This window comes from Sceloporus occidentalis, unplaced genomic scaffold, assembly GCF_023333645.1.
Source record: "Sceloporus occidentalis isolate IW3139 unplaced genomic scaffold, rSceOcc1.0.p SCAF_3, whole genome shotgun sequence".
In the NCBI taxonomy this organism is placed as follows: Eukaryota; Metazoa; Chordata; class Lepidosauria; order Squamata; family Phrynosomatidae; genus Sceloporus; species Sceloporus occidentalis.
In genome coordinates, this window is record NW_028316983.1 from 21,917,382 (window position 1) to 22,056,360 (window position 138,979).

General features: G+C 41.3%; 1 protein-coding gene across 4 annotated transcripts; it reads left to right on the forward strand.

The window, feature by feature from the left end:
- Positions 1 to 26,423: 26,423 nt before the first annotated feature.
- BCAS1 (brain enriched myelin associated protein 1) lies at positions 26,424 to 95,437 on the forward strand. 4 transcript variants are annotated; one of them, XM_089513798.1, is made up of 12 exons: positions 26,424 to 26,596; positions 27,956 to 28,043; positions 42,468 to 43,030; positions 59,973 to 60,137; positions 62,398 to 62,442; positions 67,726 to 67,860; positions 74,038 to 74,073; positions 76,959 to 77,183; positions 81,603 to 81,761; positions 83,510 to 83,575; positions 89,246 to 89,503; positions 93,885 to 95,437. In XM_089513798.1, exons 1-12 carry the CDS (start codon positions 26,525 to 26,527, stop codon positions 93,957 to 93,959), a joined length of 1,887 nt encoding a protein of 628 aa, XP_089369924.1. In that variant the 5' UTR covers positions 26,424 to 26,524; the 3' UTR covers positions 93,960 to 95,437. The 4 variants fall into 4 exon arrangements, with proteins under 4 accessions (XP_089369924.1, XP_089369925.1, XP_089369926.1 ...); XM_089513799.1 differs by lacking the exon at positions 83,510 to 83,575; XM_089513800.1 differs by lacking the exon at positions 67,726 to 67,860 and having other exon boundaries at positions 83,510 to 83,581.
- Positions 95,438 to 138,979: the final 43,542 nt, after the last annotated feature.

The window sequence follows — 138,979 nt, forward strand, 5'->3', positions numbered from 1 at the left end:
CATGAGTGCACCAATGGCGCACTTGTGACGTAACTGGTGAGGTGCAATGTGCGGACGCTATGCATCCGTTATGTCATAATGGTGACTCCTGTGTACATGGGGCACCGCCATTACTGTGCTCCCAGTACATGCCAGGGTTAAGGACCTGCAGTTGCCATGTGGTCCAGTAACCCTAGCACACTGCGAACACAGTGCTTTAATGCTGTGTGTACCGCACCTGGGACAGGTTACGGGGAACATATAACCCCCTTAGTGAAACAACTCCATTGGCTGTTGATCCATTTCTGTCAGAATTCAAAGTGCTGGTTATGATCTTTACGACCTTTACATAGCTTGGGTCAAGACTATTTGAAAAAAAATATCTCCCCATATGAGTCTGCCCAAGCTCTCAGATCTATGGGGGAAGGCAGTCTCTCAGCCCAGCCACCATCCCAAGCATGTCTGGTGAGGACACAAGAGGAAGCCTTTTTGGTGGTGTTTCGAAGATGGGGAATTCCCTTCCCCAGGAGGTCTGGTTGGCCCTTTTCTGTTGTCTTTCTACTGACAGGAGGCAGTTTTTTGTGTGTTGCAGCAGATAGAACTCTTAATGGAAAGAGTAATGTCTTTGTATTATTTCATTCTGTTTTACTGCTGTTTTAATGTTTTTAAATGTTGTTTTTAGCTTGTGTTTTTAACATCAGATTTAGTTTAATTGTGGTTTAATTTTTATATTAAGAACTTTTTAAACTGTATTGTGTTTTGTTTTTAGATGCTATACACTGTCTTGATGGAAGAAATGTGAGATATAAATTAAATGTAATTAATAAATAAATATTCTGCATCTCTGTCTGGATACTTTATATCTCTGTCTGATAATTAACAAGAAAAACCTAACACTTTAGAAGACTGAACTCACTGATTAGCACAGCCACTTGGCCATCTTGTGCACAAGTGCCAGTCCCCTTAGGATTCAGGGAGGGGTCTAAAGGGTAAAAAGCAAGGTGAGTGATAGGAATCCAAGGACTGATACTGCAGGACGGCCCTGGAGAGGGGTTCTGTCACAATATGTAATTAATTAATAATTAATTAATAATACAATAAAGTTCATATGACTTTCTTCTACAGAAAGGGAGCCCTGGGGAACCACTGGAATCCTCAAAATAACTCACCCACAGAAGCAAAATTTATTTTGGGCAGAGGTGGGAAACATGCAATCTTCCCCCTTCACAGATACTTTTATTGGGCCAACCAAAATGCACAAAACACAGGTTGCAAGCTTTCGAAGCTCTGTTAGCTTCATCAGGCAAAGGTGTTGAAATCATACAGGATAAATTAAAATATGATGATGTTAGTCACAGACCTGCATTTTGGCAAGATGTTGCTGCTGTTGTACTCAGTTAAGATGGTATGGAGGGATATCCATGTAGGCAGGCCACTTCGCAGAGGGGGTCATTCAGACATTGGATTTTTTAGTGGAACAATGTGAATAGCCTCACTCACACATTGTTGTTCACACTATGGAACTGCATTTCTGCACATCTCTGCAAGTTCAGTTGTTCACACATGCCAACACTCGAATAAACATGGAATCGACAATGCAAATTATTAAAAATGTATTCAGGGGTCTATTCGCACCAGATATTTACACTGCCAAGAATGTAAACCTTTCAAAAAGAAATCAGGAAAAAAATGGTATTGATTATCCTGGGTTAAGGTTCTTTTGCCCACCCCCCACCCACCCCCCAAAAAACCCCAACAACATAAATTGAGTGCATTCAGGATGCATCTGAACAACAGAAATTCAACCTGGATTCATCCTGGATTATTTTCACCATCTGAATAACCCTGCTGAGCTCTTAGAAACAAAGAGCCACAAAATCCAGGAAATAAAATTTAAATTCCATTGGTTATGGCTGACGGGACTTAGAATACAACAACAGGGTATAAATGCCATAAATAATAATAAATAATTTTTTTATTTCTATCCTGCTTTTTGCCAAGCAATCAAAGCGGCGTACAGCAAGTTAAAATACAACTATATATACACAGTACCCCCCTTAAAACAAGATTAAACATAAATAAATATAATAATATTATTTGGAGGTCCGTGCCATTCCCACTCCTAGTCAGAGTACTGACAAATTCAAGACTGATCCTTAAGGAAAGTTTTCTGGTGCAGCAGCAGGTTTTGAACTAACACTGCAAAATGCAACATAGATACACTGCCAACCAGGAAAATGTGATTTGAGCAGGATAAGTCTAGACATGAATTAGACATTTATTGAGTCAGCTGAACTCGTCACACTAAAAGAGAGAAAGAGATTGTGACCAGTTGGGTTGGGGAGGGGGGCTGTTGAAGCAAACAATGTCACTCAAAAACCACAACTGGTGCAACAGAGGGGGAGAAATCACCATCCCAACTCTGTGCCAACACGTATTAATGGAGCAAAATAGTTAGCATAGTATTGCAATCAATGGGGCACATTTGGTGGGAACACAAAACAACTCCCACAGTGGAACGATTGTGCTCCTCAGATGCCTGCCCCACCCACATCCCTGATGTTCTCACAATGGCTTTCTGTTTTAGTTTTGCTTTCTGACACAGTAACTTTCTATCTTTTCTGGATGCTCCCACGTGAAGAAATAGCTGTCTTCAGTTTTGTCATTCTTTTTCAAAATTAATGTAAACTCCTGGAAGCACGCTTCTTTCCCATTGCTTTATTCGAATCTTTCATTTTGAGGACCAGGCTTACTACAAGCTAGAGTAAAGTGTTCCTTCATGAAGTAAATTTGAGGGTGTCACTAAAGGACAGGATTTGCAATGTGGCTTTAGGCTGCAAACATATTCCCATTTACCTAGGAGTAAGCCACACCAAATCCATGCATACATAGTAAAAGGGCAATCCCCCAAATATGAAATCTGCCTGCCCCAATTAATTTTTCCTCTAGTCTCCAAATTCCTAGAATTCAAGAGTGTGAGACACTGCACACCATCCATATTTAGTGATAATAATTTAATGATATATTATAGTGATAATAATTTAGAACTCCTATATTTTCTGTGTTCACATTCCCTTGGTAACTGTACTTGCCTCTTCTACGGATGTCTGAATCTATTTCTAAATACTCAATTGAAGTTATGTTATTGCAAGGAGAAATTTGGGGATGGAAAAATTCTTTTGGGGTGCAGACTTTGTATGGAGAAGCAATGCCCTCACTTTCATCCCTGCATAATTTGTTGTTCAGTGCCATCAAGTCAACTTGGACTTATGGTGACCTTGTGAATGAGAGGCCTCCAAGTCATCCTATCCTCAACAGCCCCGCTCAGATCTTTATACTCAGGGTGTCATATTGAGGAGGGAGCAAGCTTGTTTTCTGCTGCTCCAGAGAACAGGACCTGGAACAATGGATGCAAGGTACAGGAAAAGAGATTCCACCTAAACATTAGGAGGAACATCCCGACAGTAAGGGCTGTTTGACAGTGGAACACACTTCCTTGGAGTGTAGTGGAGTCTCCTTCTTTGGAGGTCTTTAAGCAGAGGCTGGTTGGCCATCTGTCAGGGATGCTTTGGTTGAGATTTCTTGCATGGCAGGGGGTTGGACTGGCCCTTGTGCTCTCTTCCAACTCTACATTCTATGATTCTATGGCTCCCTCAATTGAGTCTATCCATCTAGAATGTGGCCCTCTTCTTTTCCTATGGCCCTGTAACAAGTGCTGTTGTATTTTCTAGTGAGTTGTGTCATCTCATGATATGTAAAAATACGATAGTCTCAGTTTAGTCATCTTGGCTTCTGGGGAGAGTTCAGGCTTGATCTGCTCTTTGTCTTTTTAGCAGTTCACAATATCCATAGAACTCTTCTCGAGCACCACATTTCAAATGAATTGTTTTTCTTCCTTTAGCTTTCTTCATTGTTTAGCTTTCACAACAACAGATAGAAATAGGAAATACGATGGCACAGACAATCCTAACTTTAGTATTGAATGATAGATCTTTACACTTTTGCATCTTGTCTAGTTTCTTTATAGCTGCCCTTCCAAATCCTAGTCTTCTCCTGATTTCTTGCATCAGTCTGCATTCTGATTAATGACTTGAACAAGATATGGAAAACCTTGAACTATTTCAATGTCTTCATCGCCTACTTTAAAGTTATGTAAATGATCTGTGCTCAATATTTTTGTTTTCTTACACATTGCACAATATAGGATGCACAACCACAATGCACAAGACAGAACTTCAAGATGCAATGTGTGATTGCAACTTGCAAAGACAAGGCACAGAGGAACATCCTGTCTGCACAACTCAGTTGCTACCACTATCACACAGTATGTCTACAATGGTGCCTTTTTGGCCTCACATGCATTCCCATCAAATGTACATAACTCAGAATCCCTCAGCCAGTATAGCCACTAGCTACATGATTCTCAGTGCTATGCTCCCAAAAAAATTATAACTTTTCGAACCTTTCCAAATTAATCAGAAAGCCCTTTCTTCTCTCAATCATGTTATCTTACTGAATATTGTATTTCCCAGTTACATTTTGTATTTTATATTTTAAGATCTGAAGTTGTTTTGAGCTGTTTTACTTTTGCTTTTCACATTTTTCAGGCATATCTGTTACCTTGTGGATGTTTTTATCTGTTTTGAAAACCTTTTTTAAAAAAAGATCTTGTGCTCTGTTTAATGTCTATTTTTGAGTTACTGCTTTTTAAAAAACATCTAAGCAGCCTTGAGTTTCATATAAATAAAGTAACTGATTGAATGTTTCCCAGAGAGCCTAAGAAGCAACAAAACAAATAAATAAGGATATATGTGGTTCTCATTGTTACATAGCCCAATACTTTATATGAGCAAAGATTGAGAAATGATTGTGGTTTTCCTGGATTCACATATGCAGCTATGACACTGCCCATGATTTCAGTTTAGCTAATCCAAGGTTAACAAGTCCTCGCTAAATGGGACATGTAAATAATACATAAAAAGGATGCAAACAGAAGGTTTATTAAGTAAACACTGACTAACATCTACAACATTTAAAAGTTTTACTAATTGTTGTTTCACTGTGTTGTTTCCTTTCACTCACCTACCTTTTGGGGATTTAGATGATCAAAGCCACTTTAAATTCATACTGTTTTGAGAAGCTGAATCTAAGAAAAACATTTAATAATAAACTAATAATAAACTGTTTATTTATAGCCCACTTTTCCTGGGAGATCAAAGTGGGTTACAACAGAGTACTACACAATGTACAATTTACAAACAGTATTCATATAAAAACCACAACAATACATCAGATTAATTAAAAGCAGAGTAAAAATTTACAAGATAAAACCGAACAAACTAGCATAAAGTGCTGGTGCAACAGGGAGAGAGCAAATCTCATAACATCTGGGGGAAAGCCTGTTGGAAGAGGAAAGTTTTTAACTTCTTCCTGAACAGGTCAAGGGAGGTAAGCGAGCGGAGCTCACTGGGAAGAGAGTTCCAAAGCTGCGGGGCTGAGCTAGAAAATGCCCTCTGTGCAGTCACGGAATATCTCGTGTCAGGAACCCTCAAGAGTTGCTTCCCAGCTGACCCGAGAGCGCGGGGCAGATTATATGGGGAGAGGCGGTCCTTCAAGTACCCTGGGCCCAAGCTATTTAGGACTTTATATTATATTTAAAATGATCTTGCTGAATAAAAGAATAAGAGGCACTACAGATCACCCCAAAGGGGCAGCCTGCAGTCGCCCCTTTTTGCACCGGATCGAGGCTTCCGCAACCTCACATTGTGGCCCCAGTCGAGGCCCCAACTGAGTGCCTTTCGAGGGCACAAAGAGAAGGGGCCCTCGTAAGGGTGCCCTCAAAATGGTGCCATAGCTGTGACAGCACAGCTATATGTTGCTCCTTTGACACTGTGTCATTTGGATGCAGCGCTGGAGGAACGCCATGATGCTGCGCGCAATGTGGAGTGGTGTGTGGCATCATGGCACCCTGGGGGTGGAGTCAGGGCATGTGTCATCTGGACACAACACCCCAACTCTGCCCACAGGCCGACCTTTCAGGCCAGTCTGTATAGGACCTCAGTTTAGTTCTGTGTTACATACCAAGCAGTGGGGAGTTAGATTACCCTGGGATGATAATCAAGCTAGACTTGGGCCTTTCCACACTACACAATTACAGCACCATATTTCCATTTTAACCGCCATGTTTCCATCTTATAGAATCCTAGGCTTTGCAGTTTAGGGTGGGATATTTAGAACTCTCAGCCAGAAAGCTCTAGTACCTCACCAGTAGGCTTCATGTAAAAGTAAATTGCTGCAGCCCCTTCTAGCTTATGGGTCCTTCTTTTTATTTATTAGTTTTTCATAAGTAGCATCTCTAATCAAGTATATCAGTTCATGACTTGCTTTTTAAACAAGCAGTTTGTGAGTGGACCAGTTCTGATAAGGCAGGTGTTGTTCACAAAAAACAAACCCCCATGAGTGCATGCACACACACACACACATACACAAACTCTGTACACAGACCTTCATCTCCTACACTGTGCTTGTGCTAAGCAGTATCCAGCATCTTTCTCTGACTGGAGAACTTGGAAGTAGTTTTGTTCCTCCTACTATTTTTTTTTCTTTAAAAAACCCAAATAAATTATGCTTTTTGGAACTTTATTTTTGCATACTGATGTTATCTGTAAGCCAGAAGAAAGCAAAGCAGTATTTCAGTTCATGAAATGCATGAGTCAGGCAAAGATCAGGCCAAATCAAGTGACATGGGCAAACTGAAATGTCTGGATAAGTATTACCAAAGGAGGTAGAGAAATAACCTGCCAGCAAATAAAGGAAAGTGAATATCCTCCAGAGCAAATACTGAAGGGCGAAGCCTGAATAAGGACATCCTACTCACAATGCAGTGATAGGTCATTATTTTGCCCAAGTCTTTTGCCATCTATGAGCTACTATCAGACTGAGGATACAGTTCATAAAATCAGGTGTGTGGAAACAAGTGCCAGAAAATCACGTTGTTTTTTTCCTGCAATGACATTGCATCTTGGGTAGCAGCCATGAGCCAAGAATGTTTCTTATACGCAAGCAACACACACAGAGAGAGTCTATTGAGATGGGGACTTGTGAACCTATTGGGAAGGGGGACCCATATTAGGGGTGGGCAAATGTGGAAGACCCAACCTGGTGTAGTGGTTTGAGTGTTAGGTTACAACTCTGGAGACCAGGGTTAATTTACCCAATTAATTTAATAATAATAATAATAATAATAATAATAATAATTTATATTTCCCGCTTCTCCCAAGGATTGAAGTGAGATTACATCAATAAAATTATACAATACCATTCAGAAAAGCTATCTAAAAATACTAACACTGAATTACACATGCCTATTAGCTCCTTAAAATATCCATCATCTAATAGTTAACACAATCATAATCAATGTGGAGCCTTAACCGTTGTCTTTTATACCAAGTCCAGTGGATAAACCAGCCAGAAGAGATCCATCTTAAGTGCCTTCTTAAAAGCATTTAAAGTGGTAATAAGGCGGATCTCTTCCGGTTGACTATTCCACAATTTAGGGGCTGCAGCAGTAAATGTTCTATGGGAAGTTGTGGTTAATCGAGTGTTAGAATATTCCAACAAATTCTTCCCAGATGGTCTAAGTGTGCGGGGTGGATTATGTAGGGAGAAGCATTTGCGCAAGTAACTCGGGCCTGAGCCATGTAGGACTTTAAAGGTAATAACCAAGAGCTTGTATTGCGCCCGGAAGCTGATTGGTAGCCAGTGAAGAGATTTTAAGACTGGTGTTATATGGTCGAACCTAGATGTACCAGTGACCAATCTGGCTGCTGCATTTTGAATCAGTTGAAGCTTTCGAACTTGGTACAAGGGTAGCCCCAAGTAGAGCGCATTACAGAAATCTAAATGAGAGGCTACCAGTGCATGTACCACTGCTTCAAGGTCCTTAAGATGGGGGGGGGGGGGGAGAAGGGAGCAGAGTCTTGCCCTGCCAGGTAGACTCAGACAAATGCAAACTGCTGCAGCATCTCCTAGATTCTGTGTTTGTCTGCATTAATAACTTTTGACATCTTGGCCACACTCTGATGTTGCTTGACTATGGGCCCAAACAGACAGACCAAAATAAAGCTGCTTCGGAAGTATGCTATTTAAATGATACACACATCTTAAGAGGCCAGAAGCTGTGCCAAAGCTGCACTCTAGTCCTTAGGACTGGAGAGTGGCTTTGCCGAGGCTTCCGCATGCAACATTTAAACAGCATACTTCCAAAGTGACCCAAAGCAGTTTTATTTTGGCCTGTCTGTTCAAGCCCTATATGTGTCCCGGCTTTCACCTGTGAAATATTGGAATGTGTGCTCTAATTAGTCGTCTGGCTTCTAGAGCTAGAAAGGAAAAGTGGGCATCATTCTAATGGTGAGTGATTGATGCACACACATAATATTCATAGAATCACAGAATCATAGAGTTGGAAAAGACTTCAAGGGCCATCGAGTCTAACCCCCTGCCATGCAGGAATATACAATCAAAGCACCCCTGACAGATGGCCATCCAGCCTCTGTTTAAAATCCTCCAAAGAAGTACATACCATCTTTTTCAGATCTGACCATCTTTGGAGCAAGATCCCTTCTTTGAATTGAACTCAGCAGGGAGAGGAAAGTAGGGAGTGGAGTCTTCCCCTTCCCAGTAGAATCAGGCAAAATAAATCTGTGACAGCCTCTCTTACTGCTTTATCACATTAGCGGGCAAACGGGATTTAAATGAGAGTTAAACTAGAGAAAACCAGGAAACGTCATGTTATAAACTTCAGGCATTTCCTGGTTTTCTCTAGTTTAACTCTCATTTAAATCCTGTTTGCCCGCTAGTATGATAAAGCAGTTAGCTTACCTTTTCTTCTTCATTCATAACTTTTGCCATCTTGATTACACTCTAATGTTGCTTGGCTACTTGTCCTGGTTTTCATTCATGAAATGTTGGAGAGACTGGTTCGTCTTGGAGGAGTCACAACTCTAAAAGTATCATGCCACACATGCTAGTTGTGAGGGTAAAACAGCAAAAAGTAAAAGGTCCTTGGGATCTTTGGGGGGAAAGGTGATGAATAAATGTAATAAACATTAATGATCCATTGGTGGAGGGGAGGGGGATGAATTAAAATAAAGAAGCCCAGAACAAACAAAGCAGAACACTCAGCATGGAACCCGAAACCTCATTCAGATAAAGATTTTCTGAATGGCCTTTTGAATTGGTTCAATAGTAACAAAATTGGCACTAATATTATCACTGGGGAATAGTGAACAATCGAGTTCCATTAGGCATTCCATTGATAAACTAATGGTAACATGCTCCAGCATGTTAAACCTTTGACCCGGGTGCTGTAAAAGCACCATCAATATTTAGAAGTTGCTATCTCAAGCTGACAATCTTGAGAGAACAAGTTTCATTTACCCAAACAAGTAATTATGAGTTATTTCAATTTACATGCGTTCTCTGATCACTATGGGTCATTCAGAGGTTACTGTGTTCCTCTATGAAACTGTGAATTCCTTTGAGAGTAGAAGCAAAACTGGTGTGGTTGTCACTTATTCAGAGAATTTTGTCACTTGTCACTCATCAAGAATGGTGGCATTGCTTTGATTGTCATTTGGTAGTAGCCAAGTAGAGTCTTTGATAAATAAATGAAAGTGCTATACATAAAAAGCACGAGTCCCTTCATTTATTTAGAGCCGTTTTCGTTTAGTCCAGTTTCTTTTAATTCAGATACTCTGGATTCTTTGAAATCACTTTCAAATTTGACTTATCTCTTTGAATACATTGAGACAGGAATATTGACACAGTTGGTATTATGTTGAAGTGGATTGAAGCCCATGCTTCAAGGATCAAATTTGGAGTCTGGCATTGAGGAAACAGATCTTTTTATTTGCTTAACAGATTTTAACATCACTTTTCACATGAAAGCTGCTTCCAGAGCAATTGAAGTAATTTAGGGTCATAATTGTGTTGAGTAGATATGCCTTCTCTTTCTGTCCTTTGTAGAAGCAAAGGTATGAGGCAATATTTGCATTAACTATTCTGCAAAGTTGTTTTGAAAGAAATGAATTTGCTACTGCCTTTCAGCAAATGAGTGAATTTACATGTGTGACTGATACCATATTTTAGGATCTTAGAGATTTAAAATGTTAGAGAGAACCATTGACCTCTGCCCTAAATGGTAAAGATATACAACTGAACACCAAAATCAAAATTGTCCATGCCATTGTAACTCCATTCACATGTATGGATGTGAGAGCTGCACAGTGAAGAAAGCTGACAGAAAGAAAATCAACTCCTTTGAGATGTGGTGCTGGAGAAGGGTGCTGAGGATACTGTAGATGGCCAAAAAGACAAACACATAGGTGAACCCTGCCTGGAAGTCAGGATGACTAAATTGAAGATGTCATACTTTGGCTACATCATGAGAAGGGAGGTCACAGGCCTGAACCTACATGAGCTGAGCAGAATGGACAGGGAGAGTTGGAGATTATCTCATCCATACAGTCACCATGAACTGAGATTGACTCAAAGGCAACTAACAACACCAACAAATAACAGGTGAGAAAAGAAAGGCTTTGAACGGGTTTGTTGACATGTTTGTATTGTCAAGCAGTTACAACCAGTCATAGCATTCTGTTTATTATTCCAAGATAAATATATTTACTGTAGATGGAACTAAATCACCTTACTCATAGACAGAACCCTTAATAGGGCGTTCTTTCTGTGTTGCTTGTCTTTACCAAACTATGCAAGAGCTGACTCTCCATTAGTAAAAGTGTGGTTAATGCCTCAGGTGGCATGTGTTGGAGGGCAGCAGTGACAGCTTCCCATCCCATTCTCCTGAGTGCTTTAGCCAAATTCAGTCTTCTGGTCATAGAACACTGAGGTCTGAGTGCCATACAGCTTGTTCTGCATGCACACGCGTGCGCATGTGCATGCGCACACACACACACACACACACATATATATATGATAGCATAATCCCTTCTTATTTCAATATAAGGATAGACAAACAGCACTCTAGAATTGCCTGGAGAGGGACAATGTGGTGTAATTTGAGCACTGGATCTGATTCTGGATATCAGAGTTCAAATCCCTGCTCGGCCATGGAGTCCCACTGGGTGACTTTAGGCAAGTCACACTCTCTCAGCCTCAGGAGGAGGCAAAGGCAAACCCCCTCTGAACATATCTTGCCAAGCAACCCCTGTGATGGGCTTACTGTAAGTCAGAAGGTGTTGGTTATCACCTTTAAAGCCCTACATGGCTTGGGTCCAACCTATCTAAGGGATCGCCTGCTTCCATATAATCCGCCCCGTACACTCAGGTCCTCTGGGAGGAATTTATTACAGCCCTTAAAGACCAGGTTGACAACGACCTCCCAGAGGACATTCTCTGCAGCCACTCCCAAATGAAATGGCCTGCCAGACAAGATCCATCAAATTACCAATCTAGAGAGCTTTAAAAAGGCCATTAAGACAGATCTCTTCCGGCAAGCTTTCCCGGAATAAAATGCTCGGCCACAAATAAGACTTCCCATCCAGTAAACTCTGCCCATGATGGTTTTTATTTAGCTTAGTCGGTTTTAATATGTAGTTTTTAATCTTACATTGTTTAATCTTGTTTTAAGGGGGGCATTATGTATATATGGATGTATTTTAACCTGTTGTAAGCCGCTTTGATTGCCTGGCAAAAAGCAGGATAGAAATAAAAAAAATATTATTTATTTATTAGAAATGACTCAAAAACATGCAACAACAAAAATATTGCATGGAGCCCCATGGTTGTTTCTGAAAACCTTGACAACTCAAGACACCTCAAACTGCCTTTCTCTACATTAAAAAGGTGACACCTCTCTTGGAAGTCTTCAGGACTGGCAATCCACCTTTGGAACAGACTGCAGTGTCTTACATTGTTTAAAAACAACAACAACATTTTAAAAAACCAGATGTGCAGTTCTGACTGTTCTGTCCCTTCCATCCATTTGGCAGTCTCTGTTGTCCCTGAACAATCTTGGAGCAGAAAAATGGCCTCTGCATCTCCTGTGGATGACCAGCCTACACCAGGAAACATCACTGCTGCCCTCCAACACATATTGCTTGAGGGATTAGCCACATTCTTACTAATGGCAGGACTGCTCTTGAATTGTTCAGGAAGGACAAACAACACACTGGCTTTTTCCAGTATAGGTCATCAAGAGAATTCCAGCCTCGGTAACTGCCTACCAAGCATCAGAGCGTAAATATATATAGTCAGAAGACAGGGGTATATCTTTCTCCAACAGACAGAAAGCAAATGCCTTCTCATTCCTCAACAGTGATGCTATGATTCCATCCATTTTTTAAAATCAATCTCATAGAAATTCCCACTGACTCCTAAGCCTTGGAAAAACAACAACTGCAACAAACAGAGAATAACTACTTTTCCTCCCATTTAAACATGGCCTACTTGAGGCTGCAGCCCTATCCTCACTCTCCTGGGAGCGTCCCCGCAAACTCTGTGTGACTTATTTCTGTGTGTAAAGACACTTTGGATGGTAATGTTAGTTTTCAAGTCAAGGTACAAGGAGTACATGCCTGACTGCACAGTCTAATCATTTTTAAAAACATATTATCTTGTACAGTCAGTAGGCATCTGCTGCAGGAGACGTACTTCTAACTGAACAGGTTTGGGTGGCCCTGGAGGCCAGGGAAGAAAAATAGCTGAACAGGGCTGTTTAGTATCAAGGACTCCACCCTCTCCATATGCTTCTACCTGATGTTTATACAGCTTCAGACTGAAGATTGCTTGAGGCAAAGCAAGACACCTGGCCACTGGGGAAGACTTTTGCAGGTAGCGGCACCTGTAGCTGAACAGCTCCAGGAGAGTTCAGCTGTGCCAAGATCTCATCTGTAAAGGAAGCATAAAGTAAGCTATCCTCTACTCTTTTTTTAATTATTATTTGCATTTTGTATTAGCATCTCTACCTGATCAGAGCACTTATCCCAGGCTGCTTCTAATGGGTGTGTGTTTTCCACTTCCAAGATCCCTGCCACGAGCCAGTTAGAAAGCTTTGGAGGCTGAGATTTTGCCAGCTTCTCAAGTTGCAGAACAGTGTGGTTTTGTTTGCTTACCAACGTGGCTAGCATGGCTATTATTTCCTCTTACTGAAGCCTTTAGCCTAAGAGCTGAATTGTTGTTGCTGCTGCTTTTCTATATCTGTGTCAACAAATGTAAGGATAATTAGGGGTGTCAGTGCAGCTGCACAAAATGCAAAGGATAGCAAGGATATTCCTTATAGGGTTGCCATAATTCTGTACTATAAACCGTACTAAACAAAATTTAGACCAAAATATAGGACAATCGAAGGATAAAATTTAGACCAAAATGTAGGACATTTAAGAAAAATGTAGGGCCTTAAATGTCCTACATTTTGGGCTAAATTTTATCCTACAATTGTTCTATATTTTGGTCTAAATTTTGTCCTACATTTTGTCCCAGTTTATAGTACAGAATTATGGCAACCCTACTTGCAAAGCAACAAGGATCCAAGGGGCAATGATCAGCTCTGGGTACTTTTTAATGAAAGCAGATTATTTCTTCTCAACAACAACCCTGCAAGGTTGCTTAGGCTCAGAGCTAGTCACTGGCCCACAGTCACTCCGTCAACTAAAACTGAAGTCTAGGAATCTATAAATTAATGTCACATACCCAGCAGTTGCAGCCCACACTCCCTCGTAGTGCTGTCAACTTGTACAGTGAGGAAAATTTAGTTAAAAGCATTGCTCAGAAATAGAGCCCAGTTAGCCTATTTGTTCTCTTCAGCCTAACCTACTTCACAGGGTTGTTGTGTGAATAAAATGAAACAATGGACTGTGTATGAACTGATTTAATGGACTTCATGAGATAAATATTTAATAGAATGCAATTCAAAAGTGGCATATATGAGTCTTTAAAGTTTTTTAAAGCATTTAAAATGCATAGCAGGCACTGACCAGCATTTATTTGACTTTTCAAGTTATGAGCAGTATCATAAAATCCAATAAGAGTGAGAAGTCCAGGATTCTCAGCCCCCTCCCCCCCATTCCTTCTTGTCTCCCTCCCAGCTGTTAATATTACAAAATAAATGTTGAACTTACACTGAGTCTTCTATGATTTTTATTGCTGAATCTCCATATATAATAAACAATAATGATTTTACTAGAAAGTTGTCAAGAATCACTTGAATACTCCTTTGGCTTGGTAATATTGCCCACAACTATAAATTATTTTTATTCAACTGATGTATAAGGTGCCTGCTTTCCCATCTACCCAAGATTTTCAACTAGCAGCTCAATACATTCCCTCTAGCTTTTTGTATGGCTTCCAGTTATAGGCATCGTAACCATTCTGCAAAAGGCACTAAAGGGATGATGCAGCACACAATCACTTTAATAGACTAGCACATCCATGTGCAGCATCTTTAGACATTATGATCAAAGGTGGGTCACTCTAATTCTAGTAAGTGCCAAAACATAGTTGCTTTCATGGCTTTCAGCTAGCATTTCCAAGAACCGTCTTTTTCTATATCTTTCTGTCTGTGTCTGTCCCTTCTTGTATCTTCAGTCCTTGTTCCAAGTGCTGTGTAATAGTCCAGTGTGGCAGGTGGCTGTTCATGATTAGACTCTTTTGTAGTAGCCCCAGTTGTGAAATGCTCTACTATTGTTATGTACCTTCAAGTCATTTCTGACTTATGGCAACCCTAAGGCAGACATATCATGGGGTTTTCTTGGCAAGATTTTGAGAAGTAGTTTGCCATTGCCTGATACTGAGAGCATGTGACTTGCCCAAGGTCACCCAGTGGACTTCATGGCCAAGCTGGGAATCTAACTCTGATCTCCAGAGTTGTAGTCCAACACTCAAACCACTATAAATAATAAAAAAATTATTTCTATACCACCCTTCTATATAATCAGGGCGGTGTACAACATTATAAAAACAACACAATACATTAATTACAATTAAAATTACAGCATATAAATAATCAAACCAACTTGCCAGTGCTGGCCTAGGGGGGGTGGGCTAATTGGGGCTTGTATCAGGGAATGCTAACTTGAACAAAAAAGTTTTGAGCCCCTTTTTAAACTGGGCCAGGGAGGTGGCCGAGCGGAGCTCGAAGGGCAGAGAATTCCAGAGGGTCGGGGCCGAGATGGTAAAAGCTCTCCTAGTCGTGGAGACTAGTCTGGCCCCTGGGGCCCTCAATAACTGCTGCCCAGATGTTCTGAGAGCGTGGGGCGGATTGTATGGGGAGAGGCGGTCCTCAAGGTATCCTGGGCCCAAGCCATTTAGGGCTTTATAGGTAATAACCAGCACCTTGTATTGCGCCCAGAAGCGAATCGGCAGCCAGTGCAGATCCTTAAGCACTGGTGTTATGTGGCTGGCTCTGGGTATGCCAGTAACCAGCCTTGCTGCCATATTCTGTACTAATTGTAGCTTCCAGGTATGGTACAAGGGCTGCCCCATGTAGAGCGCATTGCAGAAATCCAAACGAGAGGTTACCAGAGCATGTACTACTGTTTCAAGGTGCCTCCGGTCCAGGAAGGGACGCAGCTGGCGAATCAGCCGAAGCTGATAACAGGTGCTCCTGACCGTCGCATCCACCTGAGCTGTAAGGTGGAGGGACGAATCAAGGAGCACCCCCAGACTGCGTACCGAGTCCTTCACGGGAAGCGTGATCCCATTCAGGACAGGTGGAACCACCGTCATTCCCGGGCCCGGGGAACCTACCACGAGCACCTCCGTTTTCTCTGGATTCAGACTGAGTCGGTTTTCCCTCATCCAGCCCATTACCGACTCCAGACAGGCCACGAGAGGAGAGATGCCATCCCCAGTCACTGCATCAGTTGGAGACATAGAGAAGACTATTTGGATGTCATCAGCGTACTGATAACCCCGCGCCCCATGTCTCCGGATGATCTCACCCAGCGGTTTCATGTAAATGTTGAAAAGCATGGGAGACAGAATGGCTCCTTGAGGGACCCCAGATGTGAGGGCCCTCTTATCGGAGCACACTATGACATGGTGGCTCTACACTATCACCTATATTTCCTTCAATTTTCAGCACCAAGTAAATACCCTTTCATTTGTCCAGTCCTTTTTAATTTTTATGATAAATAATAAATAAAATTTTTATTTCTATCCTGCTTTTTGCCAGGCAATCAAAGCGGCGTACAACAGTTAAAATACATCCATATATACATAATGCCCCCCCCCCTTAAAACAAGATTAAACAATGTAAGATTAAAAACTACATGATACTATTGGTGGTATCATTAAAGTTGCATTTTAAAATTGTTCTCTCTGTTAACATTCCCCCCTATCTTCCTTGATATTTATCTCCTGTTTTCAGTTTCTTTTCTTTCTTTCTTTTTTCTTCAAGTGATGCTATTGCTTTTATTACTGGTATAGTGTATGTGAAGTCGAAGGCTTTCATGGCCAGCATCCATAGTTTTTAGTGGGTTTTTCAAGCTGTGTGGCCATATTCTAGAAGACTTTCTTCCTGATGTTTCACTAGCATCTGTGGCTGGCATCTTCAGAGAATGCTTGCCTGGAAAAAAAAGTGTGTGTGTGTGTGTGTGTGTATTGTGTGAGCCTAGGAATGCAAGAGTGATTTGCATGTGTCTTGTTCTGTGCTGATGGTAGGCCTCAGGCTGGGAGGCTAATACAAAAGAGGATTAGTGTCTGCTAATTGGTGATCATTATCTGCTGGGAAAGCCCCTGACTCTGAATGGTTTCCCATTTGCATTTGCTGAGTCCTTATTTTGCTATTTCTCAGGACTGGTAGCCAAATTTTGTTCACTGTAAGGGTTTCTTCTTTCCGGTTGAAATTATCCAGATGTTTGTGGATTTCAGTAGCTTCCCTGTGCATCCTGATATGGTAGTGGTTGGCGTGGTCCAGAATTTCAGTGTTTTCAAACAGTATTTTATGCCCAGGATGGTTTGTGGCATGTTCTGCTACTGCTGATTTTTCTGGCTTGTCCAGTCTGCAGTGTCTCTCGTGCTCCTTGATTCTTGTTTGCACACTGCATTGGGTGGTCCCTATGTAGACTTGTCCACAGCTGCATCGTATGCAGTACACGCCAGTGGCTGTGAGAGGTTCTCTCTGGTCCTTGGCTGAGCGAAGCATTTGCTGGATTTTCTTCATCGATTTGTAAACCATTTGAAGGTTCTGCTTCCTTACCACTTTGCCTATTCTTTGTGACTCCTTTGATGTATGGTAAAAATACCTTCCCATTTGGTGGCTGCTTGTCTTCACTTCTCTGGGTTTTCCTGGGCCTGGCAGCCCTTCTGATGTCTGAGCTGGAATAACCATTAGCCTGTAGAGCCCGGTCCAGTTGCTTCAGTTCATCTTCGAAGAAGTGGGGTTCACAGATGCGTTTTTTCCTGTCTACCAGTGTACACCAGGGTATAATGTATGTTTTTAATATGAATGTTTAGCCCTGAGAGTTATGTCTACGGTGTTTCTCATAAACTGACTGTGTGTGTGAGTGTTCAATTCACCTGTTGACCAGGATAATTGATATTGTGCCCCCCCCCCAAGTCTTTAAAAAAGATCCATTGGTAGTGTGAATAACTGGTGTGAATAGACCCAAATAGACCAGGGATAAAATGCTGCATATCAAAAAAGGGGTTCTGAATGCATTTGCATCATCAACTTCATCTTTATTCCAATGCTTGCATCTGTGTGGTTCTATAGTGCAAATAACAAAGCTAGAATGTGTGAGTGAGATGGTTTGCATCATGACACTAAAAAAAAAGATGTCTGTCTGACTCTCAGTATCATCCAGACAGGACTCTTTATGTGGTGATATTCCCCAGTTCATTTCTGTGACTCCTGGCATTCCTTCCTTGGGAACAGTGCATTGCTCTCTTAATTCTCCTCAAAACCTGTGAGATGGGTTAGCCTTGTTTACATTTTACAAATGGGAAATAAGGTTGAGTGAGAGAAAAATGCATGAAATACCATGTGTCCAGTCTGAGGTATGGCCACACTGCAGAATTAAAATAGTTTGACACTATTTTGACTGCCCTGACTTATCCTACAGAATCCTGGGATTTTCAGTTTTATGAGGTACTCAGCCTGGTCTGTCAGAAAGCTCTGATCTCTCGCTAAACTACAAATCCCAGGATTCTGTAGGATGGAGACATGGCAGTTAAAGTATTGTCAAACTGTTTTAATTCTGCAATGTAGCTACAGAGGGTTCATCCTTACATTATCAAAAGTTTATAAGGAAGTGGCAATGGAATTTTCAGGGGTCTCACACACACTCCACTGCTGAATCCTGTGCAAAGAAGAACTCTATCCACAGTGAACGGGGCTGGGTAAAGCATATACATTTTTGCTTTTGTACAATAACCAGAAGCATCAAATGAGGATGCAGAATGTATATGTTCTTGTTACAGTCAACCAATTTTTTGGGATGCAAAATTATATGGTCATGGAGAAGAAGAACAAGATACTGTATTCTTTCTTTCTTTCTTTCTTTCTTTCTTTCTTTCTTTCTTTCTGTGTACCAGGTCCCCTCAGTCTGGTGCCCTCCTCCACATATGATGAATAGGGGAATAATTTAAATAGGACAAAAGCGTATTAAATAAACCATTCACACAGTGCTGGTGTGTAAGAGAAAATGAGATAGGTGTTTGAGAGAAAAAGAGAGTGGGAGGGAGGGAGAGAGAGAGAGAGAGAAATGGTGTGTTTGTTTTTCTCTGTGTTGATGCATGTGCAGGTGGATGTTTATATGAGAAAATGCCTTGATTTTGCTCACCTTGATCCTATTGGGTAAATCCCATTGATTCAGTGGATCTAATCTATCAGGGATTAACAAAGAGATTTATGCCAATTAGCTGTTTTTCTAACATGGAAATAAGTACAACAAATAACTTTTCAACCACTGTAATTCATACTGAGAATGAATTACATTTTTAAAAAGAACTTTCAAGTGTGAGGAGAGGAAGTGCTTAACCCCTTTCACCACCATCAGTCACCTTTCCTAACCTGTTTCTCCCTTTTTAGATGTTCCAAGAGCCCGTTGACCTTCTGAGTGCAAGGGGGAGAATCAACCCTCAAAGGATATTTAAATGAAAGGCTCAAGCAAACTGGAGATTTGCCTTCTAGGCCAAATTGAAGGTGTAAGGGTTTAAAATACAACATGAGCTCAGCTTTGTGCCTGTTTGAGTTGTTCAAGGGTGGCTCTTGTTTATCCTGTGTGACTAATTCTTGTCCCATCCCTTCTTCCTTGGCACTGAAGCAGTCAAACTGCCTTTACCTCTGTTTAAAGATTTCCTTTTCAGATTTAAGTAGAGCAAACCTTAAGTGTTGTACATTTCCTAAGATCAAGCAGGATAATTGCAAAATTGTTAAAGGACCATTTCTGAAGGCTGTCCTCAGCCTTTCTCTCTCCTTGCTTGGGTACAAAGGTGGCACCCATTCCTGAGTCCTGCTGCTGGATATGTAGCCGGATATTTATTTAGCAACAGATAGTCCCATGTTTGAAATAGTTCATTTGTTCAACATACTTTCCCCTTGCCATATCTGAAATAATAGGCTGGCATTTATGACTTCTGGGTTCCGGGCTCATAATCCAGTTCAGATGCTCCTGAGCTGGGCTACAATGCCTAGTTCCTTGTGGTATATTAGACTGCTTAGAGTACAAGACTGTCTAGTGCTAAAGTAGCTTTGGTTCCTGACTGCTGTATATAGATCACAGATGAGGAAACTGCAGTCTATAGTTTGGATACAAACTCAAGTGTCAGGACTGCAGAAGTTTTCCCAGGTCATGACTTCAGCGAGAGGTGCTTTCCCATTAGAGATAGGTAGTCAACAGTGTTGGCTGTTGGTTTTTATGGCACTTGTGTGCAGTCATGTCACATGTGAATTGCCTTGCCCTAACCGAGCCAAACCGTCTCCCCAAAGCCTGCAGAATCCCACATGGCTGCTGCGACTTGGGACTCTGAAGGCCCCAGGGCCCCAGTAGCTGCTACTACTAAGGGGGGCAGTGATGTGACCTCTGTAGGGCCCATTTAGAGTCTGGTCCAGCTGCTGGACAAGCAAGAAAGACTCATTTCTCACTTATCCAGTAGCTGTTTTAATCCTGTGAGGTGTACCACCCCACCGGGTGTACCACACCCTATGGGTACCACACTCTCCTAGTGTACCATGCCCTCCCAGTGCTCTGAAGCCCCTTCTCCATTGACACCACAGAGTCCTGCATGATGGCTGCCACACAAAACTCCAAAGGCTCCACCACTCCAAGTGACTTCAAAGACACCACTGCCCCCAGCAGCTGATGCTATGGAGGGAGATGGCAGTTTGGCCTCTGGAGGGCCCATTTAGGGTCCAGTGTGGCTGCTGGAGATGCAGAACCCTTTCTCACTTTCCCAGTAGCCATGCCAGTTGCTTCAGGTGTACCACCCCACTGGCCGCATCTCCCACACCCTCCTAGTAACGACACTGCTGGTGTGGTGAATCTGGTCTGACCTGTAAAGGAGCTAGCCAACATAAGAAACCTAGTTTGGAAGTAGGGTTCATCACCCAGAGCAGAATCATTACTCCATTGACATGGAAGCAACCAGCCACCATTGGTAGATAGGCCAAGGGCGGGGAAAAAAGAAAGGAAAGTTGGCTATGGAACATGTCTTCTAGAGCATATGAAAGTCATCTAGCCACCACATGCTATGGTCATGGGTGTGTCTTCCTGCCTACTTCTCTCCCAGTTAGCAGTTCTGTTTCTCAGAGGAATGAGAAAAAAAGAGGTGCTGACTAGAAGACAACCTGGTAAACGCAGTTTCCCCCCCTTAACACTTTTTCAGGATTTCATTTTCAGTGTACAGTAAGAGAGCAATATTAGGAAGTCATTTGGACATTTGGAAGTTTCTATGTTGGATAGGATTGGTGTAATTTTTGAAATGTATTACATTTAATCATTTTATTTATTAAAATATTTCTATCCTACTCTCTATCATGAGATCTCAGGGTGTAATACAAGCAAAACTATATGCAGCCAGCCCTCCATATCCATGGATTCAAGCATCCAAAACTTTAAAATATGTTTTTTAAATTCCAAAAAAGCAAACCTGGATTTTGCCCTTTTATATAAGTGACATCATTTTACTATGCCATTGTATATAATAGGGCTTGAATATCCATAGGGTTGTTATTCATGGGGGTTCCTGGAACCAAATTTCATCAGATACAAAGGGCCCACCACAAACAGTTTAAAACAATCCCAGGTAAGAACAGAATAAATGAAATAGATAAAACAAACAATTCACACAGTGCTGTTGTATGAGAGAAAATGAGATCTGTGTGAGAGAGAAAAAGGGAGTGGTAGAGAGAGAAAATGGTATTTATTTCTCTCTGTGTTGATGCATGTGTGAATGGATGTTTATATGGAAAAAATGCCTTAATTCTGCTCACTTTGAGCCCTTTTAACTGGAGACAGGAGAGATTCTGAAGTTTACTGCATGTGGGAAAAATGTCCCCCGATGCGTTTTAACGAGCACGAGCGCGCGTGCGCACGGAGCATGATGGGAATCCGATGGGTCCCAGAACGCTAGTTTACTGCACGGCAGAACGCCGCTGTTGCCGCCTGGTGTTCCCATCGGGTTCCCAACGTGTTCCAGAGGGTGCCATTTCTGGGAACGCTTTTGAAACTGTTCACAGAAATGGCGCCCTCTGGAACACATTGGGAACCCTATGGGAACGCCCAGCGGCGACGGTGGCGTTCCGCCGTGTGGTAAACTAGTGTTCTGGAACCCATTGGGTTCCCATCACGCTCTGTGCGCGCGCGCTCGTGCTTGTTAGAACGCATCGGGGGACGTTTTTTCCCCCATGCGATAAACTTCTAAGTCTGGGACCTTTGGTTTGAGAAGTGTGTGCGTTCAGAGCTTTCCCCAAATAGAGCTTGCTCTTTGTCATACTGAGAAATTAGCTGAAGCGTTATAATGGTCTATGCTTGGCACACACCCCAGGAACCTGCTTTCTCTTTTTAAACTGGTTAGACAACATTCCCAGTTAACAGTATTGTTAAATGCCTTTTAAAAATCTGGACCAATACATGCATGTAATTGTTTCAGAAATTTTGTATTGTAGCAGTCTAAATAGACAGGGCAGAGGTGAATGCAGAATGCCCAGAAACACAAATATGGACATTTAACCATTTTTACAGTTTAGCATATTATGTAAAAAAATAATAATAATAAGCCAGGTAGTACATCTCAGTTATCTCTATATGCAAACATACATGGGATGAAAAAAAAATTGAAGCATACCCTCTGTTTTGTCCCAAGAGCGATGCTATGGACTTCGGGTGTAGTAAGGCCTCTGGCTCTCGGGAACACAGCCAGAACAAAAGACTTGTCCACAAATTTCTTAAGTTTCAAAAGCTTTACTGGTTATAAACACAAATAACATGAAACTGATTTCTTCTTTCTCAATAGTCCTTCCTAAATACCTTGCTCTCTTCTTGATGGATTCTATCTTTCTTCTTCTGAGGACTATCTTTCTTCTTCTGTGGACTTATCTTTTTGTCAAAGGAAAATACTCTCTCCAGGTCTGACTTGGCTGAAATCTTACTACACACTGAAACTAACTAGAGGGAGACAGCATAAGACCCTGGGATTTCCCATAATCCTTGTCTTTCTTAAAGCTGTAGATCTCTATTTCCCCTCCTAAACTGATACACAGAAAAGCCTATATAATCTCAACTAAGTATGGCGGGTTATAGACCGCCCATTTGGGGTGGTCTGCACCCGCCCCTTTCCCCGGGGTATTGGGGCCTCAGTGTGCAGAGCGGCAGCCGCTGAGGCCCCGATCCGCCGCTTTTCAGGCTGTGGGGAAGCAGCAAAACACCGCTTCCCCGCAGCCTGAAAAGGGGTGTCCCTGGGGCTTCAAGCCCCAAGGACACCCCGCGGCAGTGGGGAGAAGGAGAAAGGGGCCGCTTGGCCCCTTTCTCTTTTAGTCCGCTGGGCGCAGCCATCTGAAGGCTGCGCCCAGCAGACTAAACCAGGAAGGAGCTCCAAAATGGAGCTCCTTCCTGCTCTGTGTTCAGGGCGCACTAAGCGCCCTGGCGCGGAGCAAGGACGTCACATCCGCACCGCCCCGTCTAGAGGCGGCGCAGCCGTGACGTCCTCACGGCGGCGGCCGTATAGAAGGGCCGCCGCCGTTTAGTGCGTGCTCGTCACGCACTAAAGTGCCGGTCTGTAACCGGCCTAAATGTCTCAAGAGCATCAAAGATGCTCTGGAGGCATGACACCCTCCAACTGCCACAATTTGGCAGGGACAATCCCAATTAATTCTCTGCCATCCCACTTTTTCAGCTGCTTTTAAAATATTTTAGTTTCATTCCCACTCCCACTTACCCCTCTGTCCTCAGCTTGCTTTAGTTGCTCCAAACTGAGTTCAAAGTGCAAAACTAGTTCATACTCAATTCAGCAAGGGGAAGCGGAGAAGGAGGGAGAATCTTGTCCTTCCCTGTAGACTCAGGAAAAAGCAAACATCTTCAGCCTCTCCTAGTTTGTGTGCCATTAATAGCTTTTGCCATCTTGACCATGTTTTGTTATTGCTGGGCCACACATATCCTGGTTTTCATCTGTAGAATGTTGGTGGGGGGCAGATATGTAGAAGGTGAGATCAAATTTTAAGGAGCAATCACCATGTTATGTCTCTGCTTCTAGTCTGCAAGAGGGCTGCAGGCTAATATGACAATACATGCATTTCCAAAAAAATGGCCTGAACAGAATTCAGTCAGTCATTCATTCATTCATTTATTTATTTATTTATTTATTTATTTATAGCATTTCTATCCTGCTCATCAGCCACAAAGGCTCTCTGAGCAGTTTACAGATGGTTAATATGACAGTTCCCTGCCCTCAGGCTTACAATCTTTAAAAAAAAAACATGACACAAAAGAGCATTGCAGTGGGGAAGGGGATCAAGTCTGGTTCTTCTCTCCCTCCAAGGCCAAGACAATGACAGTTGGAGTGGAGGGAGGGCCCTTCATGTGTCTCTGGGCTAGGCATGCTGGAGCTGTGCCTGCCTCTTCTCTCCTTCTGAGGCCAGGGTGGTAGCCATGTTGCCATTTTATATAAGGGACACCATTTTCCAACACCATTCTATTTAATAGGGCTTGAATATCCATGGGTTTTGATATCCATGGCAGGGTCCTGTAACCAAACCCCAGTGGATGCAAAGGGCCCAGTGTACAAATTTTTCATTTCTAAGTAATGATGACAACCATTTGCGTTGAACATATAAGTGTAAATATAAGTGATTTTTCCCTGTTATATGTGCATATAAAAACTATACACGTTTGAATGTTTATTCTTTATGTTTATTCATGTCAAAGACCTGTAATTTAGGTCTGTAACTCTGTCTTCAAACAAATTTGGACCAGAAAATCCTTCCAACAAAGAATGATTTCAAGGAGACAGTGGTCCTTTAAAAACTAGGACTAATGGCTATCCTATCACAGACTTGCTTTTCCAATTAAAGTTTAAATATGAGAGCTCTCTGGCTGAGAGTTCCATATGCCCCTTCCTAAACTGCAGATCACAGGACTGCATAGGATGGAACCATGCCATCTAACTTGAATCATAGTGCTATAATTGTATAGTGTAAAAGGGCGTTTATTTATGCACAATACTGGGGAATGTAGTGACTTCTAGGCTTGAGGTTTTAGTCCCCAGTTGTAATGAGCTTTCCAGAATGCTGATACCTATTCTGCAAATTAAGGTCAGCAACTTTGATAACTCCTTTAAGGTTCAACTTAAAAGCAGCAAAAGATTCGCTGTCCCACTGGCATGACAAGCACCAGTGCTATTGCAGTCTTCATAAGGATAACTTTTTCTTGTATGTAGTAGTACCACAGAGAAATCCTAATCCCAATGTTTCTGCCTACCTCCCAAATGAGATCCAATTTATAAACACCGCACCCCCTGCAAAATGGTTCTTTGGTGCCCATTACACTGTCAAGCTAAAGCTGTTCTATTTTCCCATGTATTTGATGCATTATTGTTGTGCCAAAACAGAGAGGCTGGACACCGAGTTATGGTTTAAGTGGGATGGCCACAGCTTTAATGATGAAATACTTGTAAATACAGCTAGATACAGTTATCCCTTTAGCAACCAATGCAAAAGGAGGGGGGAGGAGAGACCTAGCATTGCCTATACTGAGCAAATTTGTCCAAATGTTGTCTTCCCTAAAGCAATAATCTGTCCCTTGCCCAGATAGTTTATCTTGGATCACCTAAAGCAAATTTGCAAGCCACCCTAGTGACACTGCAAGACAGACACCAGTAGGGACTGCACTGAAGCATCCCATTTAGAACTAGGTCCATTACATAGCCATATGTTGTGATGTAAATAATATGTGATGCCTTGCAAGTAATGAAATAAGTATATGTTCAAGTGGCTCATCAGTTAAGACACTGACTTTGATGATTGCAAGATGAGCTGTTCAGCAGTTCGAGACTCAAGTGCCATGTGACCAAGTGAGCACACATCACTAGTCCCAGCTTCTGCCAAACTAGCAATTGGAAAGCATATAAAAGTGCAAGTAAATAAATAGGTACCCCTTGGATGGGAAGGTAACAGCACTTCTTGTAGTCATGCTGGCCATATGACCATGGTATTGTCTATGACAGTGCTGGCTCCTTTGGCTTAGTAATGGAGATGAGCACCAACCCCTACAGTCAGACACAACTAGGCAATCTTGTCAAGGGAAAACACTTACCTTTATGGGTGTAATAATTGCCTGTCAGTCTATCTCTTATGCTACAACTTCTTTCATACTGCTAGTCTCAAAGATAATACAAGATCCCTTTGCAGCCCATTAGTATGATTATGGACAGCCAGTGGTTCTCTGTAACTGCTAGCATAGTGGTTTACGTGTTGGACTATGACTCTGGAAACCATGGGTCAATTCGTGCTTGGCCATTCAACCCACTGGGTGATCTTGGACAAATCGCACTCTCTCTGCCGCAGAGGAAGGCAATGGCAAACTTCCTCTCAATCCTGCCAATAAATCCCATGATAGGTCCGCAATAAATTGGAAGCAACTTGAAAGCACACAACACACATACAGAATGGTTATAACAGATGCTGCTAAGATTTAACCATGTTCAAGGAGGTTAACCTTTGAATGCCTGTTTAAAGGTGACTAGTTCCTCGACAGATAATACATTCATAATAATAATAATAATAATAATAATAATAATATGATTTATTTGTATACCGCTTTTCCTACGATCAAAGCGGTTTACAGCATACATATGCATATACAAAACAAAGCAAGTAACAAAAAAACAAAACAAAAAAAAAACCTCTGCTTCTCTCCCCTCAAGATGGAGGTCGGGGGGAGGGCTCTTCAACTTGGCAGGCAGAGGCCTGTTGTTTCTTGCCTGCTTCTCTCCCCTCAAGATGGAGGTCGGAAGTGCTGTTAAAGTCTACTAGGCCAATCCTGTTTTTCCTAAACTTCCATTTTGTATTTTCTCAAATACAGCAGCCACTATGGGAACCACATTGTCTTTGGAAAAGGAACCTGAAGAGCAAGAAGCGGTTCGTGGAACAGCATATTCTCCAGTAAGTTTGAGCAGCTATCTTGATCCTGCTTTATCTTGTACATTGCTCTATATAGAAAACTAATAGTACTTAAAATGCATTTAGTAGTCTAATGCAAGTCTTGCTGAGCTGAAATATTGACTGAACTGATAAGCTAGTAGGCTGGTATGTAACTTTTGTATTTGCATTTGTGCTTTATTTGGGTATTTCACTTTGTAAACAGCATGGATTCTTCTGTATCACTAGCTTTTAAAAACCCTACTGCTTGTTCTTTGATTATTTATGTATTTATTCAACGTATTATTATTATTTTTACCTTTCTCCCAAGAATAGGACTCAAGGTGGCTTGCAAACAGCCATTAGCCATGCTGACTGGGAGAATACAGGAGCTGCCATCCAAAGCCACAGTGGTTTATGCATTGTGACATTCCCACTTAGACTACTATAATATGCTCTACTTGGATCAGTCATTGAAGATTACATAGAAGCTATAGCCATTGTAAAATGCAGCAGCAAGAATTCTGACAGTCCAAAAGTAATTCCACCAGCTACCAATAGGTTTCTGGTCTGAATTCAAGGTCCTAGCAATGACACATAAAACCCTAAAGAGCGGGGATGGAAGCAATATTCAGAAATATTTAGAAAATGGTTGGAAAATGTGTTTCCCAAGTGACAAGAATCCTGGGTTGATAAGAATGTTTATACTTTGGGGTTTCCATCAAATTTTCTCATGGTTGTTTTGCATAGAAAACATTTCCTGAAATGCTGTTTCCTGCACACAAAATGCTCCATTCTGTCCAAATAAAGCCTTGTGTGAATTTTGCAAGAATAAGTCCTGAACTGCAAATAGTCTCCAAAAACTGTGCAGTTTTTGAAGATTTTCTCACATTTTGAAGAAAATAGCTAAAATTGCTTTCTTTGAGGTGAAATTTGGAGAATTCTTTGATCTCTACAAACAGCTTGGGACTCAATACTTGATTGAATACTTCTGAAGGAGTAAAATCTGCAGAAGAAATCCTCCACTCCCTCCCCACTGTGTGAGGGCCTTCTTTGTTGTGTTGCCCTATATAGCCAAATGAATAGGAGCCCCAGCTGGAATCAATGTTTGTTTCATTCTAGCAAGTTAAAATATGGTGGTTTATTGCAGCCTTTGGAACCTGGCTTCTTCCAAAACATAGAGGAACATAGTTTTAAACAGTTTTAACCTTTTCTGCACTTTTAACCTTTTTAAATTGTTTAATAAGCAGTGTCAAATTACATTAATTCTGCAGCATGGCAGCAGCCTATGTCTAGACTGACCTGTTGTTTATTACTGCAATACACACAAAGGTCCGTGACAAAGATATTAAAAACACTAATGTTTTAAATTTCACATTCTAGATTTCTTCAGAACCTCCGGATAACCTTAAAAATGGACCTATTACAATCCAGCCTGTACAAACCGATCTCTTGGCAAATGGTGATGCAGGTATGTTCTGGTCAGGAAAGCCCACTTTGTCAATTTTTGTTATCTCGGGTGTCTGGCAACAAAAAGTTTCAGTTTTTGAAAGTTTTCAAGTTTTGTATTATTAGATCAGGAATGCTCAGCCTGTACTATAATCCAATGAATCCCTCTACATAATGGTTATCTACTTACCTTGGCTTTAGGCAATATCTTTCTTTGCACCTTTGTTTCCAAATGGGCATCCATTGTTAATAAAACTGGTTATCCCATCACCATACCCACAAGTTTTGCATTTCTGCTGCTAGTCACACACAGAACCTGCTCATTCATAAGTATAATGGTCTATCCCTAGGCACTTCACTCCATGCATCTGATGAAGCAGACTTAAGTTTGTGAAAGCTTGTGCTACCAACTTCTTTCTCTTAGTCGCAAAGATATCTTTGCATGCTGATCCAGACTAGCATGACTATGGTTCAAAATACACTGCGGAAATAATCCAGTTTGAGAACGCTTCAATTGACCTGGCTCAATGCTAGGAAATTCTGGGAGCTGTAGCTTTGTGAGCTGTAGCTGTAACCTTCTCTGTCAGGTTCCACAATAAACTATAATTTATTGTAGCACTGACCCAGGGCAGTTAAAGCGATCTAAACTGGATTGTTTCTACAGTGCGTTTTGGGTCTACCAGTATGTCTTTGAAAATATATTTGAGTGAATTGGCCACTCCTTTTGCCATAGATATCAAAACCTTCCACTAAGCATAATGGAAAGAGAATGTAGAGCAGCCCTAAATGGTTGCTATGTACATATTAATCATGTTTGTCAGATACATAGAGACACAAGGAGTATATCTTAGATTAGTTAGCTCATGTTCTAGCCCTAAAACATATACTTTTCTATTCTGGACAGTTTTTAAACTTGCCTTTTCCTACACCTATGAAAATCTGGGCCATTTATCTTTCTTATTTTACAGTTCATACAAATCATAGAAACAGATACCTGTAAATAATGCAAATTAGGGAGGCATCACATATGTGGGAATAGATAAAAGCTGCAAGCCAAGAATGAACCAGACAGCTAGAATAAATAAGCATGAGATAAAACCATGTAATACCAAACCAGCATGATTCACCACACCTCTTTAGGTAACACCTGCTTGCTGATGCAGAGCATTGCTTCTGCATGACTTTGGTTAGTCTACAAAGGTGTGTATTTATTTTAGTTCAAGGCAGGGATGTAAATATTCAACTTTTGTATCCTCACAAGTGAAGACCAATTTTTCCACAATTTTCTCCTTGCTGTAGAGAAATCTAATATTTCTGTTCAAGTCTAACCTGGCATTCATACATCCCAAGTGTTTTGGGAAGTTACTTTGCATAGAAATAAACATGAAGGCTTTGCATGAGGCTTGTGTGTTTTTCTGAAAAAACTTCTGATCATTTCCAGACAGTTATGTATATTTTTTGTACAAAATTTCAGTTATTTGAGCAGAAGATAGCAGTCTTCCAGCAAAAATGTTGCAGAAAATACAGCAATCTTGCACCAAAAATATGGCTACTTTTTGTGCAAGATTGCTAGGGGAGGTTGTGCAAGATTGTGTGTATGTGTGCGCATGCGCACATCATTGCTATTTTCTGTTGGAAAAAACAACAATCTTGCACACAAAAAAACCATGTGGCTACCTAAAAGTTATTTTTGCCCGAAGGAATGTGGAACTTTTTTTCACAAAAACTCCATGATTGTCACTCAAAGAATTCATGGGTAAAATAATTTCCTCAACCTCTTTGGAATGTGAAAATACTGAGTAAAAACAGCACAAAATTGTCCCAACTGTATAAGAAAACCTGTTTTAAGGTCAGAAAACAACTAGCAGTGAATATGCTTTCCATTTCTTGATCAGGGTAAGAAAATTCATTTGAAAAGCCATGCCTGTGTCCTATGTGGTAAATATTAATATAAATGGCTCTTAATCAGATCAATAGGTTTCCACTCAGGTTTCTGAGAGCTCAGTTCCTCAAATGGAGGCAATCTGAAGTCTTCACCAGAAACCTAAAATCAAAAAAGGCAGGAAGGAAGGGGGAAGAAGGGGGGCATTGTGTGTTTTCAAGTTATTTCCAATTTACAGTTACCCCTAAACTGAACCTCAAATTCCCATCAGCAGTAGCAATGGTAGGAGGCAATGGAATAAGTAGTTTATCAGCATCTGGAGCCCCACTCCTGCTAAAGAGAAAAAAGGCAACTTTGTCTAGGGCTTGCTTAAAATCATCAGGTTCTATCCTTGAGCCTGTCATAAACTGCTGACCTTCATTATCCCACGAAAGAAAATACAGATCAGACAAAATTTACTTAAATGTTTAATCCACTCTTTTCCTACAAAGAGATGTGCACATGACTTTGTTTTTTAAAAGAAAAAAAAAGAAGAAGAAGTCCTATCCATTGCTGGATCTAACACAGTGTTGAACACAAATCCTGCTCTGCAGAGCCTGGCTCATTTTTTTTGTTGTTGTTGCCTGAACACACTTGACTATGTTCTGTGTACAGTACCTAGGTGGAGGTCCTGTACGAAAAGCTAATATGTCAATATCATGTGTAAGTTGTGGGTGTTAGCTCAGAATGATTGATGATATTTGGTGTGGTTCTGACTCATTTAGAATTTGACTTGTTGCTCCTTCTCTCTGCACTGGGTTCTCTACCAAAAAAGAAAGATATTTGTCTGTGGTTGTATGTCTTCATCTTGTGTATTCTCTGTTATACTCTGTCATTCACAGTTAGCTTTTTTCAGGCCTGCCAAACATGTGGTTCAGTATGCTGAACCATTCCCATCATCTGCTAGGTGTTCAATAAACCTCCTTCCCACATCTGCTGAGGGACTGCAGAAAACAAAAAAAGACATTAAAAATGAGTCTCTGTCAAACAGTTGGCAGATTCCTACAAACGGGCTGGTCTAGAGCAATTTAATCAGTTCCAGGGTGCAATCTGATGCCACAGCACATGTCCAGCTGTTCAAAAATAGTTTCTCTAAAGAAATTAATGGATTTATTTTAATGGATCTCCACTGAAGGGACAAAAACATCCTCCCTTCTGTCTGTGCTAAATCAGAAATGTTTTTTGAAACAATGCTTAATGGGGTTCTCAGATCTCAGTGCTGGGCCCTGAATTTCAAGGCCTGAATCCTCTTCTTTAGCCCTCAGGACAAGGAGGAGGAGGCTCAAGGTGAAAGCCCTGGCTTGAAAAGTGTGTGTAGGTAGATTTTCCTCATTAATGAGACTTTTTATTTGAATGGCATACTTTGTGCCACTGTTGTTGTTAATTACAATCAAATCAGCTTTACCTTATGGCAACAATGTGAATGAGAGGTCTCCAAGACTACTATGGTTCATGCTTAATGCATCATTTATTTATTTAGGTATTTATACCCCACCCTTCAGCCCTAATGGCTCTCAGGGCAGCTTACAATTATTATTTTTAATCAGACAGTTCCCTGCCCTCAGGCTTACAATCCAAAACACACAACACAAAAGGAGAAGGGAATGGTGGAGGGAAAGGGGATGAGGTCATCATGTTTAATCACTCACCAGGACTTTCCTCCTGTAATGTCACAAGGAGCCATCTCTAGATACCAGGTTTTGGTTCTGAAATCTTAGAGCCTGGGGTAGTTCTGAGGCAACCACCACAATGCTGAAAAATGGTTTTGCAGCTCTTCACAGCTGATCCAATCATACTGCAAGGCAAGACACATTGATCTGATGTCTGAAATCTCATCTGAATTCCATTGTCAAAATAACAGTTTCCTTATATGGATTATTTATTTGTTTTGTGTCCGACATGGAATGGTTGGCTGATGTTCCCCTTCCTAGTAAACATTATAATGTATTACATGCCATACACAAAGAGCTTATAGAAATTATGGGGGGGGGGGGGGGTTTGGTGGACTAGAACTCTCAGAATCTCTCAGACAGCATTACCATTTCTTCAGGGTCTGGCTGGATTTTTTTCATCAGTAACTTTCCTATCTCTGATCTTACACAAAGTGTAAAGAGTAAATCCATTCTCTGTTTGTAGCCCAAAGAATACTACCCATACAAAGAAAGAGGCAGGATTTGGGGAATCCCAAGAGTGCAAAGCCAAGCCTAACAAGGAACAAACACACATGCACACACGCTCTGAAAAACTAATGAGGACTAAGCATGCTCAGTGTGTAGAATGGTGAATTACTTCTTGAAGGAAACAGAGAACAAAGGACAGTGAATGGAATGAGTGTGGATGGCTGGAACTTGGAACAGGAGACATCCGCACTGCACATATTTTGGTGGAGGTCCTAGTATTTGATGGAATCCAGGAAACCAAAAATAGATCAGTAGGCACCTGTCTGAAATTAGGCACTTTCAGACAGGTGCCTACTGATCTACTTTTGGTTCCACCTTACATATCTTACAACAGCTCCATCTTACTACATAGTTGTTGTAACAGTTCCACCTTACAACATGACTGCCATAAATAGGTGACTTTCAGAAGTGTACCTTGTGTTAAGAGGAAATTCACTCTTCCCAAACGATTCCCTGACACTGAGGAAGTACACCAGGCTTTCATATCATAGACACGTGCTTCCTCAATGATCCAGGGACAATTAAGAGACGGTAAGCCCTAGTGTGATAATCTTTTGCTTTGTATTACTTGTCTAAACTTTTAGGTGTACCAGTTTCTGACAGACTACAATTTCTGACATATTATTATTATTATTATTATTATTATTATTATTATTATTTATATAGCGCTGTACATAAAAACAACAAATATAAAAGAGTAAACCTGCCTATGGTGTACAATCTAAGAAATGATAGGATAATACAAATAAAACACATAGCAATACAGGAAATGGTTCAATAAAACGGGCAACAAAAAGAACATCAGATAGCAAGTGACAATCATGCAATGTCTGGGAACGCTTCTCTGAACAGGATGGTCTTCAGCTCTGTTTTGAAGCTGGTTAAAGAAGTGATGGCCCTTACTCGCGAGGGAAGAAGGTTCCAGGAGTGAGGGACAGCAAGTGAAAAGGGGCGAATCCAAGATGGGGCAGAGGAAATCCTGGGCTGGGACAGCAGACCTTGACTGCCAGAACAGAGGGCCCTTTTGGGAAGGTGAGGAGAAAGAAGGTCTGATAAATAAGGGGGGACAGCCCATGGAGGGCTTTAAACGTCGCCAGCAGGAGCTTGTACTGAATACAGAAAGGGAGGGGGAGCCAGTAAAGGGATGCCAACAAAGGAGAGATGTGGTCAGAGCGGTGGGCAGATGTGATAATGCGTGCAGCTGAATGCTGGACAGAAATTAAAGGACGGAGGTGAGAAAGAGGAAGCCCAGCCAGGAGGACGTTACAGTAATCAAGTTGTGAGACCACTAGGGCCTGGACCAGAATCTTGGCAGTAGAGGTGGAAAGATATGGTCGGATTTTGGCAATATTGTACAAAAAGAATCTACAAGCCTTGGCTGTAGTCTGGATCTGAGGGATACACGACAGAGAAGAATCAAAGATAAAACCAAGACTGCGGTCTTGCTGGACTGGTTGAATAGAAATGTTGCCCACAGAGACAGAAAAGGAGTGTTGAAGGGTGGACTTAGGAGGAAAGACAAGAAGCTCCGTCTTGGACATGTTGAGCTTCAAACGCCGATGGTGCATCCACTGCGAGACAGCTGTGAGACAAGACGAAACTTGCTGTTCAAGCCTTGGAGAAAGGTCAGGGGTGGAAAGATACAACTGGGTGTCATTGGCATACAGATGGTAGGAAAAACCAAAAGAGCTAATGAGTTTACCTAAGGACAGTGTGTAGAGAGAAAACAGAAGGGGACCCAGAACAGAGCCCTGGGGAACTCCAACATATAAGGGAACAGAGGATGAAGTCTGACTACCTGTGACGACTGCAAAACATCTGTCTTACAAATAAGATCTAAACCAGTCGAGAACAGAGTCTGAGAACCCAAGGTCAGAGAGTATATCAACTAGAAGGCTGTGATCAATGGTGTCAAAGGCTGCAGAAAAATCAAGAAGGATGGGAACAGAGTAAAGACCATTAGCCTTGGCCCGTAAAAGGTCATTCGAGATCTTAGTGAGAGCTGTCTCTGTAGAATGCCGTGGGCAGAAACCAGACTGAAAGGGATCGAGAATGGAGTTGGCTTCAAGAAAATCAAGACAGCGAGAATAAAGAACCCGTTCCAAGACCTTAGAAAGAAAGGGAAGAAAAGAAATCGGACGATAACTAGACAAAGAGGAGGGGTCAAGGGAAGGTTTTTTCAGAATTGGGGAAATGAGAGCATGTTTAAAGTCCGAAGGGAAGGAGACTGTAGAGAGAGAGAGATTGAAGATATGGAGAAGTGAAGGCAGAAGAGAGGGAGTTATGGAAATTAGAAGACGAGTAGGAATTGGATCAAGAGAACAAGTTGCAGGTTTGGAAGAGTTCAGAAGTGTAGAGAGTTCATCCAGAGAAGCAGGAGGAAACACAGAAATTTTTTTAGGCGAGGGCGATAGAAGATTATGAGTAGAAGAAAATTCGGGAGGGACTATATCAGAGTGAATGGTGGTAATCTTTGAGATGAAGTAATTAGCGAAGTCGTTAGGAGAGAATGATGAAGAGACAGGAGGAGAGGGAGGTTTAAGCAAAGTGTTGAAGGTGGAGAACAGACATTGCGGGTGCCTCTCATTGGCGGAGATCAATGATTTGTAATAAGTTTGTTTTGCTATAGACAGGGCGCGTGAGAAGGAGGAAAGAACAAATTTGTAATGAATAAAGTCAGCCCACTGTTTGGACTTTCTCCAAAGACGTTTGGCCACTCTAGAGCAGGACCGGAGAAACTTAATGAGGGGGGTAAGCCAGGGCTGAGGCCTAGTCCTAGAGGAAGAAGTGCGTACAGAGACAGGGGCAAAGTGGTCAAGAGTCGAGGAAAGAGTGAGGAAAGAGTTCTGCTGAGTTAGCAGAATCACCAAGATTTAGGGAAGAGAGAGATGAATCCAGGGTCTGACCAAGATGGTTAGAGTTAACATATTGAAGATCACGAAAATAGCGTTGAACAGTATGGCGAGGAGGTGGAGTATAAGTAAGAGCAAAGGAGATTAAATGATGGTCAGATAGTGGAAAGCCATGCCCACATAATGGGCAAAGGATCCCCATTATATAGACAGTTCCTCTAAACTTCTCATTGCTGTTTACTTGCATGATGATTGCAGTTGTGAGGACTTAGCAGAGGGAGGAGAGATGAAGAGATGGAACTTGCTCTTTCCAGTAAGCTCAGACAAAAGCCAACAGCTCTAGCCTCACTTATCTTGTCTTTTCTTCCCCCTTAATAACTCGTGCCATTGTGACCTCACTCTAAAGTCACTTTTATATATATATATATATATTTATTTAGGTATTTATATCCCGCCCTTCAGCCCTAATGGCTCTCAGGGCGGCTTACATTTATTATTATTTTTTAACCAGACAGTTCCCTGCCCGCAGGCTTACAATCTAAAAGACACGACACAAAAGGAGAAGGGAATGGTGAGGGGGGAGGGGATCAGGTCCAGCATTCTTCTCTCCCTCTGAGGCCTGGACCAAGGCAGATGGACCGGAGGGAGGGCTCTGCTTCTTCCAGGCAGGCCTGGTGGAGCTCACCTGCCTCTCTCTCCCAGATGGTGGCTGAAGGGAGGGCTGGTCCTCTTCGAGGAAGGCAGTTGGAGCTCGCCTGCCTCTCTCTCCCAGATGGTGGCTGAAGGGAGGGCTGGTCCTCTTCGAGGAAGGCAGTTGGAGCTCACCTGCCTCTCTCTCCCAGATGGTGGCTGAAGGGAGGGCTGGTCCTCTTCGAGGAAGGCAGTTGGAGCTCGCCTGCCTCTCTCTCCCAGATGGTGGCTGAAGGGAGGGCTGGTCCTCTTCGAGGAAGGCAGTTGGAGCTCGCCTGCCTCTCTCTCCCAGATGGTGGCTGAAGGGAGGGCTGGTCCTCTTCAAGGAAGGCAGTTGGAGCTCGCCTGCCTCTCTCTCCCAGATGGTGGCTGAAGGGAGGGCTGGTCCTCTTCGAGGAAAGCAGTTGGAGCTCACCTGCCTCTCTCTCCCAGATGGTGGCTGAAGGGAGGGCTGGTCCTCTTCGAGGAAAGCAGTTGGAGCTCGCCTGCCTCTCTCTCCCAGATGGTGGCTGAAGGGAGGGCTGGTCCTCTTCGAGGAAAGCAGTTGGAGCTCGCCTGCCTCTCTCTCCCAGATGGTGGCTGAAGGGAGGGCTGGTCCTCTTCGAGGAAGGCAGTTGGAGCTCGCCTGCCTCTCTCTCCCAGATGGTGGCTGAAGGGAGGGCTGGTCCTCTTCAAGGAAGGCAGTTGGAGCTCACCTGCCTCTCTCTCCCAGATGGTGGCTGAAGGGAGGGCTGGTCCTCTTCAAGGAAGGCAGTTGGAGCTCACCTGCCTCTCTCTCCCAGATGGTGGCTGAAGGGAGGGCTGGTCCTCTTCGAGGAAAGCAGTTGGAGCTCGCCTGCCTCTCTCTCCCAGATGGTGGCTGAAGGGAGGGCTGGTCCTCTTCGAGGAAGGCAGTTGGAGCTCGCCTGCCTCTCTCTCCCAGATGGTGGCTGAAGGGAGGGCTGGTCCTCTTCAAGGAAGGCAGTTGGAGCTCACCTGCCTCTCTCTCCCAGATGGTGGCTGAAGGGAGGGCTGGTCCTCTTCAAGGAAGGCAGTTGGAGCTCACCTGCCTCTCTCTCCCAGATGGTGGCTGAAGGGAGGGCTGGTCCTCTTCGAGGAAGGCAGTTGGAGCTCGCCTGCCTCTCTCTCCCAGATGGTGGCTGAAGGGAGGGCTGGCCACATACACCCCAGTTTTCATTCATGAAATATTGGAGGGCATGTCTGATCTTGAAGCTAAGCAGGATCAGGCTTGGTTAGTACTTGGATGAATACCAATGAATATCAGGTGCTACAGGGTCTGTTTCAGAGGAAAGAATTAGGAAAATCACCTCTGAGTATTCCTTACCCAAGAAAACTCTAAAAGGGGGTGGCCATAAATTGATAGATGACTTGAAGGAACATACACACACATGTGCATGTGCACGTGCACACACACACACACAAACAATGTGAGACACATAAGACTTTTAAACTATCTCCTGGCCAAAAATAATAATAAAAAAAGAAAATTGCTATAATTTATTTGTTTAGTAAGAGTGAAGTGTGTCTGATTCTGGGGAAAAGACTGTCAGAATGAGTGACTCATTTCAAATTCCACCTGTTTACCATTGAATGAGTGAATGTGGGTATCACAGACAAAATAAACTGTGTATCCCAGTGATTCAGTAGGTCTTTGTATAGACAAAGGATTTGTCCCATAGCACAAGAAGTGTGCAATTTCTAATTCTGTCTTTTTGTTTGTTCTTTTCCTTTATCTGGTTGATCCTATTCCTGTTTTCCCAGCACCCTGTCTGATGTTATATATTCAGTAGCATATTTAGACAAAGGGTGTAGCAAACTTGTCAGTCTGCTAAAATAACAAAAGTAAGCCAGATAGTCAGCCTACTCAAGACATTTGCAGGGCCTGGTGGAGTCCTAATGTCCACACAATCACTATCTTTCTAGGCTTTTATTAATTGTGGGCAGCAATGGCTATCTGCTTTGTTGTGTGTCCTGATTCTGCAGCTAAAAGATCCGTCCAAGTGTAATTGATGCTAGGTCAGACAAACAGACTCAGAACCATGTCTAGATCAGAAGTGGGCAAAATGTAGCCCTGAAGTCATAGGCTTCCTACAAAATTATTTCTGCAGCCCTTAAGCTCACCAGACTGCACCCTTCCTGGCCAAAAAAGCAAGGCTCAAATTCCTTAATGCAGGGGTGCAGTTTCTGAGCAGCAAAATGAAGGTATTTCACCCCTTAAATAAGAATTCTTGTCCTCCTACATGACATTCTCCTTCATTGTTATTGTGGTGTACCTTCAAATGGTTTCCAACTTACAGAGACCCCGTCACAGGATTTTCTTGGCAAGATTTGTTCAAAGGAGATCAACCATTGCCTTCCTCTGCAGCTGTGAGAAGGCAACTTGTCCATGAACACCCATTAGGTTTCCATGGCTGAGCAGGGTTTTGAACTCTGTTCTAGCTTCAGAGAAGAAGACGTTGAAAACAGTTTTCACCAAGAATGCATATATTTGTTGTGTTAGCATTCTCTTGGTAACTTTGCCCACCTTTTCCTTTGGTTGTCTAAATGATTTCTAAATGCTCAGTTGATGTGTTAAATTGCTGTAATGTTAAAAATGTGGGAATTGGAGTAAAATTTAATTGGGGAGTAAAATTCTTATATTGAGGGGCAATTCCTGTACTTCTTATATGTGGAGACAAAACCCTTGTGCCCCTGAAAGGCTTCAGAAAAAATGATTACTAATCTTTCAAAACTAGAAATAAAATTCCAGTCACTTCTGGTGTTGTCTTTGTTGTTGTTTGGCACTTTTGACAGGCCATGAGACTTTCAAAGGCATAAAATTGGATCCCAAATCTGCTGTGGTTATTCTTGGTCTAAACTCAAATACTTTGATTCCATGTCTTTTGAGAGGGGGCTACCTGTTTGGCAGTATTCGCCACTATTAATGTTACACCTTTTGATATTACTTTTTTTTTAAAAAAAAAATAACTCAGTTGCAAGAAAAAAAACCAGGAATAAATTCTGCGTGTTGAGTAAATGTCTTCACTGTGTGTTTGCCTAAATGTAGTTACTCTAAATGTAGCTTCAGAATTTTATCTGTATTTACATGTGCTACATAATTTTGTTAGCCACTAGTCACCAGTCATGGCTGTTTCACATGAGTGCTTGTTTACCATGAGAAGAAGGCAATTATGCAATCTGTGTCCATAGGATCCATGTATGTGAAAGCTGCTGTAATGTATCAAACACAGCACGTACATCCAACATACACTCTGTTGTAATTGCTACCTGTCACACAAACAATAACAGGGAAAAATTAGAAATAGTAATAAAATTGTATACAGCCAATGTGGTGTAGTGGTTGAAGCATTGGACTGTGACTCTGAAGACCAGGTCTCGAATCCTCACTCTGCCATGGAAGCCCATTGGGTGACCTTGAGCAAGTCACACTCTCTCAGCCTCCCTTTTGAACAAATCTTGCCAAGAAGACCCCATGGCTAATGCTGCCTTAGAGTCACCATAATGACTTGAAGGCACACAGCAACAGCAAATTAAAATTCTCTTCCCTTTCCAGCATCACCACACAAATGGTCAGCTAGCCAAGTGACTAAACATATATCATGGAATGTATCCTGCACCTGAAATGATGTGAAGTTTGAGGATTCCCAGGGCAAGATGTCCTCTGCACCTCCTACATGATTTCCCCAACCCACCCCCAATAAGCTTTCTCCCACAATTTTATTGTCCCTGCTACTGCTTTCCAGCATTCTTTTACTACTGACTAATCTTCCACTACTAGCATATTCACACCATGCACTTCCATAATCACTATTCCACCACCATGTCACTCGGTTTGCCACCCCATGTTTACAACATGATGGGAAAAGGTCTCTCTAGGTATCTGGAGGTCTTCCAGTGTGACTCTAAGGTCAACACCTGACAGGTATTGACCACAAAGTCATGCTGGAGCACCTCCAGATGCCTAAAGAGGCATCCTCCTTAGGCATTTTCTAGATCCTCTAGTGCAATTCTGTGGTATTCTGTGGTGGTTATCTGCATTTTCACTTACAAACAGTAAATCCAGGAATGTATCCCACACAGATAAGAGCAACCTGTTTATCATTTTTGTGTGCCCTCAAGTTGGCTATACCTTATGATGACTCTAAAATGTTTTTTTTAAAGCAAGGTTCACTCAGAGTGAGTTTACCATTGCATTCCTCTGAGGTTGAAAGAATGTGACTTGCCCAAGGGCATCCTGTGGGTTTCCATGGCTGAGCAGGGATTTGAACTCTGTTCCCCAGAATCTTAGTCCAACACTCAAGCTAGTAGACCACACTAGCAAAGGCCTTTACAAAGGATTTTGTCTTCTTTTCTAGCATGGCATGCTAACATTAAAAACCTTATAGCATGAGAAGAAAAGACAAAACGGAGTGAGAGTGCTAGCTTTCTCCATGCCTCTCTGCATGATGTTGTAGCACTTCTATTCTCCTTCCTGAGGGATACAGTCATAAAAGTGTGCCTTTTGTCAAAAGGATTTTTCCAGTGCAACAAAAAACATGCTTTTATGTATGTATCCCTTGGAAAGAGAATGGAAGTGATATACTATCATGCAGAGAGGCACAGAGAAAGCCGCTATTTCCCCATCCCATTTTGGCTTTCTTTTCTCATGTGATAAGGCTGTTTGATGCAACATGGGAATAGTTGTGGACTATTTTCTAGCATGGTTTGCTATGAATGTTTAAAAAATTATTTTTGTAGCATGGTGTGGTCACCATTAGATGCAACATCAGAATAGTTGAATCCATCCATGATTTTATTTGTATCTCGCCTCTCTCCCAGGCTTGAGGCAGCTTACAAAATGACAGAATACAATAATACATAGAGGGGCTTGACAGACGGGCAGGAAGGGGTGGTGAGACACCACCCCTTTCAGCCGCAGATTGTTGCCATGGCATCTGCATGCTGCGGCAATGATCCACTCCCTCTTGGGAGCAAAAAGAAGCTGCTGTAAGCAGCTTCCTGGAAGGAGCGCCATAATGGCGCTTATGCACCATGATGACGCCCCTTCTGGCCAATGCTGTTTCGGCACTCTGACACCCGTGTGTCATCATGGCATGCCCTTTATGGATGGGTGTGTGTCAAAATGGTGCACAGGTGGCAAAAGTAGGTCTGGGTGCATGTAACCGCTCAGCCCTATCTAGCCCTACTTTCAGGCCCAGGCCGACACAAAGTGCTGGTCTGTTTAGGGCCATATTTAATAATATACAAAATCAAGATTAAAATGTATTAAATAACCATAGAATTAAAACCAATTAAAATCTTAATTTAAAAACTATTCCTTAAGAGGTCATGAACTTTTGAAAGAAGCAAAGGATAGAGGGGTAATTAAAGGATGCTTTGCATTGAAATAGACAGGGACAAATGGATAAAGGCTAGTTCTTTGGGGAAAATTAACAAGCATACTTGTTCATTGTCAGATAAATGAATGGGGTTCTTGTTTTTTTCATTTCCACTAACTTCATTCCCACTGTTACCTGGGATCTCCCAAATATTTAATATCTTTCTTCTTGGGAAAAATATTATGTTATTTATGGTCAAAATGATCTTCCTCTTACAAACAGATCTGTTATATTTCCCTTCAGCAGTACAAAGAATAATTGTCAATTTTCAAACCATCTCTGGTTTGATATTTTAAGGAACTAGCTACCATGAACTCAAAGCACAATTTGTAGGGTTTTGTTTAAATTTCTCCAGCTTATACACTGTAAGAAAATTTCAACTTAAAATGAGTAAATGAGGAACCAGAATCAGGAAGTTAAATATCTGTTAACAGTACTGAAAGAATAAAAAGAGCAATCTATACCTTACAGAGCATGAAAAGTAATGCATCACAAATATTTTTCAAGTATTACAAATGATTTAGCAAGATCTTTTTTTTTTTACCTCTGACATCCTATGATTTAATGCTGTGCAGCATTGGTATGTCATAAAAAATTGGACCATTTTAAGGCAATCAGCGACAACATACAGTAAAATACGAAATGTACAAAACAACTGAAAAACACAAAAAAGTCATCCAAGGTTTTGAAGCTTCAGTGACTTCTTTGTCAGGCAAAGATGTTAAAATCATAGAAGAGAACAGAGGTGATGATGTTAGATGACAACATCAGCAGGCTAAGATGCTGAAAATCATAGAGGAGAAGAAAGATGATAATGGCCTGAAACACACAAGCCAAAAGCGCCGGCTTCAGGCTGATCTGGGAGTGTGGCATAAAGATGACACATGCCAATGGTGCACCATGGTTATCTGAGGCAGCCCGTTTGGGACCATGGCAGTTGCTAGCCTCAGGACCAATGGAGAGTGACCAGGGCTCTAGCAGCCAGAGGCCTCTACAAGCTGCTGATCTTCTTAACACCAATGCCTTCTCCTGTATGATTTTTAACATCATTGCCTGGTGAAGAAGCCAGTGAAGCTTTGAAATCTTATATGATGTATTTTTGCTGTTAGTTGTTCCAATAAAGGTATTACTGTTTTGTGGATATTGGATTTTGTTGTATTTTGCTGCATGGCCAACACAACTACTCCTGAATATGTTTTAGTGACAACATGGTGGCTTTTGGCAACTCCAACTCCTCATGTAAGCTGATAGGCCAAAGCTCACACTTTGTAAAGAGAATGACACGTACACACTGAGTTTGTTTCAGCACTGCAGTTTACAATCAGTCCATTACAATCAGTCCATTAAACGTGTAGGCAGCTATGATTAATAGTGCATCTTTCCTGTCCTGAGGGATAATTGCTGTTTTCTTGTTTGCACTTGTAGTGGATGCAAAAGTGATGGTTGTCCAGGATAATGTGGCTGTTTCTTCCCAGAAGACAATGGAGATCAGCTCCGTCTCTGAGGCCAATGGAAATAATCTCAGGAAGGAGGCCAAGGCTGCCCCACCAGCTGCCAAATCTCGTTTTAGCTTCTCATTTTCACGGCCCGTACCAGCACGTACTGAAGGGCAGGAGACAAATTCATCCCTTGGATCAGCTCAATTTGATGTCAGCACAGAAGCCCTCAGTGCAAACAAAGCATCAAGTGAGAACACAGGCCTTCCTGCCACAGCTGTGGCAGAGGAAGTTTCAAATAAAAACCTAAGTGAGGAATCTCTCAGTGAAATTGAACTCACAGCACCAGCCAAGGGAGAGGATGATACTTTGCCCAAGCCCAAAGAGTTAACCTTTTTTGACCGTATCTTCAAAGTGGAAAGGGGGAAAGACAAGAACAAAGTCCAAGAAGAAAGTCAAAGGGAGGATAAAGCAGAGGATCCAGGTGTACTCATCACAGCACAAGAGACATCAGGATTACAAAGTGCACCAGATAATGTCCTGCAAGGAACGGCAAGTATATAAATGGTTCCCAATTAAGTCTGCAAAGATTTTGCATGGGGCAAGATGCTGATTGCACACCATACAAATGAGAGCTCAAATCTTTCATGAGTGTGGCTGAACAGCTACTTGCTGTATGGGAGCAGTTATAGTTGCTATAGTTGTAATGTTTGTTGATGGTCAGTGACTAATTCATGCTGAAGCAAGGTAAGCTTACAGATTCAAATAATGAAGCATATCTCATTTTTTAAAAATAAAATAAATATCAAGTTTTAAAGAACAGGTTAAAAAATAAATGCTTTAGGAATAACAGATTCTACAGTACCTATGAAAATGGTTTAATATATATGTTCATTAGAGCTTTGGTTTTTAACTGCTTCCTCGTCTATGTATTGAGATATATATCTTCAGCATTTGATTATTTCTGTTTTCATTGCCTGTTCTGTAGGAATCATCCCAAAATGTCAAAAAGTTACTGTTGTATTGCTGTCATTGTTATGTGCTTTTGTGCTGACCTCTACATATGGCAATCTTATCATAGCTTTTTCTTGGCAAACTTTATTCAGAGGAGGTTTGCCAATGATTTCTTCATAAGTGGAGAGAATGTAGCCTGCCCAAAGTCACCCAGTGGGTTTACATAACTGATCAGAAATTCAAACCTTGGTCTCTTGGAGGCCTAGTCCTACACACTAGAGATTATCACACGGGGATGGAATAAGGCCGGGATTGTTCTGCCATCCTTATGCCATCTTTGACTGCGATCCCGTGAAAGGCTTTCATATTGCAACGCTATTGTCCCATCATTGAAGCGGCATTGCATTAACACAAACTCAGTGCAAAATGCCTGGCAGTGCCACTTCAATGACAGGAGAATGATGGGATCTGTGTGATATCGTTAGAAAGTGTTTCACACAATTGAGATCAATCATGTTTTCTGGATGGGGTAATATCTGGATAAGCATGTCATCATATGAAAATCTTCTTGTGATTGCGCTTTGAGAATGGGAAAAGGATGGGACAAAGGCCTTTCATTTCCTGTCTGATAATCTCCTCAAACTACTATACCAAACTGGTTTCCACCCCTCTAGCCAATATGACTATGTCAGCTGGTAGATATGGGCAACTGTGGTGGGTGCAGATTCCAATGTTTGTCCCTACAGACCCATAGCAGGCCATGCAGCCATATTTTGGCAGTAAAATAGGATCTGGAAGTGACTCAAAATATACTTTCAGTCTTGACTTCTGGGGTTTTGGATCTGCTTTAGAGGTGGGGCTCAGGTGAGTGTTAATGGGTAAAGTACTGTTCCAGCAGTGAGGGTTTTTCACTTGTTTTTGTTGTTACTGATGCTGTTGTTGTTTACTGTCCAGTTAGCTTTGAATTATTGAAACCCCATGAACGGGAATCCTTCGAGAGCTCTGGTCATTAACAGCCCTGCTCAAATCTTGCAGCCATCGTTCTCTTTACTGAGTTGATCCATATGTAATATTGTATTCTTCCTTTCCTGCTGTCTTCCACTTTACAAAGTATTAATTGTCTTTTATAATAAATCTTATGAGAGCATATTTTAATCCAGTCCTGTTGATGGTTTGTGGAGCACTAGCATACTGTTGACCCAGAAGGGACATTTGACCCACCGAGCAACACTGTCTGGACTGCAACAACTTTACTGAATATTCACTGTTTGGTAAAAAGGCTTCATTCATAAGAGGGGGGAAATTTACAGTACCCCATATTTATGGGGGTTAGGTTTCAGGAACTTCCATGGATACCTGAAGTCATGGATAACTGCTTCCTTGAATCCCTATATTGGGAGAAAGGTGGGATATAAGAAAACAACAACAACAACAACAACAATACAACTCTATTATTTTAAATGGGAGGAATGACGTCCAGACCAAGCATATTATAGAATTACATTGGAGGATCTAGAAATGTCTAGAGCTATCATTTTTCAGGGCATTTCTAGGTCCTCCAGCACTATTCTATATTTGGGGCAGACGTTGACAATAGAATTGTGCTCGATGACCTAGAAATATCTAGAGAGAATATATTTATTCGGATGTGGATAAATGAAACCATGGATACCAAATTCGTGGATATGGGGGTCATACTGTAGTTTCAAAGTTGAAAAGGATTGAGGCATTCTGCGAATGTCAAAAAGTTGTAAAGAATCTAGGCATTCTGTAAATGCCTTGGATCTGGTGTTCAAGGTTCAGCCATTGAGAAAGCCTCAGTGCTCCATGACTATAGAAACTTTCCTGCCAGATATTTGTACCTACAAAAACCTTTTTGTGGTTATGTGCAGAACATTTGTGGGTGTGAGCTTTTTAATTTCTTCATATGGAAAACTGAGTGCACTAGAGACAGCAGAAAACCCATCTCTGATCTGCAGTGTGAACTCGGCCATGTCATCACTAAATTTTATTTCTTGTTAGTAGTGTCAAAATTTCTCTTTTATGTTCAGTTTGTTAAAAGAAAAGATGAAACCTATGCTATCTCACTAGGATCCTGTTGTCTACAAAAATATTTTTTAAAAACCCTTCCTTCTGGAAATAGGGAACTACTAGGAATGCAGGTTCAAATTCTATATCCCACCATTTTTTTGTGCTTTTAAAATGCTGGGTTTTGAGAACATCACCAGTATAATCTAGTGTATTCAGGATAGGCCACTGTGGCAGATTCAAAGCCACAGTCCAACTGTATAAACAGAGACAGGAGTACATTGCAAATAAGGTTTAACCCTCTTTTTATATTAAATAAATTTTATTTTCACATTGCTGTATTCCTTCATATATAGTGTGTAGGCCAGGGGTAGGCAACCTTTATGAGCCGGGGGCTGGGTTGCTGTCCCTCAGACAACTGGGGGGTCAAAGCCGGGGGGGGGGAGCTTCCACCCTCTGGGGGCGGGGCCGCATGCCGGGAGTGGAGCTTCCACCCTCCAGGGGCGGAGCTGCATGCCAGGGGCGGAGCTTTTGGCCGAAGGGAAGGGCTTGGGCACCCGTCCCGGGCCCTTTCGGCTGAAGGGAAGGGCTTGGGCAGGCCGCCTCCTGGGCTCCTCCACGGCCCTTGCGGCCCCAGGCCTCTCTCTCCGGAGGGAGGCCTGAGGCTGCATGGGCCGAGAAGGAGCCCATGGAAGTGGCCTGCCACCTCCGCGGGCTCCCCTGCGGCCTCAGGCCTCTCTCTCCGGAGGGAGGCCTGAGGCCGCATGGGCCGAGAAGGAGCCCGTGGAAGCGGCCTGCCGCCTCCGCGGGCTCCCCTGCGGCCCCAGGCCTCTCTCTCCGGAGGGAGGCCTGAGGCCGCATGGGCCGAGAAGGAGCCCGTGGAAGCGGCCTGCCGCCTCCGTGGGCTCCCCCATGGCCCTTGCGAGCCCAGGCTTCTCTCTCCGCATTAGGGATATGCCATCCCTAAGTGACAGTGGCTTTGGCGGCGGCGGCGGCAGCAACAGAACCGGGCTGGGGCCAGTCCTGCCGCCTCGCCGGGCCGGGGGTTGCCGACCCCTGGTGTAGGCACTTTGACCCTCTTAGTAGTCTAGTTCCTTCTCAGTGCCATGGTGTTTCCTGGAGGTTCATTGACTAATTCCTTGCTAGTTTACATGTTTGGAAATTGGGTCTTAGTGCACCCACTCTCTATTATTCATTTATTTTATTCATTTGTGTATATCCTGCCTTTCTCCTAATAATAAGACTTGAGGTGGTTAACAACATATTTAATACTAAGCAAACGTATTTTTAAAAATATACAAAATCTTCAATAAAAGCATAAAAACAAGAGTTCTTTAAAAACAATTAAGCCATTTATAATTTTTTAAAAAATCATAGAACCATAAAAACAGCACCATATCACATTAAAGGTCCATCCCAGTGAGTTTTTAAAAGCCTGAGAGAATAAGAATCTTTTTACTTGTCAGCAAAAGGAGAGCAAGTACAGAGCCATCCTTGCCTCCCTAGGAAGGGAGCTCCAAAATCTGGGAGCAGCCACCCTTGTTCCCACCAAATGAGCCTGAAAAGCAACCTCTTTCTTAATCACTCTAATCTGCAGCTTTCTTTCTTTCTTTCTTTCTTTCTCTCTCTTTCTGCTGGAAAGATCCAAAAGGTCTGGGAGGATTGTCACTGGAGGATTGTCCTTAGACAATCAGTGTTTCTTTGGGTCAGAGGAGTGGTAGTGCTGCTCTTGTGCACCTTGTGGGATTCAGTACTTCCTTTGCAACATCCTAAAAAGTACTGTACTTACAGTGGCACAGCTCCTGGTTATGCCTGCCTAACTCACTAAGACTGCGTTTTAAGGAATGGATTTTCCTTGGTAACCATTTCGTTCATAACATCTCCTCTCCCTCATTTTTAACATTTTTAATTTTTAATTTTTAGATGGTAAACCTGAGGGCAGGGAAATGTCTAATTAACTATCTGTAAGCCACTCTGAGAGCCTTTGTGGCTGAAGAGCAGGTTATAAATACAGTAAATAAATAAAATAAATAACACTTATTTGCTAGGCAAACAGCCTCCACAAAGCAGCTTTTAATATAACTGTTGTAACTGTGTAGTATAGATGCATCCTCAGTTTTGCTTGACTTGTACATTTTTCAAATATCACACAATCATAAATGTATGATTGGCTTTAGTACATTACAGAGTTGTGGTGTCATTTAATGGTGCAGAAAGAAATATGATATGATTCAAGCACTGGCTCATTCTGTGACTCCAGGTCTTTTCTGAGTGTTGTGGTAACAAGGAGGTGGAACCATAGGTTTATAGTATCCAGTTTTAAAATGTTACTGAAAGGAAATATTTAGTTTCTTGGAGAAATAGAAAAGAATTACCCTTTTAAAATGTTTATGTGTACTGTATATATCTGCTATAAGCATTGCTTATTTTTAATAATTATAGTTCACTATTTTTGAGACCTAGGAAATATAACTGCAACTAATTACTTTATAACAGTAAACTTTCCATAGGGTTTTTGTCTTTCAACATTCCACAGAGGAAAATAGGCAAGGGTTTATTCTACTCCTAGAAGCTGTCTACACCTGTGGAAAACGCTGCACTCACCCCAACACCAGTGCTCGCAATCCAGACAATGTCTTCCCTCCTTGCCTTTCACTGGCAAGTAAAAACATTTTTATTTAAGCAGGTTTTCTAACATATAATCAGGACAGGGTGTTTTTTTATATGGGGTGTGTGTTTTAGTTATGTTTTTAACTTTTGTATGTTTTGTATTAATTTTATACTATTTTAATTAGATGATTTTAATTGTTTTTTTAAAAATTATTGTGACGGTTTAATGTTTTATTTTTTGAGCTGCCTTGAGTTCCTTCTTGGGTGAAAGGCGGCACAGACATGAAATAAATAAATAAATAAATCATCCTTATTTTTATGCCCTTAAAATGACTTTGCTCTGAACTAAGCAAAGCTGGGGCACATCACAGACTTTCCTGAAAACCCCAGAGTGACCTCAGGTTCTTTTGACATGTGGACAGCTGGATCAGTTCCAGATTATCCCATCATTATTATTATTATTATTTGTACCCCACTTTTCCCCAAAAATTGGGACTCAAAATGGTTTATAGTCTAAAAACACAGTACAATTAAAAAAAACTTACAAAAGTGACAATTAAAATGGAATTAAACTATTGGGTTAATCAGGTATGCTTTGGTAAAGAGTTCCTGCATGGCAGGGGGTTGGACTGGATGGCCCTTGTGGTCTCTTCCAACTCTATGATTCTATGATTCTATTGCAACATTAAAACAGATCAGTTGTTTAAAATAGAATACAATTAAAAAAGATCAAAGCACTTTAAAACCTTACACTTTAAAATATTACAACACCCCTAGGACATTCTTTAAAAACTTTCTGTTTTAAACGTTCTTTGAAAACTTTCTGTTTTAGTCTGAACAGAAAAGTATTAGCCTGCTGGTGGAAGGACAACAAAGAAGGGGCCATTCTGGTATCGCTGGGAAAGGAGTTCCAGAGTCTAGGGGCCGCCATCGAAAAGGTCCTCTCTTGCATCCTTACCAGCTGTGCTTATGATGGTGGTGGGACTGAGAGAAGGGCTTCTCTTGAAGATCTCAGAACCCAGGCTGGTTTGTACAGGGACATAAAGTCTGCCAAATAGCCTGGACCTGAACCGTAAGGGCTTTATAGGTAATAATCAGCATTTTGAATTGTGCCCAGTAACAAACTGGCATCCAGTGGAGCTGTTTCAGCAGGGGCATTGTGTGATCTCTGTAACCTGCCCCAGTTAACAGTCTGGCTGCAGCTCTTTGGACCAGCTGAAATTTCCAAACCCTCTTCAAAGGTAGCCCCAAGTACAGCATGTTGCAGTAGTCCAAATGGGATGTAACTAAGGCATTTACCACTGAGGTCACATCCAGCATCTCAGTCCAGTTGTCCACACACCAAGAACCACATCACCTCCCTTCCCTTTCCTGTTCCCTTTCCCATTCCCTTCTTTCCCTGAGCAATGCGGGAAAAGCGGATGGCCTGTTTTCAGAGCTGCCACCACCGCTTCCTCATTGGCAGCAATTCTATGTAAAGTCTGCCCAGTGTGCCACCACTTCTGCTGAGGACAGAAATGGGTACCTGCACACTTTGTTGATTACATGTCTGGGCAGCAATTTCTGTCATCAGCAGAAGCAGTGGTGCACTGGTCAGTCTTTACATGGAACTCTGGGTGGTGAGGAAGTGTCAGTGGTAGCTCCAAAAACATGGGATGAGCCAACGGGGCTGATGCAGTGTTGACCTGGCTGGTCCATGTGCACAAGGATATAGTGTCACACTGGATTTGATCAGTGCATATGGTCACCATTGTGGCTGGTCCAGTGCATAATGACCCAGACTGGCGCTAGATTTAGCAGCCAGTGTAAACGTGTCCCTATGCTCATATTTGCTCATCTGCAGACATCTTGTCAGCAGTTTGAAATATCTCTAGGAACTACAGTCAGAATCAGTCATACTGTTGAGCAAAGTGACATGGCCATCTTGGGTAGCCATTTTGAGGTGACATGAAAGAGCAGCAAGTGATTGGCTATTTAATTTTTATCAATTAAAAAAATAATTTGGGATTTTCTGCCTCATGTAGTGAAATGTATTATGAGATTCCATACTGGTCTACCATGTCACTGAAATCAAAGAAAGTGTTTTCCCACTCCAGTTGCAGTGGGATTTAATTTACTGTGAATTACTATGCCAGCTCTGGACAGGCATAGTATGGGACCTTTTTGGTAGCTGTGCTAAAGGAACAATCAAAGTTCTTATGGAAGATCCACACTGCTCCGACACATATCCCAACAGTTCTGAATTTTCCCCACAAACAGTGATGGAGACCTTTGGAAGAATATCTGTCCCAGCAGAACTTTTGGCAGATAAACTCTGGTAATATAACATGTACCATCAGATAACCTCCCACTTCCACCAACAGAGTAGCATGTGTATCATATCCTAGAATCCCTCCAAAGGACATTGATTCAGCTCATTTTAGTTCATCTTTATTATGGTCATAGACCAGCACAGGACAAAAGACATCAGTTATCAATAGGACTGAAACCTAAAGCATGGCCTCCAACATTTCACAGATGAAATCTGGAACACGTGTGACCAAGCAATATCAAAGTGTGGTCAAAGTGGCAAAAGTTATTAATGAGGAAGAACCCACAAGGTATCTTCCCCTCCCCAATCTGTGCTAACTTAGAGCCTGAACACACCAGCAGTAACTACTGGCTTCTGGGGCAGCACATCCCAACACGGCCTGCCAGACCAGATGGCGGGTTGCATTGCTACGTTCCTGCAGCACAGCATTCAGACGCCGCACACCACAGGAGCAAAGAGGAGCTGCCACCATAGCAGAAAGGGCAGCTTTTTTCCACCACAAAAAGGAGTGGCATTTTGCTGCTTCTTTTTGGTCTGGAAAAAGTCGGATCAGGGCCACAGTGTTTGATTGCCATGAACCCAATCCAGCACTCAAAGGGGTGGCATCAAGCTGCCCTTTTAGGGCCATCTATATCAGCTCTGAATGTAAATTCTCTTTGAATTCAATTTGCAGCAATTGAAATAACTGAAGACAAAGCAGAAAAGTGGGAGGAGAAACTGGGCCATTTTTATAGCAGCTGAAAATTTGGAATGGCAAAGGATTAAGTAAGACTGCCCCTGCCAAATTGGGACAGTTGGAGGGGGTGTTAAAGTGCATTATAGGCTGCATTTTAGGCTGCATCAATAAAAGTATAGTGTCTAGATCTAGGGAAGTAATAGTGCCACTCTATTCTGCTCTGGTCAGGTCCCACCTGTAATATTGTGTCCAGTTCTGGGCACCACAATTCAGAAAGGACATTGAGAAACTGGAGCGTGTCCAAAGGAGGGCGACTAAAATGGTGAAGGGTCTGGAAACCATGTCCTATGAGGAATGACTTAGGGAGCTGGGGATGTTTAGCCTGGAGAAGAGAAGGTTAAGAGGTGATATGATATCCCTATTTAAATATTTGAAGGAATGTCATATTGAGGAGGGAGCAAGCTTGTTTTCTGCTGCTCCAGAGAACAGGATCCGAAACAATGGATACAAGCTCCAGGAAAAGAGATTCCACCTTAACATTAGGAGGTACTTCATGACAGTAAGGGATGTTGGACAGTGTAACACACTCCCTTGGAGTGTAATGTAGTCTCCTTCTTTAGAAGTCTTTAAACAGAGGCTAGGTTGCCATCTGTCAGATATGCTTTGATTCCTACATGGCAAGGGGTTGGATTGGATGGCCCTTGTGGTCTCTTCTAACTCTACAATTCTATGATTCTATATCATGCTGAGCATTGCTTTCATGCTACTAAAGTGTAATTACCACTCCCTTTGAGAAGTATGAAGGATCTTGTGAACCTTCCCATTTCCAGGACCAGTCATGTGGAAGCCACATGAATGCAATATTTTGTCACTCCCCTTCATTCACAGTGATTTGCTCACAAGTTCAGGTAAATTGGCTTTGGCTTTGTATGTATGTTTGTTTTTTTAAACAATGTTCATAATTCATTTCCCAGTCATATTTTGCTTTGGGTTTATCCCACAAACAAAGTTTTGATTCAGATTTAAAGGCATCAAGGTACTTAGCAAACTTCCTATAAAACTTTGTTGTTGTTTTTCTTTTGGACTGTCCAGAGGGCAGGATGCCCAGTTTCTGATTTAAATGGATGCTATATTTACACTGGAAGCTTGAATATTTGATCTAATATTTGATAATTGTAATTATCCAGCTTTTGCCTGAGGCATGCATCACTCTTTGAGTAAGCCATGACTGATATCTCCTGTGGGAGCTTAATCACATCAAAGCTTTTTCCGCATGTCACAGTGCCAAGAAACAACAAGTCTCATTGCTTAGAGAAAGAGAGGGGGAGAGAGTGGCTTCCATTTCATGTTTTGGTCCCAGGAACAACACAGACATTCTGTGTTTGGTTGAACCAGGGCCTTATTTTCAGTCCCCACAAAACTACATTCAGGAAGCTACATAATTAAAACAAGGGTAGGATTCATGAATTGGATGAAGCATTTACTGTTCAAACCAAGGTAAATGATGAGCCTGAAAATGTTGCACTGATTTTCCAAGCTTTATGTGAACCCAGAAGGCCTAGAAGGAGGGCATTCTGTTTATGGAGATTACCTCTGTGTTGCAAATGGCAGAGCTGATACCAATGTGTATGCATTTCTTAATGACTCTGTTCAGTATGCCATGGGGATATTTAACGTGTAATGCTGAACTTTTCCTTGTTCCTATTCCTATGTGGTATAGATTTTTTTTTACAAAGATGCAATCACACAGCAAAATTTGAACTAATTTCAGAACATTTGTCTGTCCCTGACATAGAACTTGAAAACATTACTTTTTGCACTACATCATAACTGCACCACCTACCCACCTGATCTTTTATAAGAGATCTTAAATACTCCACTTCTGATCTGATTGTATGAATGTTAGTGTAAATGTTAGTTGATGATCCATTAATTTAGTGAATTAATAGTAATGTTATTGTTTTAATGATTGTATTTTATATGGAATTGTTTTATTGCTGTAATCTCACCTCAATCCGCAGGGAGAGGTGGGAAATATAAATAAAAATTATTATTATTATAACTGTTTTTATTTACTTTTAAGAACACATTTTTTCAAAATCACCAGCACCCCAGTAGTATTTTAATATAATGAGTAAACATTACTTATTATATAAACCCTAGAATATTAACCTCATTCTGGTTATAGTAACAGTGTTGCTGCACATTACTTTCTTTTTTTAAAGACTGTCCCAAGTAGTATGTTTCTTTCAACTCAATCCCCCCCACCAGTTACTTTCTAAGTATGTGTACTAGCTTCGAGATTATTTCAAAATACAGTGCACCCTTGCAATCCGTGGACGATCTGTTCCAGTTCCCCCCATGGATATTAAAAAACGCGGGAACTTAAATTGTGTTCTTCTCAATGGGCGTACACGCCTACTTGCACCACTGTGTGTGCACGCACCCATTGAGAAAGCCGGGGCTTACCATCTACGGAAACTCAAACCACAGATGGCAAGTCCATGCATGGTGCGGGCACACTGTAGTCCACACTCCATGACTAAGGGTCAAGATGTACCTCTTCATGTTTACACTCATCCCTCCATATTTGCAGATTTGATATTTGTGGATTTGATTATTCATGCATTTGATTAATATGTTCTCTCTAGGAATATCTAGGTCTTCCAGTGCAACTCTATGGTCAACTTTAACTAAAAGTTGCACTGAAAGACCTAGAGATTCCAAAAGAGAATACTCTACTAGGCATTTGTAGCTCCTCCAGTGCAGTTCTGTGTTCAGTGTCTGTTGGAGATTGACCACAGAGTTGCAGTGGAGGACATAGAAATTCCTAGAGCGGTGTCGTCTCAGGTAAAAACATGGTGTTTTTGTTATTTGTGTTTTTTCCATATTCATGGGGGTCTTGTGCCCCTAACCCTAGTGAATATGGAGAGACAAGTGTAGTTTTGTTGTTGCTGCTGTAGATAATGTCCTGTACTCCCTTCTACTCCCATTCTCCTAAAAAAAATTCTGTGTCTACCTCCAAATCCAGCACTGACAATAGCCCTATATCTATATTCATACCCTCCAATTTGGCAGGGACAGTGTCAGTTCATCCTCTGTTGTCCCACTTTTTCAACTGCCTTTAACCTGTCTCAGTTTCTCTCTCCTCTTCCCATTTTCTTCCTTTGTCCTCTGCTTACTTCTTTTGCTGCAGACTGAAAAAGAAGCGTACAATCATTAACAAAGCAGCAGAAGGAGTGGAATCTTTTCCTTTCCAGTAGGCTTAGGCAAAAGCAAACTGGTACAGCCTCATCTTGTTTCTGTGGTCTTTCTCATTAATACATTTTAACATCTTATCCACACTCTGATGTTGCTTAGAAATACATGTCCTGTTTTTCATCTGTGAAATGTTGGAGGGTATGTATATCTATAGGTGGCTACAGCTAGAAAGATGGAAACTGTGACAGGAAGTAGAAAACCATTGATCATTAAGCTAAAAAAATCTAATTTGATTTCAGTTATGTTAGAGGAGGGAAGAAGAGAGAAAAAAACCCTGTAAAAATCCCAGGGCTCAGTTTCGAAATTCAGTATCCTGGGAAAGATGAAGAGCCTTTATTCAGTGTCTGGTACAGAACATAGGTGGATCATCTGGATGCAAAGAATTAACATGTTCTTAGAATCTTGGGCCCATTACAGACCACCCAAAAGGGGCGGTCTCGGGCCGCTGCCGGTTGCAGTGCGGAGGAGTCACAGCAGCCAAACCGTGTGACTCCTCCGCGCTGCAAAGAAGGAGCACGAAAATCACGCTCCTTCCGGCAACCCGGAAGAGACGCCACAAGTGCCAAAGTGCACACTCGTGGCGTCACTTCCGGGCCACGACGTGCGGACGCAGAGCGCCCATTACGTCAAAATGGCGGCGTCCGTGTGGAACGACTGCCGCCATTTGTTACGGACTCTGTCCGTAACAGGGTAAGGGGCGTATGGAAGAGACACCCTTTTTTCAAAATGGGACGTCCTAAGGACGTCCCTTATGGCGGTCTGTAACCCGCCATAGAATCATAGAATTGGAAGAGACCACAAGGGCCATCCAGTCCAACCCTCTTTCATGCAGGAAATCTTAAAGCATCCCCGACAGATGGCCATCCAGCCTCTGTTTAAAAACCTCTAAGGAAAGAGATACCACTACACTCCAAGGGAATTTGTTCCACTGTCGAACAACCCTTACTGTCAGGAAGTTCCTCCTAATGTTGAGATGGAATCTCTTTTCCTGTAGCTTGTATCCATTGTTCCGGGTCCTAGTCTCTGGAGCAGCAGAAAACAAGCTAGTTCCCTCCTCAATGTGACATCCCTTCAAGTATTTAAACAGGGCTATCATATCACCTCTTAACCTTCTCTTCTCCAGGCTAAACATCCCCAGCTCCCTAAGTCGTTCCTCATAGAACATGGTTTCCAGACCCTTCACCATTTTGGTCGCCGTCCTTTGGACACGCTCTAGTTTCTCCACATCATTTTTAAATTGTGGTGCCCAGAACTGGACACAATATTCCAGGTGGGACCTGACCAGAGCAGAATAGAGTGGCACTATTACTTCCCTTGATCTAGACACTATACTTCTATTGATGCAGCCTAAAATGTTGAAGTCACCGTAATCTCTCTACTTGGGGACTGGGTGTGTTGACTTTAAATGTGCGTTAGAAAGGAATGGGGCTTGAAGAAGCATTAAAAATCTTCATCAGCAACATTTTCCCCTAGGACCAGACTCCCTTATTACAGTTCAAAACACACTTTGAGAGGGCAGACCTTCAAAGGCAAGATGCCATCAAAGGAGTAGATATCTTCTGATAGCCCTTCAAACAGAGAACTTCCTTCTGTGAAGCAGGATATATGATAAGTCTAATGAAAGTATACATTTCTTAAGATCTTTTTAAAAATGAAGTGTTATCTTTTATACTGGCAGCTGCTCTTAACTACCATAGTATGTTTCATATAACAACATTTATCAACAACTTTGTGAGACATTGCAAGCCAAAGTGATCATCATGACTTTTTAACATTAGCTTGAAAAATGGCAGCTGGTGGTAGAGAGGTCTTGTGACTTAATTGATGCATCGTGGGCTTAACTGATGCATTTAACAGTTTGGAAGAAGGCTTGAAAATGAATTCTATTTGCTATGAACTTTGCATGAAGCTAAGTACTTTTGTTACATTACAATTCCATGCATGAAAAATGCCACACATATCAAGAATCTCAGTTCCCCACCCACTGCTGTCCCACTCAAATATATGTTCCCTTTTCATTAATTTACAAACCATTCTCTATAAACTTCTTGACAGAAATGGAAGAATCCAAGGGCATAATGAGATACAGCACTGCACTAAAGCAATATTCATCTCTCTCTCTCTCTCTCTCTCTCTCTCTCTCTCTCTCTCACACACACACACACACACACACACACACAGAGAGAGAGAGAGAGAAATGCAGACTAGATTCATAGTTGTCTTTATGATATGGAGTCTTTGGTCACACCCAGACCTTGAAATTCCATTCCCAGAGAGATCTGCCTTATCTTTAACATGTTGGTTTGCTGTTTTTGGAGTAGTACTCTTGAGACTATGGTTTGAATCCCTGCTTGGCCATAGAAATCCAGTGGGTGACCTTGGGCAAGTCACACTCTCTCAGCCTCAGAGAAAGGCAAGGGGAAACTCCCATGATAGGTTTGCCTTAGGGTCTTCCTAAATCAGAAATGGCTTGAAGGCTCCATAGCACACATAAATGTAAACACATTGTGCAGCATCCTGTTAGTGTTTTATGTCACTCAGCAGGTTACTAAAGCAATACATAAATAAACGACTTTTTTAAAAAGCCAAACAGTCTATGACTAATTCTTATTATTATTACTATTATTGCCACCATTATTATTCTAAATGTGGTTTTATGCCCAAAGTTATGCATAAAGTTTCTGAAACATTCCTCCTGTCCTCACTTAAGGATCCTGCCCCTGGCCATAAACTTTGTCTGTGTTAATATGTATGTATACCTTGCTTGGTGCGCTTTCTCTGTTGTTATTCAAGCTGGCTTCCTAATGACATGGATGTGCAAATACATGGATGTGCAAAACAAAGAAATGTGTTTTCTTTCATTCTTTGCACAGCTGACTGGTGTAAAGCAAAGAAGCCAAATCAGAGTCCAAAGTTCAGTTATAACACCTGTTCTGTGTCCACCCGCTCCTCCCTGTTCATTTCTCCAAGTGCTCAACAATCCCTAATTGATTTTATATCTTTCTAAGATGATGAAAGGAACCCTCTTGTTTGTTTATAACACATAGAATTACTACACAGTGCTTTTTGGCTGTAATATTTTACCCTTACAGTAGCTCGTCTTACACTGGAATTCATAAACTGTTGCATAAGGGCTTAGTACAGTTCTCTTCCTTTAAGACTTAGACATCTTTTAACAGTTTCAGTTTTGATGTCTGTACAGAATGCTGGTTCTCAGGCAGTAATTTTGTTTATCCACAGAAATGGTTGTGAAGGAGGAAAGGTGAAGGTCCAGATTCTATGATGGCCCTACATACTATTTTATACAAAGTAGTCCATTATATGAAGCCCCCCCCCCCCCCAGCCGCTTCAGGAATGAGATCCATGGGGCGATCCAAATATTTTGAACTATTTCTCCCATGGTCCCTTACCACAGGACATATTGGCTGAGGCTTCTGGGTGTAAAAATCCAAAACATCTGAAGGACCTGCTCTATCTGAAGGGTTCTTGAAGTTCCAGTTTGGTTTAAAACTCAAGAGGTATAAAAAAAGAAGAGCAAAGGACTAGAACCTGCTCGTCAACAGTTATCACTTGGGCAGCAGATTGAGCAGCAGCCATGCAGGTCATTGTCTTTCCTGCTATATGATGCTAATGATGATGACAATGATATATTTTATTTCTTACCCGCCTTTTCCCAAGGCTCAAAGCAGGGTACAACATAGATTAAAACATATAACATTATTTAAACACTTTTGTTAAAACACATACACATAGGTAGCAGATAGTCCTTTGCCCTGTAGGAATATAAGATATGAGCACATGCTCTGTTTTTATGTTCTCCTCTCAAAGCCTCAAAAAGGGGTGCAATCCAAAGACCATTCCATCAGTCTTTATTACATATTACAAGAATAGGTATTTAGCTTCCCATCATCCTAGGCATATGGAGAGAGAAAAATATTGAGCTGATGGGTCAGCATTTGATTGATGTCTTTGAAAACCAAGGATCTCTTCAACCCAGCCTTACCCATCATTTAGCTTCCAGTTACTAGACTACAGTCCTAGTTTTATCCAGACAATATTGCCAATGGCCAGGAACTTGGGAGTTCTAATCAACATAAGGAGAGGAGGAGTAGGAGTCTCTTTCATACTATGGAGAAAATGGCACTCTCACTATTAAAAACCAGGATGGGTGATCTCTTGGGATTGGGGGGCCATATTAGGTCTCCTGGAACTGTTAAATGTTCAGGTATAAAGGCTGCACTCTTTCCTTTTCATCACCAAAGTTGCTGATAGATAAATGCCAGCAATTCTGCTCTAAAACAAGTCACATTCCTAGAACTGAGCTTCCACTAGACCACTAAATATCCATATTCTGCTGGAAAGCAGGAGATATAGGCAGATTCAGAAAAGGGAGAGGCATTAGGGACCACATTGCAGACATACACTGACTAATGGAGCGAGGCAAGGAATTCTAGGGGTAGGGGGGAAATCAGCTAGTGCTTTATATATAGCAAGGCCTTTGAATGCTCTTAAAGAAATGGAAGTACCACTACATTTGATAGTCCTGATGCAGAATCTGTACTTAGGATAAGAGGCTACTGTAAGAACAGAATAAAGAGAACCATAATGATCCCCCATTGGCAAAGGAGTTAGGCGCTGTTGCATGTTATCATCCTCTCTGTTCAACTTGTATGCAGAAAATATCATTCATAGAGCACGTTTAGGCACAAAAGAAGTGAATATAAGAGGAAGGAGCATCAACTAAGATATGCAGATGACATGATACTACTAGTGGAAAGCATCATGCACTTGGAACAATCACTAAAGAAAGTCAAAGAGGCCTTTATGTACATTCTTGGTCTTCACTGTAGGATAAAACACTTTGAAGTAGAGATACAAAATGGTTTAACTGCAATTTAACTGCACTCTGGTATTATTATTATTATTATTATTTATATAGCGCTGTAGATTTGCACAGTGCTATACATAAAACAATAAATATATAAGAGTGAGTCTGCCTATGGTTTTGAAAAAATATTTAAGTGTGCAAATTTCTATATGTAGGAATGAGATTTTAAAGATTCAGATGTAGAAAAAATCAAAACTGGCACAGACTTTTAATAATCGGCCGTAGAAGAGACTAACTGCACCTTAAGGCTTCTATGTGAGGTGCAGCATAAAAATAGTTGTTGTTGTTATTGTTATTTTGCTCAAGCTAAGTGAATAGATTAACCAAAATCACCTGAAGTTGAATGCATTATTTTTGCAAATCTTTCTGAGCACTAGGGGCTCCCTATGTATGGTGTGATCTGACACAAAGTATGCACAGTTCAAAAGCACTGTGACATGTTGCTTGCTATTCAGTGTTCAGCTGTGCTGAACAGAAGAGGAGACTTGTTTTGCGTGCCATATGCAACCTGGCCTCTTGCATTTGTTGTTCTCTGTGGCTTGGAACAATGTTCCCCCAGCCAATAGCAAATGCTGCATATATTAGACCCAGCTCGCATCAATGCCCAATTGTTCTAGATATGTAGGCTGAAGAAATATGGCTGGAATTAGAATTGTGCCTCAGAGAGCAACATGATGCAAGTGGCAAATAGATTATTTTTACCATCTTCTAACTGGGCATTCAAGAGAGTGAGGAACTGAGAGCACTGTTCTCCCTTTTTATACAGGACGTGACAGATGAGAGCAACCAAAAGACTTTGCAGCAGGGGTCGGCGGATGTCAATTGCTTGGCCTATGTGGATGCTGATCAAGAAGAGGTAAAACCAGACAACGTTAAGCCAGCCGCTGGGACAGAGTATAACAATTCCATCATGAGTTTTTTTAACAAGCTGGTAAGATTTTGTTCTTTTTTTCCTGTACTGATGTAGTTTGTATTCTGAGATTTCTGTCAACGTCTTAGTGTTTATGGGAGGAAATTTGGGGAGGGGATGGGCTAGTTAACATTTAGCATCACAGACATGGCTATGGTTGAGCTCGATATGCAATCATGAGTAGTAAGGAAGGAAACTTGGGAGTGGCCAGCACTGTTGGCCAAAGGAGCAAGCTACTTACCTGCCTTGCGGAGAGGCTTTGAATTGTAGTTAAGTCACAGCAAAGTATGTGCATCAAAAAGTTATGTTTTATTTACAAACCGTGATGGTCAGAGCCATTATTTCCCATTTCTCAGTAATTAGCTACAACCAAGACAGAATTTAGAAAGGGGCTTATTCAGAGTGGGACCTGCTGGATTCAGTAGAATTCACACCCTTGAAAATCTGATAGGATTGCAGCCTACAACGGGGAGGTGAGTCCCATTAAGGACACCAGGGGACATACTCCTGAATGCATAGGAAGGGCTCTAACTGTGGTTCTAATAAAATGTCAGTTGACATTGAGAGGTTGTGGGTTTTGTTTTTTTCTCCTCCCCCCCCCCCCACTATGTTTATATTTTCATATCAGTATTGATTTAAGATGTTTTAAGGATATGAAAAAAGAATTGCTGGAGCATATTAAATCTCCATCAATATCAGAACAATGGCTATATATATATATATATATATATATATATATATATATATTTGATTTATAGCCCACCGTTTTCCATACTGGATCCTGTTGGTTAGTCCAAACTAGAGTAAACCCACTGAATCACCCATTGAATGTTGAGTTGACATGTAGATAAATCCCATTTATTCAATTAATCTATTCCAGTTTGGACTAAGAATAGCATTTAAGTTCATGTTTCCAGCAGCAGAGAGCTTTATGCTTCTGATGAAGGCAGTAGTTTCCCCCAATTCTTACTCGCTACACCAACTGGAATCTAGAATGATAATACTTTGCAGCTTCAGGTTTCCATGTCAGTTGTTCAGTGAAGGCTGACATCGTGTATATGTTTTCTTAGGAGTAAATCTCACTGCAATTGGTGAGTTTACATCAAAGTGGTTATATACAGGATTGTGCTATAATATAACATTTTCAGTGTAAATTTGGCTCTGATTTATTGATTTATTATTTTGAACTCAACATTTTGGTTTTATAGGATAATGAAAGCTAAGAGGATTCATAGGATGATTTATGCCAGTCTCCTGCCCTGAAGCAGGATTTTCTGAGCTTTGAAGGAAGTGGTTTAAAAAGTTACTTGCAATTAATTCATTTTTGCAATAATTAAGGCATATTTATTTATTTATTTATTTATTTATTTTCTATCCTGCCTTTCTTTGGACATGGGACCCAAGGTAGCTTGGAGCAAATTAACTGAGTTACATTATGATTGTAACATAACAGGAGATAGCATTACTCAGTTTTGGTGTACCTGTAACTGGTTTAAGTTACTTACATAGTTAACTGTCTCACTGTGTTGGTGTTTTTTGTACTATAGGCCAGTTGATTGTAGTGTTCTAATATTTTTAAAAAAAGAAATTACAATATTGAAATTGCTTTTTGATAACAAGATAAAGAAGTACTTTTAAAGCATTGAAAATGTTGTAGTTACCTATGTTTGAGGACCTGTAATAGTAACTAATCACTTTTTAATAGTAAAATTCTGAGCTTTGGTTTTCTGTATGTAAAGTATCTCAGAAGCTGAAGATATAGGGTCATTTTAAAGAATATTGAGGATAGTATTGTTAATGTCACTGTTGATCATGATGTTAATATTGTTTCTTGTAAAACAGGCTTTGCATTATTTTGCATGCCACAAAAAACTTACACAATGTCCTTAACAAGAGTGCACACACCAGTTAACTATATTATTATATAAATTCTATATATAGCTCTATATTTTATATAGTTCTAAATCTATCTGATATACAGTTGTATATGTTCCATTTCTATGTTGAGAGCATGATCCCTATCCCTGCCTTTTTCACTCTGACAGGTGTATGTCCAACTTTTCAATAGGGAGTATGTTTTGGCCTTGTATTACTTTATTTCTTATTCTTAATTTTAGTGTATATTTGTATTTTAAAACTATTCTTCCCTGGTCAAATCCCCCAAGTTTTACATTTATACACATAATATTTGCCTTCTGGTTATAGGCCAAAAATTCATTTGGGTTTCATATGATTTTATAATAATTATTTCATGGATTGTTTTGTCTTCTTGAATTGAAAGGTTTCTCCAAGCAAAACAGATTCCAAGGGTGATTCTGAGGACAAGGTGCGTATTTTATTTGCTCCTGACAAAATCCAATCAGTACAGGCAGTCTTTTAAATTTTTTGCATCTTCTCTATACCTGAGTAAGCTAGACTGAGAACAGGTTACATGTATACAAATATCTTCACCTACAATGAAAAGCATTACATTTAGTCAGTATAAAAGTCTGTTTTGTTACAGTGATTTATTTATTTTTATGTCACATTTCCTTCAGGGAAATGAACAGCATGCATGAGATGAAATCCATTCACCCGACCGGTGGAGTATAAATTTTTGCCAGGGTAATTGTGCCATCATCAGGGGTGGAGGATGCTCTCTCTTTTTCACTTCCTCCATGAATGTACAATAGCAGTCCCTCTCTATCCATTGATCTCCGATTGCAGAGGTAGGCCCTGGTGCATTCTAGCTACCCTTCAGCACACAGAAAGAAGGAGCAAACTCTGCATCCTCTGTTCCGCCCAGATGGGATTATGGGCTTATGAAAAGAGTTACTCCATATCTCCATCCATGTGGTCCCCAAAGTATTTGTGCTGACATAACTGGGAGTATGCTAATATTATGTCACCAGTAGAATTCTGTTGTATGATCCATGCCCTGTTTTATCTTCAGCATAACCTTGGAATGAATGTAGCTTTGGCTGAGAGAGATTAGCTGACCCAAAGTCATCTGGCTGCCTAGCAAAGTGAGAATTTTAACCCAGGTTTAATTCTTCCTGGATTAGCTCATTCACACAAGATGATGATGAAACTTTACTTATACTTCCTCTTTTCTCTAAAGCCGGGACTCCAGGCATCTTAAAAATTAAAATACAATATAGTTAAAGCATGCAAAAATTTGACATTAAAATAGAATTAAACATAGTTAAAAATAATTAAAAAGCACTTTAGAAACAGTATATTTAAAACAGTAAAAGAAAGAAAGAAAGAAACCAGACTTTTCTTTGAAAACCTTCATTTCACAAAATCTTGTCAGGCTTTTTAAAATGTCTTTTCCAGATGACAGAAGGGGGCTAATCAAGTATCTCTAGGAAGGGAATTCCAAAGCCTAGGGGCAGCCACTGAGAAGGCCCTGTTTGTTTCCCCATCAGTCATACCTGTCAAGGTTGTAGAAATGAGAAAGGGGCCTCTCTTCAGAACCTCAAGGCTACAACAGCCCCATATGCACTTGATTAAGTCATGGCTTGATAACAACATAAAAATTAGCTTTCATATATCTGTTCAAATAAACCTCCTATTGAGTTTGGTGTAACTTACTCCCAAATGACTATAAGACTGACACTGAACTCATCATGTACAGAGGCAGCTATGGTAGTCAAGAATTTCAGAATATGGTTGGGGAAGCTAAGTTCAACTCCTACAAGCAATGTAGATCACCTAGGGAAAGATGAGATTGTATGTATCTCAGCATAACGTACACAAGGCTGTTGTAAGAATAATATAGAAGAGATGAAAACTGTGTAAGCCACTATGTGTTCCATGGATGAAATATGTAGTTACGAAGCACATTCTCTTGGTTTTACATAATGTTTAGCAAAATATCTTAGAGCTCCTATTCACATTGCATTTTGATGTGTAAGATTTTAACGGGGCAGATATTCAAAAATATATTATTATGTAAGTACATGCATGTGTGGGAGGAGCGTTAGCCACAGCTTAGAGCTGAATTAGTATTGCTAATTTGAGGCCTATCTTTTTGGTTTGGATTTGCTGTGTAAGATACAAAAGGACCTTTGTAACTCTTGCTATTTGCTTATTCATTTAAATATCAGCTGCTTCTCTTAGGGTCTGTGTTCACTGTGAAGTGTTAAACATGTAGGTTAACAATGTAAACCTATGCTTGTCTGCTCAGAAATCCACTCTATTGAGTTCACTGCATCTTTCTCCTAGGAAAGTGAGAATAGCAGGCAAGGAGACTATGAAGTGCTCCCATCATCCCTCACCATTGGTTATGCTGGCTAGGTTTGATGGCAGTTTCAGGCCACCAACGACTCCCATGCATCCCCTGCATGTCGTACATTTAGACCTAAATGATGCAGGGAAAAGAATATGAACCCTACCCTCTGACTCATAGGAATGCTTTTTCTACATGGGACATAAAGACATGCATGATTTTGCCTTATACAGTGGGCCCTTGGTATCCACTGGGGTTTGTTTCCAGGCCCCCCCATGGATATGCCCCCATGGATGATAAAATCTGTGGATAATTATGTCCCATTAAATACAGTGGTATAGTGAAATGGTGTCCCTTATATAAAATGGCAAAATCAGGGTTTTCATTTTGGAATTTAAATATTTTAAAAATATTTTGAAGCCTTGGATTGTTAAATCTGTGGATAAAGAACCTGTGGATACAGAGGGCTGACTGTATTAAGTCAAATTAGTTAGCCATCTAACCCAGGTCTACATAGATTGACAGCAATCCCTATAAATAGAGACATGGCTTATTAAGATTCTAAAATTTAATATTACATGTTTCTTTCAGATTTTGTTTGCAATGTATACTTTTGCCTGTCTATCTATCCTGCTTGAACACAGGTGTCAAATAGCAATGGTAGTACCTACTTTATTATTAGGTTGGATATTCTGGGCTCAGTCACTTTCTGCAGTTGCCTTTATGCCTACACATGCTAATATTGGTTAGAGAGAATTAAGCAAAAAACAGACCAGATGTGGAACCCCATTTCAGTGGGAAGATGAATCTACCGTACTCCAGCTTTAATCTAAACCAGTGCTTCCCAAACTTTGATCCTCCAAATGCTTTGTACTTCAGCTCAGAGAATTACTGACTCTTGACCAAGCTAGCTGGGGCTTCTGGTGGTTGAAGTCCAAAACATCTTGAAGACCAAAGGTTGGAAAACACTGGTCTAAAATTTCAATGCGCTTTCCAAGATACTGAACTTACAAAATAGGTTTAGCACTTTGGACAGCCTTTGTAAAGTTTAGCCTAAAACCCGGAAAGGACTGATAGCCCAACTGATATGGGAGCCTGCAACCACAGTGAAGAGGATTTTGAATTTAAAATAGCTCTAAACATATGCCTTTGTGCTTTGCCAGTGATGTGTGCATATCCTGTTGGAGTCATCCAGTAATTTATGGCAACCCAACCCCATATAGTACAGTAATATACATACCCTGCAAAGCCAGTTTACTGTTTATTTTAATGCAGAAGCTTTATATGCATTGCAGTGTAGTGCAGGCAAGCATGCTTTTCTAAAGCCACCCACTTGGCCCCATGTGATGAGAACCAATGGCTCAGGGACATAGCTAAGTGGGGGGAGGTCCTTGGGGTCCAGGGCCCCCCTTCCATTAGATACAATGAATGGTGCACATTGCTGTGCCGCCGCACCCAAGACCCATTATAATGGTGGCACTTAGTCTGGACCCCCCCCCCCCTTCCTAAAATCCTGACTACATCCCTGAGTGGCTTGGAAGTATAGTCCACACAGGCACAGCACCACAGAATGGAGTGGGCTCTCTTGCCTTGATGTGGACAGTGCAGGACCTAGGAATGACTGATGAGATTTTCAGAGTCTCTATTTCCAATGAAAGGAATACGCACTACAGTCAGAAGCTAATTTCATGAAGACAGTGTGAAAAATAGCATTGAGATGGTGGACCAAATGCCCAGTCTCTATCCTGGAGAGCTGGTTGTTAACAATTCCTGTTAGCCCAGCTATTTATATCTTGCTTGGTACTTAAAAGATTGGAAGCTTGAAGGGTCCAAATATAGCCAAGAGATCTCCATTTGCTTACTTGTACATTTTACCTTTAAACAAATTTGATTAGGTTCTCAGTAGGTTTGAGCAGGGTCAAAAAGACTGCTTTTTTGAAAGCTTGGTATGTTGAAATTTCATGCCCATCTATGTTCATTGTAAAAGTATGAAATGTAGAGTGCAATTCTACTTGGCCAGGATGGTCAAAAGACAGCTGAGTTCACATGGCTCAAGCTGTATTGACTCCAAACTCTTCTGATCCTTGGGACAACCATTGCCCTAGCTGTGGCTGAGTCAGTGGGGTGGAGGAGGTTTGGAACCAGTGCAACTCAGCTCCTCCTCTTCTCCACCCCACTTTTGACTTTTCTGTCAGCAGACCACAACCATTCTACATTTGCTACTGAGTTCCAAATGCATAACTAAGTAACATCTCCTGGGCCAGTCCCCCAAACTCACCTTAACTGCCAGTAGTTACATAAAGCAAAGGTCTGTTCAGCTGCTGATCAGTGCAGATCTATCTCCCTCCTGCCAGTGAGTGGGACTGTGACAATCAGAAGCAGGACCTCATCATAATTTCTCATTGCAGCCTCACTTACTGATGGAAGAGGGTTGAAAATATCCTCCTCCTTGCTTTAGGATGGCAACTGAACAAATTTATTTCATTTGATGTGGCTGCTGGCTATTAAGGTGGGTTGAGGGGCAATAGTGTTTTGGCAATAGTGCCATCATGTGTTCAGCCAGATCTTCATGTAGGGACAGTATTGAATGGGTGATGGTATTGCTTCAAATAACCAGGCCCCAAGCTATCTGGGCTTTAAAGATCAAGGCCAGCACTCTTGAATTAAATAGAATTGTAATACAGCCATCTTTTTAACTGTACTTTAGAGAAACCTGGTGTTCATTAAATGTTTATCAAAGGCTTCATAATGGGGACATTACCTGAAAGAAAGCTTACCTATTTTCCACTGCAGTTGAGACACGGATGTGTGTTGGTGTGTTCTAGGTTGTGTTAATAAAGGGCTGTGATGCTTCACATGTGCTTTATATGTGTTTTAGAACATGTGCCAAAAATGTTTTGTAATGCATTGGAAAATATGTAGGACTTCCTCAGCAGATGAGTCAGTTCTTAAAAGCTTTTCTAAAGGAAGAATGCTTGAATAATGGATATAATATGTGTATATATGCAATTGTGCCTCTTATAGTGCAAATTATACCAAGCACATGACATTATGGATGTGCAGTTAAATTTTATATCATTTTGGGGAAACTGAAAAATGGTAATCAGAAAAGTGAAATGCAGACTTATCCAAATAAGGTTGGATGCATGCACATGAGTACTATTTTACAGAGCTTGGGAAAGTTACTTTTTGAGCTACAGTTTCCTGATAACCTCAGACAGCATGGCCAGATGAATTTAAAAAAAAGTAAGTTGGACCCTTAAAAGTAACATTTCAATTCTCTTCTATTGTGTGACAATATTGTGCATATAATTTTGCTGCTGCATATTGTGAGTCAAAGGAAAATGGAGCATTCAGTGGAGACTGTGATTTGACTGATGTCAATGTTGCACAAAGGGATCCCAAACAAGTCCTGGTGGGCAGGTTCCTGAGAAGACAGCTACTGATTCCCTTAAGAAAAGCCCGAAGAAAAAGAAGCCAGACAGCCCCAGATTAGGACACAACACATTTAGCAAACTGTTTAGGCATAAGGTTGGTATGGCAGAGAGCAGAACAGAACCCTGAATGGCAACAGATGAGATTTAAGATGGCCATCCCTGGATGGAAAACTATAATGATCATGCTTAATAAAAATAAAAAATCTATTTAATATATCCCTCTCTAAAGTCAGATGAGGGTAGTGCCTCAATTTTGGAGTCTAGAAAAATGTCCATCAAGTAACATCTGTGAATTCAGGGTTCAGAGGAAATTTGGGGGAGTCCCATTGATCACAACATAACAATCATGTCCTGTGTCATTTTAATAAGTCTCTTCCTAACTAACAATGCCCATGTTGCCATTAACCAGAACTTTAGATGTGACAATGAATTATTAAAGTGCCATTAAACACTGTCCTTTTAAAGAATTTACATAATACATCCAAAATGCTCAAACTATTTCACATTCTGCATATTAATAATCTTTACAAAAAATTGCATCGCAGTAATTATCCTCAAACTGCAAAATCAAGACTGTCCTGGGCCCTGAAATTTCAGCATCAGACCCTGAAATCTAGGGACAAGTCCTTGTGATGTTGTGGGGAAAAGGCTGCTTTTTGCAAGGTTCATCCCTGGTGATGCCAGTAAGAATGATACATTAAGCATCAACCATGGTGCAGAGAGTATGTCATTCATACAATAAATGTCAAGTCTAGCCAATGTGGAAACTACAGTCTGCCCTTCATATTCTCAGGGGATCCATTCCGGAGCACCCCCCATGTAGGCTTGCCATATCCCACCTGTGGGCGGGACTTTCCCGGTTTTGGGCGGGTCCGCACGGTCCCGCCCCGGGTTGGCCCTGCCCCCGGGATTTCCCCCGCCCCGGGCTTTGTTGCAAAGTCTGCAACAGCGGTGGCGGGGGAAAGAGAGAGAGGCCTCTGTAGGCCTCTCTCCTTTGGTGGGGGGGGCTTCCCTCCCCTCTTTGGCTCTACTGGAGCCGAGGGAGGGAAAGAAGCCTCGCCTGCCGAGGCCAGACTTCTTTCCCCGCCTGAGCTTCGCCGGCAAAAATGGAGCCCAGGCGGGGGGGAAAAAGCCTCCCTGAGGAGAGGATTCTTTCTCCGCCTGGGCTCCATCCTTGGTGAGAACGGAGCCCAGGTGGAGAAGGAATCCTCCCCTCAGCGAGGATTCTTTTCCCGCTTGGGCTCCGCTGGCAAAAACAGAGCCCGGGGGGGAAAAGAAAGCCTCCCTGAGGGGAGGATTCCTTCTCTGCCTGGACTCCGTCCTTGGTGAGAATGGGGCCGAGGCGGAAAAGGAATACTCCCCTCAGCAAGGATTCTTTTCCCCCTGGACTCCGTTGGCAAAAACGGAGCCCAGGGGAAAAAGAAAGCCTCCCTGGGGGCGGATTCCTTCTCCACTTGGGCTCCGTCCTTGCTGAGAACAGAGCCCAGGCAGAAAAGGAATCCTCCCCTCAGCGAGGCTCTTTTTCAAATGTAGGACCCCCCAAAAAAGGTCCTACATTTGAAAATTTTGTCCTACATTTGTCCCGGTTTGGAGGTCCGGACTAATGGCAACCCTACCCCCATGGATAGGGAAAAATGTGAAACCTCAAGTCCCATTGTTCTTAATGGTGGGCATGATGGGTACTCCACCACTAATGTGGCTGCATGCACACACACTCATTGAAAGCAATGGGGCTTGCCATCTGCAGACATCTGAATCTGCAGATGGCAAGCCTGCAGATATCAAGAGTCACACTATACTCACACACAACTGTCAAGGCAGTGCTCTTGTCCTGAGATTCCTCCACCTCAAAAGAGTACTGCGGCCCTGAGATCTGGGAACTCTAACCAAAGAAAATGGGCTTGAGAACATGAATGGGTTTCCACTCATTTTAGCAGTGTTTGCATCAAGAAAATTACTGGTGGAGTATAATTATTGGATTTGATCTAGAGAGATGTGTGAGTACAGGAGAAAGTGATGTGTCTGCTTTTTCAGTCTTATGATTCTCTTCCTCTCTGCTGCTTTACCCACCCAGCAGATAGCTTTGAATAATGCTTACCTCCCACTGAGTGTAAAGCAGAAAACATGCTGCAGATTTGTTCCTGATAATCTCTTTAGCAGTGCATCTGTCTGGTTTGTTCCTAGATTGCTCCTGGGCATTCAACAGGTAGACTGCATGCTTGTGTGAAAATCTGTGCAAGGAACATACATTTACACTGCATTGACCCCACCAATAAAAATACTTTGTAATGTTTTGCTAAGAATTCCCTGTTGATTTCTGCAAGAGAATATGAGTGATGGTGGTTTGGATTTTGTGTGTGTGTGTGTGTGTGTGTGCCAGGAAAAAAGAAGTAGCATTCTGCTTCCGAGCTGTTCATAGTGTTTCTTTCTAACATATTGACGAACCTCCTGTAAACTCTTGGTATATTGCCCAACAGCAAAACACTTGACAATGGGCTTTTGTGATACCATAGCATTTTAGAGTTGGAAGCCATCTTAAGGGCATCTACTTCACCCCACATATACACCCAGGCCAGTAATCTTGTAACCAGAACATCCCTGATAGTGTGGACCATCAACCTCTATTTCAATATTGCCAGCAAAGGAAAGCCCACTATTTTTCAATATCTGAAGACAGCTAATTATGTGATTGAATCCATATTATGGTAGGAATCTATGGAGCAGACCCTGCCGTGGTAAATAAGTAAAGAATTGAAAATGAATACATACTTTATGTTGCAGTACTTAATTCTGATTATAGGACTGGAATAAATATATATAATTCTAGCTATAGCCTCCTTAGATATTTTACTCAATTTGCATGTTAAATCAATATTTTCATTCATTGCTAAGTGGAAAATTAGAGGGAAAGAATTGTGGCATTATATCATGAAGAATGCATAGAGACAAAGACTCTTAAGCTCTGCAATGAAAATGAAATTGATTTCTGAGTGCAGGAATTTTGCTCAGATGCCCACATGAAATTTGTAGGGGTAGGAGGTATACATCATAATACATATACTGCTTCTGAATATGAATTAGTGATGGGAAAGACACTACTGCTGCTTTAGTGTGTGATGATATTATTGTCGTTGATCTACATTCCCCAAAAGAAGAATAAACTGTAATCTTCAATTGTAGTTATAACTGCTGGATGTTATTCTTGCCAAGAAAGGTTTCACCAGCGTGCTAGTGTGCCAGATGATGGTCCAGTGGGCATTTAGGTCAGGGGCAGATCTGTGCCTGGCAATGGCTAACTGTATTGTGCAGCCAGGCAAAACCCATTGCACAAGGAAGTACTGGATACCTCCTTGTGCAGTGCTTATGTTTGGGAAAAACTTAGTTAGTCCAGCATAAGTCACTACAAGGATTCTAGCCTATGACTATAGTCATAATCGTGATGGTTTTTTGTTAGCTGCCTTTGAATCCACTTTGACTCATGGTGATCCTATGACTGGGATATCTCCATGATCCCCTATTCTCAACCTCTCTGCTCAGGTCCTTCAGGTTTAGGCCTATACCACCCTTGTTGAGACTAGCCATCGGCCATGTGGTCTTCCTTGCTTTCTACTGGCCTCTATCTTTCCCAGAATTATTGTCTTTTCTAATGAGTCACGCTTCTCATGATATGGCCAAGGTACAACAGCCTCAGTTTTGTCATCTTGGCTTCCAGGAAATGTTCAGGTTTGATTTGTTTTAGGACCCAATTGTTTGACTTATTGGCCATCCACGGTATCTTCAGCACTCTTCTCCAGCATCACATCTCAAATGAATTGATTTTCTTCTTACCAGCTTTCTTCACTATCCAGCTCTCACATCCACACATGGTAATGGAGAATCCTGACTTTAGTATTCAGTTGTATATGTTTATATTTTAGGATCTTGTTTAGTTCTTTCATAGCTGCCCTCATCATTCTTAATCTTATTCTGATTTCTTGACTGAAGTCTCCATTCTGTTAGTTTGATCCAAAGTATGGGAACATTTTAACTATTTTGATTTCCTTGTTATGTAGACTGAATTTATGCAAATCGCCCATGGTCATTATTTTTGTTTCCTTCATGTCCAGCAGTAAGCCTGCTTTTGCTTCTTTAACTTTCCTTAGTAATTATTACAAGTCTATGATGCACTCTGCTAGTAGCATGGAGTCATCTGCATATCTTAGATTGTTGATGTACCTGTAAATAAATGATTGAAAATAGTTCACAGTCACTTATGACAAAGTAGATAGGAGTAAGATCAGGGTAGGGAAATTATGTTCTCCACAATAGTTTTGGATGGGTGGGTGGGCGGTGAGATAGAAAAGCTGGCAGGCAGACAGTCAGATGGGGAAATAGGCAGTCAGAGAGATGAGTCAGGGTTTCAGATGATCTGAAGAGTTACAGTTATAGTCTGCTCCTTCTCTTCATATTTAACTAGGTTATGAAAGCCTGAATGGGGTTTTAGTTAGACCCCCTTCTAGTGAGGAGGATCAGAAAGACATGTATCTCACAAGAGAGGCAAACTTTTCTGTACAATTTGAATGTTACAAAATAGCATGGAGAAGAGGAACTATCAGTCCAGCCATGCTTCTTGTTCTATTTGTATCTCATAATATTGGATGAGGGGACATTGTTTTAAGTCTTACTTCATATTTTTTAAAAACATGGAAAACAGGAAACTCCAGTAATCAGTGCTACCTACCCTTGTCACATCTCATAATTCTTCAAGTCAATGTCATTATCTGTCTTCCCTCCCCAAGATAACACTTTGTTTCAGATTACAGTCAGGCAATACCTTTATCAAAACCAGCTAAAATGCCACATAAAGTGTGCAAGCTTTCAAATTCTCTAGAACCTTTTATCCAACTCGGTGGTTCTAAAATTAAGGTGTGAAATTAAAATCAGGAAAATTGAAAAACTTGGCCATATATTGGTACTAATAAAGGTATTGTCCAGTTGTGGATTTTTCTTTCTTTCACCCATGGACCAATCTAACTCCCTTTGTTTTTTGTATTTATGTTAAATTCTAACTGAAGGTTACTATCACTGCAATAACAGATGTAGCTGGATAAATGGCATTGTTGCACTGGGATTGCACAAGGTGTTAACAAGTTTGTATGCAAAACTTACAATGGAAATTTTTAAAAGCCTACCACAATTTCAAAAACAAAAAATTCTATACAGTCACTAAAATAACTTGATGGTGGACCTGGAAAAGTTATGGAAGTTGTCACTTCACCAATTTTCACCTCAATAATAACATGATAGATAATACTTTCCCACAGGATGTAACTTTTAAGCATAAGATAAGTAACAACAGATTGATTTTGTTTTCCAAAGAGTCTGGCACATCATGTGAGTTCATACAACCATTTTCTCTTGGTGGCTGACACAATGATGACGTTCTAGGAGGCTCACAAGAATTGCTTGAGGCCAACAGTACCCCACCATCACCATGATTCCACACAAGTGTTATTGAGAGGTCTACTGCATATGATTTGTTGCTGTCATGTGCCTTCAAGTCATTCCTAACGTATGGCAACCCTAAGATGAACCTCTCATGGGGTTTTCTGGGGCTGAGTGTCCAATTCACCCAAGGTCACCATTCGGTTTCCATGGCCAATCAGGTAATCAAACCCTAATCTCCAGAGTCATAGTCCAATGCTCAGACTACTATACCACACTGGCTCTGTTGTAACTGGTAGCTGTAAGGACTAGTTGGCAGTAGTAGCTTTATATTCCATGAATTTGTCAAACCCTTGTAAATCTATCAAAGGTTGGTGGCTCACATTTTGTGCTAGTGGATTCCATAGTTTAACGGTGTACTTTGTGAAGATGTATGTCTTTTGACTATCCTGAATCTTCCACACCATAACTTCATGGTATGACCTTGTGTTTTAGTATTATTAGTATTATTTTCCCTGGCCATTTTATCCACATCATCATAAGCTGCCCCCATCCCTCCATATTGATCATTTATGTGTAGTTTCAGGTTCCAATTTACCACATATTATGAAACCTTCATTATTATTGGGTCACAATATCAGCAGGCCCAACATGTGGTGACATAAATAGCGCATCCACCACAATGCAACTTCCAACGTAGAGTGGCTCCATCAGGTCAAACACCATGTAAGAATGATTGTGTAAACTTACTCATATTGGATCTTTGAAAGTAATCCCATAGTGCTACTAGTGGTATTGGAATATAATTCCCCCAGTGACTTGTATGCATGTGTTTCCCCTGTTTTAGGTAAAGAAAGATGCCCAACAGACTGAAGATACCAAAGTGAGTAAAACTGTTGAGAAACATACATACATAAGTTTTGCTTATCTATTACATGTAAGGCTGCTACAGTTTTTAGTCTAAGCAATAATGAGATCAAGAGTTGGATTGCCATGATGACATCTTCATCCTTGCTTTAACATAACTCATTTAAACCTTGCAGTTTGTGAATATGAATGTGGGAGTGAACTGTTCTCAGTAAGATAACGTGTATTTATTGATACATTTAATTTGTACTCCATATTTCTCTTCAAAGAGAGGACGCACGGCATCTGAGAAATAAAATCAAAGAAGTACAGTTAAACACATGGTGCAAAGAGATCTTGTAGCACCTTTGAGATTAACTGTACAGAAAAAAATGTAGCATAAGCTTTTGTAGATTCAATTTAATTCATTGGATGCAAATCTATGAAGGTTTAACGCTACAACTTCTTCTGCACAGTCTCAAAGGTGCTACAAGATCTCTTTGCATACTGATATTCCAGACTAACATGCCTATATCTCTAAGTTAAATACATGGGCCTCTTTTATGCTACAGAGTTATAGCACTTTGATATCACTTTAACTGACATGGTATTTTCCTATGGAATTCCTATGGAATTCTAGGGCATTTGACGTGTTGTGGCAAGAGCTCTCTGGCAGAGAATTCTAAATACCTCATGAAACTATTACAGGACTCTACAAGGTGGAGCCATGGTAGTTACAGTGGTGTTGAAAAAAAACTGCTATATTTCAGTGGCTCTGCTGTTGGAGTGTGGTGCATGTGCACCTCACCAAGTGACACACATCAGTGTGCTTACCATCCATCTCAAGACACACTGGCCACCAACTCAACTCACCTGCCTGTGTTTCGTATTTCTCTCTCTCTCTCAATATCCTTTCCATCCCAAAAGATGTGCCTAGTTAGAAGCAACCAGCAACCATGGTTTGTGAGATGCAGGGAGATTCATTCAGGGCAACAGAATCATCATTATAATCTCTTGTTCATAATTCTACGTCTTGCAGCTGTGGAGCTGCTTTTGGTCAACTGCAAATAACAAGCTCTTAAAGATAGAAGAGGGAGAGTGCGCGTGGTTGTGTGGGTACTTTATTCTCTGGTATAAATCAACATGCTGCAAATGCAGGAAGTCCTTGGTTAACTGAACAGAACCAGGAAATTAGATAAACTGCTCACAGCATAATATGCATATTTACATTAGAGCAAATATGCAAATAAAGGTCATTGCCCAGGGCTGCAGTCTTCTTAAACTAGGTTTTTTTATTCAAACTAATTTAATCGCACTAAGCTTGTTTATCACCACTGGCTTTAGCTGAGGAGTATTCTTAGCACAGTTTTCATGACACAAGAAACACCCATCTTAGATTTCATATACTGTATATACTCATGCACAGTGGCCCTCCTCATACACTGGGGATCCTTCTGGATCCCCCCATAAGGGAAAATCTGCCTATGATCAAGCCCCAATGAAAATAATGGGGCGCATGCATGTGGTGGAGCCCTGGTGGCACAGTGGTTAAATGCCTGTACTGCAGCCACTCACTCAAAACCATACGTTCAATACCAGCAGAAGGGCTCAAGCTCAACTCAGGCTTGCATCCTTCCAAGGTCGTTAAAATGAGTACCCAGATTGTTGGGGGCAATTGGCTTACAGTTGTAAACCACTTAGACACTGCTAGTTCAGTATGAAGCAATATATAAATGAAGCTGTTTGTTTGTTTGTGGCAGCGTGGTGTGTGTGTACCATTGTTTTACTCCCCGTGCGGCTTCCGCATAAGCTGGAAGCCATGTAAAATGTGTTTGCACATGGTGCGGGTGCACTGTATAAGTCTAGAAATTTTAGTCAAAAAACCTGGATCGACTTATTCATAGGTCAATGTAAATACAGCATGCCCACACCATACGCAGACTCGCCATATGCAAACTCAAGGTCAGGTGGACAGCAAGCCCTGGCCTTCTTAATGGTGTGTGCACCCACAGCACACAGCCATTAAAATCAATGGGACTTGAGGTCCAGCAGTATTTCCCTTATGCAGCAGGGATCCCCCACTTAAAACAAGAGTCCACTGTACTGTACTTTAACTCTTATAAAAAAAAAAGGAAACCATCCCTGGTGAAAGGCAAGAGTGTAATGTGTCCTGGAAGCACTGATCCTCCCCTCATCTATCCAACCTTTAGGGTGAGCCCAAACAGTTATGCCTGCCAGAATGTTGTAAGTTCTTTGAAATCGTTTCCCTTCACTTCATCATATGGATCCTTTGTTGCATGCCCCTAAGCTTTACTATCAACTTCTCCATGGGTCATATCAAAATCCATAATTTTGGCCCTTGACTTATGCATGAGGTTGACTTATAGTCAAGTTGTGAAGGTGACAATGTGACATTTCCAAAATCTCTCAAAATCTTTCACTCCTTTTTACTGTGTGCCACCTCTGCCACCACTTATGTGAAGGTAAGACTCACTCACCCAACTATTTTTCTGTGATGGCAACATAATGTGTCTTTTTATCCCACTGCTGCTAACAGTATTGTGACAGCTACCTCCCTAGCTGCCACCAAATTGCATGACGAGACCCTCAAAGTCAGGTTCCTTGCTTGAGTGATTTCCACACTTTTCCTTTACCTCTGGGCCACTCTATAAGAAGACAGGGCACTCACTATTTCATGTTTTGAGCAATAAAAGTATTATTAATCCCAAGTAGTGTTTGATTTATAGTTTCTTATAATCCCTCAAGCGGCCACATGTTGAACCAAACTTCATTTTATGAAGATTCTTTCCATTGCAAATAGCCTGTATTCTTAGCTATACCCTGATCATTACATTGGTAATGCTGAAAATCTTTAAAATTCATCTGTGGATTTACATCTTCTTTTCTTCATGTGCCTTTTAGATTACTGAGCAGCCTGCCACCACCACAACTATTGTGAAAACAGAAATAACCATTCCTCCACCACAGGAAAATCTAGCAGCAAAACAAAGCACAAAAGCTCCTGAACCTCCAGTTCAGCAACCAGCAGCAGCAACGGTGGTGATCACCAATGAAACTCCAAAAGAGGTGACAAAGGAGAGATCTTCGTCGACACCCACACCCCTAAGTAAATTCTTTCGGAAGAAGGTAAGTGGGATTTCAGTACAAGATTCAGGACAAATCAAAGGAGAGTTATGGATAGGAATTTGGACAGCTTCATGGGACAAATTGTGAGGCCAGTGTGGTGGTGTGGTTTGAGCGTTGGGCTACAGCTCAGGAGACCAGGGTATGATTACCTTCTCGAGCATAAAAACCCACTGGATGAGCTTGGGCAAGTCACGCTCTCTCAGCCTCAGAGGATGAAAATGGCAAATCCCATCTGAATAAACTTGCCAAGAAAACCATTTGATAGTTTTGCCTTAGGGTCACCATAAGTCAAAAAATGACTTGGAGGCACAAAAGAACATCAACATAGGACAAATTGAAAGATAAAGCTATCAGTGGCCACTAGTCATGATAGTTCTATATTCCTTCAAGAACCAGATGCAGTATAAATAATAAATAATAAAATAAAACTTTTATTTATATCCTGCTTTTCTGTGGCAAGACAATCAAAGTGGCTTACAACACATTAAAATCCACATTTACAAATTTGTGTCCCAAATTTCCCCCCCCCCCCTTAAAAAAGGATTCAACAAGTTACAATTAAAACATCTATTAAAAACACAATAAAAAATACATCGAGTGAGGAAAATGTGAGGTCAATCTAACACAGGGTTTTCTGGTGCTGAGAATATGTGGCTTGCCCAAGGTCACCCAGTTGGCTTCCATGGCCAAGTAGGGAATCAAACCCTGGTCTCTAGGATCATAGTCCAATGGTCAAACAACTACACTACACTGGCTGTATCGTTCACTAGAAAGGAGGTGAATACAGTATATATCATAAATAAAACAAAGGAAAATACAGACAGCCAAAATAAAGCTGCTTTAAGTCACTTTGGAGGTATGGTGTTTCAATGATGCATGCGTCCTAAGAGTCTGGAAGCTGCACCAAAGCTGCACTCCACTCCTTAGGACTGGAGCGTGGCTTTGGTGCAGCTTCTGAACTCTTAGGATGCAGGTATCATTGACACACCGTACCTCCAAAGTGACTCGAAGCAGCTTTATAAGAAAAAGAAAGAAAGTCAAATTGAGCCCTAATATCAGCATGAGAGGTGGTTTCATTTTTAATTTTCATGGTGATGATAATAATGATGATAATGATTCAAATCAAGAAATAACCATCAATTAGGTTTCCTGGGTGACTGAACATCCCACGTTTTCTGTGAACACAGTGATGTCTGGTATTTCCCTCCAGGATACAGGTCTTATCACAAGTGAAATTAAATCCTTTGCTTGAACATAGTGTGAGAAGCAAAATGTGTGTGGGCTACAGCTGTAGCAGTAGGGGTAATATGATCCTCCTACCCAGTACTGTTTTTTCTTTGAGAAAATGAAGTCCTGGAAGACAGTTTCTGCTGTATTATTAACTATGGATTTTGGTTTAGAAAGTGAATCAACACATGCAGCTAAATAAGTGGTGACTGCAGCAGGGCCGGCTCTAGGTATTTTGCCACCCAAGGCGATAAATATTTTGGCATCCCTGTCACCCCTCATAATTATTTTTACCCCTTGATTTCCAAATTTGTTAAAGCTAAACATGACATAAAAGTTAGGTTCCAGTCTCTTGTCATAGTACTGTACTGAGAATTAGTAAAAAAGCCAATTGGGTTTTTACAGTTTAGAGACTTTTTTTTATTGCTGAGATATTTGGAATGGAAACTAATGCACACATATTCCTTTTGCAAGCTGGAAGCATTATTCATTCTAATGATGTGGAAAAAATCTGGATCTCATCCCCATGAATTTGTGGGGTGTGGTGGTGGACCCCTAAAAACTAAAAACCTTCACCCAAGGGGCAAAAAACGGGGTCACAAGGAAGAGAAGAAAACCAGTGGGGTCACCAGGTGAGAGGCCCAGGGCTGCTGCCACACTGCAGAATTAATGCAGTTTGACACCACTTTAGCTGCCCTTGGCTCCCACAGTGACCAGCTATCCTAACCGCAAAGGAGGACAAGGCACTGCAAAATGTAAGGCTTTCAAGTAAAATAGAGTACATGACCAAGGAAAAGCTGAAACCCCTCATATAAATATACATTCATGCTTCTTAGTGATGCTCAAAAGGGAGGACATTTTTGGAATTCCTCCTGGACAGAAGACTGAAAAGTAAGATATACCCCAGAAAAAGAGGACATCTGGTCATCTTGCTGGTTCCATGCTATGGAGCCCTGGGATTTGTAGTTTGTTGTGGCTCCACTGCTCTCTGACTGAGAAAGCGAAATCTCCTCCAAAAATCCAAATCCCAGGATTCCAGAGCAGTTAAAGTGGTATCAAATTGCATTATTTCTGCAGTGTAGATGCAGCCTATGAAACAAGGATGGGAATAGCTCCAGAGCAAGAAAGAAAAGACACATAGTAGGCACAGCCACCAAGAGTGGGCAAGCCACACTCTCTCAGCCTCAGAGGAAGGCCATAGCAAAGCTTCTCTGAACTCATATTACCAAGAAAACCCCATGATAGGTTTGCCTCAGGGCAGGGCAGACCTCCTCCTCTTCCAGGACATGTCCTCCATTCCAACCTTCTGTCCAGGAGGTTTTTTAAAACTTTCTCCATTTTGAGCATGACTAAGAAGCATGCATTTACATTTCTAGGAGTGTTTGGAGCTTTTCTTGAGTCCTGTCCTCCCTTTTTCTTTAATGTTTTCCATTTTGTGGTGCCTTCCTTTGCGGTGAAGACATTTGGGAAGAAGACCAAACTTTTAAAGCGTATTGTTGGAGCCAGTGTGGACTAGTTGTTTGAGCATTGGACTATGACTCTGGGTGGGGGCATCACACTCTCTCAGCCTCAGAGGAAGGCCATGGTGAGCCTCCTCTGAATAAACCTTGCCAAGGAAACCCCAAGAGAGGGTGGCCAGGAGGCAGAAAGGACTTGAGGACACACAACAACAACAAAAAGTGGGTCTAGGAATCAGAGAAAAGGCTGAGTGAGTGGGAAGGGAGGCAAAAGTGAGAGGGAAGGAATGGGGCCAAAGTCTGGGAAGGAGAAGGAGTTATTGGGGGGAATATCTAGGTCCTCCAGCGCAACTCTATGGCCAAATTTAACCAAAACTCTCATTGAAGGACCTAGAGATTCCTATATAGAACACTCTGCTAGGCATTTGTAACTCCTCCAGTGCGATTCTGTGGTCAATGTCTGGTAGATGTTGACCACAGCGTTGCACTGGAGGACCCAGAGAGTCCTAGAGAGGTGTTATCTCAGGTAAAAACATAGTGGTTTTGTTATTTGTGGTTTTTCCATATTCTTGGGAGTCCTGTGCCCCTAATCTCAGCAAAATGTGGAGGGACTAGTGTATTATGTGCAAAATTAGCACATGGTAGTTTTGCACAGAAAACAGCAGCTTCTACTCAGAAATAATTATATTCTGTGCCAAAAAAGCTGCTTCCTGTGCAGAAAATGCTGTTTACTACAATCAAACATGTGCAGATTTGGTGCAAAAAACACTCTCAATCATAGCCTTGTCTGTGCAGGAAACAACATTTTCTGTGCAGAAAACAATATTTCTGCAGACAAATATTTTCTGTATGGACAATGCTGTTTTCTGCATAAAGAAAATTTTGCACAAAAAAAGTCTGGAACTGCAGAGTTTCTCATTGATCCATGGTCCTTCTTGCTAGGTTTTCTTGACACTGGAAAAACATGTTTTACTACCGTTTTTCAAATAGCAATGAATATTTTTTCCATCTTTGATCATGAGGGACAGCATCAAGCTATTTTATTAGCATTTTATTGAGTAGCCTGATATGCAGTTCTGCCTTTACCACATCACTGCAGAGGAGACAAAAGCTAACTGAGTGGCAGTGTGCAGGATGCACTGGGCATATGAATGAATGTGAAATTTAACTGCCCACACTATGAAATCATAGTGCAGCCTTTTAGACTGAACCATTTCATGCTGCAGTTGTGGACTGACATGATTTTCCCCTACTGAGGAAGACACAGCTTCTTTCATGTAGAAGAAGCGATCTCTCATTGCTCTGACGCGATCACTCTGAGGCTGCAGCGACTGGAAAGCCCGCTCTCAAAGTGGGCTGCCACCACAGTCCCAAATGAGCCACTGACAGGAGTGGATTAAATCTGCTCCTTTTGCCAGTCGCTTTGGGCTGCCTTAGGCAGCCTCAGAGCAGCTTCCAGCTGCCTTTTTTTTTTTTTTTTTTTTTTTTGGGGGGGGGGGGTGTCTCTAAATGTCACATTCCTGAAGCAGCCACTCCATTTGGACCATCTGTTCCGGGTTATAGAAAGAGAGGCTGTAAGAAAGATTCTAATATAATTTTTATCTGTTGTGCTACTTTTGTATATCAGATAACTGTAGCAACAGACACCATGCAGGTTATCTCCAATTACAACCTCATAATGTTTTCTTAAATATAAAAGTCTAATTTGGTAAGAATTGTTATAAATATCTTACAGACACCAACAGATGACATAGAGGTGATAAACACAGAGAAAATTGAAGCATCTCCTGAAGTCCCAGCTAAAGAAGAAAACAGAAGCCAGGATGCTGTAGAAACAAAATCCAAAGGAGACGAGAAACCTACCAAAACAAATCTGAGGAAATTCTTCAAATTGGTAAGAAGGAAATATTTGGATTTGAATGGAAGACATTCTAACTTGGGAGTTCTTGCTCATTAATAACTATTACCATCCTGACCAACTTTTGATGTTGCTTGGCTACATGTGACTGGGTTTTCATCTGTGAAATGTTTGAGGGTACCAGTCACTGAAATATGTGCAAACAGTGATGTTTATCACACTATGCTCTTAAAGAGGTACTATTCCAGTGTGACTCCTCTAGCAGCCTCCTGTTGCATGCTGGGATTGGCAGTTTTAAGGAGCTGAATTTCTCTGCCTGAGAATTCTAAATACCCCTCCTTAAAACTGCCAATCCCAGCATACAACAGGAGGCATCTAGAGGAGTCACACTGGAATAGTACCTCTTTAAGAGCATAGTGTGATAAACATCAAAGAACAAATAGACATGCAAAGCTGTCACTGGAGTCATGTGGTTTTAAAAGAGAGTGGATTTATCTTTGTTCAGAGTAGTAGTGCAGTAGAATTCCAAAATATTTTAATAAAATTTATTCTATTGCTTATGGGACTGCAAAAAGAAATGAAAATGGATTTATGGGATTGTTTTAGCACAACTAGGGGAGGTTAATTTTTTGTACCATAGCTCACAGCATCTTATGTGCATGTTAGCTGGAAGATTCAGGGAGCTTTAGTCCAAAACAGTAACATTCCCAGACTCTGATTTACTGGACCAACTTTTAACTTTAAAGATGACATTGTTGTCCATGGAAGCTCACTGTTAGACCTCAGATTAACTAACAACTCAAGACACCTTCAGAAACCCCTTTCCACAAGACTGGTAGGGAAAATATAGTGGGATTCAATGCACTGATGATTCGTGGCCTAGATATATTGTAAATGGAAGAAGCACTGGTGATTCTAACTTCAAGATTTATCATGTAGTATCTGAGCTTCCACTATTTGTGGCCAGAGGATGTGTGCAGCTCTGTCTGTAATCATCTTTAATACAATTATGGAAAGTCATTTAGCCTTTTGGTTTTGTCTGCAATGAGTACCCTTAAGTCTGATGTTGAATTTCAACATCCTTCTCCTGAAAATAATCACTTCAGTTCCCAGTGGAATTTAAACATAAAACAGTTGGTCTTCTATGTAAACTCCTTTGTCTATTCCAGTGTCTTGGACAGTTATCTTGAAGCTGAAAGACATGCTGCTGAGCTCTTCTAACTAGCCTGGAAAAATACTGTTTCTTTTGGGCTATAATTTCCACTTCTCGTGCTGGCTGGGGGATTCTGGGAGAAGTAGTCTATAAAAGTAGTATTCTTTTCCCCAAACTAATTCTAAATATTTGTTGACTTTCACCCGCAAATAGATCCCAAATAAGGGAGTGCCCTCAGTCTGCCCTCAGAATAGCAGGAAGGAATGAAGTAATGGTTGTGGTTTCTTTTCTCTTTTTTTGGTCTTAGGGCTTGTCCATATCTTCCTCTTTCTTCCTATACCATAGCGAACAGCTTTGCTAATCAGTGAGTCCTTGGACAGATTTTTAAAAGTACATTTAAAAGGTCACATTCCCCCTTATTTAACCTAAAGAGACTTGCTCAAGAAGCTTCCTAGCTTGAGAACTATTCCTGTCATTCAAAGTGGGGGGAAAGTATGCTTTTTCCACCTAGTTAAGAATTTCAAAATGAGGGATAAAAAGACAAGAGGACCTCACGGGTGTCAGCTGTGAAAGTCATCTGCAATCTCCACAAGAGCATGAGAAAAACACATATAATCCTTTGTTGTTTTAGTCAGTCAGAAGTGATGTAAGGGTAACTCCTTCAGAAGAGGTAAATGGGCAAGCACCTGATTCCCAAGTAAGTGTAAGGATTGTTCCATATTTCCTTGGTGATGGGTTCAACTGAAATCTAGTTGTGATATTTTGCCTTGTATTATTTCTATAAATGATTTGTACTACCCTGATTCCTACAAGACACTGTCATGTTCATGTTCAACCCCTGGTCTATTGTATTTCAACCTGTCTTTGTTCTCTAATATCCTGTGCATTTGAAGTGGCACTGTTAGGTTGTTGTTCTTTGACAATTAACTCCTTTGGAAGCAAATGCATGTGTATGTGGTTTTTAAGGAAGGATATAGACAATGCTTTAATGTACTCCTCAAATTATGAGCCAAATGGTTAGAACATTAGTCTCTAAGGTTGCCAGGTCAGGACCCAAGATTTCAGGGCCAAAATAAAAGAGCTGGAGATGATCTCTTGTGATGTCACAAGAAAGAGGTTTTGGTGATGTAACAAGGAGTGGCAGCTGGTGATGCCATTAAGCATCATAAATGAAGCATCAACCACAGTTACACAAGGTGCATCATTCAATTTTTTTAAAAAAAATCAAGTCTAACTAATGACTTGACTTGAGGAACTGGATAAGAGGATATAAGACCTGAGACATAGTGCCAAGCTTCGAGATCTATCATGTCAAACTGCTTAAGAATGGGATAACAATGTACTGTGAGAGATTTTGGAAAATGAACTGGCAATAAATGCAAGATGAATTTTGGAAAATGAACTGGCAATACATGCTCTCTCAGCCTCAAAGGAAAGCAGAGGCAAACCCACTCTGAAAAAAAAATCTTGCCAAGCAGTGGCATCTCCACGCCTAGTGTCACCCAGTGCAGAGGGAGGCAGGGCAGCCAAAAGGACATGTGCTTGGCCCCCTCCTTTGTCATGGTGGCAGAGGTTTTCTTGTGCCATAACAAAGCTGGGAAAGGCACACTCAGACCTCTCCTTCACTGCAGTGGCAGCAGTTTCCTCATGAGAAGATCTCTGCTATTGCAATAAAGCTGGTAGGGATGCAGTGGGAGGAGATCCCAAAAGGGTGTTACCCTCTTCTGGGGTGTCACCCAGTGCAGACAGCACACACCGCATAGCCTTAGTGACACCATTGTTAACAAAAAAAAAAAAAAACAATAATAGATTCATCTTAAGGTTGCCATAGGTAGGAAAGGACTTTAAGTCACACAGCAACAAGGAGTAACAATATACAACACTAAAAAAGAATACAAAGGTCACAGAATGTCAGTACAAACATTCAGAAGCTAGTCTGTTCAGTTTACTGTTCCAGAGACCTGGCTTTTGTTGAGACCAGACACTCTTTGAGATGTTTTGCTCTCACTTTTCTTCTCTTTACTGAAATGCAGTAAACCAAAGATTCACAAGTTGGATTGATTCATCGCTCAAGTCAGTGAAAATCTTTGCTGCTGCAGCCTTGTTGCTTTGGAGGTTGTCATGAGTACAGATGCTCAGAAAAAATACAGTGGTGTCAATATATCTTTCCTTTCTCAAGTAGTATTTGTGCTGAGACAGACTGTCAGGTTTAGATCAACTATTAGAACAAGAAGGACAGATACTGTTCATTTATAGCTTTCATCTTATATTTCCTGACATTGCTTCCTTCATTATTAAAAGTGCATGGAAGTGCTTTTTTGACATAACTGTGGAAAATGTCAAAGAGATTATCTGATAACATGGTTTTCAGTTTTTTCCTTTTTTAAAAAAGTGCTGGTATTCAGACTGATTTAGGGATACGATGACATTTTTAATGCACTTTTCCTACTTAACTACAAGGCAAACGTATCTTGACACCTAAATTTGTTCCTTACAGCCATCAGAATATTAAGGAGGGCTATTTAAAGAGTGGGAGAGCTGCTACTGGTTGCAAAGGGAGTGGGATGTCTTTTTAAATGAGAGGGATCCTTTGCTTTTAACAATTAAGGAAGAGGTGAAACTTCTCCCATATAGCAGTGCCAGTTCAGGATCATCCCAAGCCCTGAGGATTTCAGACCAAAATCTGAGACCTGGGGATGTCCCGTGATGATTTCATTGAGTGTTATGAATAAGTATTAACCACAGTTGCTCACAGCTTTTATTTCAGACACAGAGAACATTTTTTTTCCTGTTTGGAAATTAAGTCAAACTGTTAACTAAAGGGATTGTTCCCTGATCAAGCTGAAATGAGGGGACTATTCTTTCCCTTTTACTTACACAGCTAGGAGAAGGAACACTTAATCTAGTTTACTATCATTGAGCCAAAAGGTGGGTGCTGAGCAGAGCAGAGGGTGAGTCCTGGCACTATATCAACTGGAAGGGAAAAGAAAGCCAAGATCCCCTGGATAGTTTTTGTAAATTGCAGCAACAAATCAATTAAGCCTTCCAAATTATAGTAAACCTGTTATGTTGGCTGAGCTGCAGAATTCATAGCCTTCTCCTCATGCCTGAAGCTAAGTCCCCCAAAACTCAAGAATTTGCAGCTCCGTTGCCTGCCTGAAAATTATCTCCAAAACCTGGAGACTCAGGGACATCCCTTGAGATCTGGCAACCTTACTTCCATAACTTCACCTCCCTAGAAAAAGATAAACAGCTACATTCATACTTCAGTCCTTTCTCCTTTTTTCTTTTTTACCTCTGTACATAGTAGAGGATTGGTGCCAATATTAAGCTTGCCTCCTCTTATCCATGGTTTCATATATCCATGGTTAATAGTGTATCCCTGACCCATCGCCTGTCCCAAATCCTGCAGGATGAATGCACCCAGGTTTCCTTACCAAACCTGTGATAACACTATGGAATTGTTAAAAGTCAGATGGAACAGAGGAATTCGCATACAAAGAAAGGTACTGTGCCTGCTCTCTTTTGACCATAGTTAATACCTTGGCCAAGAATAGCTTGTGTACCAGACTTTGGAATAAAGTAGAAACATACATGACTAGTGAGGGAACGTTGTTCAGGCACAGTTTTTCATGTAGTACTTGTTTAGTCTCCACAAAATAGTTATGCAGTCTGTGTAATGAAACAAGAGGTTAAAGGCATATTGTAAAAAAAACTTTTTTAAAAAAAAGCAATAAAGCTTAGAATTTGATTATTTACTATTTATTATTTATTTATGGTATTTATTCTGAAAATATGAACCATCTTTTAACAATACATTTGTTTCCAGATGTCTAACTTGGCATGCCCCAGACATGCTGTGATCTCTGGAGGGGGGAAAGGGGTCAATATTAACTTGTTGAATTTTTAAAAATTTGGAACTGCAGCAATGCTAACAGTGCCATTTGATTTCTTTTTCCTTACTTGTAAATTCTTTTGAATCTCAAGCCTTGTCCCTGTCTTGTTCCTCTTATTTACTCTGCTGTAGTGAACTTCCTTGTAATTGTTGTTCCACTGCAAAAATAAAATGGAAAAAGGTCATGTTTTCACTATTTGCAATTCCATGTAGAATTTTCTGTGGCATTGGACTTACTTGACCCAAATCATGTCTTGTCAGTTTGCTGTCTGAGCATTATAATGTTATACAGGGACAATTTGTTCTTACAACTTTTCCTTTCTGTATCTTGGTGTACTTTATATGTAAAACTTTCAGATATGTTTCTTTCATTCTTTTTTTGTTTCATACTTCATAACGTGTGACGAGAATATTGTTTCTGGTGTCTTGTAGTGCTGATGTTGCATGCATGCATGTAAAAAAATTCTTTCTCCAGGGCTGTGTCCAAATGGCAACTTTCTGGGCTCCAGAATTATATATATATATATATATATATATATATATATATATATATGGGTTTTTTTAATCTGCCAAATGTTGGTGGATCTAAGGGTGGAGTATAGTTAGTAAAATAATCTTAAAACAATTTAAAACATCAAATATGACACAATAAGTACTGCACAGTAATAGATTAAAAAGCAAGCCCATGATGTCACCAGGTTCAGACAAACAAGCAGATTTACCTTGTATCCAATATAAAAACAATAACTGCCATGGCACCATTGTACAGAATTTTAGTTTGGTGAGATACTTAGGCCCAGTATAGACGGGCGGGAAGTGCCGTCATGGGGCCAAAACTAGGGCTTGGGAGAGCGCAGCAACTGCACACTCCTGAGCCCTAATATGTGTGGGTGCCACCATGATTGCGTGGCCCTGCCCACACAGGGCACACGTCCATGATGTGCGGGAGCCCGAGTGCCCAATCCGCTCTGGGCAGAAGAGGCATCATAGGGTTGCATCACAGTCCTTATGATGCCATCAAAAAGGAGCCGCTCTAGGCAGCTTCTTTCCTGCTGCACATCGTTGCCACCCTGTTTGGTTGCTGTGGCAACACTGTGCAGTAAAGAGGGGCGGTGTTTTGCGGCCCGTGTGTACCAGCCCTTAGATAAGAGAGGTCTAAAACATTATCCCAGACTGCAGGCTTAGAGATCTTCGGCCAGGAATGTTAAGTATCTTTTCACCAAACTACAAATTCCAGGATTTGTAGGATGGAACCAAGGCAGTTAAAGAGTCAAATTGCCATGACTGTAAATGAAAATAAAAACAAAAAATCAAAAACTGTGGAATACAGATACCTTTGACCGCATTAGGGAAACTCTTATCTCTCACCCTCAAAATCACATCTAGAGTATGAGGGTGAAAATAATACTGGGCTGCTTTACAGATTTCGTGTCATTCTTTCTGAGGTGACACACACTGGATGTTCTAAAATGTGCTAAAAATGCAGTTTGGGAATACTAAAATATCACAGCCAGGTGCCAGTGTAGGAGTTATTTGGACAAAGCCTTGTGTCAAAATGTCTTTCCTCTTTAAAATCATCATCATCATCATCATGCAATAGTATTTTTGTTTTGCGAAATGTGTTCTTGAAAAGAAAAAAAATGCTCTGTGAAAAATTATGCATTTTTCATTTACAAAAGTAACTTTATAATTGTCAAAAGGGATGTTCATGTGTATGAGAGTGGTAGACAAACTCCTTGTTAATATGCTGAGCAGTACAGTCCTCTTTCTGCATATCAAGATGCAAACACTAATATGACCACTTATTTCCCAATTGGACTGCAGTCTTCAGTCTATTGGGTGAATGATTTTTACCACCATTTGCTGTGGAGAAACCAGAACTTGGGGAAATTTACCCTTTTTTGGACTACAGCTGCATCTACACTGCAGAATTAATGTCTGTGGCTGAGTGTTATGGACTTCTGGGATTTGCAGTTTTGTGATATATTTAGCCTTCTCTCTCAGAGAACTCTGGTGCCACAACAAACTACAAATCCTAGGAGTCCATAGGGTGGAACTGTGACAGTTAAAGTGATACAAACTGTGGCACCATCCAACCATGGTGTAGTGGTTTGGTATAACTCTGGAGACCAGGGTTTGAATCCCTGGTCTACCATGGAAAGCCATTAGGTGACTTTGGGCAAGTCACAGCCTCTTAGCCTCAGAGGATGGCAATGGCAAACCTCTCTGAAGAAACTTGCAAAAAAAAACCCAACACATGATAGGTTCACCTTTGGGTGACCATAAATCAGAAACAACTTGAAGGTACACAACAAAAGTCCCAAAAAAGGTAACTTTCCTAACCTCTGGCTGAGCTTGGGGGGGGGAGGAGATTATTTTACTTGATTAATAAGGGAGCCTCCTGCCAAATAAAATGCATTTCTGATTTTGCACAACAACAACCAAAATAACTACTGTTTAAAACTGCTTTAGACATTGGACTTCACAGACAAGCCTTTGACCCAGGCTGAGAACAGAGAACCTGTCATGGGTGAGAGAAGTCAAACAAGTTCAACAGAGAACCTGACTAAGCAGGAAGGAAACAAGCAGGAAGCCAAAGACCAGCAAGACACCAGGGAGCAAGAAACATCCGAGACAGCCTCCTTGCAGAATGGAGGCGACACCACGAAGGAAAACACTCCCAAGAGGATAGAGAAGAGACAATCATTTGGAGGGTTTTTTAAGGGCCTCGTACGTTAAGTTTTATCTTTCTTTAGTGACCTTGGTATAGCTGCCATCCCTGGCAGCTTCATTGTGTGTGAGCAGATTCAGATAAGATTCAGTGTTTGTTTCCAAGGTCTTAGAGCTAAATGAGAAATTTGGAATTAGGATTTTAATGCATTTGACTGCATTCAGTGAAGAATAGGTGTGGCTAAGAGTTTGAAAGTGGACCGTGGGGTAGTTTTGCATTACAGTTTGACACCACTTTAACCACCATGGCTTCATGCATTGAGGTTCTGGGATTTGTAGTTTTGAGAGGTATTTAGAGCCTTCTCGCATAAAAAAAGAAAGTCAAAAATGAGTAGGAGAGTAGCATCTTCCCCCATGCCTCTCCACATCCTGTTTATAACACTGTTCTTTTCCCAAGGAAGATGGTCATAAAAGCATGCCTTTTGTTGAATGGATTTTTCCCAGCACGACAAAAGGCATGCTTTTATGCCTGTCTCCTTTGGGAAGAGAATATAAATGCTATGATATCATGCAGAGAGGCATGGAGAAAGTTGCTACTCTCCTACTCTGCTTTAATTTTCTTTTCTCTTACGATAATGTTGTTAGACTTCTTTGTCAGAGCGCTCTAGTGACAAAACAAACTACAAATCCAGTTATTCCATAGATGGAGCCATGATAGTTACAGTGGTGTCAAAAGGCATTAGTTCTTCAATGTGATAGAAGCACTTGATGCAGAGGAAAGAAGTGCTAGCCACAGTGGCCACTGCCATATTTATTGTCCCAGAATGCCTCTGCCCCCTGATATAACAAGGCTTACATCTTCACCCACTACTTCTATTTGCAGCCCTGGAATAAATGTTGTCTGCCCCCATTGTTAAAGAAAAACAAAAAAGGATGCCAGGGACCAGCATCAGTCATGATAGGTGAGATGAGGCACAAGGAGAAGCCAGAATTCACTTCACCTTGTCAGAGCCTCATGTCAGCCCAGTAAAAAAGAAGAAAATCCTAGAGCTCATACTAAGTGGACAAGGAACATGGGTCCTGTCAGGCGATGGTGAATCTGTTCAAGCTTTTAGGCTGTACTCTAACAGAATTATCCAAGAGGATGAACTTATACTGGAGATAAAGTTCAACATTTTAGATAACATATTTCATGTTTGCATTCTAAAGGACTGTCCCATTGACATGTAATTGATAAAATAGCACAAGACATGTATTTTTTTTTATGGAACTGAAAGTGATATGGTAAAGCTATCATTGCCCAAGATGTTCTTCAAAAAATTATGAAACCACAGAGTTGGATAATAGGACAACTAAAATAAATTACATTTGACCCATACTTTGGAAAACTGTTGTCTTTCCCCAACCTCTATTCTCAGACTAGAAAATTTTTGATCTTTTGGTTGCTTGTAGAACTCATAATTTATTGCCCAGATTCGTGGCATTCAGTGTATCCTACAAGCAGTATATCTCAAAGGCATCAATTTTGAGCAATCTGTTCCAGTATCAGTGGTATGTTACTGGATTCAGTTCAATTAAAATCATTTCCAGCTTTTGGGGGAGAGGGGACAAATTAGTGCACTAGCCATACAATTTAGAGCCAAAATCAAGTGATAGATTCATTGTGTGTGCTTGTTTTGTCAGTGTTAAAGCTAAAACAATACATTCTTGCCAGTAGATGGCACAGCAACCCAAATCAGAAGAAATCCAAATATGATCTGACAACATCTATGATGACAAAAGTATATGAATCTGACTGTCTAGAACCATTTAAGCCAACAATGAAACAGAAATCAATACACTTTACAATTAAAACTCAGAACACAGGAACTTCTGAACCGAATCGTTTCACTTTTTACTACCTCCAAGGCATAGTGTGTTACATCCTGTTATTGCCTATCATCCACATTCATACAACAGTAGAAATAGCTCTTTGGGTCCTTAGTGTAAGATATTAGACTTTTAGGCTAGCAGAGTACAGGAAGCTAGTGCTGCAAACTTGCAGCTACAACACAGAAGTAACTATTTTGGATCCTCATACTAAGGTTAACAAAAGAAATATATATGTTCATTGTTTCAGAAATATATTCAAGAATAGTACACAGGTATCCTGGTAGCCATTATGGAGAACCTATGTCTTATGTATGGTTACCAGTTACCTCCCACCAGGGACGTAGCCAAAGGGGGGGGGGGGGTTGTTGGGGTCCAGACCCCCCCCTTCCATTAGAAAAATGAATGGTGCGTGCTGCTGCGCTGCCACACCCAAGCCCCATTATAATGCTGGCACTTAGTCTGGACCCCCCCCCCCCTTCCTAAAATCCTGGCTACGTCCCTGCTCCCACTAAGAAAAGGAAACAAATGGTTACCTTGCTGAGGAAGGAAATAAAGCAGTTTGCAAAGTGTGTGTGTGTTTGTGTGTGTGTGAAAGTGCCTTCAACTCACTTGTTGACTTACAGCAACCCTATAAATTTCAAAGGGTTTTAGGCAAATCAGTGGTGGTTTTGCCAGTTACTTCTTCTGAAATATTGCCTATATCACCAGATATTCATTGCAGGTCTCCCATTCAAATACTAATCAGAGCTGAGCTGCTAAAATCAAATAGGATCTAGTACATTTAGAAAAAGTCTAGAGAAGACATGATGACTAAGCCCATGTCTCTACTGCTCTCCACTGTTACAAGCACTGACACATTTTACTGTTAAAACATCGTAATTATTGCCAGTTACTATTTTCTTACATAGTGGTTTATAATTAAACATGTTGCTAAGACTGCAAGACAAATATCAGAATTAAGAGCCAGTGTGATATAATGGTTTGAGTATAGGACTGTGTCTCTGGATACCAGGGTTCAAATTCTCATTCATCCATGGAAACCTATCAGGTGACCTCAGCCATGTCACACACTCTCAGCCTCAGAGGAAGGCAAAGGCAGTCCTACCTCTGGACAAATCTTGCCTTAGGAACCCCACAAGTCAGAAACAAATTATCTATAACCAAAAAGCAGACAATCAGGAAATGAGGGGAATTATGATTATGATGATGTTGATCCAGCAAAAGTCTATAGTGTCCTAATCAAACCAGAATAGTTGAGAGACTTAGGCTGTCCAGCTGCAAATTTATTTTCTTCTGTTTTGTGTGGGCTATAGAATGGTGCAAAGTAGTTCTGTTCATTTGAATATGTCTGTATCTAAGTAAAAGGAAAAAAGACTACTCAAAGAAAATTACACTTGTTTTGAAAACAGTTGGTGTGAAATGCAGTTTAGTTTGTGAATCTGACTGCATGTGTTATAGTCTTGTTCAACATTTTTTCATCTCAGTTCATACCCTTTCTAGTTGGCTTTACCTGTGTGCCATCTCTTTTAGATTGTGAACCTTTGGGCAGAGCCTGAGTTTATGCCTATGTTTTGTTTTTGTTTTTTAAAAAACTGTAAATCATTTAAGCAGTGTCCACTAGATAATAATAATAATAATAATAATAATAATAATAATAATAATAATAATAATAATAATGGCAAGTATACTAGAAATATCTCAAAGCAACACCCAGGCATAAAGGAAGCTAAAGGGGAAAGTGAATGCTCTTGGGATCCCTTGGCAACAACCAGTGACTTATCTTTTGTTTAAGACTTAAACAAATGCTATTGTGCAGTTGTAACAGTATCCATAAGAAAAGCAAAGAATGGTGATGTGTAAGAAGTGGATAAACTACTTTTTACAGTTTCCTGTCCACCTTCCTGTACTCATAAAGCCCTATTAGTTACAAGGAAGAATTCAGACAGGATAAAGTTCATTGTATAAATAACATGATTTAAAAAAAAAAAAGGATGTCTTCTGACACATCAAAGAATGAAAATTTATTGTGGCATGAGTTTTTAAATGTAATGGCCAGGACTGTATGTATTTTGTGATTCAGCATAAGCACAGAAAAAGTGTAGAATTTGCAACTGGTGCAAAATATGGAAGCCACCTTGGGTCCCATCCAGGGAGAAAGGCGGCATATAAATAAAGTAAATAAATAATTCATTTATACAACTTTCTAGTCCTTATACCTGTAAACAAAAAGCAGCAGCCCTTCTCTGAGTAAGAATGATGCTGATTCTAGTGAGCTAGTATGAGGTTGTAAGGTCCTCCACATAACTAATAAGACCAGAACAAAATATAAAAATCAGAATCACTTTGTTTATTTTTACAAGTTGCTTTTAACATAAAAATTCCATGTTGCCACAGAATTTTTTTATTAAGAAATATACACACCACCCTAGCTAAGCCTGTTTCGTATCTGCATAAAGAGGCCTACAAACAGTATGAACATGAATACAAAATACCTATGCATGACTCCAACATTGTCTAAGCATCTTCAGCAATACATATATCTCTCTCTGTTGTTGTTTTTTTCTTTCAGAGCCCCAAACGGATGTCTGATGCAGGAGTACAAACAGATCCAGTGTCTATTGTGCCTTATGTGAAACCCAAGTAATGAATACTCTGAAGTAGCTCAAGAATCATTTGATCTTCATCATTTTTCTCCTTGCAGTTTATAAAAATGACTTATTTTGGATCATGCCTTGCTCTCACCTTCTCACCTATCCCATCCTCCTGCTTTAAATGGCTATTTCCAAATAAGCAAAACAAGTGCTATGACTGAAGCAAAGAACGATGCACATTTTGATGATGTTTTAAATGTAAAGGCTAGTAAATAACAAACAGCAAGTCACTGAGGTACAATGGGCAGACTGTTAAAACAATAGAGAAGTCAGTGACTAGCATGGCTAGTAGGTTGCTGGAAAGAGAGCAATACAAGTGTAAGGGGTAAGGAGATGAGTAGATTGTGGACACTGCACTCCCCAAGTCATTCTGATATGAAATATCCACCCCATGTTTTCTTAAAATGCCATTTTTTTTAACCAGGATAGAGATCAGCAGAGGTAGGTTTGTACATACCTTTGGCTGGGGTATTTCAGGTTCAACTTGGCAATGCTACTTTTTTGGACCACAAACTGGTAGTTGTAATCCAAAGGGTAACTTTTCCAAGCTCTGAAAAGCTTGGGTCATTAATCAAATTCTACCTAATTAATCTAAACTCCTAAATTTAGCACAAGGCAAGAAAGCATTCTAATGCTAAAATCCTAAATGAGATGTGTACTTTAAAATTTGATGGAGTGAGTAAACATATCCAAGATGTCACCCAATAATAAAAATGGGGGGGGGCAGGTTAAATATAAATAGGGTTAGATGCATGTGATGAGAAAGATTTTCATTGTAGGGAAACATTATGCAGGGGAGAAATAAGTATAAAGCTTTAAAACAACCATCAAAAATGCCTTTTGATAACCTGTGCATCAATTTTTTTTAATTGTTCGTTGTTATAAGTAGAAAGGATTCTGAATCATAAGCTTTCAAGAGTATTCTTCAAATTGATTTTTACGTTATTAATATTATTGAAACTGTATAGGACTTCTCACTAATTCTTACCTCTTTCTGCCTTGATGTAATAAAATGGGGAAAATTAGCTTTATAAAAACAAAAAATAAAGTATTAACAAGAATGCAACACAAGGGGGCAGACCTAGAGCCCTTTCTTTTACTAACTCAAAGGATGTATTTACTTTTATGTTAATATCTTTTCAGACATAAGAATGCAGTTTTATACTCATCTGCAAGCCTCGTTGAACTCAATGGGATTTATTTCAGGACTGATGTGCATAGGACTGTATTGTATGAGAGGGGGAAAACCCTTCAATATTTCAGAAACTTTTTAAAATACCTATACTTAAACCTAATTTCTTTTTGAAAAAACACCAGATTGTAAGACTGAACACAATATTGCCTGCTTTATAAAGGTCCTGTGATGCAAGTTTTAAAGTATTTATATCAGAAATTCTGATATATACATTACTGTAAAAGTGAGGGAAAATAAGACTAATATTATAATTTAAACTAGCACCTGAATTCTACATGGTTGTATATTTTGATTTTCATCTGATTCAATAAACATTCCTTAAGAAAAGTCATTTACATTTTCTGTCTCTTAACTGAAGGTTATAATTCATTGTTACTAGTTTTTAATGCCTTTTATGGGCTTGATAAGGGAATCCTTATCAGGTTTTCAGATGACAGAAAACTGGGAGGGGTGGCTAACACATGGAAAGATAGGAACAGAATTGCAAAGTAGATAAACAAGAAAACTGGGCAGAAATTGATAATATTACATTCAATAGAGACAAATGTGAAATTCTACATTTAGGCCACAAAAACCAAATGCATATTCATAGGATGAGAGATACATCAAGTTTACAGAAGAGGGAAAACTGGGAGGGGTGGCTAACACATGGGAAGATAGGAACAGCAATCTAAAGGACCTAGATAAACTAGAAAATTCGACAGAAATTAATAATATGAAATTCAGTAGAGACAAATGCAAAATTCTACATTTAGGCAATAAAAACCAAATGTACATTTATAGGATGGGGGATACAGTACTGCATGGAAAAAAGACATTGGGATTATTGTTGATCACAAGTTGAATATGGGCAAGCAGTGTGATACTGCAGCAAATAAGGTGAATGCTATTTTAGCCTGCACTAATACAAGCATAGTTTCCAAGTCAAGGGAAACAACAGTCCCACAATACTCTGTGCTGGTCAGGCCTCATCTGGAATACTGCATTAAGTTCTGGGTGTCTTATTTCGAGAGGGATATAGACAAGTTGGAGCAGGTTCAGAAAAAGCAACAAAGATGATAAGAGGTATGGAGAACAAAACATATGAAGAAAAGTTGAAGGAGCTGGGCACATTTGGCTTGGTGAAGAGAAGACTGAGAGATGACATGATTGCAATCTTTAAATACCTCAAGGGCTGTCACACAGAGGAGAGGGAAGGCCTATTCTCCGCTGGCCCAGACGATAAGACCAGGTCTAATGATCTGAAGTTAAAGGAGAGTAGATCCAATTGAATGTCAGAAGGAACGCTTTGACAGCAAGAGTGGTTCAGCAGTGGAACCACCACCACCACCATCATCATCACACCTTTTGCCCAGTCTGGACTATAGGCAACTCACAAAAGTTAAAACAGGTATGGCTAAAAAATTACATCACAGAAAAGTTAAAATATAAAGTTAAAAGCAGTTAAAAGCAAGATATTCTTTAAAAACAGTGAATTTAAACAACACAGCACATAAAAGGCCCTTTCTCCCTGAGTAGCTGGCCCTCAAAGACCAAGTGAAACCAGATCTTCACCTGCCTATGAAAGGATAGCAAGATGGTCGTCAATCTGAAAGATTTCCACAGCCTGAGGGAAGCCACTGAGAAGGCTTTATGGCTGTGAGACTGATGGGGCAGAGAGAAGGTCTTCCCAGAAGATCTCAAAACACAGATAGGCTCATAAAGAGAGAGATGATCCTTCAAATAACTTGGACCTGAGCTTTTACAAACCCTATGCCTATAAAACCTATACTGCTTAGTTCCAGACTATATGAGAGACCATAGCGCTAAAGGGGCTCACACTGCAACCCCAATCCAGAATTTTTCCAGCCACTCTTTAGGCTGCTCCTTTTTGGGGCAGAAAAAGCCTCCCTTTCTGTCATGGCGGCACCTTTTTGGCAGTCCTATGCCGTGCGGCATATAAATGCCGTGCCGCTGGAGCACTGCAACCGCCTTCAGGGCAGGTGGAAAATGTGACACTAGCTTGGGGTGTTATTGGGGCATGTATCATCTAAACACCAGGCCCCCCACACCACCCCCAAGCTGGCATATCATGCTGGTCAATTTTGCCCTTATATCTCTCCATGTGAACCTTTCAGAGCCCTAAGATCTTCAAGGGAAGGCTTTCTTTTAGTCCCAATACACATTGCAGGCTTGCTTAGTGAGGACATGAGAAAAAGCCTTCTCGGTGTCTGCAATTACCCTCCGAAATGCCTTTCCAAGGAAGGCTAGACTGGCCCCCTCCATGCTTTCCTTTCATCAGCAAGCAAAAACAATTTTATTCAGAAAGCTTTTTAATACACAATCATAGGATGGCATTTATATGGTCATGTGGGGTGTGTGTTGTAGTTATGGTTTGTTTGTTTTTTTAATGTATGAAATTTTATATTGTTTTTATTTGATGTTTTTTAATTGTTTCTAAAACTTTTATTGTAAAGGGTTTTTTTAATGTTTTTATTTGTGAGCCACCTTGGGACCATTTCTGGGAGAAAAGCGGCATAACAATGAAATAAATAAATCAATAAATAAAATAACATACTACAAACTGAGCTAAGAACATTGTTACTAGACTGGTGTGTCATCTCAGGTACAGCTGATACATTCATATACAGTGGCTTGTGCAATAGATTGATGTATGTGTTTTAATGTATGGTTATGAAAGAAGAGGAAAAGCAAATTATGAAACTAGTAACATTGCAATCTCATCTCTCTCTCTTTCTCTCTCCTTTCTTTCTCCTCTCTCTTGCACACATATCTACATCCTTGAGAAAAGCTGTGCTGTTTTCCTGTTCCTTCACTTGAAAGTATGAAACAAAGGTATTGGGAGAACCACAGATTCTTTCTTCCATTTCGTACGCCTTCAGTCTCATTAACATCTCAGCTTAGCCACAGATGAAGTGCAAAAACAGGAAGTTCTGCACCAGCTGTACTGAAGGTGTGCCGATCCCCTTATGCAACTGCTGAAATGAGTGTTTTGAGGAAAGAATCACAGATGAAGCAGATACTGCCCCCCCCCCAAATCTTTTCTTGCAATTTCTTTCCAAGTCAACATAGGAACAGTTTTAGAATGCCAAAGGCCACTACAGAACTTTTGGCAGAAAGAGGTAGGAGATGTCTGAAGTGGTAGAATGGACTGTATCATATAGGAATGTAGGAAAGGACACAAGTATTATTGATCCTCATGTATAAACAAACAGAGGGGGAGGCCTTTATTGCACTATATGTTTATAGCACTGTGATTTGTACTACACAATTATATCTATGATGTCATCCTGTACAATTCTGGGATTTATAGTTTAGGGAGGAATATTTAGAATATTTAGAATCATAATACAGCATAAAAACAGTTAAAAATACAATTACTATTACAATTGCAGTACAGTATTAACAATTCAATAAAATTATCTAAAAATAGCACAATTAAATAAAATTAAATAATCAAAAATATTTACAGTAACATAGTCAGGTTGGGGAGTACAGTCTCTAAAGAGAGTCGAGAGGGTAGGCTTGTTGGAAGAGGTAGGTTTTTAATGCCTTTCAGAAGGCTTCCAATGACCCGCTAAGGCGGATATCTTCCGGGAGTCCGTTCCAGAGAGTAGGCACTATAGCCGTATAGGCCCTCTGCTGGGTTGTCACCAGTCTCACTTTAGGATGTTCAAGTAATAATTTCCCCATAGTTCTGAGGGTGCGGGGCGGATTGTGTGGGGAGAGGCGTTCCCTCAAGTAATTCGGGCCCAAGCCATTTAGGGCTTTAAAGATAATAACCAACACTTTGTACTGGGACCGGAAGCGAATTGGCAGCCAGTGAAGGGATTTTAACACGGATGTTATATGATCTGATCTAGGTGTTCCCATGATCAATCTGGCTGCAGCATTTTGAACCAGCTGAAGCTTCCGAACCTGATACAAAGGTAGCCCCATGTAGAGCGCATTACAGAAATCCAAACGAGAGGTTACCAGTGCATGTACTACAATTTCTAGGTCCTTCCGATCCAGACAGGGACGTAGTTGGCGTATCAGCCGAAGCTGGTATCAAGCACTCCTGGCCATCGCATCTACTTGAGATGATAACTGTAGAGATGGATCCAGGAGTACCCCCAAACTATGAACTTTGCCCTTTAGGGGGAGCGTAATCCCGTCCAGGACAGGATGGCAAATTTCCCTATCTGGATTCGGAGCACCCATCATGAGTACCTCTGTTTTCTCTGGATTCAGCCTGAGTCTGTTTTTCCTCATCCAGTCCATTACTGACCCCAGGCAGGCATCCAGAGGAGAGGTGCCATCTTTAGTCACTGTATCAGTCGGAGACATGGAGAGATAGATCTGGGTGTCATCCACATGCCTGGACTTCTCATTCTGACCTCAGAGCAAGTGACGGGTGGCAGTGGTGGATGCACCAGCCAGCAGAGCAGAACACATTTCAAATGGAGAAAGGTCACCAGTCTCAATATACAAGACCTAAGCAGAGTGGTGGAGACCGGGGGAGTTGGGGGTTGGAGGTGTCTCCTACACAGGGTCATCATGAGTTGAGGTCAATTTCAGGGCAGCTAAAAAAACCTCCTCTGTCTGAAGAACAATAAGAGGGCAAGTCTTTAATTGAAAGAAGCACATGTTTTTCCTGGTCAGTCTTCTACACTACAAGGACACATGTTGGCCTATATCCCACATCATCTATTTAGTTATGAATATGTAACAAAGTAGCATCACCTTGATAGAACCCCCAAATCCACTTTAACAGCCAGCATTGCATTGAGCTGAGACTCAGTAGGATGAGGTTTCCAGACTTTTTCCACCACTAAACAAAGGTGTGACAATCAGAAGAAGGACACCTGTTGCAAGGCCTTATCATAACCTTGTTCATTGGTGGGAGGAGGCTGGAAATGTCACCCTGTGCCACCCCGATTGCCATCAAAACAGACCGCCATTGAACAGGAAGGCTGCTGGCTTTTAAGGTGAGGGTAGCAGTTATGATCATGGTACTATTATCACAATCATGAATACATAGTATTAGCTAATATGGACCAGTTACAAATCCATAAATCTAGAATATGAGTCCATAACTGCAATGCAGAATGTCAGCCTTTGCATTTTTATTCAGAGTACAGGCTCAGTCTCCCTTATCTGAAGTTCCAAAATCTGAAATACTCCAAAATTGCCCACATGGGTGGCTGAGATAGTGACACCTTTGCTTTCTGATAGTTCAATCTACACAAATTTTGTTTCACGAACAAAAGTATTAAAAATATTATGTATAAAATTACTTTGAGGCTATGTTTATAAGGTGCATATGAACATAAATGAATTTCATGTTTAGACTTGGGTCCCATCTCCAAGACATCTCATTATGTATATTCCAAAATCTGGGGGGGGGGGGGGGAGGAGGAATAAATCCAAAACACTTCTGGTCCCAAGAATTTTGAATAAGGGAGACTCAACCCATAATTAATTTTAATTGCAGTAATTATTTTCAAATGTGCGTGTACATATGCAGATTTTATGCAAATAGGTGCCCTTATGCCCTTATCCCACTTTGTATTTCCCTTTTATGTTTTTGTTTTTTGGGAGGTCTTTTGGAGATGAAAATGTGCTGAAAATAATACTGTGCTGACATCTCAACCTCTAACAGCTTTTATATTAACAGTTGTAAGTAATCTGGCTGCTTTTCCCTGATGCTGGCAATTTTAAGGACCTGACTTCTGAATGTATTATATATTGATATCTGACTTCATTAGAAAGTTTTACTAAACATGACTGTGGCTTCTCAGGTTTAAAAGTTTATTGAGCCAATTGCTAATATGTTTTAATGACTGGTTCTACTTTGCAATGTATAGAAAATGTTCTAATGTCAGTATAATTGAGATGAACTGTGGTATATAATGCTTTTAAACAAGTAGCTGCTAGAGAAACAGTATAGTGTAAAGATATTTGATATGTATTTCTGTAATCGTATTATGTATTTATACTCTTCAGCTGTCCTGATTTGGAAAGGACTATCCCAATTAATCCATTGCCATCCCACTTTTTTAGCTACTTTTAAAATCTCTCTCTACTTCCCACTTTCCTCCTTTATCCCCAGTTTACTTCGGTTGCTCCAAACTGAGATCAAAGTACCAAAGTATTTTGTTTTCAATTAACTCAGTAGGGGGAGGGGGGTTGAGAAAAGGAAGTGGTGGGATCTTACCCATCCCAATAGGCTCAGGGAAAAGCAAATAGTTGCAGTCTGTACTAGCTTGTGTGTTCTTCCTCACTAATAAATTTTGCCATCTTGACCCCATTCTGGTGTCACTTAGCTACTTGTGCCCCAGCTTTCATTTGAAATACTGAAAAGCATGAAATATTCCAACCAATGGCTATGCTGCTAGATCTGAAGGGTTCAACAAGCTCTACAGAGATGCATGAGTCTCTTCCTTAATCTAAAGCACTTTTTAAAATTAAAATTTTATTAATACATTCTAAAACAAAACACGACAACAAACAGTACACCAAAACAACAATAAATACAGGCAATAACCCAGATAAGGCCCTGAAAATTATAGATAAAAGGTGTATTCAGGGATCCTGAAAGACATCTTTCCATAAAAATTTAGCTAAAATTGGGGGATGTCTAGAAACTAAATCTTGCTGGATGTGTTCAACAAATGGGTGCCAAATCTTATGAAAGGTCAACCCAGAGTGTAAGCCTCTTGCTCTGTTGTTATTATCTGCCATTTTCTCCATTAACCACAAGTCCCAGAGTCTAATCCACCATCCTGCAATATTCAACTTCCCAGTTTTCCAGTTCTTGGTTATTTCAAGCCTGGCAACAGCCAGAAGCAAACTAATAAGTTCTTTATGCTGCAGGGCTTTATTTTCATTCATAAAAATGGAGAACAGGAGCAGGAGTGGCGATAATTGTATACTTTGTTTAGTGATCTTGGAGATCAGTTGTAAATTTTTTGTCCAGTACTCATAAACTAAGGGACAATCCAGCCACATATGTACAAAGATTCCCCTACCTTCACAACCCCTCCAGCATTTTGGATTAGCATTGGTAGACATACAAGCCAATTTGACTGGGGTGAGGTACCATTGATGGACCAACCTGATAGTATTCTCTTTAATGCAGCCTTTCTCAAATAGTGGGGCGGGCCCCCCAGGGGGGGCGCGAGGCTCCGTAAAGGGAGGCGCGAGGCTCTGTTATGCAGAGGTGTACTTATAACAATTTTATAGACAAATGATACTATTTACAATCGCGCGGGGGGCGCGAAATGTTTTCTTCTTCCTAGGGGGGGAATGACAGAAAATAATTGAGAAGCACTGCTTTAATGGCAATGGACCTAGTTTTAAATGGTAAATGTGTCCATATATTTTCCCAGGTCTTACGATCAAATGAAAGGGAAAGTTCTGCTTCCCATCCTGCCTTATGAAGCATTGAGTTCCCAAATGTTTCTTCTAGCAGACAATTATATATGCACGCTATTTGACCTGTAGAATATATAGCCGGAAAGATGCACATGTTTTCAAAAAAAGTAAGTGGGCGAGGATATTCCTGTATCTGAAGCAGTTTCTTTAAGAATAATTGTATCTGTATAATTACTTGCTAATTAGCTTACTTGCTGTTCACCGCTATGATCTTTGGAATAGCGGTATATAAATAAAACAAATTATTATTATTATTATTATTATTATTATTATTATTATTATTATTATTATTTTATACCAGTTCTGATGACCAGGGCCTAGAGTACCGATTAGTTGCTCTGCTGTGATAGTTGTCCCATTGTGGAACAGGTCCCTAATTGTATACAGGCCATAAACTTCCCAACCTCAAAAGTGTGTATTTTTCTGGGCTCTGGAAAGGAGGGTGAGTAAGAAAAGGCCATAAAGGGGAAAGGTAGGGAGCCAAGAGATGCCTCCATTTCTTCCACAAAACCAAGGCAGTGAGCAAAAAAAGGGTTATTACAAATTTTAGTGAATTTATATATAGATTCAGAAAAAAACTGATCAAAGGTAGCAGGGGATGCAGTGTTAACTAAAGCACTTTCTACCATTTTTCATGTCCACCAAGAGATGTCCTTGCTGACTCAAAACCCAGCCACCAATGACTCATAACCAGGGTTATAAGTGGTGTGTGTGTGTGAGAGAGAGAGTTTTGGCAAAGTTCCCACAGGAATGTAAGCACATCCAATAGAAACATCCAAGATGTGAATGATCTTCATTGTCTCACTCTCTGCAATGCTACATATTTTCAGAATCAAAGGAAAATTTCATAGTGGAGGAGAATTTGTATTTTAAGGAGCAATGCCTTCATTCCCACATCTTCCCACTTCTGTAGCTATACCTCTGCCCACAATAATACACTATTTCTGGGGAAACTTATTTCCAGCTACTACACAACATGATTGCGGATTAACTCTGAGGGAATGGAAGAAACCAGAGGATGGGGTGGCGTTGGCCCCAAATATTGTCTTAAGGCCCAAACAGACAGGTCAAAATAAAGCTACTTTGGGTCACTTTGGAGGTATGATGTTTAAATGACACATGCATCTTAAGAGGCCAGAAGCTGCGCCAAAGCTGCACTCCAGTACTTAGGACTGGAGCATGGCTTTGTAACGAATACAAACAACTCTCCTTCTCCTTATGGCAGTCCGATGGGGTTTTCTTTTCTTACCCCGCTGCCACCCAATTTATGTAACGAACCCCCTTTCTTATGTGGCAGGTTCCCAGTATGATATAATATAGTAGCGTGGATAAAATATATATGGCAGACCAGCCTTTGGATAAAACAAAATATGAACTTTATTTAACAAGAGGTTTGAACAGATATTTCTTGAACTAAATGATATTAAACAACTGTTAGTTCAGGCACATGTTACTTCTTACTGGTTACTACATTACCACAGTTCAACTTGCTACAGAGTATTTCTATGACCAGCTGTTAAGGACACTGACACCATTCTTATTGCCTACTTTCCTAAGTTTAAACACTACCGTATTGCCTCGCAGGCTTACTATAATCCTTCTTTCAATTACAGTCTCTAACTGGTTAAAAGTCCCTCTCTCTAGACTATAACCACGTTCCCCTCTGGAACAGACTCTTCCCCTAACTGTCTCCTCAACTCAACTCCAGCTTCAACCCTCAGGATTCTAAAATCCAACCTCATCTCTCAACATTCTAACCCCAAGTGACTATGGCCAACTGCCAAACGGAATCTTCAAATTCCTAAGCCAGCACCTGATTGGCTTACGGCCTCTGGCTTCTGATTGGCTGGTTTGTAGTCAGCTCGTTACAGGCTTTGTGTGCTTTCTGGCCTCTTAGGACACATACATCATTTAAAAAGCACACTTCCAAAGTGGCCCAAAGCAGCTTTATTTTGGCCTGTCTGTTCAGGCCCTTAATGTCTACTAATAAAAAATCCTGGCTCTTTGATTCTGTCAGTCCTGACTCCACTATACACTGAGCAAAACATTTTTAAAGCCTCTAGGAGTTCTCTTCCAAAGCAAGTCACAGGGCTTTGCTTTAGTGGGGAAAGCTTAGGGAGGGTGAATGTGTATATGCCCACTGGAAAACTAGAAATGAACTGCCACTCACTTTGGGCAAGGTGATCGAGAGGGCAGTTGCAAATCAATTCCAAGCAGTCTTGGATGAAACTGATTATCTTGATCCATTTCAAACTGGCTTCAGGTCAGGATATGGAATGGAGACTGCCTTGGTCACCTTGGTTGATGATCTCCATCTGGGCATTGACAGGGAAAATGTGGCCCTGTTAGTGCTCTTGGATCTCTCAGCAGCCTTCGATACCATTGACCATGGTATCCTTCTGGAATGCCTGAGGGAGTTAGGAATCGGGGGCTCTGCACTGCAATGGCTCCGTTCCTACCTCTTGGGCAGGTTCCAGATGGTGATGCTGGTAGATAGTTGCTCCTCTAAAAGAGAGCTATCATCTGGTGTCCCTCAGGGCACCATCCTGTCTCCCATGCTGTTTAACATTTACATGAAGCCGCTGGGTGAGATAATCCGGAGACATGGGGCGGGGTGTTATCAGTACACTGATGACACCAAAATTTGTTTCTCTATGGCACGTTACACACCGCCATTTCGGACGTCCTCAGGACGTGTCAGTTTGAAAAAGGGGCGTCTCTTCTAGATGCCCCTACTCCTATTACGGACAGAGTCCGTAACAAATGGCAGCGGCCGTTCCACACGGCCGCCGCCATTTTGATGTAGCGGACGCTCTGCGTCCGCATGTTGCAGCCCAGAAGTGATGCCACAAGTGCGCGTTTTGGCACTTGCGGCGTCTCTTCCGGGTTGCCGGAAGGAGCATGATTTTCACGCTCCTTCTTTGCAGCGCGGAGGAGTCATGCGGTTTGGCTGCTGCAACTCCTCCGCGCTGCAACCGGCAGCGGCCCAAGACCGCCCCTTTTGGGCAGTCTGTAACGGGCCTATGTCTCAGACTGCTTCAGTGACCAAGGAAGGCATCTCCCCTCTGAATGACTGTCTGAGGTCAGTAATGGATTGGATGAGGGAAAACAGACTTATGGTGAATCCAAACAAAAAGGAGGTACTCGCTATAGGTAACCCTAATCTGGGTATGGAGATATGTTCACCAGTCCTGGACGGGGTTACACTTCCTCTAAAAGACTGTGTTCGCAGCTTGGATGTACTTCTGGATTTGTTGCTTCAACTGTCGTCTCAGATTGCCTGTTATCAGCTTCGGCTGATATGCCAGCTGCGACCCTACCTGGAACGGAGGGACCTAGAAATTGTTGTACACTCACTGGTACCCTCTCGTCTTGATTTCTGTAAAGCCGAGCAACCCTTGTGCCACGTTCGGAAGCTGCAACTGGTCCAAAATATGGCAGCCAGTTGGTCATAGGTAAATCTATTTATTTATTTATTTATTTATTTATTTATTTATTTATTTATTTACAGTATTTATACCCTGCTCTTATTTTAATTAGATGGTTCCCTGCCCTCAGGCTTACAATCTAAAAAGGCATGACACAAAAGGAGAAGGGAATAGTGGTGGGGAAGGGGGAAAGTCCAGCATTTCTTCTCTCCCTCTGAGGCCTGGACCAAGGCAGATGGACTGGGGGGAGGGCTCTTCTTCTTAACTGAGGCTGGGCCCGAAGGCGTTGGGCCTGTCTATTCACTCCCTCCAGGCCAGAAGATGACAGCTGGCAAGGATGGAGGGCTCTTCTTCTTCAGGCCCAATGGTGTTGGGCCTGTCCTTTCACTCCCTCCCAAGCCAGAAGATGACAGTTGGCAAGGAGGGAGGGCCTTCTTCTTCAGGCCCGATGGCGTTGTGCCTGTCCTTTCACTCCCTCCAGGCCAGAAGATGACAGTTGGCAAGGAGTGAGGTCTCTCCTTCTTCAGGCCTGATGACGTTGTGCCTGTCCTTTCACTCCCTTCAGGCCAGAAGATGACTGTTGGCAAGGAGGGAGGGCTCTTCTTCTTCAGGCCCAATGGTGTTGGGCCTGTCCTTTCACTTCCTCCGGGCCTGAAGATGACAGTTGGCAAGGAGGGAGGTTTCTTCTTCTTCAGACCTGATGAATGAATGAATGAATGAAACTTTATTTCTATACCGCCGTTCCTACGATCACGGCGGTTTACAACATGTGATGAAATACAAAAATACAAAATACAACACAATAATCCCCCCATGTTAAAACAATACAAAAACAACATTAAAATCCATCATTCATTCCAATAGTTAAAACCAATTAAAAACAATAAAACAATCCAAATACAATCCAAAGCAGTCACCCAATGTGAACACAGTGTGCAGGAGAGAATGACAATCAGGGCATGTGGGGGAAGGCTTGGCGAAACAGGTGAGTCTTAAGATTTTTCTTAAAAGACTCGAGGGAGGGGGCTGAGCGGAGCTCATCAGGGAGAGAGTTCCAAGACTGCGGGGCAGCAACCGAAAAAGCCCTGTGCGCAGTTGCCACATATCTCATCTTCGGAACTCTCAAAAGTTTTCTCTCATCTGACCTGAGAGTGAGGGGCGGATTATATGGGGAGAGGCGGTCCTCCAAGTACTCTGGGCCCAAGCCATTTAGGGCTTTATAGGTAACAACCAACGCCTTGTATTGCGTCCGGAAGCGAATAGGCAGACAATGCAGATCTTTCAAAATAGGTGTTATATGGCTGGCCCTGGAACTGCCAGTGACCAGCCTGGCTGCCATATTCTGAACCAGCTGTAGCTTCCGGGTTTGGTACAAGGGTTGCCCCATGTAGAGCGCATTACAGAAATCAAGTCGAGAGGTTACCAGTGCGTGTACCACTGTTTCAAGGTCCCCCCGGTCCAGGTAGGGTCGCAACTGGCGTATCAGCCAAAGCTGATAGCAGGCACCTCTGACTGTCGCATCCACCTGAGGAGTCAGGTGAAGCGACGAGTCAAGAAGCACCCCCAAGCTGCGAACTGTGTCCTTCACAGGGAGCGTGACTCCATTCAGGACGGGTGGACAAATTTCCTTCCCGGGACCGGGGGAGCCTATCACAAGCACTTCCGTTTTCTCTGGATTCAGGCTGAGTCTGTTTTCCCTCAGGCGTTGGGCCTGTCCTTTCATTCCCTTCAGGCCAGAAGATGACTGTTGGCAAGGAGGGAGGGCTCTTCTTCTTCAGGCCCGATGGTGTTGGGCCTGTCCTTTCACTTCCTCTGGGCCAGAAGATGACAGTTGGCAAGGAGGGAGGGCTCTTCTTCTTCAGGCCTGATGACGTTGTGCCTGTCCTTTCACTCCCTTCAGGCCAGAAGATGACTGTTGGCAAGGAGGGAGGGCTCTTCTTCTTCAGGCCCGATGGTGTTGGGCCTGTCCTTTCACTTCCTCTGGGCCAGAAGATGACAGTTGGCAAGGAGGGAGGGCTCTTCTTCTTCAGGTAGGGTTGCCATAATTCTCTACTAAAAACCGGGACAAAATGTAGGACAAAATTTAGACCAAAAAATAGGACAATTGTAGGATAAATTTTGGCCCCAAATGTAGGACATTTAAGAAAAATGGAGGACCTTAAATGTCCTACATTTGGGGCTAAATTTTATCCTACAATTATCCTATATTTTGGTCTAAATTTCGTCCTACATTTTGTCCCGATTTTTAGTAGAGAATTATGGCAACCGTATCTTCAGGCCCAATGTCGTTGTACCAGCCCTTTCACTCCCTCCAGGTCAGAAGATGCCTATTTTGAAATCTTTACACTGGCTGTCTATTAGCTTGTGGCCACACTACAAAGTGTTGGTTATTACCTATAAAGCCCTACATGGACTGGGTCCAGCATTCTTGAGGGAACAACTCCTCCCATACAATCCTTCCTACACACTCAGGTCCTCTGCAGCCAAAGAAAACCAGACTGGTGGCGACTGCCCAGAAGACCTTCTCAGCTGCCGCTCCAAAAATTTGGAATGACCTGTCTGCGGAGATCCGCCATATTACATCTTTGGACGCCTTTAAAAAGGTGATAAAAACTGATCTCTTCTGGCGGGCCTTCCCAGACAGACCTCTAAAGCAAGAATCAGAGCTACCAATCTGTCCATTTGCCCCCCCCCCCCCCCCGGTCACTCCAGCCAAACTTTTGTTCCAAACTTTTGCTGTAAACTTGGTGGAACTGTATAAAATTGGTTGTACCTAAATTGTTATTGTAGTTTGCATGTTTTATTTGTAATTTTAGGAGTAGGAGGGAGGGTTAAGGAGATTAGGGAATATTTTATTATTGTTTATGTAATTGTTATATTGGTTTGCTGTTACTCACCTCGATCCTTGAAAGAAAGAGGTGGGATACAAATAAATATTTATTATTATTATTATTATTAGTTTTGGAGGGGGGCGCACTGGTGAAGATACATCTTATTGTGGATCAGGGAGTCAAATCTGGCTGACCTGTAAGAGCTGCGGTCTACATACATGTTGAAAATGACCAGCTGGGGGACATTAGAAGAAATGTTCTAGAATGTACTTCTTTGTTGTTTGTTTTTAACTGCCCTTGAGTTGGCCTCAGTTCATGGTAACCCTGTGAATGAGAGAGCTCCAAGACTCCCTATCCTTTACTGTTCTGCTCAAGTCCTGCAGGTTTAGGCCCATGGCCTCTCTGAGTCTAACCATTTGGGATGCAGTCTTCCTCTCTTTCTACTGCCTTCCACTTTTCCTAGCATCATTGTCTTTGCTGAGGAGTCATACCTTCTCGTGGTATGTCCAAAATACAACAATTTGATTATCTTGGCTTCCAGGGTGAGCTTAATCTGTTGAAGGACCCGTTTGTTTGTCTTTTTGGCCATCTATGGAATCCTCAGCACTTTTCTCCAGCACCACATCTCAAATGAGTTGCATGGCTTACTTTTAAAATTCTTAAAAGAAACTATTTCCAGGAAACAGATGATCGGATGAGTCACTGGAAATTATGTTTCTGGCTCACCCAAATTTCAATTTACAAGGAAGTGGGTGTTCCAGTTATAAGCATCTTAGTCAAAACAGTTGTTCATCCCAATATTTCTTCATTGTATTTGACAGATTTCCAACTCTCCATCTTAAATTATCTGAAGATGTTTACAGTTTAGTGCTAGTTTAATTTAAACATTTGTAGTAAGGAAAGCAAAAAATTAAGTGTATTGTCATGAGAAAGTCTCAGATCATTGATATTCTACTAACATTGACACTGGGTGCAAAAAAATATATGATAGCATTACTGGAACAATAGCAAAGTCTCTTTTGATTCCTGCCTGAAGCGCACTAAAAACTGAAAACCAGAAAAATGAAATATTATTTTGGAATAATTCCCCTTCTCACTACTCTTAGGATGCTCCCTCCAAGTTCACATAACCCTGAATAAAGGAGCACTGTAGAAATCTTAATTCACTTACAAATAAAATTGTTGTAAATGGTTGTCAGCCCTATGAATAAGAGATCTCCAAGTCATCATTAGTAGTCCTGCTCGAGTCTTGCAGATTCAGATTTGTGGCTTCTTTGCTATCCATCAGTAATACAGTCTTCTTCTTTTCCTGTTTCCTTCTAGCTTCTGTGTGGGTATATACCTTTAAACTGTCTGTTGACTTATGGCAACCCCATGAATGTCATATGGTTTTCTTAGGTAAGGTATGCTCAGAGGTAGTTTTGCCAGTTCCTTCCTCTAAAATATAGCCTACAGTACTTGGTATTTATTAGCGATCTCCTATCCAAATACTAACTAGGACTGACCCTGCTTAGCTTCCAGGATCAGTTGGAATCTGGCACCTTACTAATATTATTGTCATGTCTTCTCAGGATATGTCCAATGTACAACAGTCTGCTTAGTCATCTTGGCTTCTTGGTAGAGGACAGAGTTGAATTGCTCTAGGACCCATTTATTTATCTTTTTACCACAGTATCTGTAGCATCATATTTCAAATTAATTGATATTCTGCCTTTCCAGGTCCTAGTCTTCTGATATCTTGACTACAGTCTCCATTTTCATTAATGACTGAAGCAAGATATGAAAAATCTCTAGCTATTTAAATGTTTTCATTATCTACTTTAAAGTTACATAACTCGTCGGTGGTCATTATTTTTGTTTTCTTAATGTTCAACTGTAAACCTGCCTTTGCACTTTCTTCCTTGACTTTCTTCAGTAACTGTTCCAAACCTTTGGTATTTTCTGCTAGCAGTATGATGCATATCTGCATATCTTATATTGTTGATGTCCCTTCCTTCAATTTCCACACCTCCTTCCTCCAAGTCTAATCCTGCTTTATGTATGATATGTTCAGCACATAAGTTAAACAATTTGGGTGATAAAATGCATCCTTGACTGATTCCTTCACCAAATAGAAACCATTCCATTTCTTTGTATTCTGTGCTGATGGTAGCCTCTTGTCCTGAGTACAGGTTGCTCATCAGGACAATCAAATGTTGTGGCACACCAGCTTTTTTAAAAGTGATCCATAGTTTTTCATGATCAACACAATCAAAGGCTGGTTTTCTTCTGAAATTCTTTGGTGCACTGCATTATCCAGCATATGTTTGCAATGTGATTCCTTGTTCCTCTTCCTTACCTAAACCCAGCTTTGACATCTGGCATTAGGATATGTTACATTTTTGTTATTGTTCTTTATAAATAACACCAGCAATAAAGGAATGCTAATATTTGAGGTGAAACCAAAACAACCACTCTTGCTTTAGGATATACCATGTTCTCATGTTCTCTCTCTCTCTCTCTCTCTCTCTCACACACACACACACACACCATCATCCTGTTAGTGACATCCCCAGGTATATGTTTTATATATTTAATGATGGACAGGCATGATGGCCAACTGACAACAATAAGCAGAATTTCATATGTGATACTATTGAATGTGGACTAGCACATTTAAGTAGCTGGAGTCAGTGTGCATTGCCTCTAAGCATTGTTTTTGTGCACTGTGCTGTGCAATTGTAAAATGGATTGTCAGCCATGCACATTGACTACTGGTTTACATATGTTGCACTGTGGTGGTATGCAGTCTACAGGTTGCCTTGCATGATTCCACCAATAGTTATTTATGCCACCAGATATTTGTGCCATGACACAAGATCTGAGCCACCAAGTTGAATGATGCCATACATTATATATATCAGATCCTTTTCTCTCTAACTGGCTGGCTGGTTGGCTTTTACTCTCTAGCAAACATATGACCCTGATCAGGATTGGATCCAACATGTGCAGATGTGGGAGACTTAAACCTCCCTTTCCAGGTGATTTATGTTTCCAAATCTTCCACCATCTCCCAGGTAGAGACTTAAGAAGGTGGGGAACTTCACTGATGCCTGAAAAGTTGTTGGATTTTTTGTCCTCCACATGGGAAAGGATAAATTTTGAAATAAAAACCATCTGATGGGGAATTTAAGCCATAGAAATGCACTGGCCCCAGTCTAAATCAAGGCCATACATTCTTAACAAAGAATCTAATATCTCAAACTTCACAAAAAGCATTTAACAAGCCACAGATTATGTTACTCATGCTCATTGCTTAAGACATGTGGTGCCCGACACTCAACACCCCCATGCAAAATAAGCCACAGTCCCTGAATGATTTCCACTGCTGCTATTGATTAACATTTAGCAAGATGGCAATTTAGCAAGAAGTTCCTTTCCCTATTTCAAGTTTGTTTAAGCCCTGTTTATTTTAACAACTCTTGTTACAAGGTGGATGACCTGGGAGGTGGGGGGGGGGGGTATTCACACAGTGAAAATAATCCGGGATGAATTTGGGTTGAATCCCTGTTGTTCACAGACAACCGAATTCATCCGAATCAGTTTGGGTGGGCTACCAAAAATCCCACTTAGCTCAGGATATTCGATACAAGCTCTTTTCCTGAGTTTTTAAAAATGATTTGCATAGTCAGCAGTGTGAATAACGATGTGAAGAGACCCGGAACTTGAACTTGGTTCGAATACATTCACATCGCTGACTCCTCGGGGGAAATGACGGTCCTCTCAGCCAGCTTTACGAGAAGATGCTCTTCCTCTTTCCCTCTACATCTGTTACTACAGGATGGCTTCTGGTGGTTGGGAGGAAAGAGGCATCTCCCCCCCCCCCGACTGTGGAGGCTAAGCCCAGGACTGACAATGGGGGACACCCCCCCCCGCCTTGCCTCAGCCGCTAGCCTCCACAAAAACCTCAAAGAGATACGGATCAATGCAGTTTCACAGTGTGAATAACAAAACTAGAATGTGTGAGTGAGTGAGTGAGGTTATTTGCATCGTTCTGCTCCCCAAAATGACATGTGAATGATTCCTGGGAAGACAGATCAGGTACAAGCTATAATTCTAGTTTCAGAGATAATGAAAAGCCAGAGTTTGTAACTCAGCAACAAACCATATTGTATAATTGTGGATGAAAGTAGGCTAAAAATCATGCCTTGTTTAAGAGCATGTATTTAGATATAATGCCATGCCATTGCATTCTTCTTCTCACTCCCTCTCCGCAGATGTTGGCACACCTGCAGGAGTAATGCAGTTTGACATTGCTTTAAGTGTCATGGCTCCATCCTATGGAATCCTGCGATTTGTAGTTTGCTGTGGCACTAGAGCTTTGACAAAGAAGGCTAAATCTCTCACAAAGATTCCCAGATTACAGATCCCAGAAATCCATAGCAACTGAGCTGTGTCAGTTAAAGCAGTGTCATACTACATTAATTCTGCATGTAGATGCACCCCCCAATGGTGTACTGTGAATGTGGTTTCACATAGTGGACCATTCAAACTATGTATCAGGCTAATTATTGTTATAATAAAGAACAATATAAAAATAAAAGAAATGTAATATCATACAGAAATGCCAGATGTCCAAGCTGGGTTCAGGTAGAGCTGACTGGAGTAGGTTCAGGCACACCATCATATCACACACACAGTGACACTAAAGAAATTCTGTCCATATTATAATTGAACTCCCTCTACCAGACAGAAAACCTAAAATATAAAAATAGTCATCCTTAAAAATACAAATGAGGAGTATAGAATAATAAAATCCAGGGTGACCAGATATCCTCCTTGCCCTGGACATGTCCTACATTTTAACCTTCTGTCCTGGAGGAATTCCAAAAGGCCCTCCATTCTGAGCATGACTAAGAAGCATGAATTTACATTTATATGAATGCTTTTATCTTTTATTTGGTAATGTCCTGAAAGCCCTACATTTTACAGTGCCTTGTCCTCCTTCTCAGCTACAACATCCGGTTACCCTACATAAAATCATAGCTTTGTCACAAAATAAATCCACTCTTGACTTCTCTTCCTTTGAACTCTGTGCATGTCAACAGGTGATACAACCATTGCATGAGCAAGCTTGTCTCCCTCTTTCCTCCTCCTGCTACAAGGAGCGGCTGAACAGGATGTTGTAATTCAGCTGGTTTCAAACAAGGTTAAAAAAACTGCACTCCCCCCCCCCTCAAAAAACAAAAAGCCTATGCAAAATGAATATATCAAGTGAAGAAGTAGATAGGAGATCTCTTGGTTCCAATTTTTATTTTTCTCCTAGTAGCTTCTGTTTCAAGAACCTGAATTAGTCAAACACACCCACGAAATGAGAAAGAGAGAGAGAACAGAGACAACCCAGAATGAGATAATCCAGCCTAGTATGCCATTTTCAGGCCTTGCCCAGATTTATTGACTAAGTGCCTTTGACAGTTGCTTAATTTCACTTCCCACAATGTGAGTATGTATGTGCCTTCACTTCCTGATTCCTTTCTACTTTTTTCTCATTCAGAAGCACTTCCCAAACTAACTCCTGCAGTGACCAGCAGAGGGTGCCTAAATTTCATCTCTTGGAGACCTTTACTATTTTCAATAAGGAGAACTGAGTGTCAGTATCTTCATCTGATAGCTTTCTTTCCAAAACTGTGCTCTGGAAACCTTCCAGCTTACATCAGAAACCAGTCCCTCCCTCACTGGACAACACTGCCTTATATTTGGGGCCACAAGACGGCATCCTTAGGCAACTTCCCTGGGAACAACATTTCTGAAGCCCAACTCTAGGACCTCTTTGCAGACACGCTAATGAACACTGTCATTGCCTGTGTGTGCTTACCTTCAAGTCACCTGTCGACTTATGACAACTCCATGAATTTCATACGGTTTTCTTAGACAAGGAATACTCAGAGGTGGTTTTTCAAGTTCCTTCCTCTGAAATATAGTCTACAGTACCTGGCATTCGTTGGTGGTCTCCCATCCAAGTACTAACCAGGGCTGACCTTGCTTAGGTAAGCCTTAACATCCTGATATTTCAGAGGACAGGTGCTACTACCTGACATGAATGCCTCCTCAGCTTCAAACTGGCTCTGTCACATCAACCCTCTATCTTAGCACACCTTTGCAAATTAAACCATTCCTGTTAATGATAGTAGTGTAAACAAAACAAATATTAGGGGATGGGTGTATATTTAAATGAATAATAATAAAATGTATTTTTACGCCACCTCGACAATGAGAGCGAGGCAGCTTACAACAGTATTAGAAAGCATTAAAATACAATAAAATACAATACCCCATAAACCCACCTATCCAGCATAACCAATAAATCAAAACAATAAACAACAACAATAAAACAATACAGTTAAGATTATTAAAATAGACAAGACAGGGTAGTCAGTGGGAGGCAACTGAGATGCTAATCTGGGAAGGCTTATTGGAAGAGATCCATTTTGGCTGCCTTTTTAAAGCTATCAAGATTAGTTATATAGCAGGTTTCCTCTGGCAGGCCATTCCATAACTTGGGAGCGGCAAAAGAAAAAGTCTTCTGGGTAACCACAGCCAGCTTAGTTTTTGCTGGCTGCAGTAGATTTTTCCCAGAGGACCTAAGTGTGTGGGGCGGGTTGTATGGAAGAAGGCGATCCCATAGAAGGTCTTTAAAGGTCATAACCAACACCTTGTACTGTGCTCAGAAACTAATGGGTAGCCAGTGAAGGGACTTTAAAATCAGTGTTATATGGTCACCCCTAGATGTCCTGATAAACAATCTTGCTGCCATATTTTGAACTAGTTGAAGTTTCTGAGTTAGGCACAAGGGTAGCCCTATGTAGAGCGCATTGCAGAAATCAAGTCATGAGGTTACCAGCACGTGTACCACAGTTTTTAGATCCCCGGTCTCCAGGAAAGGGCACAGATGGCGTATCAGCTGAAGCTGATAGCAAGCACTCCTGTCTGTCGCATCTATCTGATCTGACATCTGGAGTGACAGATCCAGGAGCACCCCCAAGCTGCAAACACAGTCCTTTAGGGGAAATGTGACCCCATCCAGGATCAGTTGACGAACCTCCATATCTGGTTTAGTGGCTCCAGCAACAAGTATCTCCATCTTATCTGGATTCAGTTTCAGTCTGTTTTTCCTCATCTAGTCCATTACCGCCCCTGATTAATTAATAATTGCAAATAAGGATATCTTTTAGGATGTGCAGACAGCAAGCCCCATTGTTCTCAATGGTGGCGTGTACACGTGGCTGTGCTAGTGGCTGAAAGGACATCACACCACCATTGGGAACAACAAGACTTGAGGTCCTGTGTTTTTTCTTATCCATGGAGGGAAGACCAGAATGGATCCCCACAAAGACAAAAGGCATGTGCACTTCAGTCAAGTATCTTTCCCAACTCCTCTGAACACAGAAAGGGTTAAACTGGGGCCTTCTGCATGAATATTTACTGCATGATCATGCATCAGCCTTGAAATGAGGGTTCTCAGATCTCCTTTCATACATTGAGTCAGCACCCAGTACTGGAAGAGAGCTAGGCAGCTGTTGAATTGAAAATTGTCACATATACAACATGTGACTGTTGTGTATCACATGAAAGGCTATAGGCATTTTCTCTGCCCAAAGTCATAATTGAACACTCAAACTACTACAACACACTGGCTGTTCCTTTACTTATCATTATACTACTGTTTGTGCCCGCTCCCGGTCCTTACTGTTTTTACTATTGGTTTGTTAGTTGGTTACATTTATATCTCACTTTTTCTCCAATGTGCTCCAGGTGATATACTTGGCACTCATCCTCCCCCACATTATTCTCCTAGTCCAGGGTTGCCATAGCTGAGGACCTCCAAACCGGGACAAATGTAGGACAAGGTTTAAAAATGTAGGACCATTTTTTTTAAAGGTCCTACATTTTAAAACCATGTCCTCCTTCTCCTTCCCGGCTTGGGAGGAAGCCTTGGCCTGCTCCCAGGCCGGGAAGGAGCGTGGGGGCCGCCTGTCATCGCGGCAATCGCCGCGATGACAAGCGGCCTCCTCCTCCTCAGCCTCACGGAGGCCTTGGAGGACCCTGTGGCCAGAGCTCCGACTGCGGAGTCTTCCAAGGCCTCCCTGGGGCTTGGTAGACGATGTCTCCCAGGCAGCAGGGAGGCCTGGGAAGGGGGGAGCAGGGCGCCCACGATCGCGGCGATCGCGGGTGGCCCCCACTCCCGGTCTCTGTGGAGGCTTGGGCCTCCATAGAGGCCGGGAAGCAGGGAGCAGGGCGCCCCTGATCGCGACGATCGCGGGCGGCCCCCACTCCCTTTCCCGGTCTCTGTGGAGGCTTGGGCCTCCATAGAGGCCAGGAAGCAGGGAGCAGGGCACCTGTGATCGCAGCGATCGCGGGCAGCCCCCACTCCCTTTCCCAGCCTCTGTGGAGGCTTGGGCCTCCATAGAAGCCGGGAAGGAGGGAGCAGAGCCAGGCCGCCTCCCTCACCGGCGGAGGAGGCGACAAGGCAGCGGAAAAGGGCCTCTCCGAGGCGAGACCCTTTCCTGCTGTCAGGCCGCTTCCCTCACCAGCAGAGGAGGCCAAGCAGGGAACGGAGGCGAGGCTCCTTTCCCTGCCTGGCGTCCGTCGCATGGGTGGGGTGTCCCGGGGCGGGGCCAAACTGGGGCGGGACCGTGCGGACCTGCCCCAAACCGGGAACGTCCCGCCCCCAGGCAGGATATGGCACCCCTATCCTAGTCCTAGTCCAACTCTCAAACCACTACACCACACAGTTCTCTTAATTGAGACTGCCCCTATTAAATCAGAACGGTTGGAGGGTATGAGTCACCTCAAGGGGGAGGTCATGCTGCCACATCTGCTATCCCCTCCCCAGGGCTCACTTTGAGGTCCTTCCTTTACACTGATGCCCGGAGATGACTATAGAGAGTCCCTGTGATGCAGACAATGGAGCTTCCCTAAGCCTAAGCCTAACCTTGCCTGGGAAGCTCTGTGGAGAGATGTGCCCACTGCTTCCCTGCTGTGGCCTTTGCTGGCAGGGCTGACTGGCATGTCTAGCAGCCACACTGTCCTTATCTAAGGAGTTTTCCTGAGTACAAGGCATGGAGCATGGCAGATGGCTGTGGCAGGAGGCAGTAGTACAGTATTTGTGGAGAGAGGAATGGGGCAGAGGCAGACACAATTCAGTGCTATGGCTCAAGCATTTTGCCCTGCCCTTGGGAGGGCCAGCTCTGTGGGGTAGCAATGGGTGGGTGGGGATCTAAGTGGTGTCATAACTTCCCTGTGTTCTTCTAAACCTTCTGCCATCTTTTTTTCTAGGGTTGCCAGATTGAAAACTAGAGATGGCACCTGTGCCTTTAATGGTTGTTCAGAAGAGGGGATTTTGGCAGATGTATGTAACAAGCAACTGAAGTTCTTTATTCTACACCACTGTTAGAGATAGAAGAACCCTCTCCAGTTTTCACTCATACAATTCTACTTTTTTATATAAATTTTATTGATTAAAATACAACACTACAAATATATACAACAGAGTATCAAAACAAATAAACACAGACATACTTTTCTAACATACAAAAACATTTAAAATCACTTAACTTAAAAAATTATATTTTTATGAAGAAGAAGACAGAATAATGGCACAAACACTCTCTTGTTTCAGTTAAATCCAGATACTATTTGTTTGTTTGTTTATTTATTTCTATTTCACCTTTCTCTCAAAACATGAATTCATGGCAGTTTATACCAATTTTTAAAAGTACAAATTAAAAAAATCCACAAAATATATACGAAAAGATAGCAAGAATGTCATTAAATTATCAATAAAATAAAAACTATTTCAATTATATACCTGAAAAGGCAAGGATAAATAGAACAGCACATTATTAAAAATCAAGTAACTGTAAACAATAATTCAAGTTTATCAGAAATGGCTTAGGAAAAGTCAATGGTCAGGAAAAATAACTTTATTAGTGTATAGCTTCCAGAATCCCCCAGCTACCATTGGCCACACTGGCTAGGGTCTTTGGGGAGTTGTAGAGTTATGAGAGCCCATATGGGGTAGTGGTTTGAGTGTTGGGCTATGACTCTGGATACTAGGAACTGAATACCTGCTTGGACACCCACTGGGTGACCTTACACAAAGTCACATTTTCTCAGCCTCAGAACAAATCTTGCTAAGAAAACCCCATGATAGGGTCACCTTAGGATCTCCATAAGTCGGAAACAACTTGAAGATGCACAACAACAAAAGTAACTTCATTCTCTATTCTCTAAGCCCTGGAAAAAGACAAGGCACAGGTTATTTATTTTCACACATTACTTGGCCTCAGCTCTTAGAAATTTTCTTTTCCCTTATGTTCCTTGATTTGAATGATTTGATCTCTGAATAGAGCCTTGCTACAAATCTCATCAATTACTGAATAGCTAGAACAGAAGCCAAGACTTTGTTTCTGTAATGACACCACCACTGTTGCATATATCCCTTCTAGAGAACCCTGGCTCCCACGGTTTCTTCTTTTCACTTGAAAGTTAAGGCGTTTTAAATTTTATTTATTTTGTTCATTAAAACACTTCTATCCCTCCCATCATCATGGGATTTCAGGGCTGCATACAATACAAAAAATGTAAAACACTTCCAAATTAAAGCCATTTAAGAAGGTAAAAACATAATAAACATAGCAGCAGTTAAAATTGCTTTAAAAGATACATCAATTCAAAGCCATGTACATGTATATTTTAAAATAAACTAGTTCTGGAAGGTCTTAAATAAAAAGCTATGCTTTGGCTTTGTGCCAGAAAGAAAACAAAGTTGGTGCCAGTTGGATCTCCATGGGGAGGGCATTCTGTAATCAGGGTGCCACAACCAAGAAGGCCCTCTCTTATGTCCTCCCACTTTATACTTCCCCCAGCAGTGAGACACAGAGGAGGGCCCCCTTCTGAAAACCTCAACCCTCAGATAGGGATGGGTAGGGAGAGGCACGCCTTCAAGTACTGAAATCCTAAGCTATATAGGGCTTGAAATTTTATCACCAGGTGATATTGAATTCAGTCCATGGCAGCTTCTTTAAACCCCTGTTTTATGATGGCCCTGTTTTCTTCATAATAAGTTTCTGGGACAATTTTCATTTGCTGATGGTTTGCTTTTCATGGCAGGCTTTAGCTGGTAGTTGTAGCTGTTCTTCTACCATTGCATTGTTGCTTTAAAAAAACATATTAAGCCTTTATAAAAGCAGCAGCACAATTTTAAAAGAAGCGCTATAAGAACCAGTTTTTTGTAATTATATGGATTTTCCTCTTTGTGGATTTCACTCATAGCGTAGAATCAGATTTTCTTCTGTGTACATCCTTTTGAAGGACTAGGAGAAATACAACTTGAACATGTATACATAAATAAACAATTCAGAGATGGGTACAAAGCTCAAAAATAAGAGCAAATTCTTGAAAGGAACTTGTTGAAAGGAAAAGGATGACCTGGATGGCACCTTAGTATGCTTAGAGCGTAGAGTCATAGACATGAGTAACATATTTTCAGTCATGAAAAGAGAAGGTGAAACAATAGAGAAATGGAAATATTGACAATAGACCTCAAAACATTCTAGAAACAAAAGCTGATAGAATAATCACAGCCTTTCTGTCTGTCAGAAGACAGACCCCTCTGTTGTTGAAGTAGTACCTTGAAAGGGTTGCATTACCATCACACCCCTAAATGTAATGGTTCTTCCACCAACCCATTCTCTGTCTTGTTTCTTTGAATGAGTCATGGGTACATTTGCCAATTTTAACTCTTTGTACTACACCTACTCTTTTGTTTCCACCCTAAACCACTGAAATTTTAAAACACTGTTTGATCACTGGGAAGGGGGTGATTCTTACATAACTTGGCAAGTGACTTGGACATGTCAAACATAGGAATTAGTATTGCAGTATTGTCCATCCAGCAGCCAGAGTAGGGACTATCCAAATGCATGTGACTGAAGGAGAGATAAACAAAAAGCTACCAAGCAGTGGCCAAGATCCCTATGGTCAAGCATAGTGTAAAACTGCACATGTGGAACTCCTCTACAGCTTTCCTGTCCCTACTCCCAGGACTCACCATTGTGCTGTGACAGCCCTCCCCCATGGCAATTTTGTTGCAGGGTGGGAATTAGATAATTATTTGGCTATGTCCCCATAACCAGAAGAGACCAAGGATATCTTCCACAGAGATTTACTTGAATCATCTGGAGATCTCAGCAGATTATGTCTGTGAGGTTGTCTGCATGGGTGCAAAACTCCATCCTCACCTGGAAACTGATGCTGTTTGTTCGCACAATACACAACAACTTCTGGCAAAACACTGTTGGCCTTTCCTGTTAATCTGACTTTACCATGGAGTTGGCAAAGTTAGGGGAAAGCTGCATTTCCGTGAAATCCAGGGATGGGTGTGAGGTTTTGTGGTGTGCGAACAACTGGACTGATTCAGGCTGAGCCAACTGTTCACATGCCAGGCACTGCACCATCCCACTTCCCCAGGCTGAGCAGCACAGGGAAAGGGGATGATCTATTCCTAGAGCTGCTGCCACTTCCAAATCCACTGGGCAGCCATGGACTGGCTGCCCAGTGGAAGTGTGGGAGCAAAGGCTCCAGGGACAGAGACAGGACAGGCCAGCCATGCTAATGTGTCAGCCCAGTTGGCCTAAGCGAACAACACTGCATCACCAGATCAGGTTCAGCCCAATATGTGTGGACACATTGTGACCAATCCAGGGCCAGCTCTGAAGCACAATGCTCTGGATTGGCCCCAGACCTACAGCCAGTGCAGGCCAGCTCTACTTCTAGCTATGGGGTCATAGCCAAATGCTTTTCCAGTTACCTCTGTTCTCCACCAGCCATGGAATGACTGTGGAGTGGCAGGCTGCCACAATGCAACTGGGAGCCTTGATGGAAGGGAGGAGCTTTCAATATGGTGAAGGGATGAAGAAAATTCACATGAGTGTAAGTTGGACATATGTTTGTGTGTGTCACTAATAGGATGTTGGCCTATGATTTACACTGATAAGTATGAAACAAAGGAGAGCCTACATACTGAGAAGAATTTCCACATAAAAGACCTGTGCTGAATCGAGACAAAGGCCTAAGTAGTCCAGAATTCTATTCCCAAAGCAGCCAGTCAAATACATATGGGAAACCCACAAACTGAACATGAACACAATGGTATTGTCCTATTCAGGTCCCTCAAGTTCAGGTTCCAGAGTAAATTCCAGTGTAAATTCCAGAGGTTTTTTTTTTAATTGTTTGTATGTACAGTGCTGTGTAAATCTACAGTGCTATATAAATAAAGCATAATAATAATAATAATAATAATAATAATACCCCTCCTCATACTGTAGTAGGAAAGGGCCCACTGGGTAAATGTTTCTTCGTAGCTTTTCTGATTGAATAGCAAAACAAGTATTGCACCACTCAGATTTCTTTCACTTTTCTTACTAAATTCTAACAAAGGACAAAACTGGCCCAGTTTTTCCTTTGCTTGAATTTTCATACCTCTCCTGAATTATAACAGGCTTAAATACTTATAGACAGTCCTCACATCTTCATGCATGCCCGACTCCACCCCCCACCAAGGCATCCTGATGTTGCACGCTGTTCCAGATGGCACACAGCATCATAGCACACATCCGGTGCTACATCCAGATGACACAGCACAAAAGGGGCACCATATAACCGCACTGCTGTGGCTATGGCACCTTTTCAAGGGCACAAAAAGGAGCCATTTTTGTGGCTCCTTTTTGTGCCATCAAAAGGCAGGATAAGAGCTGTGGCATGAGGTTGCCATGGCCCCGATGTGGTGCGAAGAGGGGCATTTGCAGGCCGCCCTTTGAGGGTGTCTGTTGAGCCCCACAGTCATAGTTTCATCAGTTTCTACAGATCTACTTTGAGATCTTCGCTTGCAAATGAAATCCCTCCAGCTATACATTTGTTTTCTGTTTACCTTTAGATTTCACTATGTACATATTAATAACCTGTTGTCCATGTAGAATGATAATTAATCTTTTGTCATAATACATATGAGGATTATGGGGACAAAAAAAGAAGGCCAGAGGGCCCAGTCCAAAGTTACCAGTAAGTCATATCTAAATCCATCAGAAATTCAGCAAAAAGCTGCATGTTTTAAACATCCCTGTGCAAAAGGATCCTATATTAGATTGTGAACACAGACCAGAAGTGCTTTGGCCATGGACTTGATGACATCAGTTAATATCATCCAACTCAAGAAGGTCTTCATGTTAGTGGTGGTTGTAGTGTCAGCATGTTAGCAGCATTTGTTGGGGTTGTTTCCCAGTGGTCTCATGTGCCATCTCGTCTAAGCCTCCTGCAATGAAAGAAATTCAGAGCTGGAACTAGAGTTTAGAAGTAATTCCTAATTAAAAAATAATCTGTTGAGCCTAGTTCATAAAAATGCTCAATAATTACATTTAAAAATTGTTTTCCAAATTGCTAAATCACTACCAACTTTAAATTTATGAGTAACAGTTAACATGTGGCTTTCATTTGATTTGTTATGCTTAATTTATGAATCATGCTAATTCATATTTCTAGAAATTGTATTCAAATAAAATAACTTTTTTATGAACAGCCAAAATTACAAGAATGCCCATGATTTAGAAAAAAGCATAAATGTGGGAACCTGGTGCTTGAAGAAAGTTAAAAGTTTAGTTAGGGGCTGTACAGATAGGGCCTAAGGGGCAGTGGGATTTTGCCCCTTTCCTAGCTGGATCGGGGCTGCGGCAACCGCACGCTGAACCCCCAATCTGGTTTTTCTGTGGCGTAAAAAGGAGCTGTAAAAAGCCACTCCTTTTTGCACCATAGAAAGGGTGTCATATCCACCGGCACCATGGCTTTTTGGCACTCTTTTGGCACAGTGCATATACACGCTGTGCCAAGGGAGCACTGTGACACCTCCCACCATGCAGTGGGGCGTGCAGCATCACTCTGGCATGGGGATGGAGTCAGGGACGTGGCATGCAGTCATCACGCCCCCCACTCCACCCTGATGCCAATATTTACTGCCAATCTGTTGAGGCCGTTAGTCTATAGCTCTGGCCAGATAGAAAACTGGAAAGGACTCCTATACCTTTAACAGTTGTCTACAAGAGGGAATTCAGCAGGTGTAGCTTGTCATGCAACCATATAATAAGAAACACCTGTTGAATTTCTTCTTCTACACAACCATTAAAGGTACAGGAACCCTCTCTAATTTTGATTCCAACTAGGCAGCTTATAGGAAGTCTGTCTTTGCCTAGGAACTACCATTCCAATCATATGAAATAAACAAAGAAAGATCTAGAAAAGGTACTTGTGAACATTTGCACTGGAAGAGTTCCTCTTTCCTTGTTTCTTCTTGAAATTCCCTTATTTGTTTCTGTTTGCCGTTTCTGCCTGCCTGCATTTTATGGATTTGAGGCAATCAAAGGTACTATGTTTACCCAAAGTCGTTGTTTCTATTTCTCAGGAAAGTTATAAAATATAGGTCCTTCCTTCTTTAGCACTCACTGACTCTAGCCAAACAATGCTGGCATTGCCTTTTGTCAGCTATAAAGCACCATTCATTGTCCATTGAATCCCACACACACAGGAAAGACAAAACCAGTTTTACGTGAGCCATCAGATCCTGTGTGGTGCTGGAAAGAAAGGGCTTCAAGGTCCAGACAATGTTACAATGCTGAGCATTGCCGGGGGTGGCTTACATATCAGTGGGCCAATGAATTAATTCCATGATTTCACATGAAATTTCCAGGAACTATCCAAGATACTGACTCTGTTTGATTGATAGAGTCTGCCACCTTGGGTAGTTTCCTTAGTGTTATGTGTGAAACATACTTGGAGAAAAAATGTTCATACTTGGAGAAAAAATGTTGTTCTTGTGTGCCTTCAAATCATTTCTGACTTATGGCAACCTTAAGATAACCCTATCACAGGTTTTCTTGGCAAGATTTCTTCAGAAGGGATTTGTTTTTTCCTTCCTCTGAGGCTGAAAGAGTGTGACTTGTCCAAGATCACTCAGTGGGTTTCCATGGCTGAGCAGAAATTTGAGCCCTTGTCTCCAGAGTTTTAGAGCCTTTTTGTATTACTTTTGTAATACAGGTGACAGAAAAGCAGTTTTCTGTTTACCTCCCCTTGTGTCCTCAAAGTACTTCCATTCTATTCCCAAGGCATGCCTTTCGGATGCCATTTATTACGGACTCTGTCCGTAACAGGGTAAGGGGCGTCTAGAAGAGACGCCCCTTTTTCAAACTGGGACGTCCTGAGGACGTCCAAAATGGCGGTTTGTAACCCGCCACTGTTTGGTGTCATCCAGCTTTCCTCTGTCTCCTGGATGTTGGCCATGTTGACTGAAATTGATGGTAGCTGTAGTTCTATAATTTGGAGGGTATTCTTTTTCCTCTCCTCTGCTGCAGCCATAAGGAGAGATTAATAATGCATACAGGGATCCAATAAAGATTGAATCTTGAGTACTGTGTCCCCTTTTATAAATCCACAGTTCTTGTTAGTTCCAACCCTCACATACAAGTTGATAAATAACATAACAAGGATATGAAAGTTTTTGAGAGTTCCTAGTAGATTCCCAAATGGCAGGAAAGGAACTGTCTTTCTTTCTTTTTTTAAAAAAAAAATCTCTGCTAATACTGGCTCAAAAGGTTGAAAGCAAATGCTCTGTTCAAATAAATAGGAGGGAGTAGAATAAATACAGGCAGTCGAACATAGTCTTCTGTTTCCACACAAATGGTTTTGCTGATTAGCTAATCATTGTAATACAGAGAAGCAGAACACTTTAAAAGTGAAAACCTGTGTTGATTTTTTACTGTGGATGGTGAACTGATGGAGAACCTCTCTAAGGCCCCATTCACACTCATGTTTATGTGCTGAGTAGATCCGGGGAGATTTGATTATGCAATACCGAATCAAAGTTCCCACTACATTTACCCCGACCAAATCTCTCTGTGGCAATTTAACCCTGTTAGAGTTCACATTGCCATTTGTATTGATTTAAAATGGAGCCACCATTTCAATCATTCTAGCTTTTTTTAAAAAAAAAATTGGTTTGCCTGGGGGGGGGGGGTTACACTTTCTCAGACTCAAAGAATGGCATTGGCAAGCCCCTCAGACAACCCTTGGCAAGAAACCCTGGGATAGATTAACCTTGGGGGAGGTCACACTCTCTCAGCCAAGAAACCCCCACAGATTTAAGTGCGGGGTATAAATGAAATATAACTCCAACTGAGGAGTGGAGTCTGATGTGGTTTTATTTCTGAGGAAACAGGAAAAAAATGACCCCTAACCCCCACCCCCACTGATTATTTTTTAAATGTCAAACAAATCATGCACACCTTTGTCATATTGACAATTTGAGTATTCAAAGGTGCTGTCTACTGTGACCATGCAATAACAAAGGTGTGGATAAGCTGTCAAAAATAAGTACACTAATGATGTTCCTGGGAGAACCCCCTCCCTGGCATTGGCTTTGGCTGGCAGGGAGAGAGCAAAGGGGTGAACATGCGCCCCTTCTGCATTAACCCCTCTCTTCCTTGGTGCCGAATCAAATCAAGAGCAAGTTCCCAACTGCGACTGGTAGAAAAAGACTGGTTCTTTTCAAGAGAACCGCTAAAATCCCTGTTTCCAAAAAACCCCAGATTAATGGGGATTTGCACCGGGCCCACGCCAATTTGGGTTGGAAAATAATAATATAATAATAAAATTTATTTGTATCCCGCCCCTCTGAGAACAAAACCCAATGGAAGTGTGAATGACCCACTTTTAAACAGATTTGCAAACTGGTTTATAAGATAGTGTGAACAGCCCCTAAAATGGTTCCACGATTAGGAAATTCCCTTCCTGAAAAAAATCCACCAAAATGTAACTTTCCTGGACTTTAAGAAATCATGCTTAACCCCCCCCCTTTTTTTGGGGGGGGGGCAAAGGTATCTGGAAAGTTATTTAACTTTGTTGTAATCTTTATTGTGTTAATTACATTGTTATTGTTAACTTGGTGCTATTTAATGAACAACAGCATAACTGATATTTCAAATGCATTTAAAACCTGACTTAGATTAGAAGAAATGGCTCATGAAGCAGATTTCAGCTGTGTGCTTGCTGGTTAGCAGGGACAGAAGATATAACTGCTCTTATAATTACAGTACTCAATAATTACTGCAGTTTTTGGTGGAACTAATTCTCTTAACATTACTTTCACCTTTACTACTACATAAATATTCAAAAGCAACCAAAAGCAGAAACATTTTTACTCTCTTCAGTATACTATGATGTGCTAAATGATGTGATTCAATCCATTGTAATTCCAGTGTGAGAATTTTGCAGTACTGTAGATTCTAGAATCAGAGTACTGACTAATAAGTCCAAACAACCATCCATTAGTTTCTACTCACATTATTAGCCAATTTATTTCAAGATGCTCAACTGATGTTTTACGAAGCAATTAAAATACATTATCCCTGTTTAAGCAGGTGGAGAAAAAAATTAAAGGCTTTGATGAAGATCTTGTTACCTCAGCAGAATAAATATCAAGTTAGTTGATCATATCAACAAAGCACCTTGTAATTTACCCAGTTACTTTCTAAAGACATTACTTCCTGCTGCTTTAATATCAAGCAGTCTTAAGATGAGTTAAAGCACTTCACACACAGGTTTTTATCACTTTAAAGCAGAGGTAGGAGTTATGCTATATTTCAGAGTAGGGAAATACAGCAGTCAAGAAATCAAAAAACTAGGACTGGGAAGAGCAGCTGTGAAAGAACTAGACAAGATCTTAAAGTGCAAAGATAACAAAACTGAACACTAAAGTTAGATGGTCTAAGCCACTGGTCCTCAAACTTTTTCGGGTTACTGTCCCCCATTTCTCTTGGGCAACAACCCTAGTGCCCCCCGTGCACATTTTTTTATATTAGGTGTACTGTTCTACTGCAAATTCAAAACAGCCAATCTCAGCCGCTTCTCCCTTTGCACCCAGTCACCATGGGAGCAGCAACCAAACAGCTGGGTGAGCAGTGACCAAGAAGCTATTTTCTTGTGCCAGCCTTTGCAGTTAAGGCCGGCGCAGGCAAGAGTCTTTTTGGTTGCTGTTTGATTGGCTGTTCAGTCACTGCTCCCTTTGTGCCCTTTCATCCTAGGAGCAGCAACTGAGCAGCTGGCTAAGCAGTGACCAAGAAGCCTCTCACCTCTGCCAGCCTTGCAGCAAAGGCCAGTGTGAACAAGATGCCTCTTGGTTGCTACTCAGCCAGCTGCTCAATTGCTGCTCCCAGAGTGACCAGGTGCAAATATTTATTCTGAGGTAAAAAGATCTTCATCAAAGCCTTTAATTTTTTTCCCTCCACCTGCTTAAACAGGGATAATGTATTTTAATTGCTTCGTAAAACATCAGTTGAGCATCTTGAAATAAACTGGCCAATAATGTGAGTAATGAGCTTAGTAGAAACTAACAAATGTATAATAAGAACATGGTTCTTTGGACTTATTAGTCAGTACTATGATTCTAAAATCTACAGTATTGCAAAATTCCCACACTGGAATTACAATGGGTTGAATCACATCGTATAGCACATCCTAGTACATGGAAGAGAGTAAGAATGTTTCTGCGTTTGGTTGCTTTTGAATATTTAGTAAAGGTGAAAGTAATGTTAATAGAATTAGTTCCACCAATAACTGCAGTAATTAATCTCTGGGCTTCTCCCCAGAGAGGAAGGACTTCATCAGCGCAGAAAAAGGTGCAGCTTGTGAGCATGTAGGGGGTTTACAGAGGCCACATGCTCTGGACTGAAGACTGGTGTGGACCAAGAAAGGGAGAAATTTTAACTACAGGAGCCACTCTAAAACAAAGGGCTCTTTCCAAGAATCGAGCACAGATATTCTTTCCGCAGAGACGATGACATCATCATCATCATCATCATCATTGTATTTATACTCCACTCTTTAGAAATGCTCTCAGAGTGGAAGTCATGTCTTCCCCACATAGCTGCAAGTATCCACTCTCCCTTTAAAAAAAATGTTTTTTTCCTGCTACCTCTTCTCTCATCCTGCTTGATGAAAGAAAGCAGGAGCAGCCATTCAATTCCCAAATTGCTAACAAAGCAAAGTCCCAGCAAAGCTCATAAATCTTAAGCAGGGTCTCAAATTTTAAAGCTCTTTTTTGCTGCCACTTCTCCCCCACCACCATGTGCTCTAACTCTTTGCTCTAATCTGTCCCAAAATGGTGCTGCTCTGAGCCACAGAAGTAATGCCCTTTGTCCCTGCCTCATGTGAGTTTCCCCATTGCCACTAATAGCAAAAGATGCTGGTAAGGGAGTGAGCTCACATGGGCAGGCAAACAGTGAGAGACACCACCACACAAAATGGTCAGCCAGGCTGTGTGATGGTTTTTTGAGGATCCTGAAAAGAAGTTTAATGCATCCCTACTATGGTGCTAAAGGCTGCTGGTTCCCCTTGTCTTTCATGCACAAACATGCTTTGACTGAAGGCCCTCCTGCCATCCTCTTTTTCCCTCACTGCTCCCCTACTTCCCCCTTTCCACCTCACCACCCCCTGGATCCTTCCACTGCCCCCAGGGGGGGACATAACATCCACTTTGAGAATCACTGGTCTAAGCCATTGTATTTCCTATCATCATGTATGGACGCGGGAGCTTGACAGTGAAGAAAGCAGGTAGAAAGAAAATACTCATTTGAGATATGGTGCTGGAGAAGAGTGCTGAGGATTTTGCAGTGCTTCTAATGCAAATCTCTTGTTTTCCAATCCAGTTCAGAACTATATCTGATTTGTCCAGTTGTGCTGTATTTTTGTGGCTTTTTGCATTGTAAACATTGGATTTGACAGTCATTTTCTAAATTGTGCAGTTGATATGCACAACATGTGACCCCACTGATCACCTCTAATTCAACGCTATCAGATTCGTTCAAAATTTATATCACATTTTTGCAATCATTCAAAATGTTGCAATGCAGAGCCTGTATTCTGTATAAATGGACTGTGTAACTGATGTACCAAGTGTCCTCCTGATCACCTCAAGGCCAAAGTTGGCTGTGCACACCATATTTATTCAGTATTTTAAGAAGTTATATGCTCCTAACTAATTGTTTTTTTCCCCTCAGTAACAATTTGCTGCCCTTTCATGACAAAAAAATGAACATCATGCCACCTGTTCACCTATTAGTAGGGCCAAGGCTGATCTGACTGCTATATTAGAAAGTCTGGATGAATAATTCTTGAGGTCAGTGGTTCTCAAACTACACTGTCCAAATAATGCAGATTGATACCACATTAAATACTATAGCTCTATCCTATGGAACCCTGGGATACATACTTTTACAAGGTCTTTAGCCTTCTCTGTCAAAACATGCTGTTGCTTCACAAAACTACAAATTCCAGGATTCTGTAGGATGGTGCCATGGCATTTAAAGTGGTATCACACTACATTACTTTTACAGTGTAGATGCACCTTTAACCTCAGTACATAAATTCCAGGTTTTCTCTTCTCAAAATAGAAATATGCATTCTTACTCATTAATAACTTTTGCTCTGTTGTTGCCTGACCACACTGTTTTGATTGATGTCGCTTGACTACACACATCCCAGTTTTCATCTATGAAATGTCCAAATCCCATGCAGAAACGGGATTTAAATTTCCAAGAAAAATCCTATGAAAGCATTGAGCGACATTAACCCATACAAAAAGTGAGCAAAAACGTGCAACTTTTTACTTTCAGGATTTTTCTGAAAGTAAAAAGCAGCACAATTTTGTGACTTTCTGTGTGGGTTAATGTCACATTAATGTTCAATGCCCCTGATGTCATCTGAAAAGGATCCCACTTTTGCAGGATTTTCCCGGATTGAAATCCCATTTCTGCGTGGGATTTAGCCGATTTCCTCCCATGCAATAAACTCCTGAGAGTGTTTGACTTGCCAAAGGTCACCGACTGGGTTTCCATGGCTAAGTAGGGATTTGAACCTTGGGCTCCAGAGTCATAGTCCAATGCTGAAACCACTACACTACACTGGCTCTCTTTATATGTGTGTTATATAGATTTATATACATTTGTGTGTGTGTGTACAGTATATATCTGTCTTCAAGTCGCGACTTAATGGCGACCCCCTGAATCTTCTGGGGTTTTCTTAGGCAAGGGATACTCAGAGTGGTTTTGCCAGTTCCTTCTTCTGAACTATAGTCTACAGCACCTGGTAGTAATTGGTGGCCTCCCATCCAAGTACTAACTAGGGCTGACCCTGATTAGCTTCCAACATCACTTGGGATCTGGTGCCTTTTGCATATTTTAGGGCCCTTATATGTTTATATACCTATGTTCATACTCGAAGTGGTTGATTGCATTATCTCTTGGAAAGGAATGCATGAGAAAATCATAGTACTTCTTCCTTTTCAGGGAATTTCATTATTGTCAGCCAAGAAATTAAGGGTGACCACTGCAGAAGTAGATGCAAAGACAAACTTTTAGAGGTGAACAGAAGTCGTATTGAACCACAAAGGTATTCTGCACTGAGGATTGTAGCAGAGCTCAGAAAAGTTATTTTTTTGGATTTTGGATTATAACTCCCAGTGGTCATGTTGACTGGGGGGATTTTGGGATCTGTAACTTTCCCCATCAGAATGCTACTTAGCAAACAGAATTAGAATTACAGGGGAAACGTTCAGCTTTAGATCTCTACCTCAGACTACACTAAATATGTAGTATTTCCCTGAAGGTCTCTATTACCGGAAACATGTTGAACATTTTTGTGGTTTAGCTAGATATTTTTAGCAATTTACCTTGCATCAAAGCACTTTACATCTGGGGTAGCCCAGCTGGCAGCTTGCAGGCTAGATGTGAACCCTGATGACCTTAACTAAATTTTATTCAAGCTATATAAAGATTATAACACTTGGATTCACAAATCAAACTGCAAAATGTACATTGTGCATAACAACAATGAAGCAAAAAGAAACAACCCCTGTCCTTTATGAAAGCCAAATATTTTGTGTTATTATGAAAATCCCAGTCCAGCCTTTGACCAGTCAATTGTCCATCCCTTGTTATTATCCATCATTTATCAGAGGCAGTTTGGTATAGTGGAAGGTTACAAGAGATCTCTTGAGTAGCCACAACAGTGGGCCATAGGAAGACCTGAGTTCAAATTCCCTCTAAGTCTGCACATACACTGCAGAATTAATGCAATTTGACACTGCTTTAACTGCCATGTTAAACTCAGTGTTATGGAGTTCTGGGACTTGTAGTTTTATGATATATTTAGCAGCCTCTGTCAGAGCTGTGGTGCCACAACTACAAATCTCAGGATTTTATAGAATGATAGTTAAAGTGGTGTTAAACTGCATTAATTCTGCATAAAATGTGAAACTCACTAGGTAACCTTGAACTGGTCACTATCCTTTTATCTAATGTACATTACAAGACTCTTGTGAAGATCAAAGGAAAGCATTTACTCTACCAATGCAAATCTGGGGGGCACTATGCTGTTATTATGCAGCATGGGGCAGTAGCTTATAGATGTCAGACAAGTACAGTATTAACACTGTATGCAGATGTGTGCTTATAATTGCTAATGTTTTGTAAAGGTAAAACACTTTCTGTAACAACCACTGTTGGATTCTTGGCTGATGTTTTAGTGATGATCAAAACATTCTTGTATTAATGAAAGCATTTTAATTGTTATCAGTTTATTTTTATTGTTTTTAAAATGTTATTGTAAAAGTTTTTTAAAATAATAATAAAAGCACAGCTACTCACTCTAGTATGCTTAACCTTTTCATGTAAAGTGATATGTAGATCTAGCATAGAACATGAGAGGCATACATTATCTTATATCAAATATCCCAAATCAAAGTGATACCCTGATTTGAGGGAGTTTTACTACGTTTGCAAAATAGAAATGGTTGTCTTTCAACAAAGTAGACTTTGATTTCATATTCATTAGGGACATAATCCAGACCAAACTTCAAGATGTCATGGGTTTCAGTGGGAGACTTAACTTCATGATTAGCACTACCTCACAAAATCACTAAGGCAGAACGGTGTATTTTTCATGACAGAAATCTCACAGAAAATCTCTAGTCCCAAATGTTATTAACTAGGGAACAAATTCACTTGAATTCAATAAACTTGTATCTGAGTAAAGATGCTTAAAATGGTGCACACTACAGGCACACTGCTGCAACCTGACAGCAAAAGTCTGTGAAGTTTATCAGACAAGGGAAATTGGAAGTATAATCCAATGACAATCTGAACGCAATCATGGGGTTTAACGTTATTGCGTGATAGACTACCACACGCAATTTCGGGCAATGGGAAGTCAGTCCAAACGCAATCATGGGGTTTCACGTTATTGTGTGATAGACTACCACACACAATTTTGGGCAATGGCAAGCTATTTTCCGGCAATGGGAAGTCAGTTTGAATGTAATTCGAATTTATGTAAATTCACTGAACTAGCGAATTCTTGTGAATGCATCGTGCCCCACTTTCTTTTCATTCGAAATTAAGAGAAATTCCTCCCATGTGATAAACCCCTGTGTTTCTCCAACCCTCCTTCATCATCCTCCAAGTGTCAATACTACTAAAAATATCCCCGTTAAATAAACAATAAGTAGCCAAGGTGACACTGGGTGGATGTAAAAAGACTTTGTAAAAAAAAGGTTTCTCTATCAGAGACTTTATTTTGTGTGTGTGTTGTGTGCCTTCAAGTTAACTGAAATAAATTTCCTCCTCCTTAGGACTGAGCAAGCTCCATGGTCACAGAATCCTAGTATTTTGTTAGGGCAGGTTCCAGAGAACACAGAAAACAGTAAGGAGAGAGTATATAATGGAGAGTGCTGGCAGAAATGATTACTGACGGGCTGGTTGAATTAATGACTAAATAGCAGCACTCTATGCCTTCTCTTCAGCTGAACTCAAGTTGCTGCTGTCAACCATTCATCCATCACAGTGCCATTTGGGCCAATGCCGATTTCTGTGTCTTCACTCAGGAAGTGGGTTGATATGCACAAGTCGTTTCAAGTCTCTGTGTATAAATATACCTTGAAATGCAAAAAGGAAGTCAGGTTAGATGTCTCTTGGTTTCTTGTCTTGCGCAGCCTTGAGAGCAAACCTTTGCATTGCATTTGTTTTGTTCTTTAAGGCAGGCATGGAGTCTAGCATTCTTCACCACTGGATGTGCTGGCAAGGGTTGATGGGAGTTATAGTCTAATGACATATGGAGGGTGATTCCTACCTTGGGAGAGCTCTTACCTAACCATCCCATTTGTATGAAACTACAGGATTTATTTTGATACTACAGCTTCAGAATAATTGTGGGGCTCCTCATGTGTGTATGTGTGTTAGTGTTATCCCTTGCATAGAGTTTTCTTCAGCTGTTAAAACTTTAAATGTCAAAACAACCCTCAAAGGTTGAAAATGTAATACAATACCAAGCCAAAACAAAACTCAGCACACTCCATACTTTATGCTGAAAGCTGAGTTTCCCAACAACTCATATTTATGTGTTAAGAGAGAGAGGGAAAAAAATAATTGAAGGTGTAGAAGAACTTGAGAAAAATAACCAGACAGCCCGGAGACAGTTTATCTCTTTGATCAACAGATACTGGTTTTAAATCACAGGTTATCACCCTTCTCCAGTATATAAAGACACTTACACTTCATGAAGAACACAAAAAGTGTTTTCTTTTATTCACATATGTAGTTGGGAGGTGGAGGGGAGAACCAGTAGTGGGGGAAGGAGTGTAATGCAAGATTATTTAGTGTGTACTGAACTCCCTGGAGCCATTTATTATCACGAGGTATTGGATAACTGGCAGAAAAGAGAGTGAATAAAGGCAAGAGCCATTCCTGGGCATTTCTGCAAAATGCATGTGATGTTAAAAGCAACCCAGTTTGTCAAGTTTCTCCAAATCATTGTGGCCAATTAGATGTTTTCTGTTTTTTTAAAGAATGAAATTTCATTTACAGAACTGTCCATATATTATCATTGGCCTCATCGCAAATAAATTAACCCCTTTAAAGTTCAGATTAAAACCCAAAGCAGACTCATTGCCCAACTGACATCAAAGCTACCAACCTCTGCTGTGTATTAGTACCTGAGTAGCAGTGTTCAGAATGAGAGCTGTCATTTCAGAACACGGAGCGATAAGGAGATAAATACAATGGGATTTGTTGTTTCATATCTTTTATTTTGGCAATGTGCAGCCCTCTTCCTTTACCTATTTCAATGTTAAAGGAAGGATAGCTATGAAGAAACAAGGTAAGATCCTCAAATGTAAAGATATATTATTATACACCAAGGTCAGAACCTTCCACACAACTGTATAGATATACCTCAGTTAACAAAATCGATGTGTTCTTGGGCATTACCTCTTTAAAAGAGAAGTTGATACTAGAGGGAGAAATGGCATGAAAAGGAAATAGTTCCTAGACTGTAAAAAAGAAGAGTAGTCCAACATATCTCAGCAGACTTTTTAAAATTAAAAATTAATATGCACATGTGACATGAACCAATCACTGTATATACTTATGCATAGAATTTTTACTCAAAAATTGACCCAAAAAACTTAAGTTGACTTATTTACAGGTCAAAGGCGGGATACATACCGCCATATAGTACGTATTGTATACGTACTAGGGTTAGGAAGGGGCGGTGCTTCCACACACCCCTAACCCTAGTACGTATACAATACGTACAAGATGGCGGCGCCCCTTCCACATGGGCGCCGCCATCTTTACGTACTGGACGCATAGCGTCCAGACGTGTCGCGGCGCCTATGACGTCGAGAATGCACCAGCGGCGCCTCGCGACGTCATAGAGGCGCCGCAAAAAGAAGCTCCGAAATGGAGCTTCTTTTTTGCTCCGTGCGGGAGCCGCGCGGTTTGGCTGCTGCAACTCCCGCGCGGAGCAAATGGCGCCGGCGGGGGAACGCCGCAAAGCGGCGGTTTGTATCCCGCCAAAGTAAGTACTGTACTTTAACTCCTATCAAAAAAGGAACCATCCCCTGGTAAAAGGTAAGAATCATAGAATCATAGAGTGGGAAGAGACTGCAAGGGCCATTGACTCCAACCCCCTGCCATGCAGAAACTCTCAATCCAAGCATCACCAATAGATGGCCATCCAGCCTCTGTTTAAAGACCTCTAAGGAAGGAGACTCCACCACACTCTGAGGGAGTTTGTTCCACTGTCAAACAGCCTTAACTGTCAGGAAGTTCTTCCTAATGTTGAGGCGGAATCTCTTTTCCTGGATCTTGCATCCATTGCTCTGGGTCCTAATCTCTGAAGCAGCAGAAAACAAGCTAGCTCCCTCCTCAATATGATAGCCCTTAAACAGGGCTATCATATCACCTCTTAACCTTCTCTTCTCCGGGCTAAACATCCCCAGCTCCCTCACTCATACCTCATAGGACATCATTTCCAGACCCTTCACCATTTTAGTCACCCTCCTTTGGACACGCTCCAGTTTCTCTGCATCCTTTTTAAATTGTGGTGCCCAGAACCGGACACAGTATTTCAGATGGGGCCTGACCAAAACAGAATAGAGGGGCACTATTACTTCCCTTGGTCTAGACACTATACTTCTATTGATGCAGCCTAAAATCGCATTGGCCTTGTTAGCTGCCGCATCGCATTGTTGACTCATGTTCAATTTGTGGTCTACTTGGACTCCCAGATCCCTTTCATATGTAGTTTCATTCAGCCAGGTGTCACCCATCCTATATCTGTGCATTTCATTTTTCCATCCTAAGTGCAGTACCTTACATTTCTCCATGTTGAATTTCATTTTGTTAGCTTTGGCCCAGCTTTCTAGTCTATTAAGGTCATTTTGAATTTTGATCCGGTCCTCTGGGGTATTAGGTACTCCTCCTAGTTTGGTGTCATCTGCAAATTTGATAAGTATATCCCCAATTCTGTCATCCAAGTCATTGATAAAGATGTTGAACAGCACCGGGCCCAGGACAGAACCCTGTGGGACCCCACTGGTCACTTCTCTCCAGGATGCTTGAGCACTCTTTGGATTCGGCTAGTCAACCAGTTACAAATCCATGTAACAGTTACATTGTCTAGCCCACATTTCACTAGCTTGTTTGCAAGAATGTCATGGGGAACCCTGTCAAAGGCCTTACTGAAATCAAGATATACTATATCCACAGCATTCCCTTCATCTAATAAGCTGGTAATTTTATCAAAAAAAAAGAGATCAGATTTGTCTGGCATGACTTGTTTCTCTGAAACCCGTGTTGACTTTTTGTGATTATGGCATTGCTTTCTAGATGTTCACAGACTCTCTGTTTAATGATCTGCTCTAGAATCTTTTCTGGTATTGATGTCAGACTAACTGGATGGTAATTGTTGGGATCCTCTTTTCCCCCTTTTTGAAGATGGGGACAACGTTTGCCCTCCTCCAGTCTGCTGGGATTTCTCCTATTTTCCAGGAGATCTCAAAGATTATTGCCAATGGCTCCAATATTACATTTGCCAGTTCTTTTAGTACCCTTGGATGTAATTCATCTGGTCCTGGAGATTTATATTCATTTAGATTAACCAGATATTCCTGTACTATCTCTTTACTTATTCTGTGCTGAAATTCCCCTATTCTTTCCTCCGCTCCTTTATCCTCATGTTGAGCACCCTTTTCCTTTTCTGAGAAGACTGAGGCAAAGAAGGTTTTGAGTAATTCTGGCTTTTCTCTGTCTTCTGTTAGCATTTTGCCATCTTCTCCACGCAGTGACCCTACCATTTCCTTCTTCTTCCTTTTGCTGCAGACATACCCCAAAAAGCCCTTTTTGTTGTTCTTAACCTCTCTAGCAAGCCAGAGTTCATTCTGTGCTTTAGCTTTTCTGACTTTATCCCTACACGTGCTCGCTATTTGTTTGAATTCCTCTTTGGCGATTTCCCCGTTTTTCCATTTCTTATACATGTTCCGTTTCAAACTTAGTTCAGTTGAAAGATCCTTAATCATCCATCCTGGTTTCTTGAGACATCTCCCATTTTTCATCTTCATTGGAACTGTTTGAAATTGTGCCTTCAGTATCTCCCCCTTGAGAAACTCCCATCCATTTTCAACTCCCTTCTCTTTTAGTATTCCTGACCATGGGATCACCCCCAGTATTTCTCTAAGTTTACTAAAATCAGCTTTCCTATAGTCTAGAATGTGTGTCTGACTATGCCTGGCTTCTCCTTTCCATTGTATAACAAACTCCAGGAGAACATGGTCACTTCCACCTAAAGATCCCACCACTTTCATCCCATTAATTAGGTCATCCCTGTTGGTTAGGATCAGATCCAAAATAGCTGATCCCCTTGTTGCCTCTTCCACCTTTTGGACAATGAAATTGTCTCCAAGGCAAGTGAGGAATTTGCTAGACCTTGAGGATTTGGCTGAGTTAGACTTCCAGCAAATATCAGGATACTTGAAGTCACCCATCAGTACTACATCTCTCCTTTCTGAATGTGTGGTCATCTGTTCTAGAAAGACATCATCTCATTTAACCTGGAGAAAAGAAGGTTAAGAGGTGATATGATAGCCCTGTTTAAATATTTGAAGGGATGTCATATTGAGGAGGGAGGAACTTGTTTTCTGCTGCTCCAGAGACTAGGACCCGGAGCAATGGATGCAAGCTACAGGAAAAGAAATTCCACCTCAACATTAGGAAGAACTTCCTGACAGTAAGGGCTGTTCGACAGTGGAACACACTCCCTCGGAGTGAAGTGGAGTCTCCCTCCTTGGAGGTCTTTAAGCAGAGGCTGGATGGCCATCTGTTGGGGATGCGTTGATTTGGATTTCCTGCATGGCAGGGGGTTGGACTGGATGGCCCTTGCGGTCTCTTCCAACTCTATGATTCTATGATCATCCAGTTCCTCCATCTGACTTGGGGGTCTTTAGTAGACTCCCACAATAACATCCTTGTTGTCCCCCCCCCCTCTTTAATTTTTATCCATTTGCTCTCCACCTGGCTTCCAGGATTGATGTCCTGGATCTCTTCACTGGTGTAAATGTCCCTGACATATAAGGCTATTCCTCCTCCTTTCCTGTTTGGCCTGTTTCTCTTAAAAAGATTATTGTCAGAGTGCGAGACCAGAATCCTGGACAATCAACCAGTCAGCTT

Coding starts and splice junctions, on each gene's coding strand:
- BCAS1 (XM_089513798.1), top strand. CDS start 26,525: ATGGGAACCACATTGTCTTTGGAAAAGGAACCTGAAGAGCAAGAAGCG. Junction 26,597..27,955: donor GTGGAACAGCATATTCTCCA/GTAAGTTTGAGC, acceptor TTCACATTCTAG/ATTTCTTCAGAACCTCCGGA. Junction 67,861..74,037: donor GCAAACTGTTTAGGCATAAG/GTTGGTATGGCA, acceptor CCCCTGTTTTAG/GTAAAGAAAGATGCCCAACA.